This window comes from Tauraco erythrolophus, chromosome 19 (genome assembly GCF_009769465.1).
Source record: "Tauraco erythrolophus isolate bTauEry1 chromosome 19, bTauEry1.pri, whole genome shotgun sequence".
Classification (NCBI taxonomy): Eukaryota; Metazoa; Chordata; class Aves; order Musophagiformes; family Musophagidae; genus Tauraco; species Tauraco erythrolophus.
Genome location: NC_141483.1, coordinates 6,489,590 through 6,633,768, shown reverse-complemented (window position 1 = coordinate 6,633,768; position 144,179 = coordinate 6,489,590). Strand labels below are relative to the sequence as shown.

At 43.3% G+C, this 144,179-nt stretch overlaps 1 protein-coding gene across 1 annotated transcript; it reads left to right on the top strand.

Annotated features, from left to right (window-relative positions):
* The first annotated feature begins 42,145 nt into the window (after positions 1-42,145).
* On the top strand, positions 42,146-117,276 carry HIC2 (HIC ZBTB transcriptional repressor 2). The gene is given in 16 exon segments (XM_086623381.1): positions 42,146-42,182; positions 108,308-108,450; positions 114,551-114,680; positions 114,683-114,781; positions 114,784-114,861; positions 114,864-114,907; positions 114,909-115,038; positions 115,041-115,096; positions 115,098-115,448; positions 115,450-115,522; positions 115,525-115,620; positions 115,623-115,793; positions 115,796-115,828; positions 115,831-115,889; positions 115,891-116,097; positions 116,099-117,276. Coding segments are annotated over 14 exon segments (1,689 nt in total). The 5' UTR covers positions 42,146-42,182; positions 108,308-108,450; positions 114,551-114,586; the 3' UTR covers positions 116,297-117,276.
* The last annotated feature ends 26,903 nt before the right edge of the window (positions 117,277-144,179 follow it).

The window sequence follows — 144,179 nt, the reverse complement described above, 5'->3', positions numbered from 1 at the left end:
AGTGTTTAGCAGCACCCTCTGGAAAGGAGGGAGGGCATCTCTCCATTGCTGAAAGCCTGGCTCAGCCATATCCTTATGGATCATCAGCCACAAATCAGGTTAGATACGAGCTTGTAGCAACTGGTAGGAAAGTGAGCCTGGAACCAGTTTTTTTGGGTATTAGCTATGAATTGGGCTGCCTGCCACTGTGGAGGGCACATCCTCGCTCATTAGATAGAGATCACACAGAGCAGTGCTGAGCCAGGCTGAAATATAAATATAGTAAAGGTGTAACACTGGACTTTCCTGCAGCATCATAAACACCACTAGGTACAGTTGTCTTGGACACCATCCACATGTGACCTGCAAATTCACCAAAAGATGAGGCAGATGAAGGACAAAGGCGATACCATTTGGCAATGGACTTCAGGGGTGTTGAAAGGATAACTGGCAGGTCTTACACCCCAGGAGGTGTTGCTTTTAATTAAAACAACTGACATTTCCTTAAGATGCACAAAGCCAAACTAGTCAAAAAGACTCAAGATACTAAAAAAGCAACTATATGTTCACAGGGAGATGGCATTAGATGACTATTATTTTCATGTATAATTTCTATGTTTAAATAGGCCCATAAACCCCCAATTTTATATTAAAGGTGTATTTCATTCACACTAAAGTTTTAACTTGAACTATTGAGGGGAATTAGAATGAACAAGAATGCTGAATGCAGTTTCCAATAAGTTATCTTTGAAGAAAGGCGTCGCCTCTCAGGAACCACACTTCCTGCACAAAAATCAGAGAAAATGGTCCAGGCTCCTAAGTTGAGGCTTTGCCTACTCCTGTGCCCTCAAAACTAGATCCCCTTACTGAACAGGCTGTGAGCTTCTGAGCATGGGCTCAGCCATGGGCGAAATTCAGCCCTTTGAGAATCCAAGTATGCAAAATGACCGGTGGATGAGTGGCTCTGCCAGACACACACAGAGCAGTCCACAAGGTAACCCTGTGAAATGGAGCCAGAACACTCATGCTTGCCTCACTCCAAGCAATACTCTTTTAGAGCAAAGCTGATACAGGCTGGAGATGTACTGATGGGTGCCCTGCCCAAGCAAGGCTTACAATACTCCTCTGTTCTCAGCTCAGTTACCTCTGTACAGATTTGCTAGAGCAGAATCTGTGGAGTAACATCACAGTAAGACAAGTCTAGTTTCATTAGATTTCAGTATTTCAAAAACCCTAATATTATTCTAACCAATGAAAAGCAAGAGTGTCATCCAGTTGAAGGGGATATATTTTACTACGACTTTTCCTGCACCGCACAGTTGACTCCTATGACCCAAGCACAACTGGTGCTTGCTATTCAAGCTGTCACCTCCATGTAGATGGAGGAAGTAGGGCTGGCATTAGCAACTTGCTGCTTATTCACAGTCAGGCTTGTGATGAGAGGACAGATCCCAAAAGTAGGATCTAGCCCTTGAGGCTGACAGATTTAGAACATGATGGTTGACAAAAAGATTAGTGTGTGTTAGATATGCATCTTCTTCACAGTGTTCTAGGGACATGTCTTCACCCCTTATTGCCCGTAGGTAAAGATGCAATGAACACCATTTGACAGGAAAGATTTAGATTGGGATCCTCTTACTATGAATCACTAAAGAAAATCATTCCTTATGTCACTTATTCCCCCATCATATGGCCAAAAGCATGTCCTCATCCAAAATGCTGGCATCATCTATTACATAACGGGTTCACTTCTGGTTAGCATGTTAGGGAACAAATGTCTTCAGTCCATGTCTCCATGGGTGCCTGTCCAGCCACAGGAGAGCCCATCCTTTCATGTATTAAGAGATCTACAGATATGACAGTTGAACCACAAGTGGATTTTTGTCCACACGATGGAGAAAGCAGTAGAAAGTGGGCCTGGGGAATTGTTCTGCCACCTTAGATCTGGCTCCCAGCCTGTGGTTCTTCACACTCGCTTTACTGAAAGGGATCTTTTCCAAAATAGGTGGAACAACAGTGTTTCACACTCAGTTGTTGACTATCCCTGCTGCATTCCCCAATTCAGCTGCCTTTCAGAAAAAACAGAGAAGTCACAGGAATATTGCTAGTACAAGAGATGACTATAAATTTCTGCTGTCATTTCTTCTCATAATTCACAGAAGCTAAATTAAAAATTTAAGAATACTCTATATTTTAGGTCACTTTCATTTGTGGTTCTTCTTCACTAAATATTATAATAATTTTTCTTCAGATCATACTAGTAACTTAGGTCAGAAAGTTCCAGCACAACAGAGTTTATAACCGATCTGTGAAACATGAGGACCAAAAAGTTGTCCTATTTTTTTTTTACTAATGCTATTCATCCCAATATAGGAATATATGAAGAAAAGTTCTTAATGCTTTGAATAATCAAATCACAAAGTAGGAAACCCATCTGAGTTTTAAAACAAACTCACCACACATTACTGATGATCTCTGAAAGGGCTCTCAGGTGACAAGAAACATGGTAAAAACAAAAATATTTTTTCAGCAGCATTTACATTGCATTCTATATTGCAAAACAGCCCTCCAAATTCTCCCAGAAATCACTATTACTTACCTTACCCTAGTAAAGAAAGATAAAGAGCCCAGGGAGAACAAAGCTTCCATGGCTTATGGCTTTTAGAAATTACCTGCCAAGTGCGTAATTTTAAAGTGATTGTCTTCCATTAGGGCTACAATAAACAGCATGGTGGAAAATTCAATCTGATTAGCTTTTCTAATGAGCTGCAGGAGGTTGTGGAGGCCAGAGCAGAAGAATCTTAAACATTTCATCACTGATTACAAACCTGCCTCTGAATTAATCAGATAATGAAGTGCATAGATTTAATGAACCTAATGCTGATCAACAAATTATCAGTGATCTTTGTAGATTTTTAGCAGGCTAAACACCTTTTTTTCTAGAGATTTCCTAAAGCAGGAAGGTTACAAGAAGTAGGTGCTCTATATGTAGTTTTTTATGCAATAACCAGTAGATGTAAACTTCGTAATTTACACAATTATTTAATTTACTCACAATGCATTCCAGTTCCTGTTGGGTCTCCGGGAGGGCTGTTGTTATCGCAGATGCAATTTAATTGAGACAGCAGCAATTAAAAAGATGAGCTAAACTCTGAGAACTTTTAACTACAATCTCACTGGAACAAATGGAGCTCTTACTCTGTAAATGAGAGCAGAACAGGTTTTACGTATTGCCAATGTACTACGTGCAAGCCCAAAGTTCTAAAGCCAAACTATCCCTGTTGGTAGAACTACTCACCACAGCTAGCATTCAAACTGCACCTGCCTTGCCCTCCTGGTGCCTGCTCTGCATTCTTCCCTCCTCCAGCCATTTCTTTTCCTTCCATGCTTCGTTCATGTTGCTAGAGTTTAATTAATACTCCCACTTTGCAATAGAAAAACTGGCCATAGTACCCCAAAGCAGTTGTATCTAGCTGGGCAAGAGAACAAAACAAATAAATGCTGTCGGTAGACAACACTGTGTTCAAGTTTCTGCAAGTCCAGTGCTCCCTGTGAGGGTAACACCTTCGCTGTGGCTGATCAGCCTGGTGCCTATTTCGTGTGAGACAGAGACCTTGAGCTGGGTTTGAGGTGCAGGGAGAAATGGTTTCACTTGCCATTTCTTCTGAGTTTTGGAATACTCTGTTCCTGGGATTTCTTTTAATTTTCTGCTTAGTCACCAACTTAATACTCACTGAAAGATTAAAGCCATTACTGTTAAAATCTAATATACTGCTCTTGGCTACTGCCAGAACCAGGCTATGGACTAGATAGACCTTTGCTCTCATCCAGTATGGCAGGTCTTATGTTCTTATTATGACTTAAAATTTACTTTCCCCAAAGGGATGTGCTTGTAGAAGTCCATCTGTCAAGTGATTCATGAGAAGTGGACACAAAAGAGAACTGAATATGACTAACTGAATACATTAAAAAATTTAAACAAGTATTCCTGGCAAATGGATACTTGAAAGATCTTAAATAAAAACACTAAGAACTTGAATTTGTCACCTCTCTAGTATCTGTTTTGCATTTTAAATGGTTGCACCTTTGATGAAACATTTTTTTAACATTATGTATTGTCCTTTTCTTATTAAAACATATGTGGCTTTTCCTTTCTGTCTCAGTTGTTTTGGATTAAAGAAGAGGAGGCAATTACAGCAATATCAAAGAAAGAGACAGAAGCAATCGCATGGATCAAATTATTATCTCATTGAAATCCAGGGGCCTGTTACTTGCAAGTTCAGGCAGACCAGGATTCATCCTCAGCACTTGGAACAGTGGCAAATTTGTTTTAATCTCGTGCATTACTCATCTGTGCCCAATATGATTTGTCCTGCAATGTTAGGGTTTTGGTATTTGTCTGAATGGCTTTTCATAAAGATAGCTCTGGAAATCAAAGATACTCTGAATAAAAATGCTAAACTTCATTTGTAAAGTAAATTTTGTAAGAAATTTCATTTTTACTTCAATTACTGACTTCAAATGTTCAGTCACTGTGAAAGTGGAGCTGATTGATATATTAGTTTTTGAAAGTACTTTCTACAACATTCTTTGTTTTTGAGGAGTGGGAATAAGATCAATTTTATGGCAATGACCATTTCGCAGATTATTCTTGACATCAGTGTGTATGCTTTCAAGTGATGGCATGCTGTGTTGTAAATACGACATCTTTATGATTCTGATAGAGCATAATCAGAATAGATCAGCCAAGCCAATAGATACGTGACTGCATCTAGAGGTGGAACGGCATAACACTGACACTCATATGAAATAATCTAATTTTTCTGCCAACTGCAGACAAAGCATTGCTCACCGTGGTTTTGAGGGTGACACATGTCTCTAAAATGTCTTTTCCTAAGCACAATTTTGAAAATCAATTGTCTCATTGCTTTGGAGTTTTTGTGACAGGCTTAATTTATAATGTTAGAAAATGGGATGCTGGAGCATCAGCAAGCTTTTCAAAACCCCGAAAAGAATAGGAATTCTGCTGGATGCCACCTGAAGTGAAATGGAAAGATGATGACATCCAAAAATAAACAAAGATGGAAACTGTGAAGTGCTTCACATCCCACTCTCTGCTGGCGATGCTCAGCTTTTCTGGATATCAGGCCCTCCACATGTAAACTGAAAATAACCCAGCGAACCAAATCCATAAACCTGAGAGCCAAAAAGTAAAAATTAGTTTAACTGTGTTATTCATAGTAGCAGAGTATTACTATTAGTTTACCAAAGAGAAACTAACCTGAAACAGTTCTCACTGGAATGTGGACCCTTCAGAATTGTTTCTTGCTATGCTGGCTTATCTACTCTCCTCTACACTTCTTTACAGGAATTCTATAATTGATGTGAAACAGCTTAAAAAAACCCCATAATTAATTGGTTATTTCTCAAAATAAAATACTTACATAAAGATTTGTGGTAGATGATACCTACTTTCAGAAGCTCTGAATTTCCCAAGTATTTTCGATATTGAAACTATGACTAGCATCTCTATTTGTTGTGTCTGATGCCACTTGTTCTCATTCTAGATCACTTGAGGATATTTGATTAACTCATTTTCTGCAAATTTTCTGCAGACCTCTGTTGATTCTTCCACATATTCCATCCTGTGAATCGCAAGTACCTCTGCCTGGGCGTTTTTCAGGCTTCTAAAAACATATGGCTGATATTGATCATATTGTGATATTGATCACATATTGATATCCTCGAGATATCAATGACCTGAGCTCTCTGTAAGCTACGATCAGTGGTGATTCTTGAGACACAAGAAGGCATTTTCCATATCCGACCTACCTGTACAAACAGACAGAGAAAAAGAGTGTGGGGGGGAACAGAGTAATAAAAATAATAGTCAGCTCAGACCTGGAAAATGACTGGTTTAGTCTAAAAATTTTCCATCTCTGGGATTCCATATCCTCCCCTGATAACCTGTTCCACTGCTCGGTGTGCCCTCCACACACACAGAAATTAAGCCTTACTACTTAACCTAATACCCCTTGCTGTAAATTACCCAACTATCTCTTATTCTGTGTTAGTGAACCTAAACAGTAACTGATTGACACTGTAAAATATAAAATAAAAACACCATTTACATTTTTTGAGACTTGTAGCTTCTCTCGTTACTTTTATAAATTTAACAAAGGCAATTCTTTCAACCTTTCCTCCCAGGTCATGTTTTCTAAACTTATAGCTTTAGCTCTCCCTCTCTTTCTCTCCTCTGCCACCTCTCTCCCCAGTTTTGCTCTTTGCAAAGCGCAGAGTCCAGAACCAGGCACAGCAACCTGGCTCAAGTCTCACGAGCACTAAACTGAGCAGAGCAATCACCCTCTGTTTCCATATGTGCTTTTTGCAGACACGTTCAGTCTGTGATAGATGACAATTCTTCACGTCACCCAGCTACTTATCCACTACATTCCTGCGCATTTATCTCATGGAGAACTGAAGTACTGCCACAGGTAACCAAGAGGAAAAATCATTCTAGATTTTAAAGTTAAAGAAATGGCTAAGAGTTAGCAAATTTCCATGTGTCCTGACCCCAAGCAGGCTCAGCATCGTTCCAGCTGCGTACTAGGGTAAGTGTAAGAAGATAGTCCAGAGAAGTCTGTTTACTAGAGCATTGTGATGGGTCAAAGAAAGTTCTTGGCAAGCTGCATAAGCTCATGGGTCAGATGTTACACAGTCCTGTTTTATCTCTTGTCTTTTATGTATGAAATTCTTGGAAAGTTCTTCAATAACAAAACTTCTGTTGCTCTTCTACACGTTGTTCAATGTCTGAAAACCTTCAGACTGAAAATCTAGGTGCATGTTTTTGTTTACAGATGCTTAAATTTACACACTTGCTATTGAAACTTACTGCCAGTAATTCCAACCCATTTAACAAATCTAACATTTCCACATGGTTCCCAAATTCCTGCACCTCAAGGTCCTTTATGGCACACAGTAAAAATTGGATGGAAAGTGTGTAAATGATGCAAGCAGATACTGCATTTATCTGTCAGGGTAAATCTTTAAACAATAGAAGAGATGCAAAACACTAACGGATCAATGTATATTCTTTATATGAAGCTGAGAATGCAGGCAAGTCTATAAAGTTGTTTTTCTTTGCAATTGTCTTCATTTTTACAGAACCCTGTAAAAAGCAACATCGTAAATAGTGGTTGCTGATAGGAGAAAACCCCATTACCAAAGATTTAAACTGTGCAAGAGCAAGAATAACTTTCAGGTCAGCAATGGATTTAAATGAAATATTTTTAAAATATCCATATGCTCTAAAAGTTGTGAAAACTTTTTTTTTATTTGCAAGAAAATGAGAGGTTTTGAATTTTCAAATACAGAGCAAGTATATTAGGTTAGAACAATGCAACATAAGGCCAGTTCCAAGCAGTCCTTGCTCAGTTCTTACTCAGTCAAAGATTCCATTGATCTCTGAATGAGTGTAAACTGGGCAATGACTTCAGGACACAGTTTAAGGAATGGTGCTTCATCCAGAGGCTTCAAACACATAGACACTTGTTAAGGTTATTACAGAACAGTATGAATTCCCTTCATTAAGGGCTCAATGGCGTCACTAGTAAAATCAGCGGAAATTTTCCTGTTGTCTTCAGAGAAAGCATTTTGGGGCATCCAATGGACATTCACAAGCAAAAGCTACTGCTGTTCAAGCAGGTTAGAACTTGGGTGAGGCTTTAACTGGAGTAAGAATAGAATAGAATAGAATAGAACAGACAGAAATAGAACAGAAAAGAAGAAAGAGATGCTTTCTGGACAATATAAGAACAGTTTATGATAACAATAAATGCACAGAGAGGGCCAAATTCACTGCTGTTATCAGCTGCTCTGACTCCCTTGATTTAAATTAATTTCTGTCCTTTTATTCCAACTTGACCAAATCTCCTGGCCAAATACTTCAGAAACCTTCCAGAATACCTAGTCACACAACTGAGGACTTGCTAGATTAACTGCTTGTACAAATTTGAGTGACCCAACTGGACATGTTCACTAATCACTCAGGCCTGCTGGCACCCTGGACCTGTGGCTGGTTTTTCAGTTGTGCAGAACTGTGAAGGCTGCAAGTCAAATCCAGTTTAGCTGAGCAAAGCGACTCGTATGCCATTTTTTTAACATATAGCTCTATAAATCTCAGTATGGCCTTTTGAACTGTATATTACGATAGAACTGTGGGAAACCCCTTTTGGGACAGAAGTGGCACAGTTGATATTTATCACTACAAAGTCTATTGCAACACACTGTCTCTTTCCTTTGAAATAAAAGCTTTTGAATTACAGATGATCAAATATATTCACACCCCAAGCGAAACCAGAATATTTCTGGCTTTTTGCCAGTATCGGCTTGGGTGTGAAATATTTGACATTTTGCATTAATTTTTTACAGTAATAAAAGCACTTTCTCAGCTAAAATCTCCTTCGCCATCCAGCGAGTGCCACTGGGCTTGCAGCTAGTTTAGACACATACGAGTAAATCTATAGGTCCCATGACTGAAGAGAACAGTAGTCCTGGGATTGTGCTATATGACTGCTTATAGATGCCACCACAGTGCAATCATCGACCACATCTAGAATTTGACAGATTAGCAACAAGCAATACTTCGGGATATATTTTATTAAAGATAATCACATTAATCTATGCACACGATCAGTGAAACAGTGCTATACCATCTGCAACGTGGCTGAGTTAGCACTGATACAGGCATCTTACCTCAGCATTTCCCAAATCTCTAGCTCTGCAACCTGAACGTTGCATTAACTTATCTTCCTCTTTCATGTATTGACATTTCTTTCCTTTGGGGAAGGAGGCACAAGATTTTAATGAACTGAGAAAGAAGATGTTAACCTTGTAAGAGGGATCAGTCGCAGAGTGAGTTCTGAGTTCATCTCTAACACCCGCCGTCATTTCAGTATTGCTGCTAACAGGGTAAGTATTCCTCCCTCCAGGGAACGAGGAGTCACCCCATTAAACCTCGCTCTTGTACAGTCAGAGGAACTGAGGCTGGCAAACCTGTGAGGTCTCGCAGAGCAGAGGCTGACTGGCTTCAGACCGTTGAGCCGCCCAGCTCCTGTTGAGACGCAGTGAGGGAACAGATCACACTGTCTCTGCAGGACCTCAGAGACATTATCTTTCTCTTTTCTTCCTGAGAAAGTAGAGCTGTCAGTGCTACTTCCAATGTCTCAATGAAATTGTCTTAGCTGTAATTAAACAGAAATAGAGAGGAAGAATAAAAATTTCTCTTCCTACTACAACAGTAGCTTTTGCATTCGATTCATCTCTGAGCAGAGATCTGTCACCTGGAACTTCACAGGACAGAGAGGATGCTGCCCCTTGTGGGTCTCCATTTTTTAAAGGGAACATTTCTAGGTATGAGGCTTAGACTTTCACTTCTGGCTTGTTTGAAGACAGCCACCCTGGGCCTGATTTACAAAGATATCAAGGCCCCTCACGATGCAGACAGGAATCCAAGACTCTTGAGTCATTTAAGCCATGATCTGAACAGGAGTTTTGTGCTTAAACTGCTTAGAAATTTTTTAATCCCTTCTGGACTTCTGTCCTCTTCCAATAGGTACTTAAATGCCACTGTGAATCAGGACTGGTTTCATTCTTCAATTGCTCTCTTTCTTGAAAGAAGTAAATAACTGCGTTTTGCCTCTTTACACAGAACAAATTGCACCATGAGACCCAGTCTTTCAAACTCTTCAAATTACGGGAGCTTCCCTTATGGTCAGGGGACACTGAACTGCAGGATTGCAGCCTGCAAAAGTTTTATGTTTGGAAGCTACCTAAGCTCCACTTAATCCTGTTTTACAAATATATTTCTACCAAAAAACAAAGACGGGGGAAGAGGGTTAAATCCCTGTATCTTAAAAGTGTTTAATTATATGTGAAGGGATCTACATAGGCATCTGCTGGCCAGCAGACATTGCTGCTCATTTGTGATGTTGACAGTTGGGATACATGAGATAGTGGGCAGGAAGTCAGGCACACACACACGAGTTTCCCTCTTTCTGCCTCACATAGAAATGGGATAAAGAAAACTTGGGAGGAAAGGAGGGGGAGCAAGGAGAGTGAGAGACAGTACGGTCACAGTTCCAGTGCTCCTTCACACAGTTTTCACCAGCTGCCACCTCCAGCCACGGATGTTTTGCATGGGGTGAGGATGCTACGGCAGAGCTCTGGCTTGCATGAACACCCATGCGCATGTGCCGCACAAATGAGAACAAAAGGCACTGTGAAGCCATATATACGCTCCACATTGCCTGAAATGCTGAAAGCCACTTTTAGGAGACAATTTACAGAAAAATAAAAAAGTTTACAAACTGGTTTACGAGACAGTTAAGTGGTTCTTGAGGGGGGGTCTTTATAATTGAATTATAAGAACAAAAGAAATCTGAGGAGCAGGCAGAGGCCTTAAAGCCCAACATGCTTGACCTCATTTGGTTTAATTGCACTGCTGGCTCTCTCACTATAACCTTCACTTGGAGAACAGTCTCTGGAAATCATTTAAACTCCTTGCTTCAGTTGCCTTTGTTAGTGATTTAGTCAATAATTTTATTACCTCTTTGGTAAGATAGCTCCGAGTGCCCCAGTCTTTAATTAAAAGCCTCTTAGGTTTGAATCTTTTAGCAATATGAACATATCTATCCAAGATCTTTATCAGAACCTTCTATAAATTTTATAACTTCCTCCTAGTCATCTTGAAGATGCTGTTTTCCATTGCGAAGAAATCCAGCTCCCTTTGCATTGTCAATCTGTCAGGAGCACGGCGCAGAGCTGATGGCAAGCTGAGCTCTGCAGACCTTCTCAAGCAACAGTGTAGTGCCAGTGGGAGGGTGGCCAGGGCTGCAGACGTCATTCGGCAGGGAGATCGAAGAAGTGTCTGCAACCACTGCCAAATGGGGCCACGAGAGGTACTGCAGCACAGTTGAATCAGGATTTGGTCCTATCCCTGCCACCTTTAATACTATAGCACACATTTTGCCTTCCTGTGTGCTGCTTGTGGTTACAGCAATGTCGATGCCACAGGCCCCAAGACTTTTTCCTCTCTTTGTACGTAACAAGTGTTACATTTTGAGCAAGTCCTTCCTGGAAGTCTCAGCTTCAGACTGGCTTTTTATATCTGCCCTCCATAAACTTCTTTATTTTTACTATTTTCATTATTTCTTTTTAAATCAGTTCCTGATTTTCAGGACAGTTTCTGTTCAGCCAGTGATCCCCCAGAATCACAAATTCAGTGTAACATTTTCAACTTCCAGCGATCTGAAGTGAATGCTTGCAAAGCTGGAAACAGTCATTATCCCTCTCAACATGGCTGTGGCATTCAGTTTTCTGGGAGCGGAGCAAGGGATAATAATGAAACGGGCACCATTAAAACACTAAAACTCCTGGTAACCTGATTCCATCAGGGCTCAGTCCTGCTATGAGAGGGCTGTGGAGGGTGGTCTCCTTGGAAGCAAGTTTTGCAGACTTTTGGGTCTGGCCTGTCTCGTGCTCTGAATGCTTGTGCAAAGTGGGTCCACTGTGCTCCCTGAGCAGGGCTGCACATCGCTAACTGTAAGGATGGAGTTAGGCAAAGATATGAGCTGTGTTAAGTGGGTCCATCCTTATGGTCTCTAGTAAGGCTGCCAGGGAAGCTCAAGCTGCAGAAGACTATACTAGGAGGTGGCACTTTTTTCACCAGTCCAGAGTGCCTCTAGCATCCTCCCAGCGCAGGATCCACCCAGGTGGACCTGCAGAGGGGCTCATGCAGGCTGCAGGACTCTGCCGCAGGCTGCTTTGGCTCCTCACTGCCCACAGGGAATGGGAGTGCTCAGCAGCTCCCTGCACAGGTTCTCCAGGGCTGGAGGAAGGCTCCTTGCACCTTTGTCTTCACATCAAATTTGAGAACAATCTGCTTCCTAACATCAGATGCTCAGCCACCTCTCCCATAAAGAAGCATCTGAGCATTAGTGCCAGCTGTAATACTGTCCTCTAGCCTCAGGCTAAGTCACAGCCTTTCTGCCTCAGTTTCCCTTTCTGCAAAATTGTTTTGGACACCTCAAAGGGGAAGGGGTTCAGAGAGATTAATGAGCTCTTTGTAAAGTGCTTTGAATATGAATACTGCTATGGATAGTAAGTGCTAACTATCAATTATTAAGTGGGAGTCAGGTTTCAGGAGCTTTATAACAGGGAAAGGTTAAGCAAGTGTAATAGCAGAAGACATGTAATGAAGCTCAGTACTGCCCTGTAGCACTGGCTAGGAAAAGTTAATATCCATAGCGAAAATTCCCGCTCTATGGCCTAGGCAGAGTATTTTGCTCTGCTGCTATAATGATGACACTTAGAATTAGACCGACATAACCTAGAGAGCTCTGGGGACTCATCATCTCTGAGATTTCACTTAATTATTGGCAAACTCTGTCATTTAGTATCCCGAGCAGGCTGCGCTATGTATAACCAACACATCTAATTTGATTTCATCTTGAATTGCTCCTATGAGTGGTCTTGAATGGAACCGCATCTGGTATCTTGGCAACATCTCCTCTTCTCTTGGAGAGAGCTGTCCTTGAATCTATAAAATGGATCTCTTACGGCGGGGGGAGTGTGTGTGCGTGTGCATGTGTGCACGTGTTGGGGGGGATAAAACCTCTGAGAGCACACAAAGGGAGGCTTTGCCTACATGTACATTTGATGTGTTTAGGCTTTTAATATTTTCTTCCAGACAAATTATATCCATGAATCTTGGTGTAAATATTTTTTGAGCTCAGGCAGTGGATTTAAGATGCACTCAGGCTACTTCATCCTTAATTGGAGCTTTCGAGAAGGAGTTGGTTGCTGGTCTGCATGGACAAAACATTATTGCTCTCCCCTCTCTGTTACTCACAATTAGAGGGGAAGGTAGAGGGATCAAGTGAACATTTCAAGGAGAAAAAATAGTAATCATAAAAGTATAGTCAGAAACTGATTTTTCTGTGTAACCTCATGAGGTTCAAAATTTTGGCGTGTGGGACATAAGGATCCCTCAGCTTCCCACTAGCTCAGGATTTCTCCTTCTCTCTCAGCTCTCCCTACTGGCAGTTGGCTTGCGAAGAAGAAAACTCCAACTTTCACGTACAGCATAGAAATGGGAGACAATTCACAACCCATTACCTTCTTTAGAGTTCTGGATCTTGCACTTTACATGGGGATATGCCCAGGTAAATGAATGAGTGGTTTCCACAGAGATGACGTGCCTTCCTCTGCTCTTATGAGGGAACACGGAGGAAATGTGCAGATAGAGCATATACATTCATGTGTGACACGATTTCAGTATTTTCCCTCAGTTTCTATAACTCCTTGATAAAACGCCATTTTGTGAATTATAGGAACTTCATCTGCCACTTAAGACTTGTCGTCCTCTTTTACTATGGCAAACTTGAATCACTAGAGTTATTCCAGGTACTGCAGTATCTTACTTGTCAGTAAGACTCGATCCTGCAAAGTTGAAAGCACAAGGACTTTTTCTATTTGTTTCCAGAGATGGAGTATCTTATAATATTTGTAATATAAACAGCTATAGAGAATACTCTCCCTTTGTGTCATAATTAGGAGTCATATTTTGGAAGAAGTATGTCTCTTTCAGCTATGAAAAACAGAGGTACAACAGGGAAGCTCAGGATAAAAATGAAGTAACAACGCAGGTTTATTTTCATGCTCTGTGACTCAGAAACTATCTGACACTTCTTTCAGTCTTCTCTTGGTCATTCCCAGACTATTAAGTTAAAGTTTTAGTGGGATGAAAATATAGATTAGAATCCTGAACTACTTGGGAACTTGATTAACTACTTGCTTACTTGACAAACTGATATTCATAGAACTCTTATTTCCCACAGGAGGATCCAGTCTTTTTCTATTCAAAAGAAAGCTGTAATTATTTCTTGCTCTAAAGACAGATATTTTACCAGAATCTAGGATGACACAAACTGCCTAGGTGCAACAGATATTGTCTATTTACCCCTTTACCTTTCCCAATTCTCTTAAGCAGAGTGAAACCACAGTAACACATGCATTTGTGAATACGCTGTGTTCCAGCGGTCAATGTACATTCATCAGCTCTAATAAAATACTCAGAGGTTCCTGGATGCACAGGATATGAATCAATTAATGTGAAGAAGATGACCACATAGCATCATCATTACAAAACTGTATTAGCATTCTGCTGCCTGTGGAGCAGCTGTGGTGGTGTGTTACTCTGCACATTTCAACACTGAGCCAGAGAGACATAGATGAATGCAATCCTCTGCTCAGGCACATAGGAGTTAATTATGAAAAGGTGTGATCTTTGATTGGTATTTTCTTCTGTAATTACATCTGTCACTTAACAGGGCTTCTTTCTGACTGTTCCTCCCAATAACAGTATGCTTTTAAGTATAGAGCAATAATTGCTACTGTTATTCGTCTTGCAGGTTTGATCAGATGGAGGAATTCTGTATGACCTTCCAAATAAACAGAGAAAAAAATGATGCTACCACCATGATATTTTGGGTGACTAATAAGGGAAGCAATATTTGGAATCAGGATGTAGTTGGTAGTGTTGCTGGGAGATCTCGAAGTAACCCTGCTGAAGTACGGTTCCTGCAGCCCGAGAGCTACACTGCATGTGACGCTCCCAGTTCAGGCACTGATTGCACTACATCTCAGCAAAGTTGGACTAACTAGCAAAGAAAATGTTTATAAGCATCTATGAAAATAAGTGATGCCAGGATACAACTAATCAGAACAAAGGGGCTTATGTCTCTGTTAAAGTATAAGTAGATCTGGCTTTAATTTTTTTGAAAACTTTTGCTCGACATGGGCCTTTCTCCAATTTAAAGAATAAAATACAATTTTTAGTTACTTTTAGATTCAAACCATTGTGCTGGCACTGTGCAATGGAACAGGTTTTTTTAAAAAAAATCGAAGACAGTTCTTTGACTAAAAAGAATCAATGACTGCCAGACTAGACAATCTCTCAAGGTCTCTGACAGCCCTATAGTTCTATGATTTTTCATCGGTCTGGAAAAGTCTCTACTCTCATTCCTATCCATGTAGTTGCACTGTCTTTATTTTGCACAAACGAGTAGTGCTGTAGAGAAGCTGAAGTAGCTTGCCAAGATTCAAAAAGGGATCTGTGATCAAGTCTGTGCAGAAATCAGACTTCTTGTTTTCTACTGTATACCCAAAGAACGCGGCCTCTGGCAGAACTGCTCAGCTGTCAGATCTACCCCACAGAGCTACGTTCTCTACAGACCTTGGTGCCTGATCCTTCCAGTCAAATGTCAAATCCACAAACAATTGTTTTCATGAATTTCTTTAACATTCCTTCACTCTCCTTCCTCTTTCCTGAATCTTTTTTACTTCCATGTCTTCACATACCCATGACATCACCCGCATGCCTCCCCAGGGCCCCATTGCTGCTCTGTTCTCCAGGTCAGTGTTCCCATCGCTTCCTTCCCAACAGCTTTTCGGGTTACAGAAGGAGTGAACACGTGCAGAGAATGGTGGAGGGAAGAACTGGACACAAGTTTGACTTGTGGGAAGGGAGTACAGACTGAAGAAGGGGACTCAGGCTGTGCTGGCCTTACCAGAAACCCAAGCATGAACTGAAGTTTGTGAACACTCTCATGGAAGAATTTAACACAGAATCACCAGAAAAGGCCAAGAACATTTCAGACTCCCTCCTCCCTGCCATCAGCAGATATAGCATGCCAGTGCATATGACACACTCACAGTCACAAAACTGCAGAGTTCCCATTCTTATTTTAAAACAAATCTGCAATGACCCCTCAGTATTTGGCTTCCAAAGAAAATGAGGATTGTGCAGTCACATTGTCTGTCTGTTCCTTGTCCCAAAATTGTTTGAACTGGATGGCCAGTTTCAAGGAAAACTGTTTCAAAGCTATTAAGTTCCCACATGTTTCATGAAAGTGGGTGTCTGGACAGAACATGAAAGCTTTTGCCATAAAAAGTTCCTACACCTCATAACAAAGATCTGGAAGAGGACGTGTGGTTGCCCATCCTGCTCCGAGTTAGACTCAGATTTATCTACATTTTCCCCAGTGAATTTTTGAGTCTGAATCTGTTTTTAAAAGTCTCTAGCAAAGGGATGTCTCAGCACCCCCAGCATACCCAGAGCTGCCACTGAAGCCTTTGCCTTCCTCCACGCTCTGCTGCCACATCAGCTGGGTATGGAAGACAGTTTTAGAGAAATGTAAATAAAGAAGCTTAAAAGGAAAGAGAAAAAAGGAAAATACTTCTGAGTAACGATGCCAGGTATCAGCTCCATATCCTGAGATGACTGCTTCAAAACAGAGCAGCTTTCCATAGAGGCCTGCCCTTTCAAAATTCAAATGACTATTTGGAGAAACCAGTCTCAATAGTCCCATAAGCACAGATCAAAACGCAGCAGTGCTGGATGTTGCCAATTTGTTGCTGACAATACTTTGTATCACTACCCTCGTTTAGGAACGCAAGATGGGAAACACAGTCCTAATACCTACTTATCTCCAGTAGCCTCTGCTCCTTGTGTCATTTCATTTTTGGTATACATCTACTCTACCTGCCATATCCTTTTGTGAGAGGCAGGGACCTGGGGCTAAATGTATATAAATATCACCAAGATGCCTCCCTTAGCCTTGAATCTGAGCGAGAAAGTATTGCTCCATTTTGAAGTGCAGTGAGATAAGAGCACACAGCCAAATGCCATCTCCATTAACAGCCCTGCGCAAAGCATAATGGTGCACAGAGCACAATGGCACTCGAGCCCGCGGCGCAGCAGCCTCCCGCCCGCTTACAGTGCAGAAGACCGCAGCTCTGCAGGAGCTCAGCGTGGTGCTAACCCGTCCCATGGCTCCCAGCCCAAGCCAGCCCTGGGCTCCGCTTGGGAATCCAGCAGAGCCATCCTAAACAAGCACCAGGAGGAGGTGTCCTGGGTGGCTGGGGCGAAGCTGTGTTGGGATCTCGCTCTGGCCAGAGTTCAGAGACTGCCTGCTCGCCTTCCACTCTCGCAGGGGCATTCAGCGAGAGAGCACATCCCGAGAGAAAATGAGCTTTCTGGTAAAAAAGCAGAGACATTCACGGATCTGTTGCTCCCCCGATGTGTACTTGGTTTGCCAGAGGAAAAAGTGATAGTTTTCCATATCCTCCAGCTCATGGCTGTGGCTCCAACTGCAGTATTTCTGCCAGGTTTGCTGGCAGTGCCTAAGAGCTAGGGATAGTATTGCAATATTTATTCAAAAGAAAGAATTATAGGGTAAAAAAATCTTGGTTTAATGGGAAGGCAGAAGGCAAAAGAGGAATCTGCAGTCTTCACTTTCCTTTACATTTCTGTGCAAACTGGTCACTTACTCGTTGATCTTCCTCTCTGCCATCCTGCCAGACCAGCTCATACTGCCCTTCCAACCATACTGTAATGCAAAGGAGGTTTAAAAACCCATCAGCACTCACAGAAAGCATTCGACAGTGCCGCTCCGTCACTCTGCCTGGACTGTGCTGTCCCTCATCAATCGCTTGCGCACTTCGATTGCAAGCTCCACGGGCCACAGCTGCCCCTAAATAATCAGGAAGTACTGAGGGGATTTAGTTCTGGCTTTCCCATTTCAGAGCTGGCCTTTTCTCTGCTTTCAACATCATATTTTATTTACTCTATGCTGAATATTCTGTCCCTGGACCTTCCACCTCTCCAGGAAAGTTACTTTAGGATTTTGCCAAACATGCTGGGGTAGGGTAGATGCTGGGCAGGGAAAAAGTCAGGCATTGTACTTTCTTCCCAGTACTCTTGGCTTTGAAGTGTGCCAGCTCACAACGAATCTTCCTGCTGCTTGCCAAGGAGCTAACTGCCTTTCCACACGCAAACATCACAACAAAGACGTAAGAAAGACTTTGTTAAACATTTTGGGAAATAGGGTGCCATTTAGAAATTAATCCCAAAGATTTGGGGAGGGTAAGAGCCAGCAGATGGGTGTGGAAAAGACAGTGGGAGACACATACTTACTTCTTATCCAGCCTGAGTAACACGGGGGCCTGGCTCTGTGTGTGGGACTGTGCTGTGGGATGCGGAAGCAGGTATGATCTCCATTCTGCCCTGGTGATTCTATGCCTGCAAGAAGAGATGAAAAACTTTCCTTCCCCTCACCCATGGGAAAGAAGTGACAGCTATGAAACAAACCCCAGCTGACTTTGGGGAAATAAAGACACAGAAAATCAGCTCTACGTATGCTCCTTTGGCTTCAGATTCCAGTTAAAATCACCTCTTTCTATTGATAAGTTTGGTTCTCGTTTAACTGACAGCAATGTCTATCGGGTTGGTAGCTCAGATTGTGGCTCAGCCTGTCTGCACAAAGGCTTGTCCATCTGTGCTGAGTGTGTAAGTTCTCAGATTTTGAATTCTTGCAGATGACACAAGGAAATAAATCTGATTTAGTGACTTTTAAAAAAATTATTGCTTGTAAAAGACACAGATGGATTGAAAACAAAGGGCTGATTCCTGCTCCTGTTGAAGGCATTGAGTTGAAGCACCAGAGTTCATTCCTGACTGCTTTAGGTTTTCAGGTACAAAGAATGAAGCAAGAGCCAGCTGTAAGGCCAAAAGCGAGCACTGACTTGCTATCAGACCCTCAAGATTATCTCTGAGGGGAGAAATGCAGCTTGTAAAAAAAAATATAAGAGGATAACTGCACCTTCTCCTTCATGAAAATGAGCAAATTCCAGAGTGTTTCTTCTTCTGCCTGCTATGCGATTTGCTTCGGCTTCATTTCACGTGCTGTCTCACACGATAGCCTCCGGGGATTCTCACGGAAAAAAATTTAGCTGCCTCACCTTCTATGCCCAACTTCTGCCTTCCTGCAAGAAAATTATTTGCTGCTTTCCTAACAAACCAGCTTCAGTTGTCACTGTAGTTAAGGTTATGTCAACACTTCTATTATAAACTCCTCTTGTCAGGAATTTACAAGTCGGCTGTAAAAATTCCCTTTGCACTTCATTCTGTCATAGATGAAAAAGCCCAGGAGCACATTAAAAAAAATCAACATTTACGTATTAGATTTTAACACTTTCCAAGAAATGAAAATTTCAATGTTAACGCAGACACTGTATCGTCAGACAAAGACCCAAACCAATGGCTCCGGTCGGCGTGTGAATCCTTTACTGAAAGAAGTCACCTTGGAGTGCCCTGCACTCCAGCGTTGCAAATATGGGAACGTCACTCTGAGTGCTACCACAGGAATAAGAACAAAAGTCCCCTAAAGAAACCTCAGCTACTTATACTGCAATGATTAAAATGCAAGCCATCCTGCTTATTGAGGGATACATCCTGTTTCTTCTACCAACAAGCTGAGTTTAATGTATGAAGGTTTCACAGGAGTGGAGGAAGGATTATTTTTATCTGTCTAAAATATTTATCTCACCTTCATCCTCATCTGAGCCCCTCATAATCACCAGCACATTTAGCTTTTCTGGTGCATTACTGTCGTTTATTTTCGTTTCAGAAACAGAACAGTGAAATGGAGAGAGGTTAAATGATTTGCCCAAGGTCGCAGAGGACAAGCCTCTGCTTTGGAAAAGGCACTCACGCTCATGCCTGGGATCCACCCTAGCAGATCCTCCATCCTCTCATGGCTTGCTAAGGAATAACAGCTATTTATCGTCCTTCATACAGCTCTGAGCCTGCAGTTTCTTCTGTCTTCCCTGAGCTACTACTTGGCAGGATTTAGCAGTCACTAGCTTCAGCCTCCCCCTCCACTTTCGCCCTTGCTTTTCATGGGCTTAAGAGGAGCCTGAAAACGTCTGGATTTGGCTCTGGGGATGTCTAGAGAGCTCATGCGTGGGCTCTCCAAATTCTTTGCATATTGGAAGTTTTGCTGCTTACAGGTTGAAACAGAGACAGGCCAGGATGTGCTGCGCACACAGAGGTGCGTGCTTTCATATTTTGTGCAGTCCCATATTGAAACTGAGGAGTACATGGCACCAAGCTAAACTTTGTATGTCTTGAGGATAAAAAAGAGGAAGGCCAGGAGAAGGAAAAATCAGATACAGAATAGGCACAAGGGTTGTCAAGACAGTCTTTAGCTCATTTTCAAATGCTACAGGAAACCAACAACTGAAAGAAATTATAAATAATCTAGTCAGAACTAGTGCAGCTTCAATACGACCACATTTTAAAAAGTATCATTCCAGCTCTTTAAACTCTTCCACATATTTAATGCATGCAAATATCTACAGCCACGCGTATGACTTACCTTTGCAAAGTTATGCTCATGTTTGCAGCATTGCAAGCCACGTTTTAAACAAAGACTCAGATCCCTATCTTTTACCTTCCTTTAACTGTGCTAGTCCATGCACAAGGAATGCTGCTTACTCTAGTGACAGCTAAGGAGGACAAGTAGTAACCCTGTGACAGCCCAGGTCCAGTTTTGAGCAAACGATAGTGCAAGTGTGGAAAGAAAAGCACTGAATTCTGTGCAACAGAGTCAGGCCCAAGAAGCACAAAAGGAATTTACAAAGCAAGATTTTCTGTAATATGGCCCATCGGCTTTTGATAATAAAAACCACATTGTAAATGGCCAAGAAATTAATCTTTAAAAGGCAGCTGTAGCCCATGTGTATTAACTATTTTGTCAAAGACATTTCTTCTGGATTTTTGTTACCTCCTTTAATACATGTTTCCAGCCAGCAGAGATGTTATGCTCTGTGGGCAAAATATAATATGCATTTTTAAAACATTTATAAATATGTATACAACCTAAGGATTCACATGGCACTGTAGGAGCTGAGTTCTGGTCTGCCTTGAAATGAAGGAAGTCTTTAAAAAATAATTACAAATATACTAAGGTGTACATTCAACACAATGCATGGGGATGTAGCCACATAAATTTCATCAGCACTAATGAGAGGTGTGCAGCTAAAGCCCTGCATATCAAGACATCATACATAAAGAAAAGCCTGTCTAATGATGTATTTACTTATTAAACCAGAACAGCCCTGAAGGGCATGCATGTTTATCTATTTTTATTTATTCTTTTTCCAAATAAATGAAATGCACACATGCGCACACGCAAATGCAGGCACACATGCATCTATATCCTGTACACATAGAATTTCTAGATTTTGATATATTAATATATTGAAAAATCAATTAAAATGATTTGTCAGCTATTATTATTTTTTTGCAACAGGCAAGATTAAAATGTCCCTTGAGATCACAAACCAGAAACATGCAAATAATTTGACTATGTGGAATGGCACTTTTGTGCCAGAATAAACAGGTGCGATAATAAAGGTGTTGGTGGTATATTTTAGTAGAGTTGAGGTTGTGACATACAGTACCCAAAGCTGGGAAATTCTCAGTTCACCTACCTCGTTTCCTCAGCTCTCACTTTCGTATTTATAAAACTTACTTCCTTTTCTCAACAGCAGGGCATGTAGAGGGCACACAGTCCGTGTTAAGGGAAAGTCTTATTTTTAGTGCGTGTATGTGGGTCAAAAACTAGGTATATTTCATCAATTTTATTAATTTCTGGACATGAAAGGATGCATTTTATGTTAGCTGTACTATCCAAAGCAATTGTTTATTTTCTTCTATAGATTACAAGTGGGTTCCTTTGCTGAACAGATACAACACGCGTTTGCTGCCAAGTTCAGGGTCTGGAGATGTTGCTCCAATGTATCATTTGAACACTTCGATGCCATCCACTAGATCATTGTGTTATGGGGCCAAGTTAGGGCCAGCAGGGTAAAGGCAATTTATAACCCACATAGTGACATCAATCTAACCTAGCAACCTCCCTAGCAACACTGCCAAAGCATCACAATGTGGCCCCTATAGCTCAGATGATATGAAGATAGTAGCATTGTTAGGGTGGGAGGTTGCCACTTTGGCCTAGCAACAAATAACAGCCTGACCTTGGGATCTATTGAAAGCTGAGAAGCCAAGCAGAACAGAGGGAGAACCACCAAATGAAAACCCATGGGTTCCTGCCTGTTTCTTTTATGTAACCTAAACAAATTCTTCAGAGAAAAATATGGCAATGCCCCCAGACATGCTGCATGCATATCTATGCAACATTGCTTTTCCACATGGCTGGTTAAGAGCTGTATGGCTTTTGCATTATAGTTTGGAAATCATAAAATCTGGATGCAGGAAAAGGATGAATATAGAAATCACGGCAGCCAATTCAGAGTGGTGACAAACAGGTTGTGTGTTGCTATTAACACGTGCTGGTATGCGAGGGCTCGCTCATACAGGTATCACATATGGCAATCCAGGAGCTACATACACACCGGGGTTTGGGCTCACTCAAGAAATCCAGCAGTAGCTGGCTTATATGCAGCATTTTGTCACTGAAAATAATGAAACGGATATAAATCACATTCCCCACCCCCCCTTCTCTTTATTCTTGCTACTCATTCAAATGAGCCCCCTATACATCGCCATTGGGCCAGTTCTCCACGTGCTGAAGCAAGGTAACATTTCTTTCTCCCATATACATATCAAGCATAAGGCATCCTCTAAAGACTCTCTGGAGCTATAAGGAGTTGTACCTGACCTGCTTGATGTTTCCAATTTCTAACGATGTTCCCATACTCCTGGTGTTTGTAATTGAATATCACTTACAGCATCTTGACAGTTACAGTGATTCAAAGACAACTGAGAGAAACAAATGGGAAGTATGGAAAAAGTAAGCGATGCATTTGCTCCTGAACAGGTGGCCCTGAACCAGTGCGTGCTGCTGGAGGTTACCTGATGCTGAGCTTCCAGCCACCATTCGGTCTTGAAAAAATATGTAACAATATTAGCCCAGCAGTTCCTATGTGAATCATAACCTCTGTAATTTCAAAGCTATGCTGTACAGTGACCACTTCTAAGACCAGTCAGTGGGGATAATTCACCTCCCCCTCCCTGTTTGCTGGTTTTAAGATACCAGCTGGGCAGTGCAGAGAAGCTCAAATTGCAGCTGCCTTCACCCTCTTCAGCATTCAAGATAAACAGATGACTTTGGTTTGCAACAACAAAATATTGCATATGTATTTTCAAAAATGTCATTTCTTTTGTGAAATGAAACACGTTTGCATGCATGTGTAGTTCTGCATGTGGGCGTGTGTATATACACACATTTATATAATTACATATATTTAAAAGGGGATTTTTTAGGTTTTTAGTGCCTTCCATTTTGTGCCTTGTTTTCTGTGTGTATTAACACTTGGTACATCACTTTCAGTTTATAACTCCTCTTGAGAGAGTAGCCACAAGCCACAAATAGTCAATTGTCTAATTGCAGCAGACTTTAACAAAGGGACTGATAGATCTGAACTGGAAATGGTATGTCTGTACTGCAGTCGCTGCTGCAGTAGCCACAATCGTAATTTTGGTAACACAAAGTCAGGGGTAATTTATCTTATAAAACCTTAGTGCAAGTTTCATCACAGAATATAGCATCTGTCCACTAGATCAATTTCTATTTTCAGCCAAGACCATGACAAATTCAAAGACATTGTACGAAGCCGTGAAAGTTTGCTCTTTTCCATGTTTCTTAAATTACAAGCTTTAAGTGCATTGAAAAACAGTGAGGATTGGGAAAAACCTCTCATGTGTTAGAGTTACTTCATCTATTCCATACTTTTTGAAACTGAAACTGGCCAGCTGGACTTTTTAAATACCTCAAATTCCCTATAACAGCCCTTGTTGGAGATATGTGTATCCAAATGGTAAAGCGGAAGGGCACAGTGGTAACCGAAGCAATATGCCTACCTCCCTATGATGCAGATCTGCTGGGATTTCCACAGACATGAGGAAAAATAAAATTTCAGCTTCCTGAAGAGCTTCCCAGCCACTGCTATGTCTCCTCTCGCTGCCATCCCTGCAGCATGGTCTCCTAGAGGATAATTTCCAGACTGTGAAAGAATGGGAGAAGAATGAGAACGTGAGTGAATTGTTACAAACTGACCGTATGACTTTCTCCATGTATTTCCCACCAAGCTTCTTGGTAAACAGTGATAATCTTTTTCTAGACCTAATGCCGGCCACAGCTTTCCCCTCAGCGAACCGCTCCACATCAGTACTTGAGCCCTCTCTCCCCCTTTTCCATCTCATTTCCTTCCCCCTTTGAACCACACTCCTCCACACAGGGCTGCCAGAGAATGAATGGTCACCGCTGGCTGTGTGTCTTCTACTTGGCACCACATTTGGCCAATCTGTGGAACATGATGTGTGAAGTACACTTGGAAAAAATAACCGAGAAGCAGCTCATTTCCTCCTCCTTCCTCATCATTCAACACCTCTAAAACTCCAGCCTGAGCTCTCACCAGTCCCAGCCATCGTGTTCAAAAGCTCCAGCTCTGGCTGTCCTCTGTCCTCCCGCTGCAAATTCAGCCCAGAGCAAGAGCCTGGTGTAATGAGTAACCCGAGGGAGATTCAATGGGACCAACACCAGGAAAACGACTTGATCTCTCTCCTTAGAAATTCAGTGTAGTTCATCATTTTCCCAGTTCTGAAATGGAGTAATTGAGGCAAATACCAGAGTCAGCCTCAGCTACGTAGAGGAGACCAAAGACTATTCTATGAATATTTCAAGAACCAGGCAATACTTTTAGATGATAGAGGTTAGGACTGCATTGCATGGATTTGCTTGTGTGTGTAAATTTAACATCATTAATAGCCATGATTTTTAAAAAATGAAATCAGTGTTTAAAAATAAATATATCTTATTACATACTGAAAATTCTTGTCCTTTCCTCTAGAGATTACGCATGACTAGCATTGAAGCTGGGCCATAAAAGAAATGACTGATTCCGACCAGCAGTCCCCGATCTGAGCATCAGTGAGCTGGTGGGGCTGGGGAGATTATAGCAAACTTGGGACGTTTGGGTCTGGGTTTTGTTCCCAGTTAAAGGCAAGATGGCAGATGTAGAATCTGAGATCCAGTTTAGGTAGACTTCATCTGTGTTCAGTGTAAATTTAGGTGCCTCTTTGGTGTAAATCAGAGCAAACCTCATACACAAGCACTTGGGAAAATGCAGGCTCACCCGAACACATTCATTCTTGCACACGGCGGGGAAAAGAAAGGGCTCTGCATTTGTGAGAGGAATGTAGCTATATATAAGGATCTCCAGCGCCTGCAGTTAATGCCAAGGTCAGCTCCAGCTGACACCCGTGCCTGAGGCTGTGGGGGAAGGGATCGCTGTACTCTGCAGCGAAGCCACAAGATGTCAGGAGACGGCTGTGCTGCTGCTGCTGCTGCTGCTGCTGCTGCTGCTGCTGCTGCTGCTGCTGCTGCTGCTGGTGCTGCTGCTGGTGCGGTGCTCCTGCTCCTGCTGCTGCCGTGCTCCTGCTCCTGCTGCTGCCGCTGCGCTCCTGCTGCTGCTGCTGGTGCTGCTGTGCTGGCGCTGCCGCGCTCCAGGGCACCCAGCACTGGCGCCTGCAAGCAGCCTAGAAGCTCCTGCCATCATTTTTGAGGCCAGCTCGCTTCTCTCCTGTGCTATCTTGCCTCCTCCCCGTGCCCCTCTGTTTCTTGATGAAAGATGTGAGCAAGAAAATGAAGAATTTTCTCCCTTTTGATAGCTTTTCCCAAGTCCCTATTTTACAGCTTGCTAACTCCCTCACTGTACATCTACATGCAACTTCCTCTATTATATCTCACTTTATCTGGTTAATTGTGTTCGTATTCTCCACAGGGTTCTTGGCAGTTACAGCACACTATGAGGTCACGGATTCACCTCCATGTTTTCAGAAACCTGTCTTCCAGTTCCCCCACATAAAACTGAAACTTAGTAACATGTGAGAAAAACAGCAGTTTTCAAGAACGCTAAGGATAAAGGGGTAAACAAGATCTTCCACAGAACCGTGCCTGGGCTTGCATCCAAACACATTGTGTTATATCTTTAATATAACGGATGTTTATAAGGTGCATTAATTCTCGCTGCATGCACGCTGCTAGTGAATGCTCTAATCACCACACACTAACTGCGTGCTATGCCCAAATCCTGCAGGGACCTGCTGGTGGAACAAATCCTCTTCCCACACTTGAAGTGCACCCCTGTGCTAGTTTCTGCATGTCAAGCAGCCAGAGCACAGCTGCGCATGTTTCCAAAGCAGCAATGGCCATTCCATGTGGTTCAGTTCCAGCAGGTGGTATTTGGGGTGCACATGATTGCTGGGAAACTGCACTTAATTCCAAATCTGTAAAATATTTCTTCAGATCCATTCTGGTCCATAGCCAGTATCTCTGTGATGGACTGATGGGAGTACTGACCAAGTGGCTCCCATTTTGTTGCTGCTGTCAGATCAAAACCAAAATGGTGTCCCAAGGAACCCTGCTGCATCCCTCTCCCTCTCACACTGCCACACTGCCACTTACTTGCCTATACTTGCAGAATTAAACTCTTTTCTGGAGAAGTAATTTTTTCCAAGTGCAAAACTGGCATAAGCACAAGTACAAACCGAACTGTGAATTTCGGGGCCTGATTCTTTACTTCGTTGCTATATTTATACCCTTGCTTTGGCTGTAAGCCATCGCTGGTCTGAATCAGTAACTCCATGATCTCTCTCTGCATGCAGGTGCAAACAGAAACACCAGCCGCTTTCCTGCAGGGAAGGATCAGTCCCTTGTCTTTCCACACTAGAAACTGCACTCCCCTATATGGGAAGTGCTGCAAAAGCTCGATTGCTTTAGACAACTTTCATCTTAAGATACTTTCTAGTATATGTTATGTCTGATTTCCCACATGCTTAAACCACTCCACAACAGCGTATCTCGGTGAGACCCGCCAACCTACATCACATGACAGCATTGCTGGTGCCATGAAAGGATGAATCAGGGCCACTGAGTGGCTGGAAACTGCCGTGGAACCACATGTGCTGTGTATTGTCATCTTTCATGAAACCTGTTGTCCTGCTCAGGAGTCTATGCAGCGAGAGATTGACCGTTCCTTCAACATTACATCACCTGTGTCATACAACTGCTTCTTTTTGGGTTGTCTTTTCAAGGTGTTGTGAAAAGAGCATTTAGAAAGCGCTGCAATTTGCTGCTGCTGTTAACAAATAATGAAAAGTAGTTTTCTGAGTCTTTTGGCTGCTAAGGTCAGATATGGTCCAGCAAGTACCTCATCCTCTTCATGATCATATCTTCTTTCTGTATCCAAGTTCTTGCGCTTCTAGATACTGGGTAGATGCAATGAAGCCTCTTTTTTGACATTAAGTGGCATCTGCACACTCGGGTCATGGGTGTCATGCTATGATCTAAGAAAATCAGAAGACACTAGAGAAAAAAGAAGAGTATTAACATTGTTAGGACGATGGCTCATTTGCCAGAGCAATATCAAGAAATACAACACACACACCAGCATGTCTTGCTCCAGTTTCAAGAAGAGCCCTTGCCATGGTGGTATGTAAAAATGGATGTTAACATACCTTGAATAAAGAAGCAGGGATACTGACGTATAGGGTATTTTTATACATTGAACATTGCAACATTCAGTTTGGTAGTGACTGGAAATTTTCATTCCACAGATTTTGAGTGGCTATGTGAAATGACATGAAAACTGCCAAGTTTATGTTCACATAAAAAAAAAAAAATACAGGCACAGATGGTACCTTGTCTTTCTGGCAGCGTCAGCAGGTTGAACAAGGATTAAGCAGGTAAGAAGAGTGAAACACAGACTCCGTGGCTGCCACTCGTAGAGCTCCGCTGCTAGAATTGATTTCGACATTACGATGATTCTTTCTGAACACAGAAGCTGTCCCGTCCTGTCCCCTACATGCTCATCCCCTCTGTCAGGCCTGAAGCTCATTAGTGGAGCAGCCCGGGACGCTTGCATTGTCACTCTGCATTTGGCACCTTGTAACTAGAAAATTCCTGTTTTCAGCTCTGTCAACCTAGTGACCAGCTAGCAAGTCAGTTACGAAAACGAGTAAAAATTTCTTTTGGAAATACGGTGTGGCGATGAGAGAAGGCAGGAAATTAACGAATGCTGAGCACTGAATTCAAGTGGGGAAGGAGGACGTTTACAGGTATGATCTTACAACCCTGTAAATCAAGTTCTCTGTTCAACTTGCTATTGTAACTGTGAATTCTGGCTTGAGCACTGATGTACAAGAAGGAGCACAAGCTCCACAGAATGAGGCTGCAAATTCTGAGCTTCTGTGCAATGGTTCTTACCCTGCATTTGATGTCATAACCAAATAATCACATTTTAATGAGGGAATAGAGCACACAGATTCTTTTTCTTGTGTTATTCTATACTCCTGCAAATTAAAGGAACATCAGGGAAGCAAGAATTACAGCTCTCTGTCTGTTTTAGAGACAGCGCACACTTGCTTAACGGACAGCTTGACTGTTTTGTCATAGCCACGTCATTTGCATGATTTGCTCTGTAGCCCACGGCTCATAACAAAAAAATGGATGGCATTGGTTTCGTCATTGTGGCACCAGACTGGTGAGGAAAATACTAATGCATTTGGCATTTTAGTGTGAGAGTACATCAGGAAATTATGGCACTTCCATTTTATCTTAACAGAGCATTTCCCAGAACTACATGGAGAAAAGCTGCTAGATACCAGCTGACACTCTTTTGTATTTTAAAAAGAATTTTAAGAAAGTAAAAATAATGCTAACAAGAGTTGCTAGGTGCAATTCTGCAACATAATTTAATATGATTTTGTTTTCTGTTACAAACAAAGTATTCGATCTTGTAAATACTGATCTCTGATTCACTGGGTCTACAGTTTATATTCTGGGATACATTTTAGCTTCTTCCAATGAAAGCTGCTTGGAGTTTGGTAAATTTATAGTTTTTACAGAGCCAATGAAGAAAGATTAAGTCTTAATAATCCTGACAACCAACTAAATTCTTGTATTTCAACTAAGACCGTCCTTCCACTGAGCCGAGTCCTCAGCACGCTGCGCTGCACATCTCGGGCACTGCACTACTTTGCTGTCAGGACTGTCTTTCTCTTGCAGAGCTCTTAACAAACGGATTCCAGTTTGAAGCAAAATTTCTGGTGACTAGTAACTACATGGTGATGGTATCTCAGCTGAACTGAAAACTGAGGGCTGACTACTTGCAGGGCTGCAAGTAGCTAGAAAACGACATGAATTTCAGTTAAGTTTATTTCCATGCCCAGGATAAGACAAGAGAAAGAGACAGCAGATTTGGGCAGCTAAATAAAACTTCCCTATAAACATTTGCAATTATTTTCAAGAAAAATATTAGTATTACCCAGTAATATCTTGCTGTCATATATGACACCAAACGTTTGAATAAGTGAATTTTCACACGGAGTAGAATGATTTAGCACTTTCTTACTTTCTGAGAAAGTTTTTTAGCAAAACCAGCAGACTCAAGCTGAGTACTGGCACGATGCATCTTTTTTAGAAATATGTGTTAAAAGAACCTGTGTTCCACAAGACCAACCCTTTCATAGGGAAACAAGGACAGCAATGTGTGAGGACTGCTGCATGGTGTAGTGTGGTTTTGTGCCTCACATTGGCGGAAAAAACAAGTCAACGGCAGCACAATTTGTAAACCAATTACTGGTTCTGGAATTGATAGTCTCGTGCTGCTAACTGGGGGTCTAACGGAATCAGGTGTTTGACTGCAGCAATGGCCAAACAAGGACAGACAGCAAATTAAGTGCTATCCTGAACAGCAAAGAAAATATTACATTTCTTGCTCTAAATTAGCAACACTGAGGTTTTTATTTAGACTTCAAAGGCTTACACAGAGACCAAAGCAGTATGTTGCTCTGTGGTCAGTTTACATTCAAAAAGTAACAATGCTAAATTGAAAAGAAAACAAAAAGTTACAGAATTTGCTCTTGCATGAAAAAGACCACAAACTCTGGGAGCATTTGCCACTGCGCCATGTGACCGACCTTCCCCTGCCCGTGGATGGTGGATTATCGTCAAAACTATTTGGGCACACGCACATGACCTCACAAAAATGTGCACTAGCAAAAATATACTTTTTCTCAAGCCAAAACGAGAACAAATTTTTTCACAAAAGAGACCTAAGCCTTGCTCTTGTGCTAGTGATTGGATTAGGTAATGACTAATTAGATGAGGTCATCACTTTCTATGTCATATGTATACAGTATTTATGGAGAATTTGCTCATTCTAATTAACAGAGCAGCAATAGTTTCTTGACAAACTTCATTTTCCTGAAACTAAGAGCCTTGAATTTGTTCCACTTTTGATCTTTCTTCGGTGGCTATGTTTGCTTTACATTAAAATAACTTCTAACATTCCCATTAAGGATAATCCCTCCAGCAGCCACAGTATGACATTTCTATATTAATCTTTTAAGCATTTTAGAAAAGCAAGGTTTCATGTTTTAATAATCACAGTGTTTTTCTCCAAGGAGTTGTAAAAATTTATGGGGCCTTTCTATCCTATTTGACTTCTACATCTTTAGAGTTTGGTGCTAATGGCCCATTCAGCCTGCTTACTCTTTGACTCCTTTTTTATTTCTTTTTCATCTTCTTACAAAAGAAAAATTGCTTCCGTGCCTTACGCTGTTGCAGATGCTGTTCAAGTAGTAAGTAATTTCAACCCAACTAGCTGAAAAAATCCCACAGTTTACTCTCATCTCAGAATCACTTGGGGGTCTCCACTGTAGACATGTGCATACAAACCCTTTAATTCTTAATTAAGAACAAAATATAGCCACTTATTTAAAGGAGCAACAATAATACACATACATGTATTTTTAACAGATTATCAGCCCATTTAAAAAAAAATACTTTTTTTCCTTTAATATTTTATCCTACTCTTGCTTTTTTAGCCAGAAAATAAAAGTAATTGATTAACTATTTATGTTTATTATAATTTCAAGATGGCCATAAAAGTGGCTCTCCAGTGACCCTGTAAGCATCTTGTCCCATACTACTCACACTTTGTGCTATGCAGAGCCAGGAAAGCCATTGCAACTAATAAAAACCCAGCCACGCAATGGCAGTAACAAACCAAGCAGACTCCTCGCTCTGTCACCGAGACCTCTCTCACTGCTCATGGTTTCACTTTCTGAGAGGTAACAAATCTCGGCCCTTTTGGACAAAGTAATTTCCAAAGTGGAGAGAAAACAATATGCCCGCTTTAAGTCAAGATTGCCTCTGTTGATTTCTGTTGCTGAAATCCCTGCAGAAAAGGAGATACAATGTCTCAATTAAGCAAGTCTCAAAGCATTTGTGGTTACAGAGAACAAAACCAATATTCTGTGTTTCAATGCAAGTGGAAGACATTTAGTGGGATCAATTTCTTGTGAGATGCTTCACTCAAGAAATAGATTGATGTGATTCGCACAAACAGCATTACTGTCAGAAACGGGGTCTTACTGCTTCCTTCAGTAAGCCACCACAAGTCAAGTCTCATCTGACTGCCCTGTAGAGAACCAATGGAATCAAAAAGTTTTGCAGCGTCTTATATAGCAACAATACGCTGTTCCCTGATACAGTCTGCTATGGCGCTGCAAAGGGGCTGGGACAGAGAGGATAAAGAACAGAGCAGTCAGCAGCACTTTTGATTAAGTTTGGTAGGAGAAGGAGACAAGAGTTTCAGGGGCTGGGCACACTCACCGAGGAAAATGCAGTAACCATAGAGGAGTGGGAAAACGTAGTTTCTATTGCATATTCAGGACTGTAATCAAAGAGATAACTGCCAAGAAGATCTGCAGCATCCAGAAATTGTCAGGGTTGTCTTGCCACAGCTTCCTCAGTGATCTTATCCTAAGACAAGTGTTTCATAACAGATTGAACGATAGCTAGAATGCACATTTAAGAATAGACAAGGAAGAAGCAACCCTTTTTCACACCAGAAGACTCCATGCGCTATTTAAGACTAAAGTAATTAAGGGCATGGTGGCGACTCAGTCACATCGCCAGAGTCAGCACGGCCCGATGTCCCCGGCAGCCAGCAGGCAGATGGGTCTTCCCTCACTACAGCCTCTGTGATTTACTGCATGCACATAAAGCCTGAGTAACACGAGTGCCTCTGGTATGATTTATAGAGGCGTGGGTTGCTCATCTAAGCCGGGGACTGGGATGCAGAAATGCTTGCGCTCTAACCAGTTTCTGACATGGACTCCTGCAGCCGAAGGCACGTCATATTGGTTCTCAGCCTCCGAGCAAGTTCTCAATTCTTAAAGCAAATCCTGAGCCTTTTTCCATGTGCTGTTACAGGCTGGAGGAGAATGGGAAGAGCTTGCAGAAGTGCCTGGCTGTTCCACTCCAGGCCCCTTCCTTCAGTGTATCTTATTCAGCCCCTAAGAGCGAGTACTGCTTAGTCGCTTGCTATGCAAGAAGGTGCAATGATTTTCTTCAGGAGCCAGCCTTGTCTCCAGCCTCTGGGAGAGCAAATGCAGCGTATCTGTTGTGCTGGACAAAAAGGACAGTGGTGGTGTTCATCTGTTTCACAGCCACATACTTCTTCTGGTCCTTCACTACCCCAGAATTTTCTTTTGGCCCTTGTTTGCCTGAGCACTTGGAAGAAAGGTTTGCCCCTTTGTTTCTCTATTTGTACAATTATGAGTGTAAAATTTATTGCTCTGTAACCTTCGCTAGTGTTTGCAAAGCCGCTGAGAAATGTCATGTCCTAAATGCTGCATTTTACTGACAAGCTAAAGATATTTTTCAGCAAATATTATTGATGATATATATTGTTTTGCGCTCTATATCAAGTTTGATCTTTAGTGCACATTTTGGATAAGTAGCCTATTACCTGGCAACATGTCACACAGTGTGCAAACATTACACCAAGGAGTGGGGCCAGCATCACAATTTAGAACATTGAATTTGTCACCAGAAGTTAAGCAAGTTGAAAACATTTTGCTCTGATTCAGCCCAGAGTCCTGCTAGGGACCTCCTCAGCCTCTGAACACTGCATGGGTGATACTAGGTGGCCACTATGGTGTCTTTGACATTCCCAGTCAATGATAACTCTAGTTCCCTGTCCCTGCACCATCCTGTCACCCATCATTGGCTAGAGAAGGATAAAAGCTGCTGTAAATGACGCTCTGGCCCAAGGGCAATAGAAGAGCACCAGCAATTCTGTCTTTATCTGGGTTTCTAGCATGTTGCTTTTTACATGCATTGTCCTTAAGCTAAAACAGTGTGAGAACACTGCCAGAGATGTTGTGCCTCCAGAGAAACAGGATGAAAAAAACAATGCAAGTATTAAAGAGGAAGGAGAAGCAGAGGGTCTGCATTCCCATGCATAACCCCTAAACTGGCACTACATCTGGAAGTCTGCAAGAAAGCGCCACTCAGCCCTTGGTGCTGATACAGAAAAACAATGAAACTAAATCGTCTCAAATATTCATAACCAGTCTTCTGTCTGCTCCTGAAAAAAACCCAACCTCTTGTTCTTTGTCCTCTGAACTATAGTCACCTTGCATTACATGGTATGAAATGACTGGCCAGGCTTCCCATTGTCATTGGCGTTAATCACAGAAGATGAATATGAACTGACCAATGGTGTTTATAACCTTGTTTAACAACGTCAGGCACTGGGCTGGAGTCTCCTCTCCCTTTCATCCATATCATTCCAGTGGCTTCACTGTAGTTATTTCGGGTTTGCACCAGCACCAGTGAAGTCAGACTCAAACAGAAAGGCACTTTTAGGACAGAAAAATCCACACTTTTGAAAAAGAAAAGGAATGAAAAGTATAAGAACCCAGTGAATTTCTTTGCTTTGCAGCTCAGGTGCACACAAAAGCCACTTTCCACGAAAGCAGCACAGCGTACGCTAGTGTAAGAGGGGCTGGCCTCTGAAGCAAATCCCCTGCCAGCATAAAGCTAAACATATTTCACACCCATATATTTTCACTAGCACTTGAAAAATCACAGTAAATACAGTCCACGTTGGTACTGAACAAGAAAATGTCTCTCTGGTGGTAGAGAAACTTTTATCTTCGATCACCAGTGCCCTGCTGGCACTGGAACATATTTATTTTTTAGCATTCAGTGACCTTTGATACCAGTAACTAACTACAGAGGGCTGCCAAGCTGCCCATGGGCTCTTCCGTGCCTGTCTTTATCTGGGCAGTTTGAAAATGAACTCTGCTTGTTTGTGAAGAGGTAGGTAGGATAGGTGGCAAACCCTACAGGGACTGCACCCCGAGTGTGTGTGTGCATGTATGTTATCTATATGCCTCTGTGTGTGACAGATTCCGAGGCCACTGACACTCAGTTAATACACACCTATGTATATGTGCCTGTAATCAAGGGAACTGTGGCTTCCTTCTTTTATACAATATAAAAAGTGATATTGCATGGCCACTGGCTATAACAGGCAGCCTTCAGCCCATGGCAGGGGGGTTGGAACTAGATGATCTTTGAGGTCCCTTCCAACCCTAACCATTCTATGATTCTATGATTCTATGATTCAGCTGGAGTACGACATATCTAATATTCTGGTGTCCACTCTGTATGGAAATGAGCCTTTTTTTTTGTCCTTGTATCTTGTGATTATCTTCTCTGCCACATTAATTAAGAACACTGCTGTGACCTGACCAAACCTGGAGTACTCCTGGGTTTGTTCTTCACCCTGGGCAGTGCCAGCTTTGGGGACTCTGCACAGCACAGTTGCTCTATGACAGTTCCATTTTTTTCAGCTAAGTTCCCAGCTGAGAGGCACATGTCACCCTGAGCTAGCTGTCCCAGCAACGACAGCACATGGCTTGTGTTCACCTAGATGTAACTCACTGAGGAAATGCCAAGTTAGTGAGGGAGGAAAAGGTGGCTTTTAGTTAGACCTCCACCAACTAAATCAAGCTAAAATTACCTATGCCCTTTGCTTAAGTGCCACTGCTTGAGAAGCAATCTCATTACATGTGATAAACACGTAAGCTTAACAGCATTCAGCTAAAACCAATCCTTCTGCTGTCCCCTGGTCACCAACTGGCAACAAAGCTCCACAAACCTGTAGAGTTTGCCCTCTGTTACATTTTGCTTCTATAAGCACAGCTATTCTTGGAACTGCTTACTTGACCATATTGTATGCTTTACCTCCATCTGACAATAATTCATTCTTCCAGCTTGCAACATTAATTACTTATGCATACTGTACACACCGCCAAAAGCAAAAAGATTTTACGCACAGCTGAATTTGGTGGGCTTTTCCATATTATTTTTATCTAATGTGAGGACGAGAAGAGATTTTGTTGCCTGTAACTTGAAAGTCAACACCAGAAATACTCAGAAATGTAGCATATTAACAAATGGGTTATTACAGACAATACAAAATACAGCTCAGTATCTCTATGCTACCCAATAAGAATAGAAGCAAAACTTCACTTAAATATGTATTTATGAATGGATATGTGTGCGTACACATACATATAAACATAAAAACATAAAAACAAGACCAAAAAAAGCTAGTCAAAGTATGCACATGCTTTTGACAATTAACACTTTCCTCTCTGAAACTGTAATAACATAAGACTGAAGAGATCCCAGCACCTCAGAAATTCCTAGCCACTACTAGCAACATACCGTACATCTCTCATACCCATGGATCGGCATTTGTCTGTGAAGTAGTTGCAGTTTTCAGCCCTCTGCTCTAGTTGGAAAGCTGGTGTCTCTTACGATTACCCTGGGCATCCTGATAGACCTGTCCTAATATCCAAGATGAGATCCTACAGAAAAACAGACACGATGGTCCAGCAGCACCTTGTGTAACGTCAGCAGTGCCTTCCTATTGCTACTGGAAGAACCTTGTCTAGGATCACATTTGTCATTTCTATTACTGCCTCATGTACTGATGGTTCACAGTCATTCACTGACAAACTAATGCACCCTTTTTTTTTTCCCCATTTTTTGGTTGTTTTCTTCCTTCAAGAGAACTTTCTTTTCTTCATCCTTCTGCATAGGGTTCTGTATTGTTAATAGAGAGACAGACACATCAACAGAACAACGTTAGGAATACAGAAAAGGTAGGATAGACCTCTATTTTTGAGGTATCTTCCTGTTTTCATTGGCTGCAGAAGAAGCCCTGATGACCAGCTTGAAGAAGATGCTTAATTTTTGATGGCTAACGGTAAAGTGCATCCCAAATGTATGCTAGTGTGGTATGCAACTGCAGCCCATTTCCATTGCTCATGGCTTTCACTGTCTTCCAGCTCACCAGCCATGATAGTCCAACCCTATTAATGCCAGTGCCTCTTGACTGTTTCATTGGAAAAATTCTTTAGCATGCTCCAGCTTAAATGACAATAGATCATTATAGTGAATATTAAACAACTTCAGTCTTGAGTCATGAGTAATCTCTCTATCCCAATAGTAATCTATTGGCACCTCTCCGTCAGACAATTCCTTATGCATTTTACTGTTCTTGTACTAATCCGCAACTTCTTCATCTTAGTTAATAACTTCCCATGCAGCATCATATCCAATGCTTGACTAAAATCCATATAGATTAGATTTACTACATTTCCCCTTGCTTAGAAAATCAGTTATTTCAGCAAAGAAATAGTTCAGGATACTCGGCAAAATCAGCATTCTTGTTGCATTTTATCCTGTTTATCTTCTTTCTCTTCCTTTCTTTTTTTTTTTTGTTAATTATATTTTCCTTCAAAATTCTTCTGAAAGCCTGAAATGGTCTCAAAGTTAATGAGCTCAGTGGCTACTGAGATGACTTTTAAATAATTTTTAAAATAAAAGTATTATATATACTATATTCAATTCGTGCAAGAACCACCTCCAACTCAAACATTGCTTTCAAATCCTTGCTATCAATCTGGTGCTTGTTCCTCTGGAATTCTAGGATGGAAATTATCTGGTCTCCCTCACTCGAAAATGTTGAGCTCTTTCAGATTTGCTTTATCGTGATTATTACCATTTTCATCCCCGCATTCCAACTAATCATGCTGGTTTTGCTCCCTTCTTCAATCCCATTCTTCCTCTTAAAAGGAACGGCTTTTAATCTTTTCCGTGTCTACTCACTTCATAGTAGCACCAGTTCTTTTCTCGTTCCTTGTTTATTTACACGGCTGAAGAAACGTTTGCTTTTTGTTTTAATTTCCTTCTGACATCTATTTCAGAGTTATTTTCCGCAAATCCTACTTTAACACACACAGTTTTGTAGCGGTTTTGTTCATCGGTTGTTTTCCTTACTTTTTATTGCTCTCCCATAGTCTAGAGAAATTATGCCATTGCACAGACTATATTAACTACCAGGGCAGACGTAGTTAAATACAGATGTTTCGTAGATAGGTACAGAGTGAACATATTAGCAATGAAATTCACAGGCCAACAGAAATCAAAGATCTTGTTATAATGGAAGCAATGTTTTTATCTGATTAGAGTCACAAAACCCTTGCATCAGCCCTGTGTATGCCAGACTGCCTAGCAAAAAGCTTCAGCTTCTAGCAATAAAAATATTGTACGTTTCTTCTCTTCCAAGGAAATTAAAACTTTCTATCACTAAGAATACAACAGAAGCACAAGTGTACAAAATAATAGCTGTACAAGCACTAAATGACTAGCCTAATTTCTCAAACTGTTACCTTCTGTTTATTTTTTTTTTAAATTGGGTTTCTAATCCCATGATTTTGAACAGAACCCTTAAAGTGCAAACCAGTGCAGAACCAGTGAGTGAACCTGTGACCAGCTGCAGCATAAACCTATCTCTGAATTGGGGACCTATGTGGCTATTTTTGATACTAAGGATTCAGATTACGTTTACAGTGTCTGATTTTCTTTGATTACATAAGATTTTAATAAAGTATTGTATTTTGCTTTTCAGCTGTGGAAAAATTACTTGTGGAGTTTGTGCACTATGAAGTTTTGAATTAGTAAAAATAGGAACAGATATGAGAAATTAAAATATCGTTATACAAAGGTCGAGATGTAATGTTCCTTGTGTCCATCCACCAACTGCAGTCAAAAGGACACAGATAGCAGTGGGGGAAACAACTAATCCAGCTAATTACAAAGGGGCGTTACTGAGGGTACTATATTCATAATAGAGCATTTGCAGCTGAGAGACAAACGATTTTCAAAACCCATTTTATCATAAAATTGGAGTCTCCTCCATGGACACTTTGGAATCTTTTGGAAGCGGCCTTCCAGACACACATGTCTGACTGTAGAGGCAGATTTCTATTGAGGGGACAGTAAAATAACTTCATTTCATGAGCTATTGCCAGCTGTTCTGTTGCCATTCAACCACAATTTTCCTGGGTCACTGCAATGCCTCAGAAAGTGCCTCTTTCAGCTCCAATCCGATGTCCTGGTCCTCTGCATTTTAGTGGCACTGTCAGCACTACCTCACTGGAGAGGCAATGACTGCAAACCTCTGCTAAGAAACTTTATTTTTAGGGCTAAATGCTTTTTTATTCTTGAGCAGGCTGGTTAGCTCTCACCTTCACTTCGTTTTCAGACCAACACCCTACTCTGGCATCCTCTGCCCTGAATGTTTTACTTAGTTCCTTGAATTACAGTTTTTCCTTTTCGCTTCAACTTTTCCGCCCAGCTTTACCCATCAGTTTACTACTGTAAACAACTGTTTTGCCTGCTAGATGGCACTGGACATCCACCAGCGTTGAGACTGAAGGCAGGTGGCACTGAAGAGCTATAAGGGCACATGGCCACCCTTTGGTCGTTATTCTGTTTACTTTCTGCAATGGCATTTTCTTTGCTCAGATTACTTCATTCCTCACTCACAGCACTGGTTTGCCACTATAACAATTCGACCCATGTCCTCTTCCTGTTTTATGATGGGGTTAAACTTGCTACTAGCACAGCTACAGAGGACTGGAGCTGCTTCTGAACCCATCAATTGGTCAAAAGTGACTAAAACCAGACTGAAGCCCTGCAATTCCTCTGGGTTTCAGCCATTGACTTGATTTAAGTCTACGTATTTTGCAAACAATAGTTTATTTTGGGGAGATATAATTAATTAAACTTTTCTGCCTGAAAGCAGCATTACAGAACTATTTGTGAATAGATCCTGAGGGCTAATATACAAGGATGGTGTGAAATCTGCCTGTTCTTCAGATTCTGTTCCAAATTCTTTGTACACTGTTAGGACAAAAATCTGTTCATCGTAGCTACCTTGGACATGTTGTATTCAACATACTCATCATCACATCGCGGAGGAAGTTGAAGCTTTCATTTGTGTCTGCAGAGCACCCAGTACAATTCACTGCTGCCATTCGGACTGTGCTCTTTTCAACACAAATGTTAAAAACTCCAGTCAAATACAATCAGGAATTAAAGGTAATCACGAGTACCTGTCTGGATATAGAAGCACCTCTTTCTTCAAAGTATCCACTAGCTCAAACCATCCTTCAGAACATGCTTATTGTGCCACAGTGTCTGTAACCAGAGTGCCACCGTTAGCCTTCTAGTCCAGTCTTTCACCTGAGAAAGCTGTTCTCTGCACCTGAGTAACGCGTTTGCTTTTCACGTACACGGGCACATGTTTCACCCAGTGCCAGACGTGCCCACAGTGGGCGTGATTTCTTGGAACTTGAGGGTGTACCCTCTGTTTGGATGGCAAGTTCCCTGGCTGTGGTTGCTTGGAGACATTATAGGTATCATGGTATCTGCCTTGCATGCCTGTAGATGTTTTCCAGGTAGGTGTGGTCATACTTCTACTTGGCTCATCAGATTCTCCACAGATGTCCATGGTTCTAGTGACAACGCCAGGTCTTGCTTTCTCATTAATTCTTTTTCAACCTTATAATTATCATCTATATATGAAGCCGAATGCAGTGTTGCATCCTACCATATCATTTCTAGGTGCCAGACAACTAATTTCTATCTTTTTTTTGTCTCCTCTCCACTGCGAATGTGTCTATCTCTCCAATTCTCTAGGGACGCTTGGAATTGATCGTCCCCAAACCTAGAGAAGACTCAAGTACAAGTAAAGCTTTTTGCAGACTAAATCTTTGGTGGCATTTTAGGATGTTTCCTTCTTCCCAACGTTCTTCACCCCCTCCACTCTCAAAAGTTATCACCTGTCTAGCAAAGTTGGCAGACAGACTGAAATGCTTGTGCCTCAAGCCATTCCTCTGCAAGGCCTGGCACCTTTGTTCAAATGTCTGATAAAGTGGGTTTGAACTAAGTTGTTGGTCTGTGAACTGGCAGGGGCACACAGACTGTTCTGCTGACTGTTTCTGGAGCGGTAAGCTTTAGCAGCAGGAAGGAAGATTGAGGGCAGACGGTGGCATTGTTTAGGTTTTGAGATGCCACACAGAGATTCACAAAAGATAGGTCTTTCGAAACCCAAATGTCTAAATCTCCCTGAAATAACTCCAGGATGCATTTTTATTCAGTTTAGATAACATAGCACAAGGACTTCTGTTTATTTGCCTGCCAATTCCTCTGGCACAGCATGAAGCAAATGGCTACCTACACTTCCCTGGCTATTTGCAAGGCCACTTAGCTTTAAAATACAGCTAAGAGCAGCACCACCAATCTTAAATTAACTTTCCTGGTGGGGGAAGAGTCTTGAATTGATCCTTATCTACTTCACTGGGTCTTGTGCTGACAGTCAGGTTTGCTGTTCTCACCACTGTTAAAGTGTTCTGCTCTTTATTGGGTGTACTGTGAACAAACCACCAGTCCAGACCTTTCTGATATGGCTGTCGTGATTTGCCTTATCTTTATTTGCTCCTCAAGCCACTTTGGTAGGGCTGAAGAAACCATCTCCTGCAAAAACTTTGAACTCTGGATGAGAAACTAGAAAATATTATTATTATCTGGGAAGGAGAGCGTAGGCTGCAGCTGGGATCCAGCTGAAGTGCACGCAAACTGCAGGGATCTGCACAGGAAGTGGCTGAGAGAGTCACTGGCTATTAGGGAATTCTTAGATATGTGTTAAATGGTAGGCTCAGCTTCACTAATGAATCACCTTGCTCAGGCTACAGAGAGTTTTGGTTATGCGTGGCTCTGAGGGCACACAAGAAAAGAAAATGTCATCTCACACTTGCAGTTAATACAGTGATTCCTACATGGGATAGTGGAAAAAATCCTGTGCACAATTGCAATAAAAATGTTTATATGCATTGCTCCTGTTATTACAGATTAATTAGCTACTGAAAAGGTATAATGCAGATTTCTGCACAGTTGTGGCAATAGTCAGTAAAATTAAGATGATATCAGTTCACTTAACATTTAAGAAAATAATAGCTTGAGCTTGCAGGCTGTGCACATGCCTAGTGTAAGCATCTGAATAGCCTCTGCTTGCTCAGTGTGATTACTGATGTGCTTAAAGTTAAGCATGCATGAAAGTCTTTGCAGGACCAGGGATGCTAAACACAAATAACTTTTTCCCTCGATACGCTGCCAATGGGTAAATAACTAAAAAACTTGCACAAACCGAAACTTCAGATTTCTATGGATTCTGTGGGTGCAAAGGCCATGTCTTCATCGGTGTCTTGGATGGCGCAAAAAGCACTGTCAGTCCTTAACAAATAGACAGGAGTGATGAAAAGCTAATATGCAAATTGTGTTATACATGAGGATGTTTTCTTAATTTGTGTATAAAGCTCATTCCGGAATCCAGTACATGTACAAGCTATAATCTATATAATTTCCCTGAACACACACTTGAGAGCTCATCAGTGATAGGAGAAATAATCTTAACAAATGCCTTTTTCATTGCTCAAAACCTGGGAGGGAGCAGCAGTATTGGGGGTGCCGGGAGGTAGTGGTCGGGCTCCGGGCTGGGTTTCGGGGTGTGGGTGGCAGGGAAGGGGGGGCGGCTCGGGGTGGGGGAAGCCCTGGTCCCTCGGTGGGAATTACCCAGCTCCCCATCCCTCTCCCAGCCCCGCCGCGGCAACATTTATTGCAAAAGCAGGAAATTGCTTATTACTAAACTAGCTGGCAAGGGAGCGGGAGCCGATGCTGTTCCACACTGGCACAGCACTTGCTTAGCTGCTGCTTTCCCTGCCTCTCCTTGTTCCGCTCTTTCTTCTTCTTCTCCCCCCTCTTTCTCTCCTCTCTCCCTCTCTCTCTCCTCTTCTTTTTTTCATTTTGGCTTCTATTCAAATGTGGGTCAGGGGTGAGCGGCTCCCAACGTCACAAGCTTGCAAGATGGCGCTGGGAGGAAGGCTGTGAGATGAGGAACAGGCTGGTATAAACCGAGAGGACAGGAGAGGGAGAGGAGGAGGAGGAGGAGGAGAGGGGAAGGGGAAGAAAAGCTGCTGCTCCAGATGCAATAAGAAGGTAACGCGGAGCGGGGCGCGGGCGCGGGCGGGGGCGCGGGGCCGCGCGTCCCGCTCGGGCGGCCGGGCGCTGCCGGGCTCCGCGGTGCAGCCCAGCCCCGCTCCCCCGCTCTTTATTTGCAACCCCGGTTATTTGCCCATCTGCACGGGTCCACTGGGGAGAGACGCCGGGGTGGCGGGGGTGTCTCCTTGTTCCCTGCCCTGCAGCAGCCGTGCCCGGCACCAGCGGTAGTTCCATTGAAAAAAATACAGATCGTTTTCCTTTTCCCTCTTGCCCGCTCTCTCCGTGCCCCGGGCCCCCTCCCCTCGCTCGCCCGGCGCGCTGCCCCATTGCCTTCGGGTCCGGGGTGTAGGGACGTTGCATTCGCTACCGTGCCTGTCTGGGGGTTGCAAATGTTGGCTATTTGGTTGAAGCGGCTGGAAACTTTCCCCCTCCTCCCGTGCCATTTGTGTGTGTGCGCGCACGGGTGTGCGCTGCCCCTTCCCCGGCGGCGGTGGGATCGGGGCGGGGGGCCGCAGCTGCTGCCCGCCGGGGCCGGCCGGCGTGGGGGTGACCGGCGGCGCGGGCACGCAGCCCCGGAGCAGGAGCCTTCTCCCCATCCCCACTCGCCTCTTGCAAGTGAGCCGTATTTTTTCTTTTTTTTTTTTTTTTTTTCGCCCCCCGAAAGGAGGGAGCGGAGCCTCGGGGTGCCAGGGGGGCGTGTTTGTGCTGGGGATCCGGCCGCATTGTGGAGGAGAGGGCAGGGAAGGGGCTCTCGGGACTCGCATCGCCTCCTTCCCTCCCGCAGTCCATCCGCGGGGCTGCAAGGCGACGAGCCAGGCCGGCATCCCCCAACCCCAGCGCCGGCCTCTGCCCCACCGGGCACCCCCTGCCCTACCAGGACCGCGGTGAACTTTTGCCCTGGCTCCCCCCTTCCCCGCCACCCCCCTCGGCCGTTCGGGATCGCGGAGGGAAGGACCCGCCGGCTCCGCTCGCTCTGCCCGTCGCTGCGGGTCTCTGGCTTTTGTTACGGCACCGTCTCGGATGCAATGGACGGAGCGCAGGATCGCGCACCCTCCCGCGGCCGGGGGCCCGCAGGACCGTGCCCGCCCGGCTTTGTGCCCCCGGAGGAAATGCGCGCTTCCCCGGCCCCGCCAGCCAGGCGCAGAGCTGTCCACCCAGTTTAAAAAAAAAAAAAAAAAAAAGAAACTGTGCGTCCAGGCTGGCGATATTGCTGCCGAGGCGCGTAGCTCGGTAATTCAGGGAGCCGGGAGGGCTGCCCGCTGCCCGCGGCTGCCCGGTCCCGGGTGAACGGCGGCGCGCAGCGCCGCGGAGCCGGGCCAGGCTCCACATCCCCAGGCGCGCCGGTGCCGGTGCCAGCTCGGCGGCGGGGGGGAGCCGGGCTTTTTTGTTTATCTGGCTGCATTTAAAAGCAAAGCAAAGCCGGTGGGGGGAGCGGGGGGAGGCTGGGTGCGCGCCCCCCGCGCGGTGCGCGGCCCGGAGAGCCCCGCGGGCGCGCAGGGCGGCCGCCGTGCCCGCAGCGCCCTGCCTGCGCCCTGCCTGCTCCCGGCCCTTTTTGTATGGGGAGAGAGCCGGCGGGAGAAGTCAATTATTGACTTCTGCTTGGACTGGGCCCAGGTGGAAGTGGGCACCGCGGCGAGCGGGCGGCTCTCGGCGCGCCCCCCGCGCTCCCCGTTATCGCGGCCGCCAGCCGCACTCCTCCCGGGGCGCTCGGCGGCCGCTGGACACCGCGCCCGGCCCCGCCGCCGCCCGGGCGCTGCTCCCGGCCGCTTGGTATTTGCACACGGGGATTTGGTGACTCGAAACTTTCTGCTGCGAAATCCGCAGCCTTTGAAAACTCGGGCTGCCTCGGCGCTTCGAGAGGCGGGTAACTTCGCGTTCAGTATCTGCGAGTGGGGCGGGCGTATACCTTTACATCAAATTAATGAATTATATATGAAACCAAGTGTTTTAGCAGACGGTTACCGAAATCACTCTGGATGTTACTTAGCTGTTCGGATAAATCTGAGAGAGCAGCCAGAAACCAGTTAAGAAGAGCATCAAAATTTCATTCTGCTAATGAACTGTCCTTTGACCAAAACTGGTTTAAATTTGTTGCGGAATGCTGTTTATATTTGAATGGCTCCCATGTTTTTCCACAAATTAAAGGGGAAAACAATATGCAATAGTCACTTTCATTGGAAAATGTCAGAACTATGAGCAGATGTTTGCTGTGCTTGATAAATACAGTGTATAAACAACTAGTATTTCAAGATGACTTATTACTCTTTTTTATGACTCGGAACTATTGTATATACAACAGTGGCTCTGGAGAGAAAGCTGTAAATGACTCCTTAGGATTTCACAGCAAATCTACATGGAGAAAATGACATATGGAAAGAAAATTGACTTATTTCCACAACTGCAAGTGGCCTCCTTTTTGCGCCTTTTCATTAGCAATCTAATCCTAAAAGCATTAGGAGCAATTATTTGCAGTGGTGCCTGACATTCTAGGTCTAATTATTTAAATCAGTTTAACTTTTGATGGTTGACCCATTAGGTCAAATCTGTGTGCCCTTTGTTATATTTATTAAAAAAAAAAAAAAAAGGAGGGGAGGGGGGTCTTCAAACTTGCCACCTGCTACTGACATATCATTTTAGCTCTGGAGGAGATCAGCATTAAGAATAAGCAACCTCTTACATTTGTTACTTTCCATTCTATCACGGGTAAGGAGACCCTGCAGAAGTGCCTTGTTCTTTTGCGTCTAAAATCCATTGCTTTATCGTGGCAGACTTGCGTGGCCACAGGGCTGTAAGCAGGAGGAATGGGAGAATCCAAGGATACAGCAGGTTTGTCTTATGTCCTGCTTCCTAATCTACGTGAAATGCAGACGAGATGCATGTACATAAAAGGGATGATTTTTCAGTGTTTGGGGGAAAAGCTTCTTCCAAGGGTCTGGGAGAGCCCTAAATCTTTAATGCATAAAGAAATAGCTCATGTTAGTATTCACATACGTTGCTCGGCGGAATGACTTATGGATGTGTAGATAGTAATAAGTATCGCAAGATGCTTGAAGCACTTGGTGTCACGTGATACGCTGTAGTGTCAGTGCTGAATTGTTTGGCAGAAGCCAATGTGTGACAAGGGGTGGGGGGAGAGAGGAGGAGAGAAAGGGAAGGTGAGAGGCCTTATTCCAGGAGGGTACATGTTCCATTTATTTTGATTAGTCGTTTAAAACAACTAGAACACAGCCTAATGCTAATCAGTTTGGCTGTGTAATGGACTGAAACTGCGTAAAACAGCCACCGCAGCCCAAAATTGGTGGTCACAGCATGAAATTTGAAGTTGCGAACAGCAGCTCTTGGAAATGAGAGTTCTCATTTTCTAGCATCTTTACAGCCCATAGTAATTAAGAACTGTCAAACTTAACCTGCATGTTGTGCATTCCTTTGACCTTGTATAGAAAATAGTGTGTGGCTATTCTTTGAGCTCCTGCTGCCTTCTTTGATGATAGCGGTAGGGAAATAGGATAATGTTTGAAAGCTGAGGTGGGTTTGCCTTCATATCAGAACTCCTGTTTGTGCTGACTGCAGCATTTAACCCTCTCATCCAGTCTGGTGAACAGATCGTAGCTCGATAGGCAGAAGGTATGACGAGGTTGTCATGTTTTCTCTACAGAAAACCAAGTTTCTCATCCCCTAACTAAATCTGTCTGATAAAGCATACGAACAAAACTGCAGTTTCTGACAATATCCAGGGAGAACGTTGCCACAAAGCGGCATTTCAGTGCAGCACCAAATGTGGTTTTGGAGTGGGAAAAAGCAGAATCACATTTGTGACATAGCCATTATCTTGGCTGTATTGTGACAGGCGAAGCTCAATGGGAAGTGAGACCATTTCAGCATCAGCAGACATGCCTACCCTGCTGGGCTTGGAGAAAAATTAACAGGGCTCAGCTGTGGGATTGCAACAACAGAGTGTCGACCCAACCATAAGCAGGAGAGTATGTTTTAAAAAATAAAGGTGACTTCTGCTTTGGTTTGGTGTGGATTGAACACCAGTGAGCAAGCCACTAGGGCTGCTTAAATTGGTTTTTATCTTGCTGTAGTATCAGGAGCAAGGACAATGCATTGCAATAGAGTTGAGGCTGCTGTGCTGTAGCTTATTGGCAAAGCATTTATTTTTTTTAATCAGCTGTGATGGTGTGCTTAGTCCTCTCAAAAGCAGCAAAAACAATGGAAAAGATAGTGTTCCTGAGAGTGTATTTTCTTGTTCAGTTAGCATCTCCAGGTTCCAACAGATGCCAATTTTAAGCTGGGTTTCTTTCCTTGAAGTGTACGCGTACTACAGGCTAGCTGTCCAAACTTGTAAGTTACTTGCACTTCTTGTTTGTAATTCCTGGAAAGAAAATTCACCCTCTAGTGCTGGCTCCCGCAAAACAAGGAAGAAATGAAGCAGTGAGGTCAATCCTGAATTTTAAGCTGATATAAAAGGGATTGTTACAATAGCTGTGAGGAGACTACAACACTGCAATAGCTGTACCTGCTGTAAGTGACAGGTGGGAGAAATTTTGTTCTTTTTCATCTGTGTTTGGAAGACGGCCCAGTGCTGGCCACAAACTGCAATCCCGGATTAATCCTCACATAGTGTTTTCTTTCTATATATCAGATTTCTCGTTTTGTTAATAAGCACAGCCTAGCATGCACTTCAAGTCAGCTGTTCTGGAGTGGAAGCAACAGGGTTTTGCATTATTGAAATGACGGCTCTCCTGCTTTCCTAGAGCCCGTATTGTTTGACCAGGGCAGGGCGGAGGGTGATCCTTGTAATCACAAATCCTAAACAGGGATTCTCGTTACTGATTTTACTTAATGGAAAGGGGTGGGGAATCTAGTTTATCCAGGATTACATATGTACTATATCACATTTTCTGATGTGCACACTGCACTGAAGGGGCTAAAGAGTGACCTTTTAAACTGAAAACCTCAAGCAGGCACTCGGAAATGGACCTATTGTGGGAAACTTCCTCAGCTCTGCCTCTCCTGCTGACGTAGAAAAGACAAACTGCTGCGCTTTCCTGCAGAAAGTGTCAGAAGACACATGCACTGACAGCTCAGCTGGGAGAGGAAGGGTCCTGGTCTTCAGCTGGCAACAAGAAGAGTTGAGAGAAGTGCAGGGAGTCAGTTTCGCGCTCAAAACTGTCATCAGGGGCTGCTCTCCCAACAAAGACGGCCCTGGAAACAGGGCGAACTTCTTGCTTCTGTTGCTAAATGTTCTGAGATCTATGCAGGAACTAGGAACAACTCCCTCTTGTTCTTCCAGCTTTAGATACTGGATGGAAGAACTAGCCAATGTTGTCCTTGCCCAGGGTCTGGATGGGAGGTAGAAAGCGTTTCATGTCAGTGTGCTGGCCTGAGGCGTTCGCTGTCCCGCAGTCCCGTGGGCGAAGGAAGAGCGGGCAGCTTTCCATAATGTATCAGTTTGCCCTATCCGCTCCCTCCCTCCACTGAAGCAAACACTACGCAAGATAAAATTGTCTTCAGTCTTTTGCCATGAGTTTTGAAAGATACACACGACTGACTGACAGGGGAAGAGGCCTCCTATGGTAAAAAACCTCACTCTGCTCTTCATGCTGGGTTAGTCCCATTCATTCCTGCACTGGTTTAAGATGACAGAGGTGTACAGGAGATTCCTTTCCCTAAATGTGTGCTCATTTCCCGATGTATAAAGAACCATTCAGTGTGTGGAATCAGTTTTCCAGGAGTCACATAAAGACACTGCCGTGTAGGACTCCGCTTACTGCATTTCCATCTGTTGTTGAGATGCCACCAGTTTGACAGTTTGGAAATCTTTTCTCTTGTCCGATAAAGAACAGAACAGAGTAATTTACTCGATGATCTCTAAGGTCTTTTCCAACCTAGAAATCTATGAATCTATGAATTTGCATGGCCAATTTGAACTAAGAATTTAAATCAGCTGACAAGAAACCTTATTTTAAAGCTTGCTTGTTTGTCTATGTGGTAGTTACTCTCCAGCAGAAAGACTGGATCTCACTGGTTTGTACCTATTAAAACATGTTGATGTGCAACTAAAAATACCTTTAAAGTAAATTTGGTATTATTTTCTGTTAAGCAGGGGGACAGGGTTTAACATATTCAATCTATGATTTAACACACAAATCAGAGACAAAATTAATTTACTGTGTTACTGTTTCTGAGAAATGTATCAAGCAACTTCTTATACAGGACTAAATTCAATGAAATGCTAAACTTTAGTATTTTGTTAAGTGTTAATTAAAAATATATGGAAAGTATTTTCTTACCAAAATGCTTTCTGATGACCTCCTGAGGTTCCTTCCTGTGTGACTTATTCTGTGATTCTTACTCAGCTCCATTTTAAATGTAAAGCAAAGGAAATGTTCTTTGAGCAAAAAGGAATTGATTATTTTCTAGTTATGCTGCTCTTTTATGAGTTTAGAACTAGTGGATATTAGTCTCTAACACTTAGTGTTAATTTGGAGGGAAGCTTTCCTGCCCTTCTGCCTCTCTCCAGATCTTAATTGCTTTCTCCAGTCCAAAAGAACCGGTTATTGGACTAAAACTGAAACAACCCATCCTCTCTGTCCCTTTACAAAAGGCTCCTGATGAGAAAAGTTAGTTAACTGCCCAGCATTGGATGAAACAACAAAGTAGTGGCTTTGTCTGTTTAGGGATTGACTTTCCTCGAAACTTCACTAGCAAACACATAGAATTGAAGATAGACTTTTTTTTAAAACAAAACCTATTTAAAAGAAGGTTTGAAATTATGCCAGTGTATAGCGAGACTTGAAGTTGTGCTGGTTTTATTTAATGTTGTTTCCCCTACCCCTGGAAGGGTGAGGTGCTTTGTTATTCCTAGTTTCTGTTTACCCTTATAAAGTATTCAGAATGGTCCTCATGAGGAGCTTCTTGCATCAAACTTCTCAAGTCCTTGAAAAAGATTCTTTGTTCATTTTCTAGGCCATTCAAATGCTGTTTGATAATGTGATATTAGTGACATGATTATGCCTAGTCTTCAAAGAGAAATGTGGATGTCCTTCCAGGCAGGAAGAGTATCTACCAAAGTTGCAGATGGCAGGGAATCCACTAAAAAAAATAAATGTGCTTACACATCTATGAACTGTACATAGCCAGAACTGTAGCATTGAAATACTCAATAAAAGGAATTTTGGCATGACAGTGAGAGTTGTCTTGTAATTCTTCAGATGTCAGCAGACTGATGTTTGGCTGAGTGTGTTTTAAAATTAACGAAACTTACAACTCAAAAAGTTTTACCCAGAAAACTTGTTTATGAGTACTTAAAGTTACGAATTGGTGCAGTGGTTGAATGTATGCACGCATTTAATTTTTCTGGGTGAGCTTGTGACCTAGGGAACACTGTGTTCAGTTTCTATCACTGATTTAAGTTTTCCATGCTATGGTCATGAAGGAAGTTAAGCAACTTAAGTTTTCTTCATCTTTAAAGTATAAAGAATACAATGTCCTTGGTTTGTCTTGTATATTTATCTTATAAATGCTCATCATATTTAAATGTTTGCACAATGGGACCCTGACCTTAGCAAGGGCCTGTAAATGCTGTCATCATACACATAATTCTAAGAAAGCTTCAAAAATGGTGAAGTTGCCAAAGGACTAACGCTATAGTATTATGCAAAACCCATGGCAGGAGAGGAAGAATGGAGAAGATTGCTCTCCAGTCCTTCAGAAATGCTACATTTCTTAGTCTCCACTGTACTTTATCAAACAAAGCTTTCAAAATTGTAATGAAAATTGAAACATGCCAGCTATAAAAATTATTCACTTTTTGTTACAGCGTTGAAAATATTAACGACACTATATTCCCCTGCAGTGAACACTGGGGTTTTTTTGAGGGTCTGTTTCACACTGCCAGTCTCTTCCTGGGAGTAAATAAATGCCTCTAAATAATCCTTTCAGGATGCGCAGAGCAGCAGCTTGCATGCCTTTCCTCCCTGGGTTGCATGGTGCAGCGCCAGTGTACTGTGTGATGCAACAGTCTTGGAAATCTTGGAAAAGCACTTCCTTTTGCTCTAGGTAAAAATTGTGTTGGCAGCAAAACTGACTCTGCTGTTTACAAGCTGGCAGCATTCTTAAGCGAACTCCAAGAAAAGCAGTTTAATGTATGCGGTTCTGCATATCCATCCAAGATGCAGAGGTGTTTGAGACTGTTGGCCTGTTATTATGGGTGATGCCTCTGGAGAAGGAATGTCTTGAGTATTTCCCCAAGTGTGGACCTCTTTTTAGTAGTTGAAGTCAGCTGGCTTATCCCAGTTGTGCTGGGTCTCCCAGTTTCTGGTGGCTACTTGTAAGTGATGGGTTTAATTGCCGTAGTGATATTCCTTAGCTCCTGAGTGAGGGAAAAAGTGGCTGGAGTGCAGAGAGAGGACAACTGTAAGCCATTATCTTCATTCTGACAATCTCTATTTTGGTGGTTAAAATGAAGAGTTGAGTGTGAGAATTTTGTTTGCCACTAATTTGTTTTTTGATTCTTTGATTCTGGAAAAATCGTTTAATGTCTGTACCTCTCTCTCTACCTGTGTAAGGGCATGATATTTTGAAGATGAGCTGAAATTCCATTTAATAAACAGTAAGTAACAGTAGTATCTGCTATTGTCTAATATTTCCCCCTGTTAATGGTGCAAGAGGATTTCAAGCTGAATGCTGTACTAATAATTCAGTGTCTTGTAAGTGGAACGAAATGCAGAGAAAACTAGTACATTTGATAGTGCTGTAGTACTGGAATTCATCTGTTATTTAAAAGCTGCATGGAGGTGTAACTAACAACAGAGGACAGTCATGGAAGGAAAATGTATTTCAAGGGTCCTGATGGAACAGTGATCATTGGAGTATGGAATGAAAGTATTTGCTTATCCAGCAAAGAGATCCTTTCCACTGAAGGACCTCAAAATGCTTTCATAATTAGTAATCTGTGACTTACAGCTGTGTTTCTGGCATCTTCATATAGCCTTTTTTGAGATGTTTGTATGACTTCCTGAAAGCTGCACAAGGGTTCTTCCCCAACAGAATAGAAGCCATGGCCATAGCCAGACAAACCAGCTTCCACTCCCAGTAGACGCAAATGACTGATTAATCACCTCAGGTTCTCTCTTTCACTTGTAATAAATAAACAAAATCTCCCTCTCTCTTCCAAATTTTGAGAGGTTCATATGACATGGGACCTGGGCTACATGACGCCGGCTGTACTGTTTCAAACGACTTATCAGTAATTTTCTACCTAATAACCAGAGCATCTAATACCATATGCCAGAGGCTTGGGATGTTCCCCATCTATGGAACTGGTTGGACAAGAAAGGGGGAAAGGAGTCCAGGTGAGTCCAAGGAAGTTTCCGTGTGCATCCACTCTGCCATTATTCAGAATATTTGCCTATTTGTGCTTGCTTCCTCTGTGGTTACACGTGGACCCATGCTACTTCTGTGTTTGTCTAAAACAGCTTGGGTTGTACCCCCACCAAAAAGAAAAAAAAATCAACCAAACCCAAAGAACTCCTACTAAACCTTCTTAGAGCAAAAGCAAAGTACATCCCCTTTTGAAGCGGAGGGGAAGCTGCTTCATTACAATGGCTTTGACCATCAGAAGTGGTGAGCAGGAGGGTATCTGACAGCGTTAGCTCTGTGGATTGACTGGCTGGGGTCACGTTTTTGTAAGTGAGAAGGTAGCAGCTGTCCTTTGTGGCATGCAGGACGCAGCGTTTCAGGGGAACTTGCAGATTTTTTTTCCATAAGAACTGCTCCACACTGTGCCATGCTGCTGTCCCACCCCTCCCTCCTTCTGTGCCTTGGGAGGGGGGAAGGGGCTGCGTGCCCATCAGGAATGCTTGCACTGGCACGAGGAAACCAATTCTGCCTCTGCTAAACTTACACCTTACTGGAGACTAATCAGTCAAGTTTGCTGCTTTAATTTTGTTTTCGGTTCCCAGTTTTTTAAATCTTCAGGGAAGAGATTTCATCTCGAGTGAAGACAGTCTATTGCCAGGGTGTGGAATTTCCATAATTCAGTCTCTGTCTTACTATTTTTTAACAAAACGCTTGAAATTAAAGAAGCGGAGAGGTAGTATGAACATGGTGGTTTTGCAATAAAATAAAAAAAATGAACAGTGCAAACTGGTTGTTGGTCAGATCACAGTCTTTAGGGGAAACTGTCTCTAATAGATGTCATTTTAAGGGTAATGCTGCACTTGGCACCAAAAATTAGATTTAATGCCATAAATGGAGATAAAGTATATTGCAGCTGACAGTATACTTCCATACCATGTCCCTGGCTAAAGAGCTTGCAATGCAAGGCACAAATAGGTGCAGTATAGATAACTGACTGGGGGGGGTAAGATTCTGCAAATGCTTACTCAGGCACTTTGCTTGAACTCAGTGTGACTGCTGGAGTAAGAGCTTGCACAATCCAGCCTGAGGAGTGGGGCTGGAGCCTTATAGCTGTTGGGTAAAACAGAACTGCTTGAGGGTTTTATTTATTTTTCAGGTGCCTGGTGAGGTGGGCTTTAAGTAAGAGCCCGCTTCCGACCCTGACTTGCATGCCTGTTTATTTGCTGTAATCACCTGTAACCTAGAATTGCAAAACTCCTGTGGATACACTAGTGATGCCTTTGCAAAGTTTCCCTAGCAAAAATTCAACTGGATTTTAAAAGCACATGCTTCTTTCAAAACGCTTAGCTGTAAAGTTCAGTCCTGCCAGCCTGGTGGGCCGAGAACATTTCAGAAAAGGTCAGAGGGCCACATCGAATACTATGGGTCCAATTTCCCAGGCTGATTTGTTGCCTGAACTCTTTGAAGGAAGCAGAGCACCTGCAAATCCCCTTCTGGGGATTCCCTTAAAATGTGGGGAAGCCTCCAACAGGTGTGCAGAGCTGGCATGGCCTTGGCCCAAGGTGGGGAGAGGTGTGGCAGGAACACGTCTGAACCTGCACTTGGGCTGGAGCAGGGAATCAAAGAGGCTGTAAGTGGTAGCTGTTCTCATCTCCTCTCGTTCCCCTGAGCGTAGGAAAGGGATGCTAACTTTTGCCAGGCGGAGTTCAGTAAGCTATTCTCCACTTTTCTGCAGCCTGTTAGGAACTAGGCAGCGGGCAAGAGAGTTGCAGCTGCTTGTCCCCCCCTCGGAGAGGCAGCGGGTTGGCTGCCAGGGCAGATGCTGACTAATTGTATCAGGAAAGAAGTGGGAGGTGATAGAGCTGATTCAGATCCCTGGTTTAAAAATCCTGAGCCTGGCTAAGTGAATGCCTGATTAATGTATTTTCTTCTCAGATTCATTTGCTTTGAGGTTACAGTTCAGAGGCTCAAGAGAAAAAAACAGGCAAGACATTACGAGTCTCGCTGGATGTGTGTCACATGCTGACTGCCTAGGTGCTCTCTGTGGAGAAGTCAAGTCCCAGATAGACTGCGGTACTGCCGTGTCAGAGAAGGCTCCGTCCGGGATGTCTGCTTGGATAGGGGTTTGATTCTTTCTTTTTCTTAGGAGGCAGTTTGTTGACTGGCATTAAAAAATTATTGCTTCTGATGGGTGTTGGATCTTCTTCATAAGACCTTTCTGGATTATTTTAAGAACTTAATGTTTAAGGGATAAACAAAGCATTTCTTTTGCTTTCATTGAAAAGAGTGTAGACACTTCATCTGAGTAGGAGAGAAAAGCATGATTATTCATATGAAGTCAGTCTCTACAGTGAATGATTGAACAAAAAAAGTCTGACTGGAAGACTACATCAATTCTACTGAGGGCAACAAACTTTTAAATTCTGTTCAACCCCAGAAGTCTTAGAGAAAATTATGTTTTCTCCCTCCTGCTCGTCAGAGGATTTGGCAGAAAGAAATCTACCTCCTTCCCAATCTAGTTTTCAGAATGTATTTGCTCTTTAAGAACAAGTCAGCACAGTAATCCTGTTTCATGTTAACTGCTATGAAATATGGTGTTAACTTTTTAGCCCGATAGTGGCAGGAAATGGGATTTGAGATTTTTTTTCCTTGAGTATAGAGGAGTTTAGGAGCAGGATTTAGAAAAAAAAATCTGTACAATCCTCTCTCCGAGTCTATTTTCATAGACTAATCTTTCAGTTCATCTCATTTGTCTATTATGCAATTTGATGTATGATTTTAACCATCAGAGCCTTTAAACACAAGTTGATAACTCAGATCTCTGTGCTGGCTTCAACTCTTAGTCTATGATATCTGCTTATTTTGATTTATGCTTTGATTGCCTAACCTGGTGGATTCTTTGCTTCCTCCAGAATCCTCAGTTGTGCACACACTTGCTTTTTCCAACCATTTCTGCATATTTGCAGTATCACTGTAATCTCTTCATTCTCTGGGCTGTGCCTATTCCTATGTTTTCTGTGTCTCTTTCCACATAAACTTTGCACTGTATTTTGGGCTGTCCTTCATAAATGTACCAGTAATTACTTCACTGTAAGCTACTCCAGAACTTCAGAGAGTCACCACATAGTCTAGGGTCACATCCATGCAAGTGTTGGTGTAGCATCTGTTTGTGCATGAAGACTCTTTTCAAAATAAGATCTGTGTTTCCAAATTCTTTGCAAACATCCTTCCTGTTATAATACTTGAAGGCTACTTGGCACAAATCTCTTTTTTCCTGACTTGTATGAAACTGATATCCCAGTAAATAAGAAAGTATCATTGCAGATGCTTTTAGAGACAGGGAAAATGAGGAACATCTACTCTGACTTGCAGGAAAATCTTCTGACTGTTCTACTGATGATGTCCTTCTGCTTCCCTTAGTATACTTTTTAATGTTCGATTAATTCTTCTGGAGCAGAAAAGTCATATGATAAAGTTCTAAGGAATATTCCAAAAGAGGCAAACTTGACTGTGTTGCTGCTTTGTGTTACTAGATACCAGTGGTTAGATTGAAGGCTCTGGTTTTACAATTCCTACTTGTTCTTGACCTCAAACCTCCAGCCTATGTCAAAGTCTTGCTTTCCAGAACTGCATGCCCTTATGTTTAGGGGAAACTTGTGACTGATGGAAGGTTTGATATCAAATGCTATCAAATCCTATTGAAATCGGTAGGTTGAGGGTGCTCATTGCTAAGATCAGGCCCAACAGCTAAGATGCAGTTTGCACATCAGATCCCTCCTGCAGCTGGGTCACAGAGCCTTGGAGAGAAGCAGTAGATAGTCTCATTCCCTGCCGTGGACAGTCTAAATCAATCATTATATATTATACACACACACACATGCACTCTTTCTCTAATTTAAATATATGTGAATAATACCAGACGTGAGTGTTCCTGTATGGAATAACTGAACTCAGTTACACTTGGCATTCAGTTACAACAGGAAAAAATGGGTTTTGGTACTTAGTGCTGAATGGTAGCGGCCAACTCATCAAGTTTTTCCGTTGCAAAAATGCTACGGCTGAATTTCTTAAATAGTGTGTGTCTATAATAGGCCCAGAGACATGACAGCACACGTGGAACACATGAAGGGGAAGACATAGGACATGAATTTTTCTGCAGGTTTTAACAAAGCCAGAATCTTCTGTGCCCTCTCTTCTCTGCCACACAGAAGAAAAGCCCCAGGGGTTTTGTTTCTAAAGTCATCTGAGAACTGCCAGCACAGAATGAAAGCCCCAAGGGTTTCCCCAGTCATTGAAGGGGCATCCACAGCCTATAAACATGAGAATGCAACTGAGCAGCACTTTGAAAGTGAGAGGACAGTGGCCTGGCACAGTCATTGGGGAGTCATTGAACAGTTAAGACTGACACAATGTGGAACTCAAGAACTTGTGCTTAAACAAGTAATTTGTTTAACCAGTATGTGACTTACTGCATGGTGGTGGCTGTTGGGCCCTGCATCCCGAATGTTCCTCTACCACCTTCCCTGCATCTCTGCATAAGTGAGCTACCCTTTGGGAGGGGAAGGACACTTGATGTGGCACAAAGCCTGCTGGAAAATCGTGAAGTCATGTCTCATTTCAGACGTGGGTATGTGGGATGCCTGGCTCTAACAAGTAACATGAGTTTTCTCCTGCTGTCTTTTAAGAGGGAGTGCCCACCTCTGTATGGAGGGAAGGGTCTGCATGGCCTGTGTGAGGAGCAGCATGAGTCTGCTCCTGTTTTTGGCTCCATCACACAGATATGCAAGCCTTGGAAGTGAGTGATGCTCTTGCTTTCCCCGGAGGCCTCAGCATGCAGGTCGCCCTGAGGGAGCTGGGCAGAAAGCGCTGCAGGATGGAGCTGGAGGGCACCGTGGGCAATGCAGGGGTTCTTGCTCCAGCCCTTGGCTGTCAGAAACCCTGGCAGGCAGAGCTGCTGCGTGGCCACTGTCATGGACAGTTGCACCTGATGTGTGGGAGTTACTTGGCACCTTGTGGATGTAGTTTCCCATTGATTTTTGGAGGAATTGATTTATAGACCTATTTAATGGAATTGATTCTTTTTACAACTTTTTCCCCCTCTTAAAGACCAATTGTTTTTCTTGAGTGATGGCTACAAGTTTGTGTTTATGTATTAATATGCTCATGCACCCGCAGCCCCAACTGTGTTCTTTCTACTCATGCTGCAAAAGAAAGTTTCAATCTCAAATGCTATCTTAAATTTTAATATTCTATTTGATGTATGACCTGAAATAAATTAAACGTGCTAGAACTTGCAAGATGAAATCCTAGTGGTGGGTATAACCACAAAGCAGTGTTCTATTAAGCCAAGGACTGTCGAGAATGTCTGTTGTGGTTGTGTCTGGGTTACGAGTGGCTCCCTTTGGTTTAGTGTAGGTGGATATTTTTATTCTGCCTGGCTCATGAACAAGGGGATGAAAATTCAGAATTTACCTGCAAGATGTGTAAGACTCTGCCGAGTTTTCCTTTACAAGCCCGTAGGTAGGAAACACATTTTTATCCTAAAGCAAGTATTTTCATTGTACGTAGTGTCTTTCATTGATTGTCACTCCAAAATGGCTTGCATTAAGAAAATATGATATTTCATACCTGGAAGAATACTATGAGAAACTGTGAATATCATAATTCTCTGCTTTTGTTTTGTGTTTTGCAGGTCAGTTCTGTCAGTAAGTTTAACTTGCAAATTAGTGTTGTGGTTTTGGGCATATTTATTTTCTGCTTTCTTTCTGTCTGTCTTCTTTGAAGGAGCACCATAATAAATTTGGGTAGGATCCTAGCTCTGAGTGGGTCTCCTGAGCAGATATTATGCCACCCCAATTTCCAGATCGGAGAGACTTAAACATGTGTGCTGAGGGCTTAGGACCCAGCTAACAATTGCCTGTCAGGATATAATGAAATAAAGACTCTCAGAAATAGCCAGCACCCGAGTCATACAAGGTATTAGAATCATAGAATCGTAGAATGGTTTGGGTTGGAAGGGACCTCAAAGATCATCTAGTTCCAACCTCCCTGCCATGGGCACGGACACCTTCCACTAGATCAGGTTGCTCAAAGCCTCATCCAACCTGGCCTTGAACACTTCCAGGGATGGGGCATCCACAACTCCTCTGGGCAACCTGTTCCAGTGCCTCACTATCCTCAATGTAAAAAATTTCTTCCTTAGATCTAATCTAAATCTCCCCTCTTTCAGTTTAAAGCCATTGCCCCCTTGTCTTATCACTATATACCCTTGTAAAAAGTCCTTCTCCAGCTTTCTTCAGGTAGGCCCCCTTCAGGTACTGGAAGGCTGCTATAAGATCACCCCGGCGCCTTCTCTTCTCCAGGCTGAACAGCCCCAACTCTCTCAGCCTGTCTTCATAGGAGAGGTGCTATGCAAAAGCAATGCAAAAGTACCTCCTTGAACGGCAACGTGAAACAAACACGTTGTTCTGTGAGATCCCTGTGTGAAATTTAGCTAAGCAATTTGGCAGCTGTATGTAGTACTAACTGGAGCTTCCAAGTGGTGGTCTGATGTAGCCCTAAGCGTAGTACATTTGGGTAATCTAGTTATCACCAGAGAAGTGACAGAGATAGAGTCAGCACTAGTCAACATCCTATTTGAATAGAAAAGCTCTCAACTTCATGACTGCTTATCAAAACTTCCACCCTTGGTCAGCTATAATATGTAGCCATCTAAAAGCTGTTGAGAATCCAGCAGGGCCCCCTACTGTGCATTTAACTTATATTGTGAGTTTAACAGGATGGCCAAGAATAATATCGTTAGTGTGCTGAATGTGCAGCTGCTGAAGAAGTGGGTTGTACATGTGAACAAAGCTTAGCAGGAAAACTGTAGATGGTACGTGCATGATGCAGAGCAGATAATAGCAGTTTATCCAGTTGTCTTATATCTACAACTCTAAATCCCATACACCATTAATTTTGGAAAAGGACTCCAAATGTAAGCAAATTGCTCTGACCCAGATTTTAGACTGGTAAAGGAACTTGAATTCACATGCAAGACAATATAGGCGCTTTTGCAAAACATGGCATTTAAATGTGGCATGCTTAGAGAGACTTTCAACAACAATCAGCCTTCACCATGTGTCCCAGAAGACAGCAAGACTTTATTCAGCCTCTTAGTGATCCTAAATGACAGTCTTTGAGAGGGAAAACTATATCATTACTTTGTAAATTAAACCTGCAGCAGCTGAATTATACTGTAGTTTTACAGAGGTGTTTTATATACCACAGCCACATTGTAAACTAGATTTTGTTTGCTTGGAATTATACTGGTGATTTGTAGTCTGTCTCTGACAGATGTGTGTGTGTCTCTCTCTAACCATCACATGCCCTAAGCAATTATGCAGAGTTAACAAAACCTAGAGAAGGCAACTGCTCTTATCTGTCTTGCCCCATGCCAAGTCTTTGCCTTCCAGTCTCTGCTGGGAAATAGTAGAAATTCCAGGCATTCTTTGGAAGGGAGAGGGTTAAGTTTAAAGAGAAGGGTATCTTGTCTTTCACCACTGCTGGGGTGGAAAGATTTTAACTGTGCCTGCTCCCTAGAGGTGCTTTGTTATGGGTGTGATGATACGGCCTTGGCATGTCCTTGTGAGATTGGTTGGGCATTAAGGACCTGTACTGCCAAGGTCTTCCGTGTCATATGGACAGATTCTGGCATCATGATTCTCAGGACGCCAGGAAAAGCATTTACACAAGAACATGAGATTTCATAGTTGGTGTTATGTAAATCGGTCTATAGCAAAGTCTTTATATAAAAGCATTGTTTGGCTGCAGAGCCCTAAGGCTGTCACTGGGTGCTCTACGGGCACAATCTCTTCGCTGAAGAATGTCACAGTCTAAATGGACAGTATAGGCCAAAGGTGAGAAAGGAAGCAGAGACACGAAGAGATGCATCATTCAGCCAAGGTGGTGTGACAGATGGAGAGAGCTAGGAGGAGAACCTAAATTCCTTCAGTTGCAGTTTACTTTGCTACCAAACAGACTACTGTTATTATAGCACTCTTTTTTGCATCCTTACTCTGCCAACTAAATTAACTTTCCTTGCCTCGAGGACTGACACGGTCTCTGTACAGTGTTCTGGTGTATTGTAGCTATTCCAGAGAACTGGAACAACAAGCACACAAACAAGTTACTGCACACTGACTGATCACTGCTTACTCTCTGTATGTCAGGCTTTAGCTCATGGCAGTGAAAGGTAACCAGATAAAACAGTTTTGTGCCCAGGACAAAGCCAGCCACACAAGTAGAAGTTGCTTCTGGATTTGCACAGCTACTCATCAGTCTTGCTAGTTCTGGAGGTGCCCACCTTCTGTTTTGGTCTCTGGGTTCCTGGTGCTGTGCACAAATGGGTGTAAGGCTTTTGGGCATACATGTGCATCTTATGGGGACTGTGTCTGAGCTGTAACCACTCTACCATTCAGTCTTAATGGTGTAAGTTGTTCTTGACTATGTAATTTAAAAAGAGCAACATCTAAGTCCAACCAGACCAAGTCTGACCTCTGGCCACCTACTCTCAGAACGCAGAATGGACCCTGTGTTTATGAGTCTCCTTGAGACAAAGCGGCAGTAAGAGGAAACAAATGCAACTTCTTACTGCCCTGTACTCTGCCCTGCCTCTGTTGGATGGTTTTATCAGAAAGATCCTGTGGTTGCCCATTCTAATCTTGCTAGTGTTTTAAATTCCTTGCCAGACTCCTGCCTTACTAAGAGTTCGAGGGATTGCGTTTCCGTAGTGCTTGGACTCAGAAGAGGTGGAAAGAAATATTCCTGCTCCAGAAGATGGTAAACAGGACCAAACAGCTACTTACTCTTTGCGTGTTGCCTCAGTAAATTTACAGACTTCCATGTATTAAATGATGCAATAGCAAATTCCTTACAAAAAATAAAATGCCTGTAATCAGATAATGGTTGCTCTGGTGCTAGAAGTAATATGGCATTGAATATCTCTTGGTTTGGCTTCCACAGTTCAGGGGTGAGGGGAACTGGAATGGTGTTTACTGAGCCAATAAACTTCTCACTAAACATAATTCATGGGCTCTAGCTGGCTAATAACCAGGACCTCAATGCTCTAACAGTTGGCCCCATACATTTTAAAACAAAGCTTTATTTGAAGTGAAAACTTTAAGAAAAATAAACTTTAGGATTTAGTAGCCTCTAATATTATTTGCCTCCACAGGCCATGAGAGATCTCATAACTAGAGAGTGCATTTTTAAATATTTCTATTGCAGTCTCTTTGACCAATGCTAAAAGACTGCCTGGTCCAGAGATTGCCTCAGCAGCATTTTTTGTTTGTTGTTTCCAAACTTAGAGGAATCCATACACTTCTTTTAAAACAGCACTGCAGGGATTTTTTTCCCTATTTATGTTTAAAAGGAGTTTCTGCTGACCATTTGAGTGCACTAGGCAGTCAGCATTTATTCAGTTACAAGAATAAGGTGAAGAGCTGAAACCAGGCTTACTCTCTTTAAGATGGCATTTTAAAAATTATTTCCATAACCTTTCTTACAGCCCTAGTTTTTCTCTGGAGAGGAGAGATCTTCATCTGAACAGGTTTATTTAAACACTTGCTAGATTATGTAGCAGAATTTCCCTTCCTGTCCTCATGAATGAAGACCTGTGCTTCTGCAGGTTCACTGAAGGAGCACTCCTCGTTGGAGCACTACAGAACTTAAGATTTGGGCTGGTTTCAGATCCCCATCATTTCCCTGTGTGTTGAAGAGTATTTTTGTGTTCTGTGTTTGTTTAGTTTCTCATGAATGAAATTTAAATTCTTAAAGAATCCATAGCAATTCTCAGAGGAGTGTGGGTGTGGTTCTGCACTCTGGTGCACGTGTAATTTGCAAAGGAGCAAAGTCGTTCATTTTTAAGGACTGGGAATCAGTTCATTTATATTTCTGCTAATGGTTTTACCTTCTCTGAGAGACTTGCCACTTCGTGCTTCAGCTTCTTCCTTGGATGGATGGAGAAACAATGCCTGCCTGCCTCCTGTCAGATGCTTTGAAGTCTGTAGATGAAAGATATCATATGAATGCAAAGTACTTGCCAGTTAATGTCAGCGAGTCATTTTGCTTGTACCTTGATGGAAAAAGCTTACACTGTAGGCTTACAATGAATGGATCTGCATACGCACCAGTAGTTCTTTCCCTTTTACTTAAGTCTTTTGGAGAATTATATTGACTACCTCTCAGAAAGACAGAGGGAGGTTAAATAACAAGCAATAAAAGATTATCAGAGGAAATTTCTTGTTGTGCGATACCCGAAACATAATGGTAGTATTAGTAATACTAGTACTAGTAGTAATTACTAGTAGTTACTGTTAGTAATATTTTGAAAAGGAAAGAAAATAACAACTATGCACCCAATCATAAGGAGTTCCTTCTAAATGCTATCTCATTCTCAGTCTTTCAGGGATTATTTTCTGATGCAGAGCTAAGCCTGGTTCCATCAATGCATGGAGAAGTTCTATTATTATACACTGATTTGATACGATAATTAGCGTCTTGGTCCATTGATGCAGACCTCTACTGTCCAAAATGAACATTATGTTATTAAATCAATTCTTGTATTTGTTACAGTAATAAGTTAAAATAGCATTATTTAGATACCGCTTGTCTAAACTTAGATAAGTCATTCAATTGTATCTGTGTTTGCTTATCCACATTCTTCTTCTGCTTTTAAAAACCAGCACAAATTCACTAGGTAGGTGTAGACTTTGAATTTCCTGGCTTTTATTGTTTGGTGTGGCAAGGTCTTCCCTGTCAGTTGTGTCTTGTGTGTGTGGCTCTGCCTCCTCTGCAGCAAATGGGCAGTAAGGAAATGAGGGCTCCAGTGGATAAATGCAGCAGCAGCAGCAGCTGCTTTCAAGAAAGGTATCCATGAAGCAGGTCACAAGTGAGATAAGTGTCTGGGCAGCTAATCTGGACAGATATCTACCAGTAATTTCTGCTGACACACAGATTGGGAGACCTGGAATTGAAGGCTAAACTGGCACAGAGCCAAAGTCAACAGAGAGAAGAATTTTTAGGTAGAAAGGTAGATCTAAGTTTCCCCAGATTACAGTTGTCTTGGGGAGCTTGGGAGCCTTCTGGCTCCAGAGGAGGAAGAAAGAGGCCTTGCCAAATCCTGTTTCAAGTATAAACGCTATCCCAACCCCCTAGTTTATAGGCTGATACAGGTATTTACTATTCTGCTGGAAGTGGGTTTACTTACTCAAAGGTTGCAGGGAATTGGTTTTGTAGGTAAATTTTGATGCGTGTTGCTTTTTGTTAGTTCTCAAGACACAGATCCTATAGGACTGTGGTTTAGCCTGATGCTGAGGGACCATTGTGTCTAGTGAGATCTGTGGGGTTTTTTAATATTGCATTTTGTATTACCTTGGGCGGCAAACCACGATTTTGCTCTGTCCCCTGGTTTTATAACACATTTACTTGCATGGGAACATCCTGCTTCTTGCATGTCTGAGGACTTCTAGGATGAGAGCCGAGTCCTGCTCAGCTTTGTTCTCAAATTCTGCAGTGGAACACAGGACTCTGAGAATGCAAAGGGCCAAGTTGTGCTGCTGTGTGCTCCTGGTGTGCTGCTGGCATGACTCTGCAGGGCCAGATGGAGAGAGAAGGCTATTTAATGGAGCTGTGTGTTATTGGAACTTGCCATCTAACATTCCTCTCTTTCCCCAGTGTGTTCTCCCCCTTCCAGGGTGGAATGCAGTAATTGCCATACCAGAAAGAAGCCATGATCTGTCTGTCTAGTCTGGCATCCTTTCTCCAAAACAGGCAAACACCAGATGCTTGAGGCAAGAGGTACAAGAACTCCTAAAGCAAACTATGGAATAACTTGCCCATAGAGGAAGTTAGTGGTTGGCTTATGCCCTAAGGCGAGAGAGTTTCTGGCCTTTCCATGAGCGTTCCATATAGCTGGGTATTCTCTATCATATACAACATACTTGCACTTAAGCCATTCTTGCTGACTCCCTGCCTCTTCAATTGGGACCAAGGAACTCCACAGGTCAGCTGCATCACTGCGCGCTGTGTTTGAGTGGTCTCCAGTCTGGAACTTTTGGAGGGACAGGGAGAGCAAGGTGTGATACTGCTCCATAGCGTGTCACTGATACTGTTGCTTGTAGAGCAGTGGTCGCTCTGGGCAGCTGTCATCCACATCTTCTGTTCATTTTGTTTGCTAGTTTTGATTGTCTGCTGGCTTTCTCGATTGCCTGTTGTCAGCAGACCCTGTCTCTTGTGCTAATGGCATAAACTGTGTTTGCCTGTGTGCTTCTTCTGTAGTGTTCCATTTTATATACCTCTGTCCTCTGCTCTCAGTCCCTTCTACCTCTATCTGTTCCAAAGTCTTTCGGTGCTGTAGACGGCTTCATGCTCTGTGTCATGTCTTCCCTGTGTGTTAGACCTGCTGAATATGCTAGATTTTCCTAGTCTTTCAGTAGCTCTTCCTGGAGAGAATCCTGAGATACTGCGCTCCAGGCATATTGACAAATGACAGGATTTACTCTGTTCAGTAAACTGTGATCTGAGCTCTTCCCTACTCCTCTCGCTTAAACACAAGAGCAGGAGGGTTGGCTCCATTGGTGCTCAATCAAGGCTACCAGGAAAGGACCACCGAACCTCTGTTGCGAGTCAAGATAAGAACTACTATCTATTTCCCTCCCTTCTGGTGTTCTCCAGTGGCTAAATCTTTCATCACAAGCTCTACATATGAACAGTGTGTCCTGCCACATAGGAACATTGCTGGTAACTGGTGTGAAATAGCCTCCAGCAACTGAAAGCAAGAGGGAGAGAGGCCTGACTAGAAATGAGAAAGACCTCAAGTGATAGCTTCATTCTCTGGTGCTGATGTAGAAGTCAATAATATGCAGGACCTGTGTTCACCTCGGGGACAAGGAAGGGGAGAGTGCTTTTTAAATTATGTATTGCTAATTCTTTCCCAACCAGCCAGCCTGGAATTCCCTTGCATTCTGAGGCAGTGCTTTCATCTGTCTCCTGTTAACAATCTTGACTTGCTTGAGAAGTTGCTTTTCCTTCTTGTGGAGGCCAGAGTGTTGTTTACTTATCTATAATAAAAATTCTTTATCCTGTTTTTTCCTTCTTCTTCTACTCAAAAAGGGGTGGCATGGAAAGCAGCACATATTCTGTGGGGGAATATCTTTTGGGATCAGCCTATTTCTTTCTTTATCCTTTTTTTCCTTCTTCTTCTACTCAGAAAGGAGTGGCATGGAAAGCAGCACGTATTCTGTGGGGGAAGATCTTTTGGGATCAGCCTATTTAGTAACCGCAGTTACCAGACCGCTCTCACTTCAAGCAGTTGGTCAGTCTCCCTTGTGCTAGCTGGACTTCTACAATCTATGGTTCTGATTTGCAGCAAGCTCTCCCAGCAATCCTAGGTAAACTGAAGTGGAGAGGTTAAGTCTCTTTTCTTAAATGGCAGCTAGAAATTTACCATTACTTGCCATTTCTCCACTGTGAACTGATTTTTGCTGAGCCCTTTTGATCAAAAAATGTGTCTGTGCAGCTAGCTGAGTCATGGTGTTGTATGGCCCTTGAAGCTGTAACAGATCTGTTCTGCTTAGGTGAGCTGGAAGCATACTCAGTTGCTTACGAACAGCACAACAATCTCACTTCTAAAACTTGAGAACTATCCTCTCTGTTAGGTGATCAGATTAGTAGCTCATGGAAATCTAGATCCAGGTCCATAAGCAGACCATTGCACAGGTATGACTGGGATCTGTTGTCTGTCTTTTCTGTATATGAATGTTTCTTATGTGCTGTGGTCTTTTCCCATTTTTATTATATCAATGTCCTTTTTCCTTGTGATATTCCCACTTAACACATTTGGCCTGGTGGATTGAAACAAAAGGCAAACGCAGAGCCAGAGGTAGGATTTTTTTAAATGTAGTTTGAGATTTGTAGGCGTGGATAATTAGAAAAATTGAATTTATAATTTTAGTTGGCTTATTTTTAAGTGGGGGGAAATGAATGTTCTCTGGCATAGCAGTGGGGAGACTTCCTATGCCACATTCGACTCCAGCATAGCATGTAACTTCATCCTTCGTTCAACCCACTAATCCTGCATGGGCATTCTTAGAATTAAAATGCTCTTAATTCAGTAAAATGAGAGAAACCAAATTAAAGTTCCTTTTAATACTGAATGAGTGTGTCTGTACAGAGATATAATGTGGTTTAGCTAATTCACTTTAAATTCACAAGTTTAGTTAATCTGAATTAAGTTTCCCAAGTCCTGCGTGTAAAGACCTCTTTATTTAGAGAAAGCTGCTCTTGTGGAAAGAGCAATGGACTCAGCCCTGTCCTGAGGCATTCTGGCATGCTGCTAGCTTTTACAGAGAGAGAGTTTCTGGTTATTAGCAAATTGTCTACCACATCCTTTTCTCCTCCTCTCAGAACGCCTCTGTGACACCTCCTAATATTGAGGTTTCTGAGCCATTACTCTGAGTAAGTTGCTCTGTTTTTATTTGCTGTGCAGCTGAAGAAATGATACTGCAGCAACTTGCATCATTTGAGGACAGGGAAAGTTAAGCTTATCCTAAAACCAGCCATGAACATACCCTTCGATTTGAAAGGCCTGTCCAGTGGATGTTCACTGCCCAGGCCAGATACAGAGCAGGACGCAAAATCTACAATAGCAAAGGTGTGTGCAGTAAAACCCGACTTGTGTTGCATTTAGAAAAATGCAACACTTTGGGAGTTTGGGTTTTAGGAAAGCCAAACCATTAGCACACTATCTTTTTGGGTCAGAACCTGAGCTCAGATTTGCTCCTGGAAATAGGTGCTTTTTTACTTGGAAATGATCTTGTGGTCATGCTACTCTTTTCTTATGAAAGGAGAAACTGGTCACATGGGTCAAATACAACCATTTAGGACAAACACGGCTTAATGAAACTTGCTGCTTGCCAGATGCAAGGAGTGCTGGACTATGTGAACTCTGACTGCAAGTTTCACCCAGTTCTGTTTATTGGACTGTTTTCCGACTCTTGCCCTAATGGGAAATTGTTCATAGAATCATTGCATTGTCTCATGGGCTGCTGTTTTTGCCAAAAAAATCAGCTGGGGGGAATCAGTTGGCTTCCTCTAAAATTTTTGAGTTGGGATTTCCAGTACATTGATTGTGGATGTTATGAATAATGGGTAGGAGACACCAGAGCAAAAATTATTTTCTTTCACTCCAGCTTTGAGTTGGAGTACACAGGCAGATAGACACAAGGGAGGTGGTTTTCTATGGGTCAGTTGATGAATTTGTGTTCCTTCCACCTGGCATAGTCATGCTTGACATGCTGAAGTCTTCAGAAGCCCTGAAAGCATCATGCACTGTGCGTGTGTACTATAAATAAACTTTAAAAACATAATTTAAAAACACCTCTGGCGAAGCACATGCTTAACTGAAACTCGCCTGGTGAAGGTTGACTCAGGGGTGTAGGAAGGAGATGGGGAAAGAGCAAGTGGGAGGAAATAAATGGAACCTGCTGTCAGAGAAAAGCCACTTGTTTGTAATTTTCAGGCTGTCCAGGATCTTGGCATGTCAGCTTTGGGCCATCCCTAGTGAGTTTCTGGATATTTGCTCTTGGCATGCATGTGTGTATGTGAACTGAGAATTCAAGTATTAACAAAGCTGCGTGAGCAGGTTTAGACAACCTACTAGAAAAGGATCAGGTATCTTGGAATTATGGTTGATTCTCCAATTCTAGGAATCCAAATAGCTCCTGCTGACAGTCTTCAATCAATTAGACAGAATAATTTCAACAAGTCCTCTTAATGAAATTTCATGTGTTCACCTTGCAATTTAGATAGCTGCATCCCTTTATTTTAAATGGACAGTACTTTTGATCTGCACAGAACAGAGGCTTTTTGGGGAGATGGAACTTTCCTAGTGTAAATTCCCCTGATAGTATCTATGTAGGTGTATAACCTGCACTGCTGCTGTCTCAAAGCAGAGCTGTCTTACTTGCTTGTTTTTAAAGATGTGTGAAAATATGATGCATCTTCAAGCAGGAAAAAGAAGTCTTATACACCAAGGCCTGTTTAGATTGTCTGCTAAGGGATTAAACACATTGCCCGGTTCTGAGGAAGACTGCCTCCAAGGAAGGCATTGACTGGAATAAGGTTTTGCTGCAGACACACGCTGATGTGCTTGCAGCAAAGATTGCAGGCTTATCAGTAAAGATGAACATGCAAGGGCTTCCAAAACTGTGTGTCCCTGCCACTTTTGTTTGGGATCTTTTTTCAGAGACCAAGAGAAGATACAACATCGTCTCCAAGACAGATGCTACTTCGAAGTGGTCAGGCAGCACACTTTGTAGAAACAGAGACCACGTATTACTGTGGTTTGGAACAGGTACAGGAGATAGATATTAGTTTACCTGATTCAAAATAGTACTTGAGACTTTGCGGTATCATGTGGGGTTGGCTCTTTCCACTCAATCATCAGTCTTTTGCCGAGTGTCCAAACGCTGGACAATGCTGGGTTTTGTTGTCCTCACTTAGTTACTTGCCATAGCTCATTTCTGCATGTGGCTTTCTGCTGCCAAGCAATCTCCAAGCTTTACTAGCCGTTGTTTCCCATTTCCCATACATTTGAATGTTATTTTATTTTAATTCTGGTGCTGAGAGGAGGGGAATGGAGATAATGTTTCTTTTGAAATAATGGAATAAAAATGCACAGGATCAGCAGCAGAATTTCTGGGCACAGAACAGACCTCTTGAGTTGCCTGCAAAAAACAGTTACAATGGTAATATTAGGTGTAATTGTGGTGTAGCCTTGTAAATAATACCTTTTTCTTTATTTCTCTCTTTTCCTGCTTCTGTCACTAAACACTGCAAAGCAGGAGATGCAGAAATCAAGCACCTGGCTTGTTGAAGTCAAATTCCAAAAGTCTGCATTGAAAAATGCAGAAATTATTCCAGATGGGTGACGATTGGCATGCACTTTCTGTGCAGGAAAGTCTGTGCCATTCTGAAATCTCAGCTCGGGTCCCTGTGTTTTGCCGCTGAGTCTGATTGACACCTACATGTGTGTGGCCCTTTTACACAGGGGTGGACTTAAGTTTGAAAATCCGGACATTTTTGGGCTGTGACAACCACTGGTATGGTTGTTTCAATCTATATTTTAGTTTTTTAAAATTATATATATTATTTTAAAAGAGCGTAGCAACTTGCTGCAAAAATCAGAGAGGAGAACCGTTTATAAAGCAATTTAAAAGTTTCTCTCAGTGGAGTGAGCCTTTGAATGTGGCTTGTACAATTTCAAAAAATCCTCTTAAACTTGCAATGTGATAGATAAAGCTGGTTTTGAGAATGTGAAAATGTGGGCTCCATGTGCTAAAGCTATTGAAAAGAGGTGTGAGTGAAGGGGCTGAGGTTGGTGTGAACGTCAGACTTCCTGCCTTCTGCACGTTCTGTGTCGCAGCTGGAGCACGTTCGTAGTGTGGCACTTCTTTTAAAAGGGACTCTGAACTAACCCAGCCTTTCAGGAAGAGACTAGCTGCAGCCAGAAATTCTGGCCCATCGCAGGATGACAAGAGGAAGAGCTTTGTTACTAGCTTGTGTTTGATCTTAGCTGCTTTTTTTCTGCTCTCAGTAGCATGCTAACGATACCTGTGGGAGGTGAAAAATGGGTGAATTCCTGCTAAGGTGCAGACAAGTTCGTCATTTAGTTCTTGTCCTCTTCTTCCCCTCTGGTAAAAATTTTGGGGGTTGTCCCACATACATAAAAAGGAACTTTTTTCATAGAATAATTTTGTCTTACATCTGCTGAGGACTCTGAATCAGAAGGGCAGTAAACAGTTGAATCAACTTGTTTTGTCTCCTCTCCCCCTTTCTTATGTTTAAAATTACAAGTATTTACGGGAAATGAGTGGCTTGAAAGTTAGGACAAGTCTGAGCTGCCCATGAGCCATTCCTTTGCTACAGTCTACAGTTCAGTTTTGCCTTGTTTATTTTAAAGTGGAAAGCTGAAATGCCAAGTGCATCCTGAATTCCCATTGTGTTTCAAATGCCAGAGTTGCCAGTTTCACATTTCTTACATGTGATTCTCTACATATTAGCTCACTCTTGGTGTATCAGAGAATCCAGCTGGGTGGGTCAGGTGCACGCTGGGTCAGAAGGACAGGGTGATGGTGAAACAGAAGGGTGCCAAACCTGGAGGCAATATGCCCCAGTTTCTGCTGCTGCCCAGGGAAAGGGTCTGCAAGCCTGTGATAAGGAATGGAAAGAGACCAAAGGGATGGGTGGGTCCCCAAAGGCGGTGATCTGGATGCCAAAATATCTTTCTCCAGCTTTGCAAGGAGCAGCATGCAAGTGCTTCAGAGGGAGGGCTAGCTGTGGTTTGTGGTTTAGGGAGTTGACACAAATAGTCTCTGGACCCTTTCTGTGGGCCTGCAAAGCAGTGTTCTGCCTGGGGAACCAGAGCCTGTCCTCCTTGGTGTAATCCTTTCTTGCTTAGCAGGTTCGAGGCTGTGCTCCAAGCAGGCAGTCATGGCTATGTCAGAAAGGCTCCTCGCTTAAGAAGTAGGGTTTAGCATCCCACATAGTTTACACTATGTTAGAGTTAGATTAGGATGGGCACGTCTGCCATTAAACACTTGGGTTTGGGTTTCTATTTTTAAACTACTGTTGTGAACCAGTAGTAAGTACTGTGGCGGGCAATCTGTGACGACGTTTCCATGCCCAGCAACTTATGGGCTATTTTCTCCTTGTTTCAGTAAGTGAGCTGTGTAACTTTTTTGGGGACAGAAAATACAGAATAGTGTGTTGACCTTCATTGCTGATCAAACTTCAGTTGCATGCAGATATGACTGATAGCAGGTCTTACCTGGATTTACTTTTTCTCAGTGCACGTAGCTGGTCACACGGAGAAGTGAAATACTTCAATAATATATATAGCACAAATTCCTGGATGGAATAAGAAGAAACAAAGTGTGTCAGAGGGGAAAATGCACTGCAAATCAATATGAAAACATTTCCATAGTTCAGATATTTCATTCTGTGTGAAAGGCTGATGCTTGAACCTGATAAACATCATCCAGTTGGGGAGAGATTGCTACCTAGTGCTACAATACCAGCACAGCTATTGACCTGTACTGGGCTCCTCGTACCTGGCAAAGCACTGGTTATGCTAATCTCCCAGTCTGCTTCCCTTCCAATTGGGAGTTCTTCTACAGGGATGACCAGAGGGAATCTTAGTGATACTACAAAGAAGTCTGTTTGCTTAAGAGGGCATATGTACATCTTTTAACAATCTGGTTGTGTACCTCCTTTGTGGGAGGATCCCTGACCTTCTACAGAGAGGGACAAGTGCTAATTAACTTCATTCTGGGAACAGGAGGTGGTATGACCTTTTCCAAAGTGATTCTTTTGGGTTAGAGTTTACAGAGAGGTATTTGCTAGGACTGATGCCTGGGTTCGCTATTAAAACATTATTCATACAGAGGTGTAAAATTCCCTGGTGTGGCCAGGGGAAGAAACAAACATCTCATCCCTCTGGTTTGGGTTCATGGTTCCTTGCCTAAAAATTGTTGGCACTGTGGCCAGATTTATGTTATTTAGTATCAAAACACAGTTATGTTTTCTGTCTCATCTTTTAGCACTGAACACAGCAAGTAGATCCAAGTTATTGGGCCATTGTTTTGGCCAACTCTCACCATATGTCGTGAACATCCCGTCTTTTATTGGCACCCCAGGAGGAAATTAATTTCTGGAGCAATTTTTCTTTTTTTCCTAGCTATCAAGATGTTGTCCTGAGCATCTTCCAAATTTCTTTCTCTTTGGCCAAAGAAGCGGTAAGGATTCTTAATGCCATCTCTTTGCTGTACTCCCTCCCCCTCAGGGACACAATTACAACCACCCCGAGTGTGCTATGCCATTTGATTTTTGTTCTTGCTACCAGCACTAAGCCATCAGTCCCACTTGCCCCAGCGTAGACGAAACTGGAGGCAGCTACAGCGCTGCCGTAGCAGTGACTGCAGAAAGCGGAGCTTATGGAGACGCGCCTGAGGGGAGCGGGACGGAGGGCCATCAGGCTGACTCTGCTGAGGAAACGCACCGCAGCCCCCACAAAGGGGGCGAGTCGCTGAAGACCCTCTGCTGGCCACGAGTCCGGCTCACAAAGCGTCTGGGGAGCCCTGGCTGCCGAGAAGTGGGCAGAAAGCTGGCCCTGGGGTCTTACAGCTTGAGAGAGGTAAGAAGGCAGCTGATGAGGCTGAACTTTCCTCAGGGAAAGAAAGATCTTTGGTCCCTGCTCCCTGTTGTGTAGTTCTAATGTTTTTTTAAAAAAAAAACAACAAAGGAACTCTTCCTCATTCCTCACCACCACCCCCAACAACAAAAAAAGCACAGGTTTGCTGGACCCTAAGAGAAACAAATGTAAGCACCTCTTTGGAAAACACTCCTGAGGCCTGCGGCCATCCCGCATTCCTGAGGAGGCTGCAGCCGCCTCCCCAGCGTGCCTGCCCGGCAGCAGCCCGCTCCGCTCCGGGGCTCTGGCGGCCGCACGGCCGTGCCGTCCCTCTCGCGGCACCAGCGTACCCACTCGGAGCCCCACAGCGGCTCGGAACTCTCTCCGGCCTGTCCGTGGCCATGTTTTGTGCTGCTCGTGCTCAGGAGATGACCGCCCAGGAGAGCGGAAGCAGCATCTTTACCACGCGGCGTTTTCTGTCGTACTCGTTCAAGGGACGGCTCCGTGTCCGAAGTGTTGCAGACTGATCTATGAACACTGCGAGGCAAACAGCTGCCACGTCCTCATCCTACTGCTTGTAACGGCATCGCCAGTAGAGCAGGAAGTTTTTCGGTAATGTGACTAGATAAGGGGTATTTATTTAGATGAAAATGAAGGTAAAATCCCTGTTTCCCAGTTGGTTTGACCCCTGTTTACAAAGATCTAGTAATGCATGTGTGTAGAAGAAATATCTACATGAGTGAAAATGTGCCCTGCTAATATTAAAAGGTACACTGTGGAATTTTGCCTAAGGATAAAATGTAATTTTAATTGAAAGCTGCTGTAACTTGATAGGGAATATCCACAACAGTCTTGAGGATCTACTTTAAAATATAGTTAAACACGGAGCCAACTCCCACCACTCTGTCTCTTAGAGCTACATGCCCTCTTTGATCCATCCATGGTGCTTACAATTCCTAAGAGACGCACATACTGCCAGTAGTCAGAGCTCATTAATATTTATATGATACTTTCCATCTGAAGATGTGTGCTTAGCAATTATTAATTAAACCAATTTCACTAAACCCTAAAATTTAGCTCCATTTCGTAGCTTACAAAACTGAGACTCAGAAAGTTTGTGTGTCCTTGCATGAGACAGAATGAAATTAGGAATATGGAAGCTTGCCTGCATGGACTCCTGTTATGCCGTATTTCTTATCTTTCTTTGACCAGTAACTTTTGAAAAGGCAGCACAGGTTTCATTTGGCAATAAGATGCACTATGAGCCTGTAACTACCCAGGCAACACTGAGAAGGTGAGTGAAGAGAACCTGCTTTTTCATTGTGGTTCTTCACACGGTATTTGCTTGGTTTTTAGAAAGCCTCTTCAAAAATACTACCTGGAAATGGCTTGTCAGCCCTGCAGAAAAGATCCCAAATAAATCTTTACTTGAACGTGTTAAACCCTCCCCTAGCACACTGTATTTCAGTTCCTGTGTAGAAGGAGACAGAAGGGATGGTGGGTTATAATCCATGCCAGACATGGGCTCTCTCTCTCAGTTCTTCCTGGTGCATATGGAATGAAGGAGCTTGGCTCAGTGTGAGACTGATAACGGGAGGGAGGGCTTGCCATGCGATTAGACCAGCTCACTGTAAACACCTAAGTTGCACAAGTGGCTCAAACTTTGATCTTTTTGTTGTGGAAAAGAAATCTGAGACTGTGAAACCTGCCCTCAGTCACAAACAAGGAGGTGGACATTACTTAAACCCAGCTGTAGAAATGTAAACACAGATAAAAGTGATCAAAATGGAAAAAGCACTTATTTCTTCCCCATCCCCTGCTCCGTAGCATACAGAGTCTGCTTTTACCAGGGGCTCCTAGTGTGACTTACCTAACTCAGTCTACGAGTGCAGGCCCCAGTCCCACACCTGAAACGCCCAAATCCAAATGCTCGTGAGTGCTGTCTGGGATAAGGTTTAAGCCACAGGTGCAATTAAGCTTTTAAGTGGTAAGCCTATTTGGTTAGGGGCACACCTAGAGCCTGCAACAAGCTGAGAGAAAAACGATCAGTCTTTCAAACTGACAGGCGGTTCCTGAAATACTGCTGGAAGGGTTAAGAAGAAGCTACAACATTCGTAATTCTCTTGGTATTTATTGTAACAACTCTCTGAACAAGTTCTCTGTTGGTGCATCTGGCTGCCCCAGTGAGGTGGGACTGAATTTTAATTACAAATCTGGTTATGGATTATCAAAATGATGGTGTTGCTAAGGCCCCGGGCATACTTTTCTTAGTCCTCTCTTCTTTTCCCCCCACCCTCTTCCCAAATCTGCCTGAGAAAACACTGGAGCAAAAGGGGAGGTTTCACAAGAGTGTAGCCTGTTAGCCTGTGGTCTCTTTTCCTATTGGCATTTGGATCTTTAATTAGATTTTTAGAGGAAAAATGTCATAGCAGGTTGTCCAGTAAAGCACTGGTGAATATTTGGAGATGCAGATGTTCATAGGCATTCAGTGAGCGTATGAAAAACGCTGGATGTGAGACTTCAGTGATTCCTCAACGTTCTGATTTCTTTGCACTGTATCATAGCTTGGCTTTTATAATCATTAGGACAACATCTGAGGCTTTTGCTTTGCATAGCCTTGAGTTCTTGGGCAAGGATTTAAAAGTAGAACATTAAGATGTGTTAGTGAACACATCCTAATTAGTCTCTACCTTGGCTAACAGATGCTCAAAGGCCATGAGCCTTACCTGTGCCATGCCTCTCCAACAACAATATAGCATTTTATCCTAGTCTAGACAAAGTCTTAAGGTTACGTTGTCTAGTCAACTAATCACCCCTTTTAGTGGGAAAACTGCCTTCCTTCAGGATTGTTTCTCTGCCTGCTTTTTCCTCCTTGCTGTCTCTATTCTTCTCCTTCCCTCTGCATACCTTCCCTGCAGCAACTCCTGTTCCATCTGCTGTAATGTAAGCATTAACTATTTAATTGCTGATTAGGAAAATCTCATCACGTGGGCTTCAGAACAATATTGGAGTGGGAATAGAGGAGTGGGAAGCAGAGGAAGGAGATGTGCAAGTTTCCAGTTCCCTATCACAGGCTGACCTGGGAGAGCATTAGTCATTCTTGACGCCATGAGGGTGTTTAACGTCTCTCTGATCTAATGGGTAGAACAGTTGAATGGGATTTGGAGGTAACTGAGTCCTAGTCATCTTTTGCTGCTGAACTTGCTGTTTGACCTTGAGAGAGCTACGCCTGGCCTTTTTCCCTCGAGTAGATAGAGGGCAAATAATACTGTAGCTACATGCTTTGAGATTCTTCAATACAGAAAACATACTCATGCAAACGACTAGTTGCTTTTCCTGTATAATAAAATACTGTGGGGTTTGGAATTTGTTTCTTTATGTTTCTGCACGAAGTTGCACAGAGGGAGGTGAGGAGCTGGTGGAGATCTGCAGTTCTCCAAGCAGTGAAAGCCCTTTTAGGTCTGTGCTCCCAAGCAGCTGTATGGGGGCCTTTTACCTGACTGACTTCCTTGTGTGTTGCAAATTCAGCTGGTGACCCCCTTCTCTCCCCCTGGCATCAGCTATTCTAAGCATTTCAGCTCCTCTTTGCACTTGCAGTCCCTATTTGCCACAGTCAGATGTAGTCTGTAGTATAATACAGACTATTTGTCTGTATTCAATGTGTAATTCACAGACTGTGAAAATTTGGCAGATTCCTGGTGGCCGTGGGCGATGAGGGAGAGAAGGTGTGCAGGTGGACTCTGCAACCCATGTAGTTGGTCTCTGCAAGTCTGAGGACTTTTGGTGGCTAGTCATAATTGCCAGTTTCCCACTTAGTTTTTCAGGACACTGAAAGTTGAGTTGAAGATGGGAATTGGAACTTTTCTTTTCTGTCATGAAAGAGAAAGGACTGAAATATTTTGATAATTGGAGGACTAATGAAATTGCCATTGTAAAAGACAATAAAATGGTATTCTTAGCAATTAGCAAGGGAAAGCATTTTAGTCAGACTGAAACTATCTTCTTATTTGTATGGGGAGTTTATTGTTAGCAGATGTTTAATTTCCATAAGCAATTAATATTTGGAAAGCTTAAAAATTATTTACATACATGTAAAAAAAACCTTGTATTTTACTTCAGTCAGGGAGTAAAAAAACCAATGTCTCCTCAAAGACCACACAAAGACCAGAACTGGCATTCTTGATACTTTCAAAGAACAGATGGGCCTACATGTAGGAGAGCACAGAGGAGAGAATAAGTGTATATATGGGCAGGGAACGGAAAAAACAAAAAGGTCTAGAAAATGCCAATATACTTCTCATCCTGCCTGCCTTCATGACAAACAATCCCCACCTCCTCTCTCCCATCCCCACCTCAAAAAAAAACTCAATTCCATTTAGAAAACATCCTTGCAGATCACGTGGCAGCTGGCAAAGGCTGCTAGCCCTCTGCCAAAGACAGCTTAGACTCCTGAAACAAAGCAAACTGGGCTGAAATTCTAGGCATTAAAAAACTAAAGCAGCTGCCTCTCTGACATCCCCGGCCGGACTCTGATTTCAGTTTCGCTTCTGCTAGATCTTAGGTAATGTCATTGCTACGATGTAACTGAAATGGGAACTGGGTCTGCTAATCTTGACATTGGGTCACCCACTGGTAATGCATTTGTTATCTCTATTACATTTGTGGGAGCACACATACCCACTCCCTTTAGACTGCAGTAATTTCTTTGGCCTATTTTATGTCTGATGGTCACTTGAAACTGTACCTCCTGCCTGTCAGCAGCTGTAGTTGTTATGCTAAGTGACTATCTAAAGTGAGACTTCCTTGTGCAAATGTGTATTTTGGACACTGTCACCAGAAATCCAGTGGTTCTCTCTCTCCCCACCCTCCCGTCCCCTTCAGCTGTTTAGATTTCAGGACACATGGCTTAAATGAACGTATGCTTGGAGTTTGCAAAATGGCTTGGATGACAGGAGAAATCGGATCACACAATGAGAGTTCAGAACCCAGCCACCAATTGGTACAACAGGAGTCTGCAGCTCACTCACGCTCATTATTGTCTCGGCATAACCTCTAGCAATGCGCGTTTCTCACGTCCCCCTCTGGAAAATGGTAACACTGAAATGAGCAGGCGGAGGAATGTCACCACCTCCTTTGAGAGGCTGGGCTGTCAGCCTTTGCTCTCTGTGGTACCCCCAAGGGCTGTGGGTATCGGGGTGGAGAAAGGCCTGCACACCTTATTGTGCCTTCTTGCTTACGCTGAAGAATCTCCAGCTTATCCTGCCAGTGCAGTGACTGCATGTGGAGGAGGGGGAGAGGTGGTGTTGCAACCTCTGAGAAAATTAGTTGTCTCTATTTTATCTTTTGCAGCTGCAGCACTTTTTTTTTTTCCCCTCATCACTCCCCCCTCCCCATGCGAGTGGTATGTCTGAACCATATCCTTCAAAACCAGTTTTCTAAGCAGATTAGATGGGTAGCAGAGACAGCTATGCAATCAGGCAAAAATGTGCACTCAAGCCTTCATTTTGTGCAGTGGCCAGAGCAGTAAGTGTCTACCACCTGGATTTTTTTCTTCATTCTCTCCTTTTCCTGTTATTCTGCAGTGCTGTGGTCTGTTGCTGTTGTAGACTGAAAAGAAATGCTCATTCTAGTCCTTAATTATATCAAAAATAGGGAGAGGAAGGAAGCTGAGTTCCATGCTAATACTCATTAATATGAAACATAAAGCATGCTCCCTGGCTGGCACGCTTCACCATGCAAAGTGACGTTTGCTCCCTGTGAGCGTGTTGAAGGGTAATCTGCGGATTACCCTCAGGTCCTCTATTACCAATCCTCCCCTGACCGGTCTGGAAAACCAGTGTGTAAGTTTACTGCTCCTCTGAATTCAGTATACTCTCCTGGACTGCCATTACATGTGAATTTGGTCTCTTGCTGCCCGTATCTTTCAGTGCTCCCTATCAGCCTTGTTGCATGCTAGGAATCTGACAATAATGGTCTTCACCTGCTTTAAGATATCATGAGAACTCTTAGGCATTGGTATGGGTTTCATGTCTGGTATCTTATAGGACAATGAGCTGAATTTAGGATTAAGCTCTTCAGACAAGTTTGGAAACTTACGGGTTGTTCAATGTGGGTGGAAAATGGGGATAGGTTAGCGGGCTGAGTGGCAGACCTGAGGAAAAGAGAGTTGAGTAAGCTTTGGCTTTCTTCCAAGAGAGGAAACAGAGCAAAGTGTCCCAGGAGCCATTTGTTGCTCCTCTGGAGGAGAGGAAGGAACCCAGAGCAAGGCGATCCAGAAATGCTTCTTACTGTAAGTCTGGAGAAACACAGTGGATAAGAGAAGGAGGGAGAAAACTCGTGATAAAACTAGAAAAGAGAAGTTGGGGACTGAGGTTTGGGGGAAGAAGAGAGAAGGACAGAAAATAAACCCTTTATATCCCATATAAGGCATGGAGAAAGAAAGAAAAGAGAAACTAACCTGAAGACTTTTGTGTGCTTTATGGGGTAAGAAAGAAGTTACTAGAAGGCCAGATAACGAAGTTATATTTGAAATGTTGATAGAAAACATTACTTTAACATGTTGGCACAATGTACTTGCTTATCTTCTGCTGGTCCCTCAAAAGCAAAGGATTACTTTGAGAAGAGGAAAAAATTGCAAGCAAAAGAAAGATTCAATCTTACTGGCATAAAGAGGGTAAAAAAGTGGGTGGAAAGCTGGTTGGATGTGTCAACCACAAAAGCGGTGAGATACGATCATAGAGAATTCAGGTTTTAAAAACACAAGGAAATCATGCAGAGATATTTTTCACACTGACTTGTAAACAGCATTTTTGGGTGTGCAGCGTTGCCAAATTCACCCTTGTTACAGTGGCAGCTTACAGAAAGTTCCCACCCAAGTGATATGCCATCTGTTTGAATTACTTAGAGGAAAGGTTTGTCTCCTTATTCCCCTTCTATTAGATGTGACGGATTAATGTCTTTGAGGGCAGATCACTGTTAGGCTAAATCTTTCTCTGGTTATGATTCCTTATAACTGTAAAACAGTCACAAGTTATGGGGTTTAAAAGAGAGGTTTATTGCAGTTTCCAACACCGAAACTACAGGCTGAGTGTCTTTCCTTTTCCTTTTTTTCCTTAAAGTAAATCAAAACCATACACGCACATGCACTCTACCTTCTCACAGATATACAGACCTAGGGGTAGGAACACACATTACAAGAGAAGCGTTATAGAGTCTACAGGAAAACTACTAAAGTAGCTTTCTGTGAGCACACACTAATCCTCCCACTGAGTCCTCCCCACTTGTTTTAAGAGCTGTTTGTTGAGCATGAGTTGGTGGCACCCCGAACGTTTGGAGCGGAACTCGGAGCCTTCAGCAGCTCCACCAGCACTAGTTTCTGCCATCATAAAAGCCATGTCCATGCCTCAGCTAAAAGCAGGAAGAACTCAACCATTCAGACATCTGTCACAAAACCTCTAGTTCAGACTCTCTCTAAACTCGTCGTTATACTCGGTTGATGAACTCAATCCTACAGTCCTCGGGTCACAGCAGGAGCTGTGTAGGAGGCAGAGGGGTGCTGATACTGCTATAATTTATGTTCCCTGCTGGGGAAATTTCTGTTAAGAGTGAGCTTTGTTCACTCTATTATTTTTAGGACAGTTTGTAAGAATGCTGCTCTGTCAGTAGGAGACTGATACGAGTTTTTCTTTGGAGTGACTTTTTCAGAGAAAAATATCGTTTCTATAAAAGAGAAAGTTTTGGGTTTTTTTTACTAGAAAAGTCCAATTCTAGATTTCTGATCACCCGTAAAATTAATAAACTAGCTTTTTACCAGAAATATTACATTGATCTGTCTATACTCCATGAATGGCAATACCTCTTTGCTTTGCCTTTCTTTAACTGGTCTGAAAGGCTTCACTTGGAATTGGTTCAAAACATTGTGTTGGATTGCAGGTAGTCCTTGGCTGCTCAGAGAGCTGTTGTCTGATGTGCTCATCCTCTTCTGCTGGACTCTAAGGCCTTGGCCTTCCCATATGGCATTACAGCTCTCCTGGAGGTGGTGCTGTGTCACGGGACACCTCGGTGTGTGCTATGGGAACTGCCTTCCAGCCAGGGAGTCTGACCCAGAAGTGAGACCAGAGTTATCAGGCTGCCAAACTGCAGTGTCTGAGGCAACACAACGTTGTGGGAATAAAAGCAGTTCAATAGTGTACTGACTCAGAACAAAATTTCTCAGGTCAGGTCACCAAACCAAAATGAACCAACTTTGGTTTCAGTAATGTAAAAATATTCCATTTCAAATGACAGAAAATGTACTGGTGTTCACAAATAGGTTTCTCTTTTTTTTTTTTTTTTTTTTAAACTTGTGAACTTCCGTTCTACAAAGAGTCTCTAATTTCAGTTTTTCTCCCTGAATTGAGATGAGAGCAAATGTTGAAATACTGGAATTTCTTCCTTTCTGGAGAGCAGGCAGCTGAAGAGTATGAGCAACCAGTTTCAGGGTTAGGACAGCTGACTCTGAAGACCCGTACACTGGAGCAGAGCAGGTGATGGTGAGGCAGAGAGGTGATGGAAGGGAGGGGAACACACAAGCAGAGGGAGGGAAGTAGAACACATCAATGTGAAACAGAATGAGAGCTAGAACAGAAGAGAAGGAAGAGAGATCAGAAGTTTCTGCTTGGCTCCCTGGCCTGTAGGAACAGCTCCATTTTTGTGCTGCGTTAGGCTGTTGGCTGTGCCGAGCTCAGCACCTTCTGCTTTGCTGAGTGCCCAGCAGACAGGCGAGCTGGTGCCGCGCTGAGAGCTTCTGTCAGAGGGAGCTTGAAGGGCTTCCAGAGAGGGCAGGATGCGGGTGAGGTGGAGCTGGATGCTCACACCAGTGCACTACCAGGCAGCGCTGCGTGGTTTCACTTCTGCTTACGGAGCAGTTAAATCTTTCCGTGCTAACCAAATGGGGGGTCAGTGCAGGACCAAAGGATGAGCATTTCTCAGTTCTCATCCAGGCTCTGGGAAGAGCACTGGAGTCCTTGCAAATTAGAGGATCTCTCTGCCTCCAAGTCTTTTTCTGCAAAGTAGAAAGAACGGGAACGCTCTTTTCTGGTGTGACTGGGAAGGAGCACTAGTGAATGTCCCTAACACACTGCGAAGTGTTTATTATGCTGATGCTTAATATTTTACAAGTTTCTTAACTTTTTTTTTTTAACTGTACCAAATTGATACACTCCATCCGTCAGCAATGCCCTCCAGGAATGAGTAGCTAATTAGAGAGCAGGACTTGTGAAAAGACAAACCTGGGTTATGCACAGAACAGGTTTCTCCAGTATTTATTGCCTACGTTACTGGCCAAGCTTCCTTGTAAGTAATAGTCAAATAATCGGCCTGGGTCCTTTTGTGAATGGTTTGAGTCTGTGTGGTCCTCCTTTGTTAGAGCAGCTCATGGTTTCTGAAAGCTTCTGCACCCCCTGTTCTGAACAGCAGAGCCTGGTGGCACCAGCTGCTTCTGCCTGGAACAAACATTTGCATGTGACATTAAAAAAAAAGCCAATTTCAAAACGTATTTGCTTTTCCTTATCCCCTCATTTTTCAGCCCTTCTTAAAACACTGGAAATATTTAAAAAATGAATATATTTAGCTTTTGCTACAAGCATCTTTTAAACAAGTCAAGCTTGAAGAGGAAGAGAAATCTTTCCTTCAGAAATGAAACAGCAGCCAGTGTTTGGAAATATTTTAACAATAGACCATATGGGAGTCCCAAACTATTAAGCTTTATTATTCAGAAGGCGGAAAATGTGGTTTGATATTCAATTGATATACAGCATAAATGAGAGCCGCAAACTCGTCTCCCTTGAGCTGGGATTCAGATGTTCTCTTGAATATAATAACTAACGCTTTGGCCTAGTTCCACAGAATGCATCCAGCCTGCTGATCACAAGCCAAGAAACTGTAGGCTTTTTTTCCTCCTTCCCCTCTCTTTTCCAAAGTACTTTCCTCTCCTGCCAGCGTGAGCTTTTGGCCTGAATATAAATCTCCTGATATTAGATGCGTATAGAAAATGGGAGGATGCTAATAGCGCACAGCAGTAGAGCTGTGTTGTGTGTGCATGTGTGTTTGTTTTTCTTCTGCTTTAATGATGGTTTTCCCTTCGTGATGTGCTGTCAGGGGATCACGTTGGTCATCCAAGGTGGGAGGCTTTGTTGCTGTTTCACTGTTTCTCAGTGCTGTGGAAGCAGGTGAACATCATTCAGGGTTACTGTGAAGTGGTGCCAGAGACCATGAGAGTGTGGAATTTGTTGGAGAGAGACTGGAAGTGGTTTCAGTTCCTTTTTCTTTTTTTTTTTCCTCCTGATTTGACTTGCATATATTTATAATTGCCCTTTCTATCATGTCTTTCTTCACTTTCTCTCCTATGGGGAACCCATAAAAAGAATCCATAAAAGTTGCTTATAAAATATTACACACATGGACTAAGATTGCCTATTTGCAAAGGGAGGCTCATAGTTACACAGATTCTGTGATCCAGTTGTGGCAGGCTGCGTCACCTGCTATTTTCTGACACAGGATCCCTCATTCACTCCATGTACGGGATGGACCAGCTTTGTCAGTGTGAACGTGGGAGGTGTGGTATGAATAAGGAGTTGCAGAGACAGAAGGAATGGTCTTGCGGGTCCAGCAGTTGAATGCTGCCCCAAAGTGCTGAGTTCTGTGCTGTCTTTGTCAGAGAGCTCCTTTGAGATGCCAATATCATCCTTGGAAATGACTGAACTGTGTCCGCTCAAACTTTCTGCCTTATGCCCCACACCAGAACCCAACTGTATGGGCAAAGCCCTCAGGCATGGAAAATCATGCAGATGGTCATGTGTTAAGCAAACAGTGATGTTTGTTAGTGCAAATGATGATGTGTCAGGTATACCAAATCAAGTCATACTCTTAACAGCCTAGAAGCAACCTTAACAGAGTGTGTTTTGTTTCTATTCTCTTCCTATAACACATGCAACATGAGATGGCTTTGTATATATTTTAAGTTGTAGGTGTTCAAAATTTTTCTCAGATTTTTGTGCAGCAGGACTTGACAAATGTCTATAACTCTCCCCCAGTTTTGTGACAGGCATCCTCAGCTATGTTGGGTCTTATCTTTTCTAGCCTCTCAGAATCTGAAGTCAACCAAGAAACTTCTCTATAGTCTGTGATTTCCTCTGAGTAGGCTGGGAGATTTCAACATTAAGCTATCTGGCATTTTCTCTATAAGTGTGGTGAGCCCAAGGAAAAGACTTTCACGTTACGTGTAAGTCCAGGAATGCCTGTAATACAGAACGCTGTAGAGAATATAAATTATGCACTCTGAATGTGAAGTTCAGTTTTGGCTTCTGTCTTTCCTCCATTTCTCTTTTCAGTTGTTCACGATAGCTGAAATTTTCCATGTTTTTGTCTCAACCCACACACAAATTTTTTCCTTTGGGGAAAACTGGAGCAAAATCAATTTTAGTGCAATTTTTCAAGCCTCTTTGAGTTGCACCTACATCTGTTTGGTGTGGGGGAGTGGAATTTTATCATAAAACGTTTGATTTATTTAATGTATTCAATAAGCATCCAAGATGTGCCAGGTACTTTCTCAGCCCTTTTTGGTTGAGAAATTTTGCAAGCTAAGAACTTAATAAACAACAACGCTACGGAACTCAAAATTTCCCAGCTGTTAAGGTCTCCATATATCTAAGGAATAAACCAAGTTTGAATGAAGCAGATCCAGAGACTTGTAAAGTACAAAATGTCACATGCAGTAGTGATGAGATCTAACATTATAGGAGCAACTATCTTTTTTACATAGTTCTTGATCCTGTTGTCTGCCCAGATTACAACAAACTCAGCTGAGATGTGTCCACGCATCAGCTCTACTTTCATTGCAACTATGAGTCTATTTTTACTGCTGAAGCCGTTGCTGTGACTGTATGATGCTGTACTAAGGGCTCATCTTAACAGGGTCATTGGTTCAGACCGCGGTAAGTTACAAATCTGAGCGGAAGAGCTATTCCCAATTAACTTCATCATTCTAACAAAGAAGTGATTGGGAATAGTTAGTAAGGAATAGCTGTTCTGGAATAATCCATTTTTAAGACAAACCCTTACTCTTTCTATAATTGCATTCCAGGAAGCTATTCCGTACTGAATCAGCATGGGATAGAGTGCCTAGAAGACGTTCAGACCAAGCACAGCTAGCGGTGAGTGGGGCAAGACACACCGGGATGCCCTGTTGCAACTACTATAAGTGAGCAGAAGAATAGCAAAATTGGTTGCCTGCGCATCCCTCTCGAAGGCAACTGAAAGCACTATATCAACATTGCTGTGCAAAGGCTGCTCAGCAGGGATGAAGTATGAGCTGCCTGTTACTATCTAAGCATTAACCTCGTGTTACAGACAGAATGCCTGTTTCAACGTGTAACTGATTACAATTTGATTAAATGTTGGGGTGTGGAAGGACTTGTGTGCTTTTTTCCAGTGTGTATCTTTACATTGTTATGCGGGAGCAATCAATTTATCAAACCCATCTGATTATTCAATAGTGGGGAAAGACAATTCATTGGAGAAAAACTTGTATTGTTTTTAAGGGAGACAGAAAATTAGTTTAAAAAGAAATTTATACAATCTCTTTTTGAGGAGAACCTGCACTAACAAACTAATCAAATAAAGGAAGAGCCAGTAATTTGTAATGCCATGAAAATTTTCCTGCAGCGTAAAATTTTGTGCTTGACATTGCCAAGGAGGATGAGTTGGAGTACAGATGGTGCTCTTGTGTTTTAATGCATTGGAGTTGTAATACAGTTGCTGTTAATTCATAGTTCTCCTGACTTTTTGAATTCGTCCCTTCCCTTAAAAGGGAAGGTGGCAGCCTGGAGTGGAGGAGCTCCAACTGTAGCCCTGTGGATGTTAATCCACCCTGACTTTCTTAAGCCTCCTACTTAAATCATTATCTTAATGAATCACCATTGCTGCTATCTTCAGTGCTACACAGGAACATGCAGATGTAAACAGCCTGAGGGAAAGACCTTTTTGTCTGTCAGGTACTCTGATACTTGTGTTTAGATGCTGCCATGATAGGTACCTTGGATACTACTTTCTGCCTAACCCCATGGATAGATCATGGGATATAGTGTATCACCAGTGTACACCTGCTAGGTGGCTCTCAGGGCTTGGCCCTGAGAGGAGATGGGTGTGATCCTGCTACTGACTGTAAGAAGTAGCTTTAGCTCAAGTGGTTGAAGCCAGGTGGCTGTGCCGATTTGTCATTCATCTGACTGCCTGTGTTTTTCTTCAGTTGCAAAATGACAAAGGAGTTAAGGGAGACAGGATGGGGGTCCCCCCTCTCAGCTCTGCAGCTGCCATTTTGACTTTGGAGCTAGTTTCTTCACCTCTTCGCTTGACGTTTTTCACAGCAGAAAGAAATATGCTGTGCAAGTGTTAATGTATCAACTAAATTTTCTCCCAAGTAGATATCAAGAAATTTTGATACAGCAGGAAAATTACCAGCTTGCTACAAAATCTCAAGAACATTAGTTTGAGGAAAAACTGAACATAGCGAAGCCACTGCAAAGTATGTCCAACGCTTTCAGCATTGTGTTTTCCATTTTTTTCCTTGAAGAGTCAACTTGGCTAGGCATCGAGTTCTGTCCTCTTCCAGCTCTCCCAGATGATCGCTTGAGAAATGTTTAGTTGTAGATGGCAGGTATGGAGAGAGCACCATGTGTAGCTGTTTCAGATGGTAAATCTTTGTGGTTACTTGCAATATGCATTGAAAGGTTTGATTCCTTTATTCATTAAACCAAGAGCTGAGGAAGCTGTTTTATGCAAATGTCTTGGATGATAAGAAGTACTCTTTTCAAATTGCAAAGTAAATTCACCCATTGTTCCCTTTCTGTGGCTTAGAAGAAGAGCCCATTCCCTTACTATGCGTAACTTTTCCTCACCAGTCATAGTTCTGCCTCTGGAACAATGGCAGGATAAATGCGGAAGATACCAGGTGAACAGAGATCCTCTAGTCTCAACTGGGAGAGGATCATATTAACAGAACTAAACTTAAATGCATTTTCTACATTAACATTATCAATTGTCAAGTCCTGGTGGACAGGACTGGACCACAAGCGGCCAGAACATCTATCTCATAGAGGGCATCCTCATTCTTCTCAGCTAAATCTTCTCCAAAACCTGTTGAGCTGGAACTAGATGTTTTTAGACCAAGAAGATATGCTTTATCTTGGCTCATGCTAAAGCTAAGTAACATATTCCTAATTGGTTACCAGGGAAAGGGGATGTGGGCAAACAGTGCCTGAAGCTCAAGGCCTGGACTCAAGGAGTCCAGTGTGAGGCAGGAGATACTAAGTGCTTCCGTAACTGTTTGTTCTCACCTTCTGGACAGCAGCAAGTTAACTAGTCCTGTGGCTCAGACTTTTTTTATTGCCTGGTGTAGCTCTGAACAGACTGCCACTTTCTCGTAATAGTGTTTTAAGACACTTTTTGTAAACTGGTTTACAATGATAATTTTTCTGCTCATTGTGAGCAGACTGTTGTGTTTTCTGCATTCAAGGTCCAGCTGGTTCTGGTCCCTCATTGATGGCAGCATTTTGTAATACTGGAGTAAATTAACTGGGGAAGCCATCTATGAGATTCAGCGCTTCAAGAACAGTCAGACTAGGGATTTCAGAGAAAATCCCAAGCGATTATGTATGTGTGTGTATAAATACATGGGGGGTGTATGTATATATATTGTGTGTATGTTTCAAAAGAGAAAACTGAGGTGACTAACATTTGAGGCTGAGTGCAAAACCTAAATGCGACTTTTTCTTAATCCAGTCTTGGAAAGTCATGGTGATGGGTGTGGGCAGGTCTCTGGCTGACTTTTTGAATTGCCTTTATTGGAGCGCCAGCAAGGGATTTGGTGGAGTTTCTCATCCTGTTGTGTAAAGTGTTGTTCTATCCCACATTAGTTTCCTTAGGAAATAGAAGGAAAGGGACTCTTCTCACCAGCACTTAACACACCCAGAGTTGTATTTGCAGGCACTGTATACAAAACGTTCAGAAAATGAGATATCCAGAAGGAAGCTTTAGATTTCAGTATGCTGAAGTGACTTACTTTATTCACCTAGCTATTGCATGCTGTCTTATGCTCATGGGTAGTAGTAGAGTTTTGTTGATCTACAAAGGTTATTTCTATAGTTTGCTCATTCAAATTCAGAGGTTTGTAACTGTGGAAGTAAACTGTGGCTGCTATTATTTTGCTAAGCTGTCTTGAGCTACTTTTGTTAACTGCGTGTTCACAGGAGTCTGTGTTTGTGCAAATTACCTGCTCAGTTTTCCGGTCAGGTATGCTGTGATGCGGTGTTTGAGCTCACAACTTTTGTGTTATCTTTCTCATGGTGCGTTACAACTGCTTCCCAGAAATTCTGAAATTGGGATCAAACAAACTGCTCTGATGTTTCTCCTAGCATTTGCTAATTCGGCAGAGTTTGAGCTACTACTAAGAAGCATAGAGAAACTGCCCCTGAGTGCTGTGACTGACAGTGCTGTTGGGAACAAGTGATGCACACAGCACTACACAGGTAGATGTATTTTAATCTGCAAGCATACCTATCATTAATTTTCAGGGCTTTTGGAACCATAGTAGCTCAGCTAAGAGAGGGGGAGATCAGCCAAGCAATTATATGGAGCAGCTATATTTGGTGAAGCACATCTCTTGGGATTAGCAGGGGCTCATGAGGCAGGGTAGTGAATTGTGCATCACAGTGCCAAGTCTCTGATCCTTCAGGAGAGTCACTCATTATATGGGGACACCTAGGAAATTTCCTAAGACTGGGATGTTTGCTGGGAAAAGCTTCCTTGGTTGGTCAGTATAGATTTTAATGCAGCAGTGCTTCTTCTGGCTTGTTGGGGAGAGCCGTGTACTTTCTGCTTCTCTGGCTGTGGGACTTCTCACTGCGTGTACAGGTGAAAGAAAGTAGCTGTGAGCTTTGAGTGGTTGCGCACTGCCATGCTTTTGGGAAGACTTTGGCAAGAGGGGAATGGCAGGGATTTGAAAGCTGTGAGTTTGACTGGCTTGAATTGGGTAAAAAAAAAAAAAAAAAAGTAAATTGAGATATCTGTGGCAGCAGTTGTTGGGAGATGAAAAATTTCACCTGTCACCTCATCAGATTACTAAAGAGCGCTATCTGCAGGGATTGCCCAAGAAGTTATTGCAGAGAGACTAATGGCCAACTGGGAGGAAATGCTGCACTCCCTGAAGAATCAACAAACTCTCTGGATGTTTACCCAGGCTGGTAAACAAAACGGAAACCATCAGTATGCTGCTGTGTAAATTCATGGTGTGCCAGTATCTTGTAACACTATGCAGTTCTGATTACCACCTCTTGAAGGTAGTGCAAGGCTAGGGAATGTCCAGAGAAGATCATCAACAAGTCTCAAGTCAGTCAACGTGATTCCTCTCTCTGCCATAGAGAAGAGATGACTTATTACGGAACTTGCAGGTGTTTTATACTGTCATGAATGAGATGGGGAAGGGGAGTAGGGAGTGATTCTTTACGGTTCTTGTGTTAACTAAATTGATTCAAAGCAGGGAAAGAGGCAGCACTGTCAAGCCGCAGTTACTATGTGAAACTCATTGCCAGAGGGTGTTATGCATAGCAGAAGTCTAAACAGATTGAAAAATCGATGAAGGATAGATAAGTTCTTATTAAAAGTGATGGCCTGGATGCAACCTCTGGATCAGAAGGTCTTTAACAATTGCACAGGGTATAGGAAGGGAAAAGGGAAAAGACTGCCTGTACTTAATTTCACTGCTTTTCCTCCCCGCCTCCCTCCTGCCTTTTTTTTTTTTTTTTTGGCCCTATTCTGGCTACTTCTGAAGAACAGAGCGCTAGACCTTTGCTCTTATAATATGGCTATTTTTATAGTTCAAAACTAGAAAGGAAACTAGTTGTACTGCAGTGCAGGGAACTAGTTCTGTCTTGCAGCCCACAGGTAACGTAGAGCATACTGAAATGAAGAGAATTAGGAACCAAATGCATCCTAATACCTTAAAAATGTGTGTGTTATAAAATGCCTCTGTAGTCTGCTTCCTTCGTTAAAATTCTAACTTAACGAAAAGCTTGGCTTGTTAATGAAGCTGTGAGTCACTACAGTGTTTCCAGTTATTTCTGTCACTTTCTGTGTTGGGTGCTACAGTCAGTCTGGTTGCCTGATAACGCACCTGATGAGCTGCCGTAGGCATTTCAACTCGAGTACTAGTGACGCCTTGGGCTGGAAGTGGAGGATGGCTGCCCTCGGCAGAAAGGACTGGGAGCACGACAGTGAGGGAAAGAAGCTGCCAGTTGGGAAGGAGGCTGAAGAGGAGGCAAGATACTACAATCTCTTGTACACACATAAAAGCAGGCGAGTCTAATACAGGGTAGGGTTTATAGTTGTGACTGCAGTGGCAACAGTCAGTTGGTATTTGAGAGGTGAAAAAATCAGTTTCACATTTTGCTAGACGATTGTACTGTAATACAGCAGTGCCTCCTGGCAGGGAAAGGAATGTAATGTAAAGCAATACAGCGTGGAAGAGCAGTTGGAGAGCTGTCAGAAGCTGAGTAGCTTGGAATGCTTCCATGTGAACCTGGGAGCAAGCAAGCTCGCTGCAGCGTGGCATTCCCCTGCCCCGAGGAGGAGTACGGACTGCAGCATGAGCGTGAATAACGCACCTTACAAACAACACAGCTCAGCTCTCTGGAGGAGGGCTACAAGAGGCTATTCTAGGCAAAAAAGTGAGAGTTTCTTTCTTCTCTTGTGAGATTTCTCTTCCAGCTCAGAGCCCTTCTGAGTTCACATGCCAGGCAGCCCCGGGGCAAATAAGTTTGCACAAATCAGCTGTCATTGCCTGGCACACCTGGGTACTCTGGGGCACAAGGATGCCAAAGGGGCAGCAAAAGGCTGGAGCCCTCTAAAGCGCAGGCTGCAGAAAAGCTGCTGGTCTGATCTGATTGGGCAAACAAGATAGTAATGACTCTTTTTTAAAACAGTTTGTATTTCCAGAGGGCTTTGGTGCATGGCATTGGCTTTTATTCCAGTCTTCAGATGTTGGATGTACTTAGCAATCTTACTTGTGGTTTTTAACCCTCCTCCCTCTCCCTGCCTCATTTTCCTTCCCTTCAAATCCTCTGCCTCACTCTACGTATTGCTACTATAAATTGCTTGGGATGATGAATCCTGCTTCTTACTTGGAGCCTCTGGATGCTATTAACAAATAATTGCTGGAAAAGCTTGTTTAAACATAAAACCCCGACATTATTTTTAAATTGCCCTTTGAGGTGGCTGAAATGCTACTGAAAGATTACTTTCCTTTAATACTGGACAAGCAACTTTATTAGCTAAGGGAAATAGTGTTCTTTCTAGACTAGTTCTGAGGTACTAAGTCATCTTCCCTTTAAAGAAGGGATATAGTTGTACTTCCCCTGCTTGCTTCTCCCCCAACACCAGCAAAAACCTAATGTTTATAGAAAGAGCAAAGAGGTTTTATTGGCTTTATCCCTTCAACACATCCAGACTTTGTATTTTCAAAAACCTGTATGAATGCAACAGTTCATTCTGCATGTTTGCTATCTAGCCACAACCTGAAATCCAGCAATACTGGTAAATTATCCATGGAGATTCTCTCAACATCCAAGCTACATGTGAGGCTTGGCCAGCATGATGTAGCACCAGGGCACTGTGTCTAATACACGACTACTTTTCCCGTTGTAATCACATCAGTCGGATTACTGGATGGCTAACTTGCAGTCATGGATGAGCTTGAACAGATTCTCCACCATTCAGAAGGCAGTAGCTACACACATGATGCACCTCTCTAGGTTAAGACTGTTGCTACATCGGCCGAAGCACAAAAATTCTTGCTCAAAACATAACTGAGGTGTGTTCTGTCAGTGGCAATGTGAGTCACCGTTAGCCTATTAGCAACTACTGGATAATTGCAAAATAAATTTGCAAACAAATTTGCATTTGTTTTACATACTGAAAACTTTTAGGCACACCTCCTTACAGGACAAGGGTCTCCTGACTTTAAGAACAAATGGTTCATTTTGCTTTGACGTTCTTGCAGCCACAGGGACACAGTAAATGTACTGACGTTTTGTTCCTTTCTGCTCATTCCTGTAAGTCTACACACATTAGTGCAAGAAAGCAGCATGTGAGCTCATAGCTGTGCCTCATCACTTAACAAGGCATTTGCTTTACAGAAATGAGATAGACCTTCTGTGGAGGCTGTAGAAGCAGTAGCTTGGCTGCCCAGGTCTGAGCCCATAGGCAAAAGGAAAGATTTCATTTCAGGTTTCCTAAGCTTGACAGGCAGCCAGGTCTGTGCCAGCAATTAAGGTGTGAATTTTATAAATGGAGGTGCTACCTTGGGAAGGAATAAACAAATAAGGAACTTAGTGCAGAAGCAGTTTGAGAAATGTCATGGATTGTGAAGACAAACATGAATGTGGAAGTAGTATGGGAGGGTTTCATGACCACGTATTTCTTCTGCGCTTTTCACATAACGTTGTGTCTGATCAGGTGAAGGTCTGTCTTCTGTTCTGCCATCTTCCTTATAGGACATTAAGCTTTATCTTTTTACATCTGGCATGTGAACTAAGATTTTTTTTTTTTTTTTTTTTAAAGATTTTTCTCTAATATAAATTGTTAAAGAAAATGTAGACAGACACGATCACAGCTTCTCAGTATGTATGCCACAGAAACGGAAGAATGTGTATTTTAGGAAATTGACACATACTTTTTGCTTTCATGGGGTGTGAGTGTTTCTCTTTCCCCATTGTTGTTTATTTCAATTTGTGTTTTAGTCATCTTTATGCTAGGAATTTGTGGGATATTGGGCAAAAGCCAAGTGCATCATAGATGTAGCAGCTAAGAGCTACTGAATTGAACAATCTTTTTAATACTTAGGAAAAAATACTTGCTTGAAATTATAATAGCTGCGCTTAAACAGATGTCATAATGTGAGTGGGTTTATGTCTGTCTTTACTCAGGCACTGCTTGTCTTCTGCCAAAGGTTTAGGGGAAGACAGAACACTCAACTGCAGAAAGTCTGTCCCTAAGCATGAGGAACAAGAGTTTTTAAGAAAATACTGGGCTTTTGATAGATGCAGCTGGTTTTGCAGGGAGACCTTGAGGCTGTTTTTACCAAAATATATTTTTATTTATTTATTTAAATTTGAGTTTATTTAATGCAGTAAAGTATTTCAGATTAGAAAACAATGAAAGCTTAAACTCAGGATGCTTGATTTCCTTTTCTAAGCTGGTGAATAAGAACTAGGTATAATGGGAGGCAAATACCTGGTAGCTCTAGATTTTGAAGGACAAGGCAATGAGAATTCAGTTTTAAATCATCAGCTGCAGCTCACTTCTCTTTAGTAAGCAGTTTGTTTTAAATGTTAAACATGTTTCGACTTAAATGTTTAGTATGCTTGATAAGATTCAGTCAGAAAATTCTCAATGGATGGTTACTTTTTGAATTTTCAAGCAGCATGATTCAAATGAGAAAAATAAAATGTCTAATAAAAGTCATTGGCTGTTTATTAAAATAGTAAAAAGAGGAAAAATGGCAGCTGTGTAAATACCTGTAAAATAGAATAAATGTTTCAACTGGAGATAGTGCAGCTCTCCGGTTAGCAAAAAATAATACCAAATCGAGAGTAGAATATATTTAGTTGCAAATCAGTGTGGCTTAGTAGTTACCAGCCGCTGATCATCCTTTATGAAAATAACTAGAGTGTAAATGTAAAACAAGATTAAAATCGGTAGCTTTAAATTACTTTGATTTAAATCCACCCTTCCTCTGCCATTGGATGCCATCTGAATAAATAAATAAGTAAAAGCACATTTAGCTGCTGGCATGGCATTGCCATGGCTTTTCCTGGTTTTGCTATGGTGTGATACACAGATAAAGGAAACTCCCTCTGTGTGTTCATATATTAAGTCACTAACATAACGCTTGGTCCCTTTTTTCCCTCCCCTTCCTTTATCTCTCATCTCCATTACCCTCCCCCCAAATTTAAATGGGCAAATGAATTTTGAATTTGTCATGTTCTACATACTTCTCAAGGTGTGTGAGCTGCTTCTGAAGATAAGTGCACTTGGCCTCCTCTGTTTTCCTGTCTTCTGTATGTTTGATACAAACAGAAAGACAGCCGTAAAGAGGGTTTTTTTATTTTACTCCTGGTCACATGTTTGGTACTGTAACTTCTGAAAATTAAAATTAATTATGACCTTAGAGGCAGACGGTCTAACAGTGAAATAGCTTGTAATTTATTTGTACTCTGAAATTCCACTGGTTAAAATTGTGTAAACTTTCCAATAATTTGTTTATATATTATTTTAAGAGAAAAACACCTTAATTATGAGTCTGGTTCCTCCATAAAAAAGGGTAGCTATCTTGTTAATCATTGCTATGCACTAGATCACTAATTTTCTTCTTGATGGCCGTAGGATTTTTGCCATTTTCCTCCCATAAAACTTGTTCAATTATGTAACGAATGTATTTGGTTTAAGGAGTTGCTGTCTAGGATTTTATGCCCCAAGACAGGCATGTCACAAAATAGCTGTAGGTTGGTGAAGAACCTCTGTTGGATTAAATGCCTGCAAGTACTGACAAGAGTGGGAGTTGAGCATTTGGATGGAGGCCTGTGCAGAGGCTCACGGACAGCTCTGCTCTCAGCTACTCCTACTCGAAATGAGTTATTTGTTTTCCTCTCACCAAGAAATTCAGACTCTCTGAGTCTTCAAAGAAAATGTGTGTGCTGCTTTATGTGATCCTTACGGGATCACATAGCTCCATCTGGGTATATGTACAGCTTGCTCGTAAGAACACCTACTTTTCCCAAAGTCTGAGAATTTTGTTTGTGGAAAAATGAAGTGGATGGTTGCACTCCTGTACTAAATGTGGGGGTTTTCTTTAATGGCTTCTTAAATAATTTTTTCCGTATCAGACGCATCACTAAGTATGAAGGTTTCTGGAAGTGCACATTCAAAGGAATTATGAAATACAGCTGGGCTTCCATTTGTCTGCTGAGGACACAGACCTGCTCTTGTGATGCGGTTTCAAGTTGCTTGAGAAAGATGTGACAGTGTTTATTCTAAGATCTCATGACAAATGTGTGAAGTTAAGCGCTCTTACCAGGCTGACTGCAAACTGGCCAGGAAGTCACTAACACTGCGATGGACAGAGAATAAAGAAAACTTAAAGATGCTAAATCTTGGTTATGGGAAACTCTTCAACATTAAGTCCTAATGTCTGAGAATATGGGGTGACTTTTGCAACAGATGTTTGCCTGGTAATCAAAAACCTAGTGTAATAAATCGTTGGTTAAAAAGTAGGAGTTCACCTAGTGGTTAATGCTGATATTTATGGCTATGGACTTAAGACCTTCTGAAAAAGAGAAATGCCAGTAGTAAGAAGTGTACAGGTTACTACGGCTAGATGGATTTTGGGATCCTGCTTATTTGTTTGAGAATGAAGTATCATGGAATGGCCTTATTCTGGATGCATTTGAACAGAGATGGCCAGTGAGATGAACAGGTGACTGGGATGTAGAGTATGTGAGGATTTCCCTTTGCTTCCGACCTGCACTGGACTGATGAGCTGGGTTCACTGTGTCAGCCAGCCCTCAAGGGGTTATTATAAAGCAGAGGTGGACTGAAAGACTTCTACCTATGCCACTTCAGAAGAACATTTAGCTTGGCACTGCCTTCATCCCTACATTGCTCCTCATGATGCCTGGGGCCATTTAGGGATGAGCAGACAAACTTGATGTGTGCTCAAACCTGGAAATCTGAATTAATTAATCAGTGGAATAGCTTATGGATGTGGTAGATTCCTCATAAATTAGACTTTTCATCAAGATTGGTGCGTGCATTCTTGCTTGTGCGCTCTTCTAAAAGCTGTTGCCTGAATGCAAGAATCGCTTGCTGGAAAATGCAGGCACTTGTGCTGTTAAGGACAATCCTACAGGGCCTTGTGGTCCTCCACCTCTGAGCCCGTGCATGCTGGTCAGCAGCTTCTCACGTCCATTGTTGCTCTGCCTCCCTGCTAAGTACTACAAGATGCTTTTCATGAGACGAGTGGCATGGGGGCAGTTCTTACTCATGCTGAAGAATACCTTGTATCGTGATGCAGAGCTATAGCTCAGCCAAGTAGCTCTTCTCTTTGTATATCTGTGCCAGTCATGAAGATATGACACAGAAAATGCCATTAATATATTTGCTGCCCTAAAAATTTCTTATTGGCTCTTTCAGCTGCTTAGGCCAGCAGCTAGTATCCTCCAAGGCTTAGCAAAGAATCAGGTTGAAATTGCCCAGGGGTGTCTCTTCCTGCACTGACTTAGGGATGTATGAGGCTCACCCTCCTTTGTCCTTCTGTCATCCTGCACTAGCCATATCTGCCTTGTGCCCTGTCAGCATTTTCTGCTTGGAATGGCTGAGTGGACTTTGCTCTGTTAGCTGTACATCTTTTTTTTTTTAATTATTATTTTATTTAAAGGAGATCTTCGCAGTGTCTATTTGGCATAAATCAGTTGAGAATTTGTTGGTAATAAGTGCAGAGGAGGGGAAGAAAGGAATACTTGGAGCCCTCTGTTTACTTTCTCTTGACAGTGCCTCATTCCTCCTCTTGGAAGAGGTCTTACTTGTCCCTGAATTGATTCGGCCCCCAGAGCACAAATGCTGCAAAGCTGCAGTCGCAGGGTCGCTGTCTGTCTCCAGAAAGTCATGTGGCAAGAGGCTCTGCATGCTATGGAGAGCAGCTCCCCCCGTCCAAGGAGTTACAGGATACTGCTGGGGGTAGCTACAGCTGGTCTGCACTGGTACTAATATAATCCTGCAGGACTGTATCCATGAGACGCAAGTGTGACATGTGAGGTATTTAAGGAGACACACCTGTTCTAGGCACAGGCCTGGTATTGCATGCCTTGGAAATGGAAGGTTTTGGTGGAGCAGGAATGACTCCTGTTTCATCGACAGGAGGGCTTTGCTTTCTTCTTTCTCTCCAGTTTCACGTTATTTTTGTAATTCCCTAATATTATGCAGTCCTGTGGCCTGTTAGCACGGGGCTGTTTCAAAGGCCAGGCTGGTGTTTGCATTCGAACTTTTTTTACCTTAGTGTGTGATTCCAGAGTGGTTAGCAGGAGGGAACAGCTTCTGGGCTGAGTGATGGTTTGGGTGTAACTGCTCCCAAGAAAGGGCAGAGAATTCGGAGAATGTCATCTATGTGCGGGGTTGGGTTTTTCAGTCCTTTAGATAATTTAGATTTTATGTTGTGTTTACCTGTATTTTTATTTTAAGGCCTCTGACTTGCAATTTGGAGCAGTAAATCACATAAGTGATATCATCTTACCAAATTTTGTACAAAAATATTTTATCCCATTGGTTTGAAATCTGTCTTTCCCTCTCTTCTTCTTGTCTGGCCCCCATCCCAAAAATTGTTGTGAAATGGCTACTTTCCACACAGAAAAAAAAGCAAGCAAGTGCAAAATAAATCACATAGTTGCACACTATAAAGAAATTAGCTTGCTTAGACTTATATCTCTTTTTTAAGGTAGTCTGACGCTTGTTTGGCAGAAGATAGGGGTTTTTTCTCCATTGAAGAGGGGATGTATTAAGATGGAGGAAAAAAATTGTAGGGTCTGTCATATGACTTGATTCCATCTGTCTGCCGAGTAGAATGGAAATTTTCTCCCAACCTTCTCTTTTATGTGCCTTTTTTTGATGTTAATGTGGAATCTCCTAGTTTGCCTTGGTCTTGATCCACATGCCCCTTCTTTCCATGGATGCTGCTCTTGGTGAGGTTTTAAGTGCTTGTTGCTTTGAGACAGCTACCAGAATCGGGGGCAAGATTTCTCCTGTACCTGATAGATTGTTGTGTGAAAACAATAGCAACTGGGCAGTCTTTTCCTCTCATCTTTATTTTAAATAGAATCTGCCAATAAACATCTAGGATGCCAATTGTTTGTAGAACTAATAACGGCTGGTGGAAATAAGGAAAAGAGGGTGAGGCTTGTTTTACTCTGGGACCTAGTTAGTTTGGGAAGTTAAGTGTTTAGAGGGGAAGGTGGTTATTATTCCCTTCTATAACAGCTCTGAACAGTGGGGTGGACTGGAATAACCAGACCCTGAGGGGACAACAGTTCTCCTTCTCAGAAATAAAATGTTACTGGCAGGCAAGAAGATCCTGGGAATGGATCTTCACTGGGCTCGTGGGGTAGGCTCCGTGTGAGCCGGTCACTGACCCTTATGGCAAAGGCATATAAGTCTGGGTCTTGTTAATCGTAACCTGAAAGATGGCTGCGATGTGGCAAGAGCCTCCTCACCTGCCTGGGTGAGCAGAGGTGCTGACCAAAACTCACAGTCCTCTTCAGTCCCTGTATGCTGGCATTCACATTTGACCAGCTCCAAAGCCTCAATCATTTTCCTTCCTTGTGGGCAGACACATTTTTGTCCATATGAATGTGAAAATACCTTTGATTATGATACTAAGAAGCAGAATATCTCCTTGTAAGGGAAGCATCGCCCTCATCTAGCTTCGGTGCCCCCCGGGCTAGCTTTGTATCTCTGCACATCGCCGCGTTTGGCTGTGCAGGCACAGCCTAGGGTAGATGTGGCCTCACTGTCCTTGCTATCTGGTAACGGTGGGCTCTCTCCCACCCCTGTCCCTACTGGATTCTCCCAGCATTAATCGATTCCAACCAGAAACTGAAGAGATTAATTCTGGGGTTTTTTTTAGGGGGATGGTTGGGTTTAGTGGGGTTTTTTTTGTTCCTTAACTGCACCCTGCAAAATGTCCCAGCTGAGTTGTTTCCAAATACTAGCATCTCTAGGGAAGGGGTTATAAATTGCTAATTAAAGCCTGCAACGGGATAATTAACTAACCAGTTTGATGTAAATGGCTTAATGGGGCTTTACTAGCCCCTTTGAACTTAAAGTAGCACTAAAAAGTAAACTGTAAATACCTTCAAGGAAAGTACTGGCATGCTTGAATGTGAGGCTGCTTGGTTGTAGGGAGCAAGCCTGCTCGACTTGCCAGGAATCCAGTGGCCTGTGTGACAGCAAACTTGTCAAGGGGGTGAGGGGACCAACCAGGCACCCCTTGGGGAAGGCTCTGCAACCACGCTAGTTCTTCAGGAAGAACATAAATGCTGATAAATCATGCTTTCAAACCTGCCCTGCCTGCTTTAGAAAATTTAAATCACAACCTCAGTTTAAATGCAACTGTAATGAATTTCATCAAGATTGAAGAAAAAAAAAAAAAGCAAAACGCAAAACCAACCCCGAGGGGGAGGCAGCCACTAGAGTCCACCCTAATTTTCCTGGAGTTGTATTTGCATTAAGGTCTTTTGGCAAGTCCAGGCAAAAATGCTTATTACACTTTGTTTCAGAGGACCTTGTTACCCACTGAATCTGCTGAGACAACATACTGCAGCAGATTACAGTTTCTGATGCATTTTGGGGACTTTTGGGAGAACCTCTAAGCTTTCATTCTTGCTGGACTCTTACAAAATTCCAAGGGAGGAAGTCAACAACTATTAAGAATCTAGAAATGAAGATCATTAGAAAGTGGAAACATTTTGTGTAGTAAGGTATTGATCTCACTTCTGACTATACAAACTGGGGTGTCAGAGAGGAGAATTTCAGGCCCAGAAGCAGGCAGGAGTATTCCCTTCTGTCCCTCCCTCTATGGGAGAGAAATTCCTTCTGGTCCAAGTGCTGCTGTGCTCCATCTTCTCATTGCACAGGCACCACGCAGTGCCAGCGATAATTCGCAAGAACTTTCTTTTCTTCGTTGTTCCTCTGTCTCACCACCGTCTTTCACCTATTGCCAGCAGCCTTCCTGGGTACTGGAGGATGTTTTGGAGTTTGAAGCACAATCCTCAATTACTACTGTGACCTCTGACACCTGAGATGTGGCTTTACAGCCAGCTTTGCTGATGAGCATTCCTGGTCCTTGGCTGTGCTTTCCTGCCTGCTCTGTTGCACCACGCCTGAAGACCATGAAGGGTGTAAGGCTGAGCCAGACCAGGGCTGATGCAGCAAGAGGGCAAGACCTAACCCTTTCAGTGGTGGCCCTGACTTGAATGGGCTAAAACAGATCATGATGCCTCATCATCTCTAATGATGGATCTGTTTCTCTGTGGTTTGTTTTTTTGTTTTGTTTTTGTTTCCAGCTGGGAAAATAATGGGAAATAATTTACCACTGGCAATATTCATGCTGGCTTTAGAAAAAAAGACACGTAAAAGCACTGAAGTCCATTGTAGCACTTCTGCATCATTGCCCTCTACATCTTATTTTAAAAATCATGTCTGACAGAGGATTCAGTCCTGGACTCTAATTGTTGGAGTGCCTATGGGCCTATTATATGCAACGATAAAAATGCTCTGCTGTGGTCTTTAGAAGAGGAGGTAATAACATGGCACTTCTTTGTTTCTGCATGTTGAATGCAGAAGACAGCACCATGGCACTACCTGCTTGCTGTGTGTGGGTGGGAGCACAGTGCAGGATTAATTTGGGGTTGATGGTGTTGGCAGCGATCTGTCAGCAGAGCTTGCCCAGCTGCCTGTGCTACACTGTAGCTCTTAATTCTTCACTTTTATGAGCACTAACCTAAATCACATATTTAAAAAAATTAAAAATGCATGCGCTATAGAGAGAGAGATACTTGCAAGCAGAAGAGCCCTGGACATGTGCAGTGTTGATGGCTGGAGACTCCCTTCAAGGAATACCAGAACACCTTAGCGTGCCAGCTTTGATATCTTGGCATCAGACTGGGAAATGCAAATACTCAATCTTAATCCATCATTCCCACATGCTGACATGCATCCAAGGGGAACTTCTGTGAATGTTGTTGATATTCCCATATAATTTCAGCTGGTACTTTGTTTCCCAGCACCACTCCACCGTGTGCCCAACTGAGTGCAGTGTCTTCCAGGCCTTTTATGCCAGATCTTTTGGATATGTTTCTTTCATGGGGAGGCAAAAGGGCATTAGTGTGCATGTGCAGCAGAGGAACAAACTCTGTGTTTGGAGGGAGTGGGGTTGTTTCTGAGACTTTTCTCTTTCTAATCCCCCTCAACAAACCCTTCTGCAGATTTTTAGATTCCTCACTGAGTCCTTTAAAATATATGATCAGTTAAAAACCAAATGAATGAAAAGGCTTTTTCACACTTCCCAGGAAATAAAAATCAAGAAAAAAGTGGATTGTAATAATCATCCATTCTTTCACATGAGAGATGGTCAGAGTTGAGACTCCTTTATGAAGTTCTAGTGTGCTTTACATATCTTCTAATAACCATACTTTTTGTCTTTTATACGGAAAGTTTTATACAAATAATAATAAAAAATACATACAAAGAAAGCTAGCATGACTAAGAATTTCTGCTGTGCCATTTGTGCCGATGAAAGACCCAAACTCATCAGTCCTTTTTAGGCACCTCAGTAAATTTCAGCACACTTGTTAGTCCTGTCTGAAGCTTTGCATATTTCTCAGTTGCCCAGTCTCTTCTGGGGGAAGGAAGTAATATTTGCAAGATGGGAAAGCAGAATTTTCCTCAGCAATTTCACTATTTGTTATAAATAACCATCTTTAAAAAACCTCAGAATAATCTCCCTTCCAATACACCTTTTGTTTTGAAGCCCACCAAATCCGACACCCATATTTGATTTGCTGGCTCAAGAATAACAGGGAGAATGCGAGCAGTAAACCCCGGCCCAGCACTCTTGATGGCTGCTGCTAAAGAAAGAACAAATTATGTGTAGCAGTGCTTTCCTGACCATTCCTCTGTTTCTAGAAACATCAAACATTTAGTCAGTGCTTTTCTTCTGGCTATTGCAAGTAACAGAAAGTTGTGTGAAAATTAGAACATAATAAAGACAAATTTTAGAGTGGTGTCTGCTGCAGGTCTTGGGTGTGTTCGCCGAATTGCCTCCTGCTTAGAGAGCAGCTGGAAAATCCAAGTCCTTTCCCAACATGTCAAAACCAACTTTTTCAAAGGATGTGGTAGCTGTGCCAAAGCACCTTGCCTATTTGTAAGCAAATGCATACTATTGGGAGTATTTCTGCCTAGGCCAGCATTCTCACATGCAGCTGGCTGTATTAAATCAATTTGATGAATTACTATCTACTTTTTAATTTTTCTACAGGCAGGTCTCTGCTATTTCTTGCCTGCACAAGATTGAACAGATTTTGACATTACATACCCTGTTATGAGACTTCAGTTGTCTGGAATGGGTCTGTGTGTGCAACGACTGGTCCTGGAAGGGTCTGGGGGTTTGGGATTATTGTCAGGCTTCTTACACTAAAGTAGCAGAGAAAGAAAGTGTGTGAAAGCCATGTTAGCATCCATGGTGGAGGATACCTTATGACAACAAGGATGCCTCCTATGCCACTTATTCAGGTTCTTTACAGGAGTTGACTGTTGTTTGATTTTGGGGTTGTTTTCTTGCTGTTAAAACATATTCTTTTGAGTGAGGTGCCTGCCAAGGAAATGCCTGGAGAATGAAATAGATTAATCCTAGATGGTCTGACTTGATGGGTCACAGAAAGCTGGGTGGCATCAGAACATCCCTGTGGCTCATGAGGTATGTCACTTCTCAAGTTCATGAGCTTCAGGATGTGCGTGTTTTGGAGCACCTGCACTGTGGCATAATAATGCTACAATTTATTCAGCCCTTCTCTGTGACAGAATTGCGTGTGGCTGAATAATGTGCAGCCAAGGGCCAGCGACTGAAAGCAGCTAGAGACTAGATATAGGTCTTTGGGAATGTACAATGCCGAGACAGGTTTTAGTCCAAACATATCCTGGCTAAACATACTTCTTGCACCCTCTGGGAGTCTCTTGATGCTGTTATATTAGTGAGCTCTGCTGGAAGTGGTAAGGATATAAGAGTTTTATTTTTGCCTTCCAGTCCAAGGTGTAGTATCAATGTTTGTTGTGGCTGTTAGCAGTAGTTCGTACATGTATTACTCCTTTGGCCAGATTCTGATCCTATTTACGTAGCTATAAAACTGCTGAGTTGTTTCATCTGTGTAAATGAGGTTTCAGTCTTCCTAGCTGTTTTGGTTTTTCTGTTTTGGTTCTGTTTGGTTTGTTGTTTTTTCTTTAACCGCTTTCCTTGCCGAGAGGGGAGAGTTCTATGGGAAGTGATCCAGCAAAGTTTTAAAATAGCAATTTAGTGTGGGTTTTTTTTTTTTTAACTCTTGCTCAAGCCTTTAGATATGTGAACTGTCTCCATGAATTCTCATCTGAGTCTATGAAACCTGCCAGCCAAGCCTAAATCTTGCAGGAGGTGCGGCCACATTTATGTTCTCAGAGCTCTCTGGCACAGATACCTGGTGCACCTGTGTCTCCTGTTAGTTTCAGTACTGTCACAACTTCACCCCTTATGCCTGTTTCTCTGGTACCTCCTGTTTTTCCCAAGGTTATCTTCTATAAATAGAATCTGCTCCAGCTTTTCACTCCCCCACACCCATCTTGAGGAGAATAATTACCAATGAGATGGTTTTAATAGTGCTGAAAGAAGGAGGATGATCCATTCTGCCATGCTCTTTGAGGCTTTTTGTGACAGGAAATAAATGCACCAAGTGCTCAGCAATTTCCTTAGGTGACATATGTAAGTGAGTAGCTATTGAAATGCTTAAGCTTGAGTATTTAAACATTTGATAAACCATGAGTTATCCGAAGAATAAAATTGTAATTGTTTTGGCACCCACAGAATTCCATGCAAAGGTCTTAATCTGAGTATAAAATCCAGTCATTTCCTTAATTGTTGGTAGATTGGTGGAGTTAACTGTGGTATCTAGTGTTCACCTGTCCAGAAACCAAAACCGTGCTCAACCCAGGCTAGCAGGGACGCTTTGGATGGTGCTGCTGTCTATCAGCACACGATACAGCAGCCACAAGACACAAACACTTAGAGCATTCATAACCAGAAAAAATTCTCTAAAATGAAAAAAAAAACCAACCAAACCTAAATGAAACCACGTAAGGGTTTGAGGTGATGATGCTGACTTTACTGTCCTTTAAACTATGCCCATAGCCAACTATACCAACAGCCCAGAGCTTTGTGTCGTATAAACCAAGAGAAAGAGAAGCTCTGTCTAGGCTGCACGCCGCAGCTGGTGAGCAGTGGCTCAGACAGCAGAGTGCTCTGCGTGCAGGAAGCGCCTGCAGATGGAAATGCTGTGTGAAGGAACCATTGCTGGCACACTGATACATGCTGGCAAATTAGACTGTCTTTGGTGGGAGGATAAGAATCTACTACAGCTCTTTAAAATCACTCTTGTCATGATCACCTCATGATAAAACATTGATTTCTCCAGTGTAAATAAAAGCATAGCACGTTTCCCAAATAACCTCTTAAAGACAAACCAGATTGGTGCAGGAGAGTAAACTAAGTCAGAACAACCAGTCAACCTACAGTATTACTACCCAGAGCTCAGAATGAAATGGGAAGGGCGGTACATTTTCAGGTTTTACAGCCACCTCTTTGCTTGACTTTGAAAATTATTTATTACCACTAATATTGTGCTTTGTAAACTCATACAGTGCTTTATGAAGTAAGACATGTTTCCTATTTTAAAGATCTTATAATCTTGTGGGTTGATAAGGGGTGCAGATTATCCCTTGGATGTTCATAAATAGCATTAGCACTAAGAGTTTTATTAGCACTGGGTCCTTTCAAGCCTGTGGCTCTTTCTTAACAACACTTTCCTGGTCAAGTGCTGAAATAAGGATTTTGACACCTTGATCTTCCAGGCTGCAACAGTGTGGGCATTCTTTTGTTCTGCTTGTAGCGAAAGAGCAAAACCCAAGCAGAGTCCCAGTGCAGCGACTGTTGCTCTGCATGGGTTTAATCCACCGCCTTTGCTTGGCTCTCTCCCTGAGACTACAAATCTGGAGTCTGGGTGATGGCAGCAGAGAGCGAGTCTGGGAGGTTTGTGTGTGTGCGCGCTCGCGCGCGTGTTTTAAATAACAAACAATGGAACAGCAATTTCAACAAATTGTGAGTGGCACTAATTTGTTATAGTGCTGTCTTGCCTTCTGGCAGTGTTGATTTAGGAGAAGCTGAGCAGACTGGAACGGATGCGGGGAGCCACTGGTTCTTTTGCTCTGGGGTGTGTATATGGTTCAGTATAAAATGCTTCTAGGGGTTCTGTCCTGAGGAGCTTTCAGATTACAGGGTAAGCACATGCATAGGCTGCCAATCTCCTTTTCAAAACCAAATCTTGGGCAAAAGTACCTTCCCCTTTGCCTTGCTCTACCCCTTCCACTTTTTTTTAATGGAGAGACGTTTTAAGTCTCAATTCATGACAAAAGCATACAATTTGTGTGTTTTGAGGACTGCCAGAAGATCCTTGACCTTGACACAGTATGTAGGGAAGAAAAGGAGGAAGATCCTTTGCTTTGGATTGTAGCAGAGTTTTCAACACCCCATGATGTTGCTGGGCTGCCTTTCATAACATGCCTGGGGCTGTAATCCCTAAAGCTGAGAAACTGTCAGAGAGGCTGGCCAAATGTGCAGGAGATACCTGCAGCCCTGGACCGCTGTTGTGCAGTGCTGCAGGATAAGGATGGCAGGATGGGAGCCTTGCTGGGAAGAGGCGGACTTTGGAAGCATATGTAGAGGGACCTCCTTGCAGCCCGTGAGCTGAGTTAAAAGAAAGTCTGAAGTCTCAAGTGAAGAAGATGGAATAAAACAGTCAAACCGAGAAGTAGTGGTTGCAGAGAAGGAGCCAAGGAAACGAAGAATTTTGAAAATGAGTAAACCCTGCTTTCCCCTTAGGTTATCTTCAGCTTGGATAGATTTGGATGTCATGCAGACAGTTTGCAAAACTTTGAGTCTGTTAGGCCTTCTGCTTTTACAAGCAATAGTGGCTTTCTGGCATCCTCTTATTGCCAGGATCAGAGTTGCAGAAGCACTTTTTAGTGGTTGCAAAGAACCGAATCTATGAGGGTTCAGGGTGATCAGTTAAGCAGCTGCTTTGGAGGGGTATTTGGCAGGCAGTACAGTCTTGATACTGCCAGGACCTACTCTTAAACAGTGGTTTGCTTGAAAGACTTCACCGAAGCACAGCTTAAGAGATGAAGATTTCTCTGAGAAATACAGGGCTGAGTACATGGTCAGTTCTTGGGGGGAAAAAAAAAAAGAAAAAAAGGTGGATGAAGTGCAAAAGGTGCTGTATTTAAGGCACCATTTATTTACGTTAAGGAGAACTGTTGCTGCTGCATCTGTAGGTACGGATGAGATAAGTGAATGAGGTTTGGTCTTGTAGAAGAAAATGAGACAGCAAAGTTTGTTTCTGCGCTCACTGGTATCTGGCCTGTGGTGAGAGAGATGACATTTTGGTCCAAGGTCATCACTACCCGTGTCCTTCCTGCATCCCTGAGCATAGAGCTCAGAGTTAGCTACTGCAACAAGTTCATGATATTAGCAGTATTCTGTATGCAGATGCTCCCGTGCTGACTGCTTCTCTCTGCAGAAAAGTTTGCTGAGTCCACACAAGAAATAAAAATAAGCCAGCCAACTGGGAGGATCTTTATCAAACACTCTCCCATTTCTTCCAGTACTCTGAGGCCTTGTTTGCTCAAACAAACCCTGTAACTAAGGGGTCTGAGTCACAGTCACTAGTGGATTTAACACGCCCAGCTGTCTGCCTCATCCCTGTCCTGGCGATCCCACCAGTTGCAGGACAGTTGAAAGGGCCATGGGTTTGCTCCAGTATTGCTGCATTTCACAACCCCGCTATCAGCTTGTACCTGGGGTGACTCAGAGCCTTAAAGCAGTGCTGCAACTGGGAGGGTGCTGCAAGACAGTCTTGGTTGGAAAAGGGTCACAACGTTCCTTCTTCTCCACTGTGCTGTGTGCTCTTGCCCCCAGAACAATGCTCAGCGTGAAGCTGCCACCCTGTGCAACCCCTGCCAACTGTGGCCTACCATACCGAAGGACAGGGCCCGAGCTGTTAGGAGCAGAAGCGTCTTCTCACTCCATGTAATTCATAAGGTTGTTGATGCTGCCTAACACTCTCTAGGATTAGCTGGGAGGTAGTAAAAATCTTTAGTCACGTCCTAAATTCTTGCATTGTAAAGGGAGAATTCTGTACATCAAGGCTCAAAGGTGGCTGGGAAACAGAGGAATTTTGCATACCAAAAGGGCCTTAAGTGGTGGATGGGTAGAGGGTATCCTTCCTCTTGTGTGGGCTGAGCTACTCCACTGAGTTATGTGGGTACTTAGTGCAATAAGGAGTCGTTAGATTAGCTGGGACATCAGAGCTGAAGGTACAGTTGGAACTGAGCTTGCTCGGTTGTTGCAGGGCTGCAGAAGAGCCCAACATCTATGCTGCTCACTCGCTTCTGAGGCTTTATTTGTTTGTGTCACTGCTGTGCTCCTGAGATCAACTGTGCTCTGCAGATATGCAGGAATTTTTAGTGCCTGGCTCTGCTTGACAAGATCTGCAAAGTCCATGCTTCCCCTCTTCTCCTCCCACTAGACGGTTTGAGTAGTCTTGGGCTCCTTCATGTCAGCAGTGAAAATAAACGTATAATATACAAGGGCTCTGTTTATAAATTGGCAGGAAGCTTCATTTCTGACTGCAGTGTGATGTTCTAACAGTAGGAAACATCTTTGTTTTAAGCAGTTCTCTGCCAATCTCTGCCCTAGAGGGGAAATGCAACTATGGAGAAGAGCGTCTTGCTTCACAGTAGCAAGAAGCAAATTGCTGTAATTTGGATGTAAATCTGCATTTTAGCCACTGTCCAAGAAATACCTTTATTCAGCCTTCAGCCTTTAGCCTTTCTTTAGCTGAGTATTGCTGGTTTTGCTGAGTGTTCTGCAGAGTCCTGACGCTGGCAGATGCTACCAGTAGTATGTTGCTCATATGGAGTCTAGAGCGTGTGAACTCTTGGAGAGGAGGGAGCTCAAAATCCCCGGGGCCCTGGCCCACTATGCTTAAAGTTGCACGCTATTTAAATGTGGGTTGTTCATGCTGGCAGTGGTCCGTTCAGACTAGTTCAGCAAATGCTCTTGGCTCAGCGTAGCCCAGGTCAGTAAGCAAACACTTGCTTACATTTCACTTCTTCATTGTATTGACAAGATTTAAAATCTTCAGTCTGTAGCAGTCAAAACAGGCCGATCTGAATACAAAAGACCTATTAGTTCAGTGGGAAAGGGATTTAGTTACAGAATTGTGGGGATAAGAATGCAGGTGGGGAATGATGGGAACACTGTCCTGGGCCTGAGCCCAGCAGATGTCCTGGAAGAATGAAGAACTATCTCCTTACATTCAGTGTCCTTTTCACGAAGACGCTTTCTGTTTCCTAGGCCAGTGTCCTTTACGTTCTCTCTCATCCAACTACATTAATTATTGTAAGTCTTTTTATTTGGCCTTTTAAGGTTGAAATAATAATCAATATTTTCCTAACTTTTTTAATGTAACATTTCTATCTCCAGCAGCTCAGCTGGAGGACATGCAGCCAGCAATGTGACAAGAGCTGTGCAGAAGTTTCACTTCGCCATGAGGGTCTAAAACCTATTTTAAATCCCTGCGAGGCTGCGGGCTTATTTCTGTCCTGCTTTTTTGGTGTTTTGTTTTGTTTTTTTTTTTCACTGGGGCAGCATCACCACTTGTAGAGAGGGACCTGTGCTTGGCATCTACCCTAAAACTATCTTCCTTAATAATCCTGCTGGAGCTGATCACAGGAACTCTGGGGGAAGGAGGATATGCACTGCAGAGGGTATCCTAGGCTGAATGTATCTGTGGGATATGCCTTTCCCTGACATGGAAAAGATGTCGTTGCTTTTCCTTTGGGCAGCGAAGGGTGGAATTGTAGATCTCAAGTTTTGCGAACCTCGTACGAGCTGCAGTTCACCATGAATTAACTTGAGCTCCAGTCTCCAAGAACGTAGATTAAATTATTAATGACACATCATTATAAATAGGAGAGGGTATACAGTATTTTCTTTTCCCATGTTGCACCGCAGATGTAACAAAAGCCAAAGGGACCCAGCCTGGCTCAATGCTATAACATCTCTAGAAGAGCAGGATTTCAAAGGCTTGGGAAGGGGGACAGGGAAATGGGGACAACACAGAAGATCAGCATTAAGTGTTTCTTCCATTGCCTGTACTGTGTGGGGAGCGAGACCGTGAAGCTCTGGCATCAGGCTTTTCTCATAATAGAGGCATTTCTAAATCGTGATATTTAGTTGCCTGAATTTCTGAGCAGAAGGAAGCTGGTGCAGACATCCTGGGATCTGTTGTTCTTGGATATATGTGGACTGGTCCTCCTGAAGCTCAGTGCCGTTGGGAGTCCTGAATGGAGGTGGCCAGAGTCATCAAGAAACTTGCAGAGGCCCTCTGCTCAGTTTCCGTCGCAGTTCAGCAGTTCTGGGGAGATGGGTGGAGGGGAGGTTGTTCTAGTAGTTACATATTTAAGGCAGGTGGCCGTTTTAAATGTACGTTTCAATTTTGATTGCAGTTTTTTAATTGCATTTTAACAGCGTCCCTGCTGGTTCTCCATTCTGCATCGTGCAGCCACGTTCTATTGATGGCCTGTTGTGATTTCAATGGAACATCATGGGATGTACCTGGCACGCCGGGCAGCACTGGATGGAGGTGCCTTTAGCCCAATGTACCTGGCATGGTAAGCGGCAACCAAGTGGTTAATCTGCATTCTACTGCTCGTAGTCTCAGCTTGTATAGCAAGGTGTTCCTGCTTTGCTGCAGCCTTGCACTGACTGGAAATCACTTCGCTCTCCTGATGTTAGTGCTTTCACGCACGCAGGGCCCCCACCCCTTTTCACCCATGGAGATTCCCCTTTCCCTGGGCAGTTTGCCATGCAGCAGAGAAGGGCCTAGCCACATCAGGCTCTCCTTGTTATTCTAGAAGAGGAAGAGAAGGGACTGGGAAATCATCTGACTCTTTTTCTTCTCTCCTTTTTGGGCCAGGAGCTGGTAGCAGTTGAGCATGTATTGCCCACGTACCTAATGCCCAAACGTTGCCGCACAGAGGTAGCAAACAGGTGCTTGTGTCCATAAGCAAGGCTAAACTGTTTCTGCGGGAGTCCTGCAAGAGCTGCTTCAGGGAGCCGAGAGGGCAGCTCTGCCTGGCACTAATTGGAATGTAAACAAACTAAACAAAGGCCAGTTTAAGTTTGCTGATGTGGTACCTCCGCGAAATGATCCTCCATTCTCCTTCTCCTTTCCATGTCCTTGCCTGCAACATCAGCTGCACGTTCTGCTCTGTCCTGCATGTCGCTTTCTCTCCCTTCCCCAGCTCTGCAGACCTCTCCCCTAAGTAAATGGACATATTGGTCTTACCTATTTTGAAGTGAGAGATATTCTTGTGAGAAAAACAAGGGTGCTGCATCCTGTTTTCTGTTTGAGCCACCTCACAGAGCTTTTGCTGCTCCACTGTCCATGATGAAAATGCATGTTTTTGCCTCTGCTTCTGAGTCTACTGCCTGCCTGCTCACAGGGCTGGAGAGAGGGAAACCATTTGGGCTAACACAGCTCCTGCATTCCTCCCTATGCCTCTGCTGCTCCGGAATGTAAATACTGTTACAAGGCATGGGCTAATGACCTGCCAGTTGCAGCTCTGGGAGGAAGGTTAGTGGGAAAGCCCACTTCACCGATACCTCGGGAGAGTTCTGGAAATAGGTTCTGTTGGGATGTGGGGAGAGGAAGATCAGATGAGCCAGTAACCAACAGGAAAGCTCTCTTCCTAGCGGGGTCTTCCAAGTGCTCTAAAAAAGATAGTTCATCTGAAACTGCAGAGTGCAGAAGTCATCTGTTTCAGTTTCACCCAGATCCAGTAGCAGCTGGACACAGCATTTTTAATATCAGAAGTAAATTGGTGGGAAGAGCAATGTAGCAATTGATTTAATTTTGTCTTGTTCTTCCCCATGCTCACTGCTGCAGTGTCTGCTCCGTGCAGCACAACTGCTTGGGAAAGTAGAGAAGTAAGTAAACAGGCCATGATCTTCTCCTGGGTTATCACAACATGCACAGCAGGCTAACGCTTTCACAGCATCTAATTTGATACATCACATCTAATCTGTTGTTGGTTTTTATCTGCAGTACTGTTAGTTCACTGTTCAGGTGCTCAGTGTCTAGCCTTCTCATCCATCCACAAATCCTCTACGTGAAATGAGTGATTCCATAGATCTGCTTTTGATTGATTCTTTGCTTCACTGGTGTTGCTTCTTAAAAGGTAAACAATATTCATGTGCTGCAATCTATAACTCAGAGATGTAATCAAAGAGCATCTCCTGCCAGAGGTAGCTAAGATAACACATTTAGCATTCATTCAGCAATTACTTTTAGAAAGAGATTTAGTGATATTAAAGATAATCAAATCTGTAGTGAATATGTAGATTTTATATTATTTAAAGGGGTGAAGGGATTCCTCTTCGCCTGTATACTTTGGCATCTAATTTTCTGTGATGTCCCGAGTCTTTGGGGAAATTGAGAGAAAATTAAGTTTTTCCTGCTTTGTAGTGAGAGCAGCACAGCTCCTGGAGCAGTCTGTGTGTTCTGCACAATCTTCATGCCCACGGGATCACAGCATGCCCCAGGCTGGGCACAGCAGCTTGCAGTTACCCAGCTCCATGGGCAATATTGCTTATGAAGACGCTATCGGCTCTTAGCTTGCAAAGCTTTGTTTGATGTGTGCCATCTGCTTGCAGCATTACTGTATTCTGTGATTTGTGCCCTGTATTTTTCATGTCTTTGCATGTGCTGTGTCTCAGTGTTTGGATGTGGTGGAGGTAGTGGAAAGCCTCAGTCTTGCTTCATTCCCTACTTGAACAAGAATATTTGAGCAGGTTTCTTCACCCTGAAAACTATGTGTCTTGAATGTCTAGGAAGCAACCTGAATCTGAAAAAAGACCATTTCTACTGCTATTTGTCCAAAGTCTTCTGTGATCCTGTTTTAAATGCAAAGGAGTGAAGTTTTGCACACTAAATTCAATGATAAAAGACTGTGGCCCCAGTGAGACATCTACGTATCCTTGAGGTCTGGGCTTTGGTTTTTTTTACTAGAAATGCATCTGAGGCCTTTCCTGAGCCAGGGCTCCTCTGAACTGAGAGTATGTTTTTTCTATCTTTTTGTAGGAACAGAGAAGGAAGGGTTCTTAACAGTGATATTGAGATACAAGAAATACAAACCACTGTGATTTTTCAGGGCTTTTTCGGGCTTTTGTTGTCGTTACTGGTGGTGGTGATGTTATCCAATGTTCAGGGTTTGTTAAGAGCCAGTCTCTGCAAACTATTGGATAGCAAGGCCTTTGTAAGGCTGCACCTGCCATTTGTTTGGGAAGATCTGCTAACTTTTATACTGGATTTAACCTCATAGTTGTCTTTGGTCCCATGCTTTCAGCTACAAGTGAGATTTTAGGAATGCCATAGATAAGCAATAATGCCTGCTTCTCTTTCACTAACAAGTTTTCCAACACACCCCTCTTCCCTCACCTCTGAAATGCATCATGCTAAAGAAGGGTTTGTAACTGGTCAGCTCTGGGAAATACCTGGAATGGATTATTTTTGTTCAGGACTGCACAAGATACACAAGCCAGGTTGATGCTATAAAGCTTTTGTCAACAAAGGTACGTCAGTCAAAGGTGTGTCCTCTGACCCATGTTGCTGTCCTGGTGAAAGCCCTTGGTGACCAATTCTGGCAAAATTTTAAACGTTGGGGCTCTAAACTTGGCTGAAGGTTTTGCTGCCTTGTTCCGTTACATTAGTTTTGTTGAGGTTGCTAAATCCATGTTAGACTTCAGCTAACAAATTCAAATTTGATAGGCAGTGTTACAGTGCTTAGACCTGACCGCTGCTTTTAAAATCTGCTAAAGGTAATAACCTACCTCATACTTTTGTCCTATTGAACATGAACACTTCTGTAAAATCTGACATGTGAGACAAATAGAGGTAATTTAAACAACTTGTACTATGCTAATTTTTATGCTGCAGAACACACTGAGGTTTAATAATAACATTATCTTCCTCATAAGGTCAGTAAAAAGCAGAACTATAATTCTACCCTGCTTCCAGGGCTTTCCCTGCAGGCTTATTACCTGGTTTCAATATCATTTAAGGCAGAAAGAAAAAAACAGAAGTAAAAATCTAAAAATATTTCCCATTAGTAGCTGCAACAAGCCTTGACTCTTTGCAAAGGCTTAGACAAACACGCATATGGAGATTTCTGGACCTCTGCTTCAAGTGCCACATCAATGAGAATAAGCTCTTGTTTACTTTAGTAACATAGTTCCTTTTTTTAATTAGTCTGTTTAGGCAAAAAATATGGCTGTGCTGTTTCCTTTCCTTTCCCATATATGTCCTTTATGACACACTTAAAAATCATATCTAGGGATTTTGTGTGCTATATGCATGGAAAGCACCATTACGTTTGTAGTGGAAATAGTGCAGTAGTGCTGCCCTTGCTCTTCTTGAGCAGGATGCATTTATAGACGCTGTGTTACGTTGCAAGCCGTGTTTTGTCCTTCCCTATCAATGTATCTCAGTGACGCAGAAGTAAGTGTTTTTTACTGGCCTGGCCAGATAAAAGTGGGTATTTGGTGCCTCTGTGCTGTGCTTCTTCCTCTTAATCAGCAATTCGGAGCAAGACACCAGAACCAGACACATTGCCTGCATGCTGCAACTCCGATGTAACTAATTACAATAAAACTTGTTTTAAAGTGCTCAGCACTGTTCAGTGGTAGTAATCCCTGTCTCTGTCACAATTTCGTGATGCTGCAGGGTGCGTTTCTGTGACATAAACACTATATATGGAGAAGAAATAACTGTCTAGCACCATGGCAAGCCTGTATGTCCTCCTTTTTGCTGCCAGCCTTTCTACAGCCAGCTGCCTCTGGGAACAACAGTCATGTGCACAGAGGCATGGTGGTGAATCCATCGTCCTCTTGGGTTCCCATCCATTGCGGAAACAATATAGAGCAGAAAAGCAGAGCAGCCCCTTTTAGCTGCGGGCCAAGGTACCGAGCCCTGGGATCTGTGTGGATGCTGAATTAGGTGCTGGTGCACGGAACAGGGGCCACAGAATTCTACCAGCTGAGTAACCGAGTACCAGGCTGACCAGCTGACCAAGTGAAGAAACGTATCCTGTGGAAGAAGGGAGGCATCTGCTTGGCAGATCTGTAGGTAAAAGTATAAATACCAGGCTAGTAAGGCAGCAACATTGGAGCACCTTTCTGCCAAACTAAAATTTATCACCAGTTAGTGAGAGCCAGGTTTGAGAGAGGTTATTTTTAACAGTGACAGTATCACTCCTTCTTTCTTTTTCGTGTGTACACATACTTGACACAGAGGGAAGATAATGCAGTCTAGTGTTCATCTTTTGAAATCTGATGGACTGAATGTGGTAATGGGACCCACAAGCAATAAAAAACATTAACTGATGATGATTTTAAGAGAAAATTTAAGCTCTTCATTTCTATGGACTTATGGCCTGCTCCTCCTTCAGTAAGAGAAATCTGTTTCAATCATATGATGAACTGGGAAAGGAAGGAAGTGGAAGGCTAAAGGTGGCTGTTGTATGTTTGGTATTAATTCCTCCCTTTGAACTCAAACTATTTTAAATCACCTTTAACAGATAAATGCTATTACAAGTAGTAGTTGACACTTTGAAACAAAAAACTTAAGAAAAAAGTAAAAAATTGATCTTGGATTCCTGAATGCAGCCACAGATTTAAATTCTAGTTTTTATGTATTGTAGTATTACCAAACATGCAATTACAAATTAGTTCTGATATGCCTTAAACTAGATTTCATACAGTGCCACGCTACTGGGAAGGCCAATATAATATCTAAGCTAAAATTATATAGTGAAATACTGTTTGTGAAGTACATGAACTACACAGAGGGTAACCACAATTTTCCTCTCTCCCCAGTACTTCAGGGTAGAGAGACTGGACTTGAGATAGGTTACTCGCTCTCAGTTTTAAACAAATTGCTTCAAAACTAAAGGCAGGGCAGAATTAACTGAAGAAAACAGTTTCAGATTGTTGAAGACATTTGGTGGCATTTAGCTAGCTCAGCATCCTGAATTTCAGCCAGTTCAGGGTTGATTCTAGCCCTTCATGTCAATGGATTGGGATACGGACATTGCGGGGGGGTGGTTTTTACAGCAGCCTTTCATACTCTTAAGGAGATTTCCCATTCACACCTCAGTGTCATTAATTCCGTCTTCAATGGATTTAGTTGCTACATGTCATTTCTCAACCCAGAGCAGCTGGGTGTTGTAAGATTTCAACATGTAAGAGCCGAGAAAAAAACTACATGTTAAAGCAGGGAAGGTGCAGCTTATGCTAGTTATTTTAGATGCTCAGATATGCAAATGGTAGAAGTAGATGCTTCTTTTTTCTTCCTTTTTTTCTTGCTGCTCATCCTCCCTTCAGATTTGTGTGGGGAGAGGGAAACAGCTTTCTCCTGTACCTAACTATTGTTTTCCTGCTGGTATCTTTGAACAGTAATTCTAGCCAATGACAACTGCCTTTGTAAAAGATATTTACAAATCTGATTTTTGAAAGACTTGAATCAAATCTTAGCCTGAGAAATACTTCTCTCTGTATTCCAAGCAGGATCACAGCTTGCAGAGCTGAACGTACCCAGAGCTCTTGGTTGGTGTCAAGCCTAACACAGACTGCACCATGTTAAGCCGGACTGTTAAAATGTAGATGTTCAAATGGAAACAGCAGATTCACACCTCTCATCTTCCTGTTTTGCAGGTGGTAAGGTGAAGGTGAAAGGAAGAGAAGGTGGAGATGGAACTGCCCAATCATGCCAAACAACTGCTACTGCAGCTGAACCAGCAACGAGCCAAAGGTTTCCTCTGTGATGTGATCATTGTGGTAGAAAATGCCTGTTTCGTGCCCATAAGAACATCCTGGCAGCCAGCAGCATGTATTTCAAATCCCTTGTCCTGCATGACAACCTGATTAACTTAGACACGGACATGGTGACCCCACCGTGTTCCGGCAGATCTTGGACTTTATTTATACTGGTAAGCTCTTAACGACTGACCAGCCCGGTGAACAGAACTTAATGCTCTCCTCACCGCAGCAAGCTACTCCCAACTGCACGACCCTGGCAGCTCTCTGCAGAAAGAAGCTGAAGCGGAACAGCAAGTCCTTCGCTGGCAAGGCCGGTGGCCTTGGTCTCGGGAGATCTGCCAGGAGTCAGAGACTTTCCACTGCTTCGGTCATCCAAGCTCGCTATCAGGGTCAAATGAGGGGTTGAAGGGCTCGCACTCAAAGGACCTGTCAAAAGGGAAGGCTCTCCGATGACGAGGTCTTCATCAGCAGTTCCAACCAAGAGAACTGTCACTCCTTAAGCAGGGGAGCCAGTAAGAACGGTGGTGGGGGCAGCAGTGCGAATGGAAGCACCGGCGACCAGGAGCTAGGCCTCGATCCTGTCCAAAAAAGCCCGTCGCTCCCTGTTGCGGCCTCCCACGATGACACGCAGCACAGCGAAAGCCAGCACGGCTCTCCCCAATCTGCCTCAGCCCCTGCAGCCAACAGTGCCTCATCGTTCGACGAGTCTGGAGTCGGAGCCCCTCACAGCATGGCGGACAGCAGCGACCCCATGGAGATGGATCTGGGTGAAGAGTGCCACCACTCATTGACGGGAGAGCAGCCAGCGCAAGGGCCTCCGGCACTCGTCCCGCAAGAAGGAGTGGATCAAGAAAGACAACGCCTTTGACCAAAGGAGGGGAGCAAAGACAGGGACGAGGGCGAAGGGCTGCCCAACGGTATCCTGCTGGGGCCCTTGTCCAAGTCCATGGAGCGGAGTCTGGCCGGGGCTACGGCGCAGACCTACCCTACCCATGCAAGGAGGAGGTGGAAAATGGTAAGGAGAACAGTGACGACAGCTGCCAGAGCGAGAGCGAGAGCGGCGGGCATACTAGTGCCAACTATGTCTACCGGCAGGAGGGGTTTGAGCCAGTGGCCTACGGTGACAACCTGTATGTTTGTATCCCTGTGGCAAAGGCTTTCCCAGCTCCGAGCAGTCAATGCCCACGTGGAGACGCACACCGAGGAAGACCTTTACATCAAGGAGGAAGGGACGTTATGGCGGCAAGGATGAAGCCGAGGATTGTCCAACCCCCAACCAGTCCTATGCCGCGGAGTCCCGACCCTTCAAGTGTTCAGTGTGTGAGAAGAGCTACAAGGATCCAGCCACGCTGCGGCAGCATGAGAAGACTCACTGGCTGACACGGCCCTTTCCTTGCAACATCTGCGGCAAGATGTTCACGCAGCGGGGCACCATGACACGGGCACATGCGCAGCCACTTAGGGCTCAAGCCCTTTGCTTGTGAGGAATGCGGGATGCGCTTTACCCGGCAGTACCGACTGACAGAGCATATGCGTGTCCACTCAGGAGAAAAACCTTACGAATGTCAACTGTGTGGTGGGAAATTCACCCAGCAGCGCAATCTGATCAGCCACCTGCGAATGCATACCTCTCCCACATAAGCCAAAGACTCCAGAATGAGCTTCGAGCCCATCCGCAGTGATTTACCTTTCTGTAGACTTGCTGCTTAAAAAAAAAAAGAAAAAAGAAAAAAAAAACAAACAAAAAAGGGGGCAACTCCCCATACTCTGTTCAGTCATAGGAGGCCTAAACAAATGTAGCTTTAACATTTAAAAAAAAAGTTCCTTTTTTCCCTTTTTTTAAAAAAAGAAAGGTCCACAGCCAAGCTGATGCAGTTAGTCCAACCCTCTCTCCAAATCTTGGTGATCTGGCAAGAAATGCCACTTCTTTTTGTGCACATCGACTTCATTGCTATATTGATTATCTGGAGCAGGTAGGGGGACCGTGGGGAACTTACAGTCTCTGCTGGCTCCCGCTCCCTGCCTCTTTCCTTCATGTTACTGTCACCCTACTCACCTCTCTTAGAACCAAACTCAGTAGGGGCATTTCTTGCCATTAAAAAGAAAATAAAGTACACCTTTTCTGTGGCCTAAGTAGCTGTGAAATAACATAGCATCGCATTCGCAAGCGCGGAAGCTGTGTCTGTGGACCATCTCACAGGGCTGGCAGCCCCTTCAGATACTGTGGGAAAGCCATAGCAGTGGAGGAACCCACCACCCTTCCCCTGGGCTGGCGATGGCGGGGAGAGGAGTCTGCCTGGGTGTGCACCAGCCCGAGTGCTTCGCTTAAAGAAATGGCAATGCCTCCCTCACCATCCCTCCCTCGTTTGGTTTTGATCTTTATCCTTGGCACATGTAACCACATGCCACCTTTTCCCACAAAACACACAAACCTCTTCTGCCTTACCCATGACTGAACAGGGACTGGATGCCCTGGGAATTTCTTTCAGTGAGCAGGGGGTCGTCTTTACTTTTCTAGTAGTTTCGTATGAATATTCTTTGCTTAGAGGTACTTGTTTTATTAAAGGAAAAAACCATTGTAACGTTTATGTGAATGTTTGAACTGGAAGGTCTGAGGTTAATTCTAGGGTGGGTGGGTGGGGAGGGGGTTTGATGTAGGCTGGACTTGCTACAAGTTCCTTAGGTACTTTTTTATTATTTTTATTTTATTTTTTGTGTGTGTGTATGTTTTAGCTTTCCTCCCTCACTAAAGAGCGAGTCTGTGTGGACAGACTTGTTACCTTTGCTACCTCTTGAATTCATGAGAACAATAAGATGGTTAGTGAAAGATTAGGCTTTTTTTTTTTCTTATTGTAAGTAATTAAATGTATAAAAGTAGAAGCTAAATTAAAGTTAAGGGATTTTTACCACCCTGTCCTTCCATCAAAAGTCAGCTAGAGAAATGTTAAAGCAAAGCTTGGCCAAAGACAAAGCAAAATATACGTTGAGCCAGAGGCTGTGCTGGCTGCTTGGACTGGCTCATTCACAGTCTCTTGGCTGTTTGTAGTCACTTTTAGATAAAAGAAGAAAACTTCTCTGAGATTTTTGGGCCCTTTCCAGCTTTGTTTATTGAATCTGGATACTATGGGGAGGGGAAAATGTCCCCCTCATCTTCCACTCCCCCAGCACATCTGGGTCAGTCTGTAAACACCTGGCAGGACAGAGGGTGAGGGCATAGCAGCCTATAATTTACTAGAATCCAGAGTGCAATAAGGGGGGGGAGAGGAGGAAAAAGCAAACCAAAGTGTTTCATATCCTCCCTTTTAGACAATTTAACACACGCACACAAAAAAAGAAAAAAAAAAGAAAAATGAAAAGAAAAAGAAACAAAATGTTCTTGCAACATCTGCATAAGACATCACAGCCAACAGCTGCTATTGGTTTAGAAGAGAAGACAGAGAACTTAGCCCACCAATTCTTGGCCCCCCTTGACTTTGTTGGCGTGACCTTGTGGAAAGCTATGGCTTATTTCAAGCCTCCCGTGACTGTGGTGGTAAAAATTCACAGCCAGTAGAATCATCCCTTCTGAATTGAGTAAGGTTTACACTTGTGTTTTTTCATTTTTTTTTCCCCACTCAAACCAGTATAGTCTCTATGCGTTAGGTTACCAAACCTCACGTTTTGTCTTTTTTTAAAAAAAACAAAACCAATTTTTTTATGTTTCGACCAAAAAAAGAAAAAAAAAGAAAAAAGTGAGCATGTTTGACTAAAACAAAGAAATATAAGCTTCATTTTCTATTGGGGTTTTTTTTGTTTGTTTTGAGTTTTTTTTGTTAAAGTAGACTAGTCCATAAGAAGTTTTTGGGTCAATTGAATGAACCGAGGAAACTGGAATCCAGGCTCCAAGCAATAGACAACCCAAAGGCACTGAGCCTTGGCCTGGTGTCACGTTACAGGGAACACGCTCGCCCTTCTCGCCCGCCGCGCTCCAGGGTGCTTCTCCCAGTGCCATTTTCTGCTCGCTCCCGGACGCCTGCGAGCTGCGGAGCGTGAGAGGGGAGCATGGACTGTTGTTTTTTTCTAATTGTGCTGAGATGCGCTGTTTTCTTTTGGGGGGGTTAGGTGGGGTTTTAGTGTCTTTAGCACTTCCGCATTTGGAATATATATTGAATTATTTTCTCCTTGATTCCTTGCCAAACGCCCCTGAGAATGTCCCCAAAATAGTCTTTGGGGCAGACAGGGAAGGTCTTGCATCTACCTTTTTCTCAGAGCAAGTCTCAGCAGGGCCCAGGGACAGTGGTGCAAGATTAGTTCCTAGGCACTTTCACCCTGCCTTTACCTTCCCTCCAGCCATCCTAAAGCGGAGCTGCATCCCAGGCTGGCTTAAGCTGCAGCCAGAGCAGGCTCCCCTTGCTGCCAGCTGGCTAAGGACCCACCAAGACCAGCTTTTCAAAACGATGTTTAGCTCCTTTAGTGAGGGGAACACGGCTGGGGACGAGCCCTGTCCCCCACTGCGAGTTTTGGCTGTGGGTTTCCCCTGCAGTTTGCTGAGGTGGGTCCATCACCGCTGTGGCACTTGGCCGGCGATGGGGACGGCGGTGAGTCTGTGCAGAGCCACCCTGGGGACAGCAGCTCAAGCTGTGACCAACTGAGCCAAGCCAATGGAGCAGCCCAAGGCGCGAGGAAGCAGCGAGCTCCTCGGCAGGCAAATAACCTGCTCCCCCTCACTTAATTCCATTTTTATAAGCATATGTGTGGGTGACATAGACTCTCCCCCCGCCCCCAGTCCCCCTCTTTATTTGCTTCTTAAGCCTTGAGAATCATTTTGAACTTTCAGGACCCAATGCTATTTTTTAAGAATTTTTTTCGGAGCATCTTTTTTTTTTTTTTTTTTTTCTCCACTTTATCCCCTCCCCCAGCACTTAAACAATACGACATAAAGTCTGTGTACAGCAAGAGTATTGTACAAAAGGAAATTTTGTTCTTTTTTCAAGTAGCTGTGTAAAATTGTGTTCCATAGATTGAGTATAAACAACATTTTCCAAATTGTGACAGTAATAATGAATAACTAATAATACTCAAAACTTCAGGGACTGTTTCAGGCCTGCTTGGGGCCTAAACACTCAACTGCATTTGTACGACATAGTATTGTATCAAACATTTTTCTGTATTTTAATGAGAAAGCAAAACACTAGTTTCATATTTAAGATTTTAAGAGTTTTAGGGTGGGGGGGAGGGAGTTGCATTTTTGTTTTTTTTTTTTATTATTTTTATTTTTTTTTAAATACACAAAGAGCCTCAAGAGGAATAAAACAATTTAAAAACAAACAAAAAAAAACAAAAAGAAAAAAAAAGAGGCCAGGCAGCTTAAGTATATGCTTTAGTCACTTAGTTCCAGAATGTTTTCGGAATAACAGGAGAAAAAAAAAAAAGATAAAATAGCAAAAGTTGTATAAAAGAATAAAGAAGCTCATACCCAAATTCACAAAACTATTTTTTAAACCAAAGCACATTTGAATGAGTATGGAACCTCACTTGGCTCAGAAAAGTACTAATATATTTATCTCATTGTTTACATAAACTTTTACAGTTTCAGACCTCAACAGATCTAGGGGCCAGTCAAAATTAATCTTTGCTTTTTCCATTGGTTTGTCTCTGAAGGCTACGCAGTGTTCCCCAGCTTGGGAGGGAGATCTGTGTCCCAGCCTGCATTCCAGCACTGCTCGGGGAGGGTGGGGAGAGGGAGGGCAATTACAAATACGGCACGTATGTATTATTTTTGTTGTCTTCAACCTATAAGAGATGTTGCTGGGAGTGAGACCCAGGCACTATTGCGGAGGCATTCCAGCCTACCTCTTCCTCAGAGGAGTCTAAGGGTACCGAGAGGGTAAAGAGAGATGTGAGAAGCTCTAGAGACAGAGAAGGATGTTGTCAGAAGATGGTAGGAGCTGCTGTACCCAGCACATCTCCTTAACGTTAGCCATGGGAAGCTGGGCTGAGCTGTTTTCCAATCCTTTACTGCTAAACCTCCAAAACCAAATTCCTGACAAAAAACCCCAAAAGCCCAGCTCTGTGCATTTGAGGGAGTTAGCAGGAGCCACAAAGATCACAGAAGACACCAAAGAGCTATTGACACGCAGCTTCTGTGAGACTTTGCGGCTGCTGACGCGGAAGAATACGCACAACTGACCCACCACTGCGCCGCAGGGGCTGTGCCAGAGGTGGCCGATCTCCCTGCGGTGACTTGGGTAGCTTTAATGGTCTGGCGTGAGGGCGAGCGCACGGGTGTCTAGCTGCCTCCTCCTGTTCAGAGCTGTGCTGGGCCTGAGCTCTACTGTTCAGACCATCTGAGCCAACTTTTAATTAAACAGCTGGATTGCTTCACTCCAGACCCTACAGTCATGCGCAAAGAGCCCAACCAAAACTCCTAAGGCTTTCCAGGTGGAAACCTAAGCTTGATTTGCATGTTAGAACAGTCTAAAGATGACTAATGAAGATGGTTTGCTAAAATACCGCTGAAGCCAAAAAAAAAAAAAAGTCTAAAAAAAAAAAGCTCCCCATCATTAGTCTTGACCCTTTGTAGCTTTTACCTTCTACACCAAAGCCACCTCAAACATTTGAGGGGGGGCTGATGGAAAATGAATATTAATTTTGCCTGGTCTTAATATCTAACAAAGATGGTGCAAACACTATTTGACAGTGTTGTTTTTGTATCAATATGTATGTGCAGTAATGAATGTATTTATTTCTCAGATTCTGTATGCACAGTTTTGCAATGTAATTCAGAAAGTTGCAAACACAAAGATGTGTCCGCAGGGTCTTCTCTACAGGATTTCAAAAAAATGAAAAAAATATATTAAAAAAAAAAGAATCTCAGAGACTCTCAGCATAGCCATAAACCATAACCTGTGAAGACAATACAAAGACTGGACTTTTGTAGCTTTGCATAGAAGAGGAATTTATGTTTTGCTGTATTTAAATGTTTCCATTTACAGTGTCACTCTTTTAAGATTCTTGTTTTGGTTTTGTTTTGTTTTTTTTTTTTTTGTTGTTGTTGTTGTTTTCTTTTTCCTCTCTCTCGTGTGTGTGGAAAGCACTGTTTTCAAGCAGTGCGGGTTCGAAGTCTGGGTTAGCAGTATTTTACCGTGTCACTTCAGTTCTGAAAAGCAGGAGTATGGGTCTTGACCAGGGAAACATCCAGCGCACTCAGTGAAACAAAGTGAATTCTGAGGTGACTGCTGGCAAAATCCAGAGAAAGTAGAAGTCATCAGAGGACCGGTTGTGTGCTTCCGATTGCAGCTTGTGACTGAGGCAAGTCTGTTGTCCTGTCTGAAGGACAGGACGTAGCTCCTTTACTGAAGTCCCCCTCATCCCCCACTTACTGTGGTAGCAATAAGGATCTCAAGAGTGGGGTGTCAGTGCCCAAGATAGCTAGAGGAAGCTTTGTGCCAAACCCAACAGCCTCTGTGCCATCTTGTGATGGGCCTTGCAAACTATGCTGAAGCATCAGATTCCTTGTAGCGTTAAGTGCTTACAGTCCCTGGGAAAATACGTACTTTACAAAGCTTCCTGTTCCAGTATTGGTGGATTTAACAGTTATGGACCTGCTACAGCCTTAAAAATGAGCATAAAGAAATAACGTTTGTTGATTTCTGGATATTTGCCAAATTCAGAAGCCTTTCTGATCAGCTGTGCCGGAGTTAAGGGAAAAGCAAATCAAAACGAGGGACAAAAGCTTCCTACATTTTAAATAAGTTTGAGGCTCTAGATGGTAAACAGCCAGCAGAAATGCTCATCATTGAGATGACATGTTTGAATAAACATTTGTTTAAGCAAGAGTTTAAAATCTAAATGCGCTCTGAGCTGTAATTCTGAAATATTTAAATAGACTTCTAGCGTTTTTCTTAGTTTTTGTTTAAACTTCACGATTTACTCAACATCAACAAAGTCTCTCCATTTATTGTAAACCCCTTTCTTTTCATAAGCTTACTCTTGCACTCCAGAACTGGCCATATTCTTGAAAAGAATATTTGGGGGTTGTTTTCAATAGCTGAAAGTAGCTTGTTGCAATGTTTTAAGTCCCATGGTACTTTATTGTCCTGATTTTAGTGCAGGAGACAAGCAGGCAAGCGGTAGCTGATTCTTAACCCCTTTTCCTCTCCTTGTTTTTTGCATTTTTTCAAAGTAGGGTAAGACATTTCACCTTTGATGATTTCCCATTAGACTGACTAAATTTGCTGCTTTCCTTGTAAAAGGAAAAGATTTGAGATCTCTTGTGAGGCAGTTCCAGCTCTGCTGTAAGGCTTCTAGTCAGGAAGACTTCTTTGTTCCAGCCGTAGTTAATCTCTGTGCCACAACAGAACTGCTAACTATTCTCTTTCCTTGTTTTAACTAACTGGACTCAAAAATACTGAAACATAAGTTCAGAGCTAGAAATGCATTTTTTGTTCAGTTGTCTTCTATCACCATCATCTTCTTCTCCTCTTTCCCCAGTTTTCCCCTAAGTATTTTGAAGCCCAGTGTTGAACACGTAGGGATCAGTGATTTTGGACAGAGCAGTCCCTGTGGGATGCAGTAGGGAAGATCTAAACCAGAATACTTCATGCTACGTTTGCTGGCAGTTAGGGGACACACTTCATAGCACTTGCTTTACCTGAGGAGCAGCACGTTTTTTTAACTTCCTCGTTCACAAGTTATCAGTCGAAGCACCAAGCACAACCGTTGCTCTGACTTCCACAGGAGTTTTGACTGGCTGGGGATAACTTTTCTATGAGGAGAGGATCTTGTTCTGGCTGGCTGGATATTTTTCCCCATTTTATTTTAATATTTTAAATACAAATGAAAAAGGGATGTTGCATCTCTCTCTCTCTTTTTTTTTTTTTTTTTTTTTTAATTTTAAGCCTTAACTATCAGTCAGTCTAGAAGCCCTGGATGTTTCCTGGGGAGGGGAAGGAGAAGCGAGGGCAAGGGAAAGGCCGACATTCCTGCTGCAGTGTTCTGTTCATTTCCTTCAAGAGCTTGAATTCAGGTCAGAGCCACACATAGTTGTGGCTTCAACTCAAGTGTCATATAAAAAGATACAGAAAATATAATATGATCTCAGCATTCAGAAATTTGCAGTCTTAATGTACAGTGATGAGAAACTGTTATTTTATGATCTTTTCATTAAAAGCTTGATTGAAAAATTACATCTTTTGCTCTAGAGTTCACCTTGTTCCTATAGCTGACTCTCTCTGTGTTTTCTCCCCCCTCATTTATTCTTGCCCAGGGATCTGAACCAGCTACTTCACAAAGCAGAACGCCTCCCACACACAGCCTGAAGAGCCGCACACAACTTCTCATTTTACGCTTTGCTCATACGCCAAATCCGACGCTCGTTAAGAGTATAAGAAAGGATTAATTGCATGGGCCAGGTTGACGTACAGTAAACGTGCAGGCAGTGGACAATGGAGGAACCATCGTTTCACCGTTTTTGTTGTGACCCTGAGCAAGTTGAAGCTGTTTTTGAAAAGTTAGCCCTGCTTTGTCATAACCACGGTTTGAAAGCAGTTTGTCAGAGAGAGATAGACCTGCTGATCTATAAATCCCTTCAGTCTGTTTGGGCTGTGAGTCTGACTCCCTGGGCACATCTCTAAGAAGCAGAGAAGCAGCTGAGGCAGAAGAGTTTCCTAAAACATTGTGGTTCTCCATCCACCTGTGCTGCTGGTAAAAAGGGGAAATGCTTCTAGGGAAGACGTAATGACAAAAGCACCCACTGCAGATTTCGGCCTCTCAAATGTTCAGATCCAGACATTTTTCCTTGGGCAGGTTAAGTGTGACCCTAGCAAAATTAACTAACATGTCCATGGCCTGGGTTCTTAATGGTGTTTCCTGGTTCCCAGGCCAGCTTTTTGGATCTAAGGATCCTTTAATAAAATACCTATTTAATGGAGACAAATTAAGCATCTTCACCATAATGCAAGAGCCAAGCCTCGTATTTTGCAACATTTCGCTTTGTCACGCTACTCGTCACCACAGTTTTGCTGTTTCTCCCAGAGCCTGTTGGATTGCCTTAATATGCAGCAGAGTAACTCTGGCATTGAACTCATATATTTCTTTTTTCTTCTTCCCCCCCCCCCCCCCCCCCCCCCCCCCCCCCCCCCCCCCCCCCCCCCCCCCCCCCCCCCCCCCCCCCCCCCCCCTTTTTTTTAAAAAAAAACACAATGCTGACTATATTTTAAAGTGACTGACTGAAGGAGCTTCAAGTTTAGTCGGTTTTCTGACAGGTTGCAAAGTCAGCAGCACTGGTAAGAAAATCATTTTTATTTGTCCTTGGAGATGTGTTTTACCCAGCAAGGTTAAAGAGAAGGACAAAATGAACAGAAAAACAGATGAAGAGCTACAGAAAACCAGCGGCTGTTTTTGAACAGCTCGGATGTGGTAATGAGCCTGTACTCTTCTCCCAGTTACCAGTGACTTTTTTTTCCCCTCTTATTTCTAATTTCTTCTGGAAGTTTTTAATTCCTAGCACCCATTTCTCTGGTGTAAGTGGTTTCCAGCGTAGTTAATAGATTGCATATTCTATTTTGCTTTCTTTGCCGTCGTCAGCTCCTTTTCATCTCCTAAGATCCTGACAACTGTACAAAACTCTTCATATGATAACTCACAACTGAAATGCAGCTGCCTCTGCCATGGAACACTGAACCGAACTGAAGTTCGGTACAACTGAAGTGCAGAGCGCAGGATGTAAAGGATACCAGATATGTCTGGAATGCTTGGGAATTTGTACTTTCTTCCCTCTACTTTCATTGCCCCCAGTTACTGGAAGGGCTTCTTTTCTCCAAAACCCACGCTTGCTTTTGACTACCCTTCTCTCTCTTGACGAGCAAACAGACATCAGCTCAGACCTTTGAATGATAGACCCAGTTTTGTTTTTCTGCAGGAAATATAATTTCACCAAAATTGGAACTTTTCTGTGGGAACAAAACTTTTATTTTCTTTAAAATGAAATTTTGTTTGAGCCACTGTTGAAGTCCTATTTGGACCCTGCTGAGTAGACAGAGATGCAGAATATTTGTTTGTTTTATGGGAACTCTGATGACTGATATATTAAGAAGTTAAAAGGGAAGGACAGCTTTTTAAAAAAAGAATAATGTCAGGCCAGTAGAAGCCAAAAGACTAACACCTCATTTTGCAAATTATTTCTAAAATATGCCTTCATCCTTTTTGTATTGAAAATAAACTTCAACACATTGGAGGTTTTATCTGCAAGTAATGCCAAATTTTCAACAGCTCTAAGAATGCTGAAGCTGTTATCAACTATTAATTTTGTGTATCTACCTGGGTTTTGTTTGTCAGGATGCACTACAAAGTTGCCCAGGTTTAAACAAATTGATTTTGTGTGCACTCGTGCAAAGCCTGCTGTGTACCAAGTTTAGTGTGACCCAGCTTAAATCAGTAAGAGCTGAAGTTCGTGCATTTGCCGTAGCAAAATTCATTGTTCTTTGTCTTGTTCTTTTCTTGCGCAGGAGGAACCACCTCTTGCAGCCCCTTGTAAGCTGCACCTTGAGAACCCAAATCACAGGGTTCCCACAGGACAGCCTGACTGCTGTCAGGAGAGCCAATAGATCCCTCACTCCTTCCATGTGGTGTAAATATAGTCTTCAGCTCAAGACTATGGCATCCTTTATGGCAGGAAGCAAGCTAGATAAAACTCAAACAATGCCATGGTGGCATCCAGTTGGGAGCCTAGCCCCTGGGCTGCAAACGTAATGCTGCTTTCATCCATCTCTGCACATTACCATTTGCCTGAGGTCACGATGTGCTTCTGTTAACACTACTGCTTCCTGGTGTTAATTTCATTAAGACTGTGTTCTTCCAGCATCTGAAGCCAATGCCCATCCTACCCCTCACCTTGAGGTACCTGGATTACAAAACCTGGCACAGAGGGCCAAAAAATACTCCAAAGTTTGCTATTTGGACCAAAAATGCTTCCCTCTGCACTCCTCTGGGCACTGCTCTTGCCTCGATTCTGCAGTTTCCTCCCTCCTACAGGTCACCACACATCTTCCTTCTTTCCCTTCATGGACTCTGTAGCAGTGATTGGGTTTGGATTTTTGTTTTTTTTTTCCTCTGCAGCTGTGCTGTGTCTTAGTGATGAACTCTGTTGGAAACTGCTGCAGAGCAAGGTCTGAATCCATATGTTTCAGCTCGGTAGGTCGAGCCAGTGGTAAGAAAGCACGATCTCCCTGCAATTACAGTGCATCCATAGCTCCAATACTATAGAGTGAAAAACATTCATCATACTGTCTTCTGCTGTTCCAGGTGCTAAGAAGAGAGGCCAATGTAGCTGGTATGTATCAGCTTAGGAGGTGATTGATGGTCCTGCCTACTTCCTTTGCTTTCTGCCTTCTCACCATTTTGCCCCTTACCTTAGTTTCTTGCTCAGTTACAGAGAGCACTGGGAGAGGAGAGATGTTTTGGGGCTCTCTCAGCAGGAAAGGATTTTTTTTTGATAATTAGGCTCTGAAGCAAAGGCCTAATTCTCTCTTTCTGCTCTTGTCCATCCTCTCCTTCTTATACACAATAATTAGATTAAAAAAAAACAAACAGAATGCCGCACCCCTTGCCTGTGAATTCAGACTCAGCCACCATGTTAAAGCTACAGGTTCATTTACTTTTGGTTAAGAGATTTTGAATATGATCAAAATCAAGAACTCTTCCAGAAGCCTGACTTGAAGCAAGCAGTACTTCAGGCTAGTAAAAACATGGCAATCCCTTCCCTTGATTTCAGAGGATGGTGTCTCTAACGGTCAGCCTCCCTGCACAGCATGTGTGAGCCCTGTCTGGTTGTTCGGTGTGCACCCACTCCCCAGGACGGGCGCTGAGGACTCAGACACAGGAACCTGGCCAGACTACATAACCACATCCCCTGGCTCTGGCCGCACAGTGAGCACTTTATGAGCACTGGGCAGGAACCGAGCTGCACACCTGAGCAGATGCTGCTTCTCTGGAGCCCTGCAGATCTGTGTGCCTTTACAGTAACGGGCCTGGCCATCCAAACGCCATCTGGGACTGGTCGGACAGATCTGGCCACAGCACAGTGGAGAGGGCAGCATCACCGGATGTCACTTATCAGCCTCTCAGCAATTGTAAAACGCGCAGAACTAAGCTCTGGGTTCCTAGCCTTGTCACCGGAGGCTCTTGCTACCCCACTGCCTGGCAGCAGCCTCCTGCCAACTCCAGCTGGTCCCCTTGCCACAATAGCAGCCAAAGGCCAGCCAGGGAAGATTGCACAACCAGGCCTTGATCTGTATTTTCCACTGCTCAGCCAGCAAACTCCTCCTTTTTTCCAGCACAGCTGTTTTCCATCTCTGCTCAGGAAACATGCCCTGTTTTTGATTCCTGGGTCTTGCTTTATGAAGCAATCATGGGCAGGCTGTCTGGGTGGAACGGGTCACAAAGTGGCTGTGGGATAACTCTGGATTCCGAGCGCCAACACAGAACAAAGGGGAGCTTTGCCAAGGCTCAGGTGAGCCTGGGGTCAGCACACAGACGGGCTACTGACGCAAGCACGAACGCAGGGTTTTCTTTCCCTGGGCCATGGTGTTTGAAATCCCCCCTCCCTTTTCCTCTCCTGCCCACTTGCCACAGCCTTTTCCTTGTTAGATCCACATTTCAGTAACAACGGCGGGTGCATGGGTGATGGTGTCATTTTTTTGCTACAACTTACTCATGCAAAACTCCTAGACCAAGGTGGCTGTGTCTTCTTAACCACCAGCCTTGTATGGCTAGGTTAATAAGCTGCCAGTTTGTCCCCTTCTAGGCATTTTGGTTGACAGTATCACGACAAGCAGCTGCAGCCTGGTGACTTGTAGCCCTGCCACTAAAGACACTTAGCCCATGGCGCAAACAGAGGACAGTGGGGTGGCAGACAGTGGGGGGAGGCCCAGGATGAAGCGCAGACCCAGATGAGCTCCACTCAGGAACGCCAGCAGCCAGAAACACCCTGGCATTGCACGTCTTGGCCCTCACCCCAGAACACTGGTTATATCAACCTGGAAATTAGCTAGCTTCCTCAAGGGTTAAGGCATTAATGTTAACACCATCTATATTAACTAAAAATAATACGTGTGCAAAAAGTTCTGAGTTACAGCTGTGATGGGAGTCAGACCTTGGGGCTTTTCTGAGTACTTCACAAGTGAGGTGTGGTCCTTTACAGCAAATGCCTATAAAGTGTCATTTAGGCTGGAATGGGTAGAAGGGTCAATTATGATGAACAACCTTGGAGCTCACAAAGATGTGCCCCAGAGCAAGCTTAGAGATCACCAAGAGCAGAAGAAATGGTGGAGGAGGCTGATCACTTTTTCTCTTTTTTTGCAGAGGGGCAGAGTAAAATCCAGCTGGGCACCATCATCAAACTCCCTGGCTGTGCATCGAGGTAGATGCAACAGACAGAAAAGGGAAGGGAAGCAGAGTTCCACCTCCTTTTCTTTTACAAATTTACACTTGATCAGTTCCTGGCCACTCTAACTGGTTTAAGAGTGTCTACAGAAAGACATTACTGCCATAGGAGGAAGGATCCAAAATCACTTAATTGAATCATTGCTGTCATCACACAAGCCACAGCCTGCAGCAGTGGCAGTTGACATGTGGGCAGCAACTAGAGAATCTTCCGCTATAGCTACATTTTCGCTTTTAGTGGGATTCTTAGTTTCAAAGCTGGGGGTTGCAGGTGGGAACTGGAGGACAGGAAGGAAAGGAAGCAGGATGTCTCTAGCACTGCGTTGCTGTCTGGCCTAACAGACAGATGTAGCCTGCTCTTCCAGTCTCTGGTCTCTTTTGAGCAGAGCGTGCCACTCACACCAGATTGTGCAATAGCAATTTAGGATGTGTCCAAACACTGGCAGGAGGGAGAGATGTCACTCCTTGGTGTAAACTCTGACCTAGCCTGGCTTCAAGCCACTGATGGCAGTAGTGAGGTGTGTGTATGCCAGGGCTTGTCACACACTCACAGTACACACTACCCTTCCCAACAAGGTCTGTCAGGCTTCTCCTGTGCTTTGCTTTATGTGTACACACAACAGTCCAGGAGCGCTTTGTCCTGCCTCTTTTCTTTGAAGGCAGCAAAGGTGAGAGGGATCTCCATTACTTTAGAGAGCATTTAGCTTAATCTCCTGAACTCCTTACTAGATGGTTGTCTTCCAAATCTCCACTGTGACCACTGTGAATACTTTCTACAGAGGCATACTAACTTCCCTTGATTTGGTTGGAGTGCCTGCCTACTCTCATTACACTTTTGCCCTGCACAGTACTGTTCTGCAAAATATCATACTACAGAAGACCTCTGACCACAAAGTCCAGACCAGTTCCTGGCCCACAGAAAAACTGATACAAGTAAAACAACAATTTTCAGATGGATCACCCTTTCTGTCTGCATCAGGTAGCCCAGTAGTGGCTCATGCATGGTCTATAGGGCACATCCTCCCAGCAGCATGGCCCCTTCACACCCTAAGAACCAGTGAAGCAACATTCTTGAGCAACAAAGGGAAGCGTGACACAGTGGCGCATAAACTGAACTTGTTAAACTTCTTCCATTGCCATGTTCTTTCTGCTGGGCTCTGATTTAACCTTATCTCCAATGCCAGTACTTTGCTTTTACCTTGTCCTGGTTTTGACTGCGACAGAGTTAGTTTTTCTTTTACCCCCACCCCCATTTTGTTAAGTCGTTTTTACAGTTTCATTTTCTTTTGCACAAGGCACAGTTAAAGAAGCTTCGGGAAAAGAAAGACTTGTTTTGTTTTGATTCCAAAGGTAATTTTTTTAATTTCTTTTTTTCTCTTTTCATTTTTTTTTTTAGTCTAAACAAGAGATGACATACCTTTTGAAAAGCAGCTTTCCTGGGTTGCTTGTGCCCTGAAAATATATGCAACTGGAAATTCAGGTGCTTGAGAGCAGCTGTAGAAGATCAGCCCATAAATGTTTTTGCTGCACTGGGGAAGCTAGAAGGTAGGCAGGATTCCACGCTCGGTGGCTTCAGTCTTCCCTAGAAAAGATAATACAGAAAGCGTCAGCACTGAAACGTAAGAGCAGACTAAAAGATGAGGCTTCTTTCCCTTTAACAAGATCTCTTGAACAGCCTTCCTTGACATCTCAGTAGGGTCGACTCTACTGAGATATTCAGCAAGGTGATGCTTTGACAGCCTGATCTCAAATTATGCAGTGTATCATTATAAGCAAGACATCTCTTAATACTGCAAGAACAACAGTTCCAGAAGCACAAAGCAAAGCTTCTCCAAGCCTTCTTAACAAATAGACCTAGTCCTAAAAGTTTCTATATTGGCTGGTTCTACCTGCCTCATTAAGCCTGGAGAAAGGATAGAATTAAAGTGAATTTCTTTTATATGAGGCAAAGCCTGGCACATTGTCTGCTGCTAGAGAGCACTAAGTTCTTCAAACAGCGTTGCGGTGCTTGAAGGGAGGACCTGTGAAACATGTACAAAAATAGGTGCAAGCAAACTAAGAAGCCTGTTAACAAAAGCCAGAGAGGTGTAAGCTGTACTGCCCTTCAAAGGAGGCTGTTCTGAGCAGAATTAGGTAACATCCCATTTAAACCATGACTGTCCATGTCACTTAAGCTGATGGACCTGAACATGTAGTAACCATGTAGTGGGAGGGAAAATTTCAGAAAGGGTCCTTTACATCTACAGGTCTTTGATCAGTCATTTAGCCTTTTGTTCCTTGGTACCTGCTACAGCCAAAGCAGCTGAGGGGATGGCTAGTTTAGAACGGTGCATAGAAATAAGGAGAATTAGCAAAGCTATGTGGGTTGCTCTAGGCCTTATCCAATTGAGTTCTGAAAATCTCCAAGGATGGAGCTTTCATACACTTGCTGAGCAACCTGTTCCAGTGCTTAACCCACTCTCATTGTGAAATCTTTTTCCATATATCCAATTGGATAGGTAATTCAGTAGGCTGAGGGGTTTGCCTAAAATATCAGCATTATGCTTTCCTCCCTAACTTGATGTGTGGAGGCTCCAGGCCATCACGAAAATCACACAGTGACAGCACTACAAAGGGAGCCTGCAGTGTAACTGCGTATGGGCAGACAGGTTGGAAGGGCCCAGGGGTCTAGAGAAGACAAAGACATAACTGGCTGGGCCTTCTCTTTGCTTCTCAAGGCCTGTGCCAACTGTGCTGCCAACCACGTGTGCCATGCACATTAGGTAATGGTCTGGAAAAGCCTTCCCTTGAGAGACATGTTCTCTGTGGTCTTTGCTGCTGTGCAGCCAGCCAGCTCTCCTCTCCTTCCTCTTCCTTAGCTTTATGGGCCTGGCACTGTGGAGGAGTCAGCCCGTGTAAGGGCTGCAAGGAGCAGTTATCCTCTTGTTCAACTCTTCAGCTTTTTAAGGAGTAGCACTGTGCAATGCTGAAGGCAGAAGAAAGGCACAGATCCTGAGCAACAGGCCTGGTATGGCACAGAGCGAGCGACGGCCTGAGGAGATCCATACTGCTGAAAGCGACAGATGCCCGTCTTTGTCTCTCAGGCAAGCTGAGCCTCAGTGACTTTATGTGCTTCCACAATTTAAGTTACAGGGAAACTCATATTTAGAAAGTGGCAATAGGAGGAATTCAGTTAGTGCCACCGTATCTGCATCTGCTCTGCTTTAAAGAGTACGTAGGGCCTTGGTTTCCTCTGACAAATGGGTGAAGGGAGAGGCCAGGGACTGGACATGTGTTCAGTTTATTCTCCTGGCTTCGAGGGCTTAGTTATAGCAGGGCTGGGAGCCAAATGCAATTCTGTCTTGAGCCGTTCCTTCTCCTCCCCCATTAAAAAATGATCTTTAAGCTCTGGACCCTCATCTCCACCCAAAATGACTGCCCTGATTTATTTTATGCTTTTTTGTTGTTTCCTTTTAAATCACTCCTAAGCTAAGCTTTTGTTTGCCAAGTTTTCAGCCTGGAGCAAATTTTTACAGTCGAATTATAACCTTCTCTCCTTCCCCTTGAAAAAGAAGTGTTTTTCTGGATACGCTGCTGTCCCACCCATTACTCACCTTGCTGCTGGGAGGCAGGGGAGATGGCAAGCTTTTTAAATACCAGCATCTCAAAGTTCAGTTGCGCAGGCATGGGCACACATCTGGTTAAGCCATTTCCCTCATATCTTGGCTCAAAATCCTTGGCTGAGACATCTCATGGCAGTTGCTTTGCTCAGTGCACTCGCGTCCAGTGAGCTGAGAGGGAGGGAATAAAGAAGAAAAAGTGGTTAGGTTTCTCAGAAAGGGATGGTTGTGGGCTGGAATATGAAGAAATGCCAGGACTGGAGAGCCTGCTCTCTCAGCACGTTACGGGGTTTTGACTCTCCAGGGCAGCGTGACGCTAACCCACACTTCAGAAGCCCCCCTATAGCATAAGCTGCAAAAAGCAGAAGACAGCTGAGGCCAGTGCCTTCCACTGAAGGGACAAACGGGAGATGGTCTGAAAGGTACTGTGGCCTGGAGCCTCAGAGGGACTTGGACACCTCTTTTCCTCAGGGATTTTGGTTTCCTCACTTAGAACCCAGTGAAAGCCTGAAAATCCCTGCTTAGCTGCCAGTGAATTCCCAACACCAATTTTGAAGCCAGGAAGGTTCTGGAGAAGATGTTTCAAAGCAAGCAGCTTCATCTGCCCAGCCGCCTGCTTTACCAGTGGGATCCAGTCCCTCGTGTTTACTCAGAGCATGCCTAAAACTGTTATCTGTGGTCTGGGATGGGGTGTGGGAGGGCCCAAATATGAGGGGAAGAAAACGTATTTGGTGGGGAATTCCCTGTGGATGAGGCAAATCAGGACTGAAAGTGCTTTGCTGGATTGGAGATGTTTCTTGTATGGGAATTGTGATGCCCAAATTACTCTGCATTGTGACCTTTTATTATTTTTATCAACTTATTTCCTCTCCCTCCACAAGATCAGTTAACAAGCAGAGGTTGCCTCTCTCACTCCAGGCAGGTTGCCTGCCAGTCCACCACACTCCCTTTCCTAAAGAACTGTTCCATGTTAGGAGCCATCATAGTGTGTAAAGGCATTTTTACATATGCTGACATTGGTGGCAAGTTATACGATTGCTAGGCTTGATTGCTCAGTGCCCAGGTCTCCTAGAAAGGCTATTGACTGGGAAGGAGAACAACCAGCATCCAGCACAACAAAAAGGCCAATTCTGGTATGGACCTTCTCTGCGAAGTGGGGAGCTGGACTCAGGACTAACTCTGAACTTGGTGACATCATTAGATGTGAAAAGCCACACAAGATGGTGCATCTCGTGTTCTGAGAAGGTCCAGGAGTAAGAAAACCACCAGGTGAAATGGATCTCTGTTGCTTTCCCCTGTGTGTTAGAATTTAAGCAAGGGAAAGTAAGAGGAGCCTCTCTTCCTACAGGCAAGCTCTCAGCTGCATATTAATTCCCACTGTCCAGGGTATCACAGAAACTGAGGACAGAAAAAGGGACCTTTGGTCCATTCGTTTGCTTGTTCCAAGGCAGGTCAGCTCAGTCTGTCATTCTTGACTGAAATTTTTATACTCTGTTTTAAATATTTCCTCCACAGATCTCACAGCCACCTTTGCACTTTATGCCAGGGCTTCATTAGCTTTACTGCCATAAAGATTTTTTCCGAGTATCTTGCTGCAGTTAAAAACCTTGACGTTTTGTCCTATATGCTTTGGATATGGAGAACAAATGATAACCATTCTCCTTGTATTACTTGTACTGCCCCTCCAGCCCTTTATTACTTCACGATGTTATCATCCTTCTTCACTCTTCTTGTTTAAGAGCCTCAGGCTCGCTCTCAGCTCTCCTCTTCTAGATCTCCTAGATCCTCTTCTCATACCTTAAGGCAAATGCCAAGCTTGCTGTCTTAGCAGAGAGTGGCATAGCCCTGCACTTTGGGGGCAGGGACTGAAGTGTAGCTACATGCCAGATTGTCTCAAATAAATAAGCCAGCTTAAAAATGTCTTCTTTCCACTGGTTTTGCTGCGGTACTGCAGCTCACACCTTTCCCCAGTTGTGACTATCAATTAGTCTGCAGGCTATGTTCCAGCACAGCCTGGAAAAAAAACAACTTTAAAAAAACCAAAACACAGAGAGCTGTTTTTAACTGGGATATTTCCAGGGATCTATGAGAATTTCTGAAGCTAGTTTCACCTCCTAAGCCAGCTCATCACAACTACTCTCTAGCAGGTATTTTGCAAGTGTAGTTACAGAGTCACAGAATGGCTGAGATTGGAGGCACCTCTGGAGATCATCTAGGCCAACCCTCTTGCTCAAGGCAGAGTCAACTATAGCAGGTTGCCCAGGACATGTCCAGTTGGGTTTGAATGATCTCTGAGGATGGAGATTCCACAACTTCTCTGGGCAACCCGTTCCTGTGTTCAAACACCCTTACAGTAGAAAACAGTGAGAAGAGTCTGGCTCTGTCCTCTTTATTCCCTCCTGTCAAGTATTTACACACATCAGCTAATCAACTCCAAAAACTTGCTCTTTTCTCTCCTCCACACCCTTTTTTCCCGTTACTACTTGCTTTGGTCGGTGAAGCAAATTCCAGTTTTAGGGAGCTGCCAGGGTGACACACGCAGCTAACAACCACTCCAGTGAGCCCAAGTGTTTTTTCGCTCCTATTCTGATCATATCTACGTGACCAAGCCTTGTCGTACTTCACAGTGATGAGGAAACAAGGATGCAGGCACCACGGGTATCAGAGCCAGCATCAGAAGACAGGGATGAAAAGCTGCTCTACTCATCTTCTGGATCACAATCTTGACATTCATTAAAAAAAGCCTCACCATCACCACCATCATGTATAGAAGCCTGCAGGGTGAGAAATACTTAAAAACCCATGTGTAAGGAATCTCGTGATGCCTGCCTGATCTGCAGGTAGCTTGAGAAGCAGGAAGAGCTGTCACTTATCTCAAATAAGATAACTAAGAACCACAGTTCTGGAAAAGGTAGGAAAGGATAAGAGAGCAGCAGATCAGTATCTTTCCAAAAATACTGGATTTCTTACTCAGCCTTCAAACTACTAGCCAGGCTTTTCCAGGGAAAGAGTACAGTAGGGTGGAGATAGAGACTCTGCTCCTCCCTCCTCTCTCAGTGGTGTGCCAAGATCCTAAATTGCACTAATTTGACCTTGCCAGACTTTTCAAGGAAACAATTAAATGGGTCTCTGCCCTTAGGACTTTACATTCAAAGTCTTCAACCCTTCAAAGACACATGCACTTGCTTGGCTTTTAGCTGCCCGTATCAATACGATATGAATGAGTTACAGGCAAAGAGTAAAGGCTGGGACATACATACTCTTGCAAGGGCCGTTGCAGAGCAGAAGACAATCACAAACCTTTCCCTCTCCACCAGGTGAAAAACTTTACAAACTGCGGACACTTGCGACCTTCCCTCTTGTCTAAAGCCTGATTTTTCCGTGGAATATTTGTCTTTCCTACATTTCCCCTCGGTAATGATCTAATCAAGTAGAATTCTTCTGGTATTAAACAGATGAGCAGAGGAGCACTTTGTGGTTAATATTATCAATGGGGATGTCAGAAAGGCTTTGACAGGATTACCCTTGGAATTTGTCGTTTATTAACTAGGCCATTAGCTAAAATGGCACAGCTGGGGTGGGGCTGGTTTTGCTTTGCACATGGGAGATGCCTTGTTTGAGGGTGGGGAGGCTGAGGGTGGTGGAGTTCTGTCTCCATCTGATTCAGAGATCTCAAACAGCTGCCCTGGCAGCCCTGAGATATCTCTCCCCATCTGTGTGTCTTTCTTTGCTTTCATCATCTCTTTCCATTATTGGGAAACCATCACAAATCAAGATGCAGACTGAGCTAGGAGAGCTTGCACCACCAAGCGTAGGCTTGTGGTCCTGACCCGGACAGGGCAGGAATGAAACCCTGCTGTTACAGCCAGTTCTGCTACAGCAGGCCAGAGGTAAACGCTCTGAGCCCCTACCCCAGAGCACCAGGAAGCAGAAACTGGGTTTAGAAATAGAGGCATATTAGACTTGCAAAAGCAGCTGGGATAAAAAGTAGGTGCGTACAAAAAGTATTGCCAAGTGAGGGAAACAAGACCAAAAAAAAATTGTTTTCTCTCCTTGAAATTTATCACTGCTGTTAACCCAACACAGACAGATGGATAAACATGGTCAGGTAATAGCAGAATACAATCAAACATTAAAAAGGAAACAAATGTAAAAATGCAGCTGCAATACCCTTCCCCTCCAAGCAGGTTTCTATTCCAAATCCCAGAGGCACTAGGCATCATTTGCTGTGCTCCAGACAACTTTACATGGGCTATTGCTGGGGGGAACTTTTGCAAACTTCAGTCTTAAAGACCATTGCACCAGAGACGGGGAGAGACAGAGGCACCCAGCACCAAAAGTGGCTGGGTCATGAAACAAAGGGCCAAAGAGTGAAAGAAACTCCCCTAACACATCACAGGACATGCCTTGTTCATTCCTTATTCAGGCAGAAGCAAGGAAATAAAATAAGTCCCTATTTAGTGCTATTTTTCTTGGTAGCACACCTCAGGAAAGACAGCAAGGATTCCCTCTGCACCGCTATTTCTGCGGGATGAATCCCATGCGATGGCACTGGTTTCCTTGAAGGAGTCTCTAATCCTCAGGGGCAGGTGGAGCACAGGGCTCGAGAGCAGGGACTGTGGCAAGAGGACAACAGGCACTCCTCAGGACAGATGTGAGTCAGCGTCTGGTGAGCCTAAGGTGATAGTAGTCCCAATGGTGGCCAGGCTTGAAAGCTGCCCCTGAAAAGCATCTCCCCCTACCACAGTCAGAGACAAAACCCTTGGCTGGATGGAACCAGCCCACTGGTGTGGCCCAGCAGGGCAATTTTTATGTTCTTACAAACCCCAGAATCACAAAGGCATTGACTGAGAGTTTTTGGCAGCTCTCAAAGTTTGTGCGCTGCAGTACCTATCACTGCATTCAGACACTCCACAGCATTCATTTGCCTAGAGTAAGTCAGTGGAGTAACTAGACTCAGCATGGAGCAGAACGGAGCCCTTGCGGAGCGTTTAGACAGGAGAAAGAAACATTGCTCTTCTCGGACAGAGCACTGAATATAGAAAGGCAAAAACTGGCGCTCGTTTCTAAATCCTGTCCTGCCTGGTCAGCTAAAGAAAGAATTAACACTAGAATTCGAAAAGCTGCAGGAACAAAAGCACATCGAACCCATACAGTCTCCTCTGCTTCGATACACACAGAGAACGTATTTACGTCATTCCATCCACTCTCTCTTCAAACGTGGCACTTTTGCATAGAAAGGTCTGCAAAAGGAGGCCCTTGAAATCTCAGTAAATTTGTAAAATGGATTTCCTAGATCATAAACCAACATTCTGCATCAGCCCTTTACCATTTATTTAGCAGGAATAGAATTAACTGAAAATTCAACAGCTAGTCCGTAACTTCTCACATTGCCTATGGAAAAACCTATCAACTCATGTCTCAGAGTCCAGGTGTGAAATTCCTGTTTCTCAATTTGTTCCAGTAGTTGCTCTGATGAGAGAACATCCCAGAAAAGGTATTTCTTCACCAGGTACTTTGCAGAAGACTAGCTTCCGAAGCCAAATTCCCTATACCAATGTCATCTTCTTCACCTTAAGCAGATCACTTAGTCTTCATTTAGAAAGAAGGCTGTGGGTTCTCCTTGAGGCAGCTTGCTCCAAAGAGGGTCCACCCAAAAGATAAATGAAAAGCCAAAAAAATGTCAACATAAAATAGAGACTGAACCTAGCAAAACTTCTGCTGATATTCAGGAGCAGAAACCACATGCCTCTTGCCTGAACAATTTCCAAACCATAAATGATGTTTAATGTGGAAAAAGTCATAAATGTACAAAAGTTACTTCTAAAACCAAAAACACAGAGTTTCTTACTTATGGCTTTGATGAATGAAGTGTTTTGTATTCTGGCGTCATGCTTGGCACCCTAAAAAACCTTTCTGCTACGTGGAAATTAATGGCATTGCATGTCAGCATGTCCACTGGCTTTGCAGCAGGCTGGAGAGTGCCCTTCAAGATGCCAGCACAGGCTACTTCTGTTGACTGCTCAGCAAGATGGAATATGTTCTCCTTCCACCAGTGGTATATCACAAGAAAGGGTTAAAAAATACTAAAAAGACTTTATATGTTGCTGCTCGTTATGTTCTTTTGTGCTCAGTTTTTACCTGTCTCTCAGCTCAGCATTCTCTACTGTCCAGCTCAGCAAGAGACAATGTGAATAACTCATGCACAAATCAGGAGTGGCTGGCATAAAGCGAAGCAGATTAAGGTATTTCTAAAGGACACAGGAGTTAAGAAGATGATGCTCTAGTCTCCTCTCTGCTGCTGTTCGTTTGCAGACATTTCCAAGTGTTCCGAAACTATATTTAAAATTAAGCTTTTAAAGTAAACAGTTTGCATTGGGTGCCAGGATTGCTTTAATGCCAAAATAGAAAACTCTGTCTGTCTGGCACATGCATCACTTTCCAAGCAGGAAATCCAACAAAGCATTTAATACAACAGACATCATTTGATAGTCTCAACTAAGACGCCCACTTGGCACTGGCAGTAACCAGTCTTCCATCAACTCCATCCAAAAATGATGCTTGCCTAACTCGTTATCATGCAAAACATTAATGGGAGTATCTTCCTCTTTTGAAGTCTGTTGGAACTGGAAACAGGCTGCAAACGCCTGGTACACAACCACGCAGAACATCTGAGAACCACCCTTCCGAGATGGAAGCAGACAGAATAACACTGGAAAGCAGAGCTTCCCAGCCATTTCTGTACCGTGAGTCACATCATTTACACACAGCGCTGGGGAATCCCTATGGGAGCTACAGCCACGGGGAACGCAGGGAAGCAAAGCTAATAACTATTTTGTACGTTTGTCTGAGTAGCTGGAAGAGGTCAGCAAGCCTGTAGCTGCCCTGTCAGCTCTCCGATGGCAACTAGTGGCTAGTCAGCAGACCACTGTTTTGAGTGCTGCTATCTGAGCTGTTTTCTTTACACCCTACCACTACTTTTCACATTATGTAATCCCAGACTTTTGCACAAGGATCTTTTTCTCCTCCTGCACCAGTAAGAGGCGTGGGGTCTTCTCCTGGTGTGAAAGACAGCTATATTAACTCCTTCACTTGCAAAAAAGCAGTGTCACTTACAAAATGCAGTGATGGGGAGTGCAAAAGCTGCTACAAACATACACGTATTTTTGCTCATAAACATACGTGTGACACCAGATCCTCAAGTCAAAGTCTTACTATTGACACTGGAAGATTTATAGTTTTCCCAGGCAAAGGTGGTCTGTTGAAAGAAATTCCTCGCTGAAAATAACACATCATCGTATGATTTGTTTAAGCATACTCCTCAGTGATCTTCTGAAGCCTTACCCCTACTCAGAGAAAAGGCATGCTACCTACCGATGGATCTTTTTGAGCAGGTCCTGATAGTTGTTTTCATAATTTCTAACCACCAGTGACTCAGTTTTCCTTTTTTCCTCCCGCACCTCACTCAGTGAATTAAACAGGCTGGCAGTGGCTCAAGGCCAAGCCTGGCCCTCTCACTCTGACAGCACACTTTAATTCTGCTGTTCAAGCACTTCTTCCGGGACAGGTGCCCAGTAAGTGCTTTAGAAACCAGTGTTTACTATTCATGAGAGGAAGAATTTCAGGAAAAATACCATCATAACATCCATGACTTTTTTTTTTTTTTATCACTCTTGTTGCAGCCATGCACGTTTGGCATGCCACCCTTCTGAAATGCACCTCTTTTCGGGTTCAACCAACTCTAGGTTGCAGTTTTCTGTGCACCTGGAGTGAACACTGCTTCGGGTCTGGTAGCATCCCGAGCCATGGCAGTTTCTCCCTGGGATACTGGGAAGCAGTGATTAACAGGCTCCTTAAGGCCAAGTAGTTAGAACTTAAGTATGTCAGAGGAAATATATTCCTTAACTGACCCCCCTGTACCATATCTGGAACTGGAAAGACCCAAATTCGTGGTGTCTCAGCAGAGACCCGATTCCTGAACAGTCGTCAGAGTTGAGTGTTCCCCCTAACAGCTCCTGAAGTTTCTCTCTCTGACTTTCACTGCCAGTATATTTTGCTATTTGACTTCTAACAAGTTTTCACCCCAACAGAAGCAACTTCTACACCATGCTAGTGGCTGGTACAGCTAGGTCAGGGCCTGTACATACAGCTCAGTGTCATATATCAGATGCAGAGGAATTAGCTTGAGTTCCATGTGAATGATGAGGCATTCTTCATCAGTGGTAGTTTTGTTTTACACTCTTGCTCATTAGCGAGTGCTGCTAATTGCATTTGCATTGTGCCTGGTTTAGAGCTTCTGTACAGCCCCAGCAATCCTGGCGCTTCTCTCATGCTCCATCCTGGTGCTTGCTCATAATCACCTTTCCTGTTTTTCCTATCCTTTTCCCAAAAGGCTGAGGCACTTTTTCCTCTTTGCCTTTTCTCAGCTATCATATGTGTTTTCCTCACACCTATTCAAAATACACAAGCGTAAGCATCCAACACGCCGCCACTGCCTGTGTCACAGCAGCAATCTCAAAGCAGTCATTCCTGGAGCTGCTACAGAAACACAGGTATTGCTGAAGGAGTTTTCTGGGCAACTCACACTCCTCACTTGCAGCTTAGGGGCACACCACCTGAAGGTGCTATCATGATGCCCTGTTTCCTATCTCATTAAGGGCAGAAGGTAAATTGCAATCCTTTATTCCTCAGCATGAAGCACAGAAGTATCCTGAATTAATTCTTTTTTAAAAAAATATGCTCATTTCTTTTGGAGATTACTTCCAAACTTGATTTAAAAATGGTTAGGAACGAAGAACACAGTGGTACATTATTCAAATGGATGAAGATCCTCGCCACTATAATGCTGCACCCTCTCTCTCTTCCTGAGTTTCAGCTTTTAACCACTGAATATCAACACATTTTTTTCCCTAGTTGGACAATTCCATTATCAAAGCCGGAGTCTCTAAACAAGTACCAAGAGATTACGGTAAGACCCTTCTTTTCAGTAAATTAAACCTATTATTAAATGGGGTGCTAAAACTGATTCTGAGTTATCAAATGCAGAAGTCTCCAGCTCAAAACATACAGACCAAGGAACAAGTGTTGATACAGCTTTAAGTCAATGGAAACAATGGGATTATTTCCACCAGCATTGGTGTGAGCACAGCCAGGTTATAAAGCAATAAAGAGAAACTCTGGAACTCCAAATTTTTCTAAAGGAAATGGTCCTTAGACCAGTCTTCAAGTTTTCTAGTGAAGAGACACAAAAGTTTGTCCTGTTGCCACACAGACTTTGTTTGGTGACTAAGTATGCCTGAGTATCTTGTTAACATGCCCTACAATCTTGAAAGCTGACCCTTTGCAGTAAGAAGTGTGACAAAGAAACAAGCTCTTGAATGGGGAAAAAAAGGCTGTATGCCCCAAGCACTGTAACCGGAATAAAGGTGCTTTCTAAAGGAACAAAGATGCTTGTACACAGGTGCCTGCTACAATTGCTGCTCCTTGAGTCAGTGGGTAAAGTGCAGGACGGCAATGCTGCTGGGAATTGGGCAGCACGGGAGTTTGAAGCAGAGGCTAGTCTGCTTAGCCTCTCGATTTCACAACAGTTCCTGAAAACTTCTGAGTTCCAGGAGAGCTGCCCGACTTCCTCTGAGCTGCTGCCTCCGAGCTGCATTCGCAACACTGGCGGCCTGTGTATTTCAGGAATGTGAAAAACTGGCACAGTGAGGTCTATGATTCAGCCAAGATGATGTGTTGGGACATGACTGAAGTTAATTAAAAGGAGCTTAAGACAGACAGACAAAAAAAAAACAACACAGTTTGCAAGACTTCTTAAAGAGCCAATTAATTATTATTTGTGGCTGCACACGCCAGCTGGGCCACAACATGGAAGCTCCCCAGCCTTTACTGCTCATCTCAGAGCCTTTACACAACGCCAAAGAAAACCCATACACAGGTCGGCCTTCAGGAGCTCTGGGCCAAACTCCCTGCACTGGAGCTGGGTAGAACTTCACTGAAATTAGCAGAATAGCATCGTTTACACCCACAGATTTATGATAGGTCTTAATGGTGGACACAGAAGCAAGAAATGACACAGAAGCAATCTTGGTTGACACGTAAAAAAGCATGGGGTACTGCAGAGCAGGATAACTCAGTGACAATCATTTTTGTGTGCGTGGACTGGAAAAGGAAGGACTGGCTCCACCCTCAAGTCAGGGTGGGGGAAGAGAGAATAGATGTGAATAATTTCATCCTCTCTACTGCATGATAGTGATCATTTTCAGAGCTGCATGAGGCACCCACACTAAAAGAAGCATAGCTTCCCAGAACACACTTCCACACTAGTTTCCTATAAGGAATTCACTGCCTCCTTCGCAATTCCCTAAGACTCTAAATTCCTCTGAATTCCCAATGACTAAATTCTGAGTCTCAAGTCTATGGTTCCAATCCCTTCATCACCTCCCCAGGACAGCCGAGCAACGCTCACATGCGTGAGCGACCTCCTCGCTTCCAGTTCTTCTACACGTTCAGCTAGCTCTGTCCCAGAGGGACAGCTGAGCAAAGACAGGAGTGGGTCTGGCCATAGACCAGTGTGGCTGGGAATTCGGAGCCGCATGCACTGCACAAAGGCAGAGCAGTCAGAGGCACTCCTGGGCTGAGCAGGCTGCCCAACCCACGCTTACCAGAATTTGCACTTTTCCTGCTCAAGAGGAACAGACCCTACAATGCCTTGTCAGTAACCAACACGTATGTTTAACAGGAGGCTGCAAATTTTAACAAAGGGGACTTTTTACTTTGGCTCCCTGTCATTTCAGTGGCTGATGGCGATTGCAGCCTCCAAGGCTCCCATGTGCGTGTGACTGGCACGTCTGCTTCCCCGGCCAGGGCGAGGAGCCTCCTACCGCTGCAGGCCCCACACCTGCCAGCACAGCCCTACCTGCACGTATACCTTGGCAGACCCTGTGGCATTTGCTGAGGTGGGGGTGGGAAGACCATGGTGTCATTTACACACAGGTTGAGCAAACCAGGTGCAATCAGTTTGGGTTTGGCTGAAGAATCCTCCACCCTTCTCAAGCTATTTAACCCCTGCAGTGCTAAACCTTTATGTATGCCCAGGGCAATGACAGCATTAGTCTGCAGAGAAATCCTTAAGTCAATTATCATTCTCAGATTCCCAAAGGCACCACAGGAGGGACAGGTCATATTAAAGATCCATTGCCTAAAGGCAGATAGCCAGTGCTCCAGTTACTGTACTCTGAAATTTATTTTAACCAAAGCAATGAAAACACACAGTAAATATCATAAAACCAATTGTCATCTGAAAACTGTTTCATTGCCTTTCTGCTACCTGGCCTTGGACAAGTTAAAATGATGCTTGAAAATCCTTTGAAGAGCACAGCATAGGGACCAATGTGTTGCAGGTGCAATGGGCAAGAAGACAGCAACCTACACACTCCTCTTCAGAGGCTGCAGCAGCTCTTCTGGTGCTGCCCTGGTGAGTGTGGATGGCCAACATTGGGAGC